This window comes from Papaver somniferum, chromosome 7 (genome assembly GCF_003573695.1).
Source record: "Papaver somniferum cultivar HN1 chromosome 7, ASM357369v1, whole genome shotgun sequence".
NCBI classification, from domain to species: domain Eukaryota; kingdom Viridiplantae; phylum Streptophyta; class Magnoliopsida; order Ranunculales; family Papaveraceae; genus Papaver; species Papaver somniferum.
The window spans coordinates 146,626,389-146,770,567 of record NC_039364.1 but is presented as its reverse complement, the minus strand read 5'-3'; the positions used below and the strand labels follow the sequence as shown (position 1 = coordinate 146,770,567).

General features: G+C 37.7%; 4 protein-coding genes and 1 pseudogene across 14 annotated transcripts; 3 read left to right on the top strand and 2 right to left on the bottom strand.

The window, feature by feature from the left end:
- The first annotated feature begins 79,216 nt into the window (after positions 1-79,216).
- Positions 79,217-84,932, top strand: LOC113298678 (serine/threonine-protein kinase EDR1-like). Of its 11 annotated transcripts, XM_026547483.1 has the most exons (15): positions 79,217-79,489; positions 79,585-79,725; positions 79,970-80,091; positions 81,211-81,383; positions 81,493-81,757; positions 81,890-81,952; positions 82,041-82,081; positions 82,413-82,481; positions 82,642-82,742; positions 82,845-82,923; positions 83,034-83,132; positions 83,203-83,271; positions 83,343-83,392; positions 83,477-83,558; positions 83,939-84,932. In XM_026547483.1, the coding sequence occupies exons 5-15, from the start codon at positions 81,514-81,516 to the stop codon at positions 84,101-84,103; spliced, it is 1,062 nt and encodes a 353-aa protein (XP_026403268.1). In that variant the 5' UTR covers positions 79,217-79,489; positions 79,585-79,725; positions 79,970-80,091; positions 81,211-81,383; positions 81,493-81,513; the 3' UTR covers positions 84,104-84,932. The 11 variants fall into 11 exon arrangements, 9 of the variants coding, with proteins under 9 accessions (XP_026403268.1, XP_026403265.1, XP_026403264.1 ...); XR_003334338.1 differs by having other exon boundaries at positions 81,493-81,952; positions 83,259-83,271; positions 83,816-84,068; XR_003334339.1 differs by having other exon boundaries at positions 81,493-81,952; positions 83,259-83,271; positions 83,939-83,970.
- A 7,399-nt stretch (positions 84,933-92,331) lies between these two features.
- Positions 92,332-94,612, top strand: LOC113298676 (probable glucuronoxylan glucuronosyltransferase IRX7). The gene is made up of 3 exons (XM_026547474.1): positions 92,332-93,158; positions 93,268-93,524; positions 93,783-94,612. The coding sequence occupies exons 1-3, from the start codon at positions 92,490-92,492 to the stop codon at positions 94,246-94,248; spliced, it is 1,392 nt and encodes a 463-aa protein (XP_026403259.1). The 5' UTR covers positions 92,332-92,489; the 3' UTR covers positions 94,249-94,612.
- A 112-nt stretch (positions 94,613-94,724) lies between these two features.
- On the top strand, positions 94,725-96,590 carry LOC113298677 (nardilysin-like). The gene is made up of 3 exons (XM_026547475.1): positions 94,725-95,266; positions 95,876-96,060; positions 96,152-96,590. Exons 2-3 carry the CDS (start codon positions 95,887-95,889, stop codon positions 96,479-96,481), a joined length of 504 nt encoding a protein of 167 aa, XP_026403260.1. The 5' UTR covers positions 94,725-95,266; positions 95,876-95,886; the 3' UTR covers positions 96,482-96,590.
- Positions 96,591-108,274: 11,684 nt separating this feature from the next.
- Positions 108,275-111,742, bottom strand: LOC113295342 (annotated as a pseudogene).
- Positions 111,743-138,700: 26,958 nt separating this feature from the next.
- On the bottom strand, positions 138,701-139,285 carry LOC113295341 (nucleoplasmin-like protein ANO39). The gene has a single exon (XM_026543683.1). The coding sequence runs from the start codon at positions 139,283-139,285 to the stop codon at positions 138,701-138,703; it is 585 nt and encodes a 194-aa protein (XP_026399468.1).
- Positions 139,286-144,179: the final 4,894 nt, after the last annotated feature.

The window sequence follows — 144,179 nt, the reverse complement described above, 5'->3', positions numbered from 1 at the left end:
AAATTAATGCAAAAGTCATAAAAAAGAATAAAATAAATTTACCCGTGTATGAAATTCACCCTCCTCCGTCGTCCCAGTGTTGGGTTTAGCTCATCATGATAAAAACACGCTCAAAATATTTATTTATTGCTCAAATGGTGTTTACAATGAAGAGAAGAAGAGAAAATGGTGTAAACAGCTAATGTGCGACCCACAGGAAGCGTCACAAAAAACGATAAAAGAGAAGTGCTATTGTCGTGTGGTTCTAAGACCCACCCTACGACCCACACCTGTGAGTCTGTTTCACTGTTGATAAACGACTGTCCCTGCGAGTCTGTTTTCGTGTTCTTGGTGTTCTTCATCATCAGCAGGAGCAGAAACAGAGTTTCATCAACTCTTGATTTCTCGCTCCTGAGCTCTCCTATCGACCCCAAACTCTCGACACCCCTTCTAGGACACCCAGGGAACCTATTTATACCCAACAACGACAAGAAATCACGCTCATTAACTCTCCATGATCCTCCATTACTCGGTGTTAAAAGAAAATATTTTCCGAATATTTTCTTCCCTGAAATGATTCTCCACGCGTAAACAGCTTCTGATACTCCCTTATTTAGCTTCTACACGCATCTTCAATGACTAAGTGTCATCCAAACACGAGCAGCACACATCAAACTTGCTGAAAATCCGTGAATATCATTTTCAAACCCGTGTTGCCCTGATTTCTTCCACGTGATTATCCAGCCAAATTCAGTCGAAACAATCACCCATACCAGCTCTGTTATGATATATTACATCTTTCCACAAAGTTTCAGCGATTGAATCGCACAAAATCACGTCCAAATGCAATCGAGAAAATCTGCCAGTGAAGAGCAAATATTTTCCCGCCAAAATATTTTTTTGAATTTGTGAAGAAGGTCACCCCTTATCCAGTGGTCGCCCCCTTATCCGTTGCTGGAGTCCGAATAACACATCCCTTGGGGTGCCTTTAGTAATTTTTCTGGGGTGTTTCCAACACTTTTTCTGGGTTCCTCCGGTGCATTTCTGGGGTGTTTTAGTACTCTATCCTAGGGTGTAAAACACCACTTTTCGAGCCAATTTCGCCGCAAGAGCTTATTTTTCCAAAAACATCTACAAAAATATAAAATAACACAATAAGTATTTAATCGAGTCTAACAATACAGAACATTGAGAACAAAATAGACACATAAATGCGTCTATCAAATACCCCCAAACTTATTATTTGCTAGTCCTCGAGCAAAATTTATTTTTGAAAAGTGACCGAGTTAATCTCGGGTGGGTTTATCAGAGGTGTACCCACAAAAAACATTTACTCCAAAACCTAGCTATCTACGCAGAACCTTGGAAGGCACTAAAGAATCTCCTTGGTTGGCATACAAACATTGACTATAGGAGAAGTACCCTGATGCGAAATTCCAAAATTCATATATAAGTGACAGAGCTCTACTCAGATAGTTTCACTATGGACATCATAACCGGAGTCAAAACTAATCACATAGATAGATAATGAGATGGATATAGAAAAACATAGATGGTTTTGATGTTTACTAGGTGAACGGTGTTTCCCATATCTGTCTGAAGGCCACTACTAGGATGAACCTATCCTAATGGACTGAGATACCGGTCTGACTAATATCAACACACTGGCATATACAAGGGAACCAGTGATTGACTACATAGAACAATTTTTTTTTTATTAACGGCATGAATAGATCTTTTGGATCTAAGCGCATGCTTCTTGTCAGCAGATTACATGATAGTTCCCACGGGTCCTGCATTCCACGCTTGCTTAGGCGACGGAGACAGGGAGAACACACACATATTCTATCCAAGTGTTAATGTTTATTCCGATTGGTCTAATTGGTATGGTCTTTTTTTTTTTTTTGGTATCTCAATCACTCTATTCCACCCTAGCAGTGGTAACAACTTGAATCATGGGCCCCACCTACTCTCTTAGAGAAACATAGTTTAAAAACAAAAAAAATAAGAATAGAAGTGAAAAGGACTCAACGAGATATGGTGAAACTATCATGTTATTACTAACACCTGAGCTCTGTGCTTTTATGAATAGACTCTTTCGATGTTTCCATCTAATCAGATTGGTTCCTCAACTCCTATAACCAAGATGTTCCCATCCACTTAGATTGGTTAGTGCCAACCTTAATAAGCATAAATTTCTAGGCTCTGGAGTTTATTTATTTATTCTGCAACTGAAAAGTTCTCCCATACCCCCAAACTTAAATCTAACATGTCCTCAATGTTCTAAAGATAAAATTAAAAGCATGAACAGGAGAGAAATTGTTACTATTTGAAGCAAAAGAGTTAAGGAAAGATATTACCGTGTTGCATGAGATTGGGTTACATCCCAAGAAGCGCTAAGTTTAAAGTCTTCATCCAGACATCGGAAGGAATTAGTCACCTCATAGAATCAAAAAGTAACACCCGAAATAACTGTGGGTCTTCAAAACCAAAAAGAGCTGACCAAGGAAACTGCAGTAAACCAAGAAAATGAACAAGACTAGCATGCCCTTACCTAGTTTCCTGATTAAGACAACTACGTCTAATTGTGGTTCAGGTTCAGGTTCTATAAAAGGGTCTAAATATATTCTTTAGGCTGCAACTCCTCAAAAGTGAGATCCGAATTATTAGGTCCTAGAGTCTGTAAAAACTCAAATAAAAATTTAGAAGCACATAATAATAACCTAAATAATTGAGGATCCTCTAAGTCAATCAGGTTTGACTTACAAAATTGACCACAGTGAGGGTAGTAGTCATTCTTAAGAAAATGTCTTGATTCTAATTTCCTAAAGCATTTAGGTTTAGTCTCACAACTAAATATTCGACACATTTGAAATATAAATGTTCCCACATTTGGAAGAAAACTATTTGGTGGGAAAACAAAGTCAATAAGGGTATCATAGCCTGAGCAAACCACATCAACCAGAGGATGGGTTTCTAATGACTGAACTTCTTTCTGGACATTATTAGGTTGGGGAAAACGTGTATGGAGATAATCTTGTACGATGGTTGAGGCACAAATGTCAATCCCTACACGAGGGAACTTTCTAAGAGTTAAAGGTAAAGCACAGGGAGAATGATAATCACCCCCAAACTTAGAGTTTTGGGTGTCTCTAGGTAGACTAACTACAATTTCCTAATTTCTAGATCATCGGAATCCTGAAAATGGTCAATTGCTTCTGTTAGGTTATACTCATGTGATGCATCCTCACCATATTTAAAAGCTCTACGAGTTATCTTCTTCGTCTAAGACTATTGTTTCTAAATCGCTAGACTCTAAAACATTATTCTCATAATAAACTCGTTCCTCTAAATCATTATCGGCTTTGTAAACAGGAAACTACATCGTCTAAAACGAGGGTATCTCTAGTCAAATCCTCTTCCTTTTGAACAGGTGAATAATTATTAAAATTATTTGGATTTGAAATAGAAATAATATTATCATTGTAAAGCTCAATTGGAGTATCCATTTCCTGATCACTATTCCTACATAAGTATGATTCTCCATCAACATCCTCATCATAATAACATGAAAAAGATCGAACTCATCAAAAAAGTAGTGCTACAATTCTAACCTTGTTATCTTGATTATGTAAATAACTATCTTCATTCTCAAGGGTATTATTGGATACACTATATTGGCAATTCAAGTAATTTCGAGCAATTCTTTCGTTCGTCTCAGCTATCCGCTTGAGGTGGTCTTCTAAAGAAGGTTCACTCATTATTGTAGTTCTTTCGTCTATAATTATACTATTCATCTCAGCTAACTTACGCGTCGACTCAGCTAACTTCCTGAGGACTCTTCCAAAGGAGGAACAAGAACATAGGGATCATAAAAAGGACTACTTTTCAATAGTTTGATTGTATCCTCTAGAGACGAAGAACTAGTACTATAATCTTCTTGCTCGTAAGACTGATGCATGTGTGGATAGTAATTGGGCTCATCAGGGTATGACCCATATCCTTCCAAAGGATGGCGTTCCCAACGTGGTCATAAAAAGGATGATGTCCATATTCAAATTCAGGTCGATAATCATTGTATTGGCTTCTATCATACCAGTTAGACATTCTTAATTGCAAGGGAATTCTACACAATCACAAACAAGGCTTACTCGACCAAATCAAACCTATGGAATCTTGCAAACAAAAAGCATGATGGCTCCACTTAGATTGTTTTCTAGACCAGCTTCTATTCCTTCGAAAAGGAATTCGTTACAATTTGAGCGCACCCCTCTGGAATCAATCCGAGCTAATGTAAGTTGAATCGAGGCGAGGGAAGCTCAGTGGAGCTTTGATACCCAAGGCCTCACCGCTATCACAAGACGGCGCAGTCACGCATTCAACTTACAGAAACCATCAAGAACTTTGAAGCATGATTAAAAGAGTAACCAATATTTTTCGAAAATTTTTCCTACCAAGCTCGTTACCCTATCGATCTCATTCTAATCAGATTTTAAGCTTGGGTTCGCGTTAGGTTTCGTTTACCTAAGGCGGGAAAGAAGGGAACGGTGATGAAATCCGAACCCTTATCTTATATGGCCAGTTCTTTCCCTTTACTAGGAAATTAAAGCAGCCGGTTCAGTCCTCAACATATAATCACCTTAAGGCAGACAGTAAACCCGCTGACAAGAGATTCGCGGGTGTTTAGAAGTTTAATTCCCGTACCAGACGGGCGAAGAACCGCTGTAGTCGACTCGGGCCACTGACTCCGGTGTCAGTGTGCGAACCCGAGGGGCCGAGACGATATTGTAATCATCGTCCTTCCCTGCAAACAATTTATATTTAATTTTTTTTATATAACCCTTCCGTAGGGTTTAAAATTAAAATAAATTTTCCAAAGTCCAGTCCAATGAAAAGAAATACAAAAATAATAATAATAATAATAATAATTACAAAAAAAAAATGGAAAGTCTCTTAAAAAAATAAAAAATAAAAAAATTCTCTGTTTTTTTTCTCTCTCTTTTCTTTATATTTTTGCTTTGTCTTTTTTCCTTCTCTTTTAGCTTTAAGCTTTGATTCCAAGGTCTTTAGTATCCAACTTCAAACCTGTAATACAAAGACACAACCAAAGAGACGTAAAAAGAACAAATGGAATAATAAAAAATAATAAAAACCTAAAAATTCTACCTAAGCACAAATCCGCGTCGGCGGCGCCAAAATTTTGATGTATTTTCAAATGGTTGTAGTGATAGTGGTAAAAAGATCCGTTTCAGACTTGTGAAGGAAACGGAATTTTTAGATTTAAAAAAAAATATATACAAAAATATTAACAATGGGCGAGAGGTACTGGGACTAAGGATTTGGCCGAATTCACTACACAGGGTTCATTCATATATTCTTTGACAATTTAAAACTCAATAAAATTAACATGGACTCTGATTTTGCCAAGATAGATTCTCAAAACATCGATTGTAAGTCCTAAGCATGATGTATCAAAACACCTAAGCTAAGCATACATCATCAAATTAAATAACAACCAATTAATTCAAATCATATTTCAATTTTAAATTAATGCAAAAGTCATAAAAAAGAATAAAATAAATTTACCCGTGTATGAAATTCACCCTCCTCCGTCGTCCCAGTGTTGGGTTTTGCTCATCATGATAAAAACACGCTCAAAATATTTATTTATTGCTCAAATGGTGTTTACAATGAATAGAAGAAGAGAAAATGGTGTAAACAGCTAATGTGCGACCCACAGGAAGCGTCACAAAAAAACGATAAAAGAGAAGTGTTATTCTCGTTGTGGTTCTAAGACCCACACCTACGACCCACACCTGTGAGTCTGTTTCACCGTTGATAAACGACTGTCCCTGCGAGTCTGTTCTTCGTGTTCTTGGTGTTCTTCATCATCAGCAGGAGCAGAAACATAGTTTCATTAACTCTTGATTTCTCGCTCCTGAGCTTTCCTATCGACCCCAAACTATCGACACCCCTTCTAGGACACCCAGGGAACCTATTTATACCCAACAGCGACAAGAAATCACGCTCATTAACTCTCCATGATCCTCCATTACTCGGTGTTAAAAGAAAATATTTTCCGAATATTTTCTTCCCTGAAATGATTCTCCACGCGTAAACAGCTTCTGATACTCCCTTATTTAGCTTCTACACGCATCTTCAATGACTAAGTGTCATCCAAACCCGAGAAGCACACATCAAACTTGCTGAAAATCCGTGATATCATTTTCAAACCCATGTTTCCCTGATTTCTTCCACGTCATTATCCAACCAAATTCAGTCGAAACAATCACCCATACCAGCTCTGTTATGATATATTACATCTTTCCACAAAGTTTCAGCGATTGAATCGCACAAAATCACGTCCAAATGCAATCGAGAAAATCTGCCAGTGAAGAGCAAATATTTTCCCGCCAAAATATTTTTTTGAATTTGTGAAGAAGGTCACCCCTTATCCAGTGGTCGCCCCCTTATCCGTTGCTGGAGTCCGAATAACACATGTCCCTTGGGGTGCCTTTAATAATTTTCTAGGGTGTTTCCAACACTTTTTCTGGGTTCCTCCGGTGCATTTCTGGGGTGTTTTTAGTACTCTATCCTAGGGTGTAAAACACCACTTTTCGATCCAATTTCGCCGCAAGAGCTTATTTTTCCAAAAACATCTACAAAAATATAAAATAACACAATAAGTATTTAATCGAGTCTAACAATACAGAACATTGAGAACAAAATAGACACATAAATGCGTCTATCAGGCATGGTCGGCCAGCTAGGGCCCGGTCCCATGAGTCTCCCTAATTTTATATTATTTTCATGATTTGAAGGAAATATCATGAAATTAAGGGATTTCCATGAGATGATGGAAATAATTAATAAAATAAGGAATTACAAGGTGTGGGACCGGTCACGTCTAGGGAATGGCCGGACGGCTAGTGACCACCGTCCCGTGACACCTTTCCTAATTTTATGTAATTTTTGTATAATTTCCTTGATGTGAAGGAAATACCATGAAACTGAGGAGTTTCATAGGATTAAGGAATTTCCATGAGACAATGGAAATAATAATTAATGAAATAAGGAATTACAAGGTGTGGGACAGGTCACGACTAGGGTATGGCCGGCCGGCTAGTGACCACGGTCCCGTGACACCTTTCCTAATTTTATGTAATTTTTGTATAATTTCCTTGATGTGAAAGAAATACCACGAATTGAAGGGATTTGCTCAAACGAAAGGATTTTCATGAGATCAAGGAAAATAATAAATATATGATAAAATAAAGGAAGGGGCGTGGGACCGGCCACATCGGCATGACCGGACGGCCGGTGGGCTCGTTAGTGCATCTATCGGTGAATACATTTGCACCATTTTCTCAGGGCTTACTCGATGGTGGCTCAGATGCCCTTACGTTGAATATTTATTACTAACCCATGGAATTCTGCTGGGAATAACCATAAATTGAAGTAACGAAATATTGTAACGTAGAATATTTTCTAGGAATTCAATTGATCAATCTTGCGACTAGAAATAATTAATTGGTGGCTCTATACAAGCAGGCCTGCTGTCTAGGAACATTATAATTATTTGAAAAATCGAGGTATAAGCTAGCTGAAGCAGAATGCTCGATTTGAATATTTATTCTGTAAAGTCAGGGAACATTGCGACGTCCTGAAGACGTAGTGCTCTATACTAGTGAGTAATACATCTAGGAGCCGTCCAATCATTTCGATTCTTTACAGAAGTGATTACTGAAATTTCTCAGTTAATGAAATATGTCGTGGTCTCAGCTGAGAGACTGCATATATATGCTCTGAGAAGTAATATACTTGATCAGAGACTTCTAAAAATACTCTGAGAGGCAGTACGCTCGATCAGAGGTGTGGCATGAGCTTTCGCGCTTTAATGAGAGATAATTCTCAATGTCGTATGACTGCTGGATCAGGAACATGTAAGGTTATGATTTTACCCTTTGTTAAAAATCCACAATCTACATTAAGTCCCCTGCTTAGTAAGGGACAGTCATGTTCCTCAGTCAGCACTGGATGGTGATTTTTTAGTTACGGACGAAATAAGTTGTTAGAGCATAGCTAGGTCAACCTCGAATGCATTGATATATCAAGCATGTTTGTCAATATTGGTGATCAAAACTATGAGTCTTGATTTTTAGTCTATTATAGCTAAGTCCCGGATTAGGATAGAAAAGTGCAGTTGAGCTCAAGGACTTCATGGAGATTCATCATAAAACGTCGAAGATCTACTCAAGGAACCGTGGAACTTCATCAACAAAAAGGTATGTGGATACTTGAACTTATCTATCACTCAAAAGTATATCTATTCTATCTCCTACTTCTTATGAGACAAAAGTCGTATGCTATATAGACTGGATCATACACATTTAACATTTCGAGCTGAGTATACTCTACTTATCTTTTTCTCAAAATCGTGTGTTGGTAAATCGTTTCGCTTTGATCGAGTTTATCTTCACCTAGTGACGAAAGTCATGAAAAGTTTCAATTACTTTGGAAATCGCTCTGACGAGAAAGGTCTGTGAACAACGACTGAATAACGTCCTCTGAGAATGTTTCAATGGTTGGAATAAGAGTTGAGGTCTATATAACGAATGATGGATATAAGCATTGTGTGGTAACACATATGTGCATAAGTCCTATTCCTTAATCCGAAGTTTTCGAACTTTGTTGATTGAGAGAAACCGTAGGAATTGGCTTTGCCAAGTCCGCGAACCAGTTTTCAGACGCAGTCCGCGAACTGTCGAGAGGTTCTCATACCGAGAATTTCTGCTGGGATTTCCTATAACTTGTTTCTGTGCTAAGCCTTCGAACTGGCGGAAGTTCTCTTACGGAGAATTTCTGCTGAGTTTTGGAAAACTCTGCCAGTTATCTTAAGTCCGCGAACTTGTTTGTGTACTTAAGTGGTTATGATCTAAAGATGTTCTCTTAACATGAAATTTAAATTACTAAGGAATGCTTTATGCAAACCGTGGCTAAAGTTCATGAGCCGATTCATCGAATCGAATCATCTTTGTTTCAATTGTGTATTGTGTAGTTACATAAGATCTCATAGCAATTGAACAACTCTCTAACTAGTTCACTTAAGTCAATTGAACTAGTCATGGTGAAGAAGAACAAGGTTAATATGAAATGCTCATATGGTTAACCTTTTGGGTTACTATGTTGAACCAACATACACGTACACGTTCGGGGATGGTTTTCACGAACCCAGTAAACGTATACCTCAAGTGTATGTGACAAGCTAAGTTTTTGATCTAACGGTTGAGAAATATTAGCTTGAATCTAAATCAGGTTTTCATCTAACGGTGAATATGGATTGCTTTGTAACTAAGGAAAAACCCTGATTTGAAGACTATATAAAGGAGACATCTAGCATTGGGAAAAACTAATCCCCACACGTCTGTGTGATACTAGTGCGCTCGCTAGAGTCGATTCTCCTTTAACCTTTGGTTTTCTTTCTAAAACCGGGTTAACAACTTAAAGACTTCATTGGGATTGTGAAGCCAGACCGATACTACTTTTATCATAGTTGTGTGATCTGATCTTGCATCTTCTTTCGTACGAGTACAATCATATTGATTGGCTTGAGATCGTGAGAGTTCTCCGATAGTAAAGATATAAAAGTAATCACAAACGCCTTCGTCTCATCGTTTGTGATTCCGCAACATCTTCTTTCGCTAGTCGATTAAGTTTGTTGTGAGGTGATTGATTAATCTAGGCTGTTATTCGGGAATATAAGACCGTATTATCAATTGGTTCATGTTCACCTTGATTTCATATCATAAGACGAAACAAAAACTTTAGGGTTTTTCTGTGGAAGACAGATTTATCCTTTGATAGACTTTTCTGTGTAAGACGGATTTATTTTATTGTCAAAGCCTGCGATTTTGGGTCGTAGCAACTATTAGTTGTGGGTGAGATCAGTTACGGAAATCAAGTACGCAATATCCTGCTGGGATCAGAGGCGTAGGGAGTACAACTGTACCTTGGATCAGTGGGAGACTGATTGGGGTTCAACTATAGTCCAGTCCGATATTAGCTTGTAGTAGGCTAGTGTTTGTAGCGGCTTAATACAGTGTGTATTCAATCTGGACTAGGTCCCGGGGTTTTTCTACATTTGTGGTTTCCTCGTTAACAAAACTTCTGGTGTCTGTGTTATTTCTTTTCCGCATTATATTTTATATAATTGAAATAATACAGGTTGTGCGTTAAGATCATCAATTGGAAATCCAACCTTTGGTTGTTGATTGATATTGATTGATCCTTGGACATTGGTCTTTGGTACCGTCCAAGTTATTACTTGTGTTTGATTAAAGACTCGCTATTGTTTTATCTTGAGTAAATCAAAACAAGTGAGAAATACTAACTCCTTGAGATACTTTAATCTACATTGAGTCTGACTGTCTAGTTGATTCTCTAGCAAAGTATTTCGGAGTTAGTCCATACAGATTGTTAATCGAATTATTGGGTGGTGTTGTTAGACCCTCGCTTTTTCAATTGGTACCAGAGAAGGAAAACACGTTAAAGACCTCAAAAGTCTGTGTTTGTAGCGGTCTGACTATATGGACCATAAAGTCTCAATTGATGCTTCACCAGGTACAAATACCAGTTACAAGAAAAAATCTGGTAAATTGGCTACACTTCCAAAAGGGTTGGATGAACTAATCCGGATCAACTCTGATCTTGTTACAGAAATTTTATCTCTGAAGGATTTGCTTTCTAATAATATTCCTTTAATGAATCCGAGTAATTCATGTTGTTCGTGTTCAGATGACATCTGGAAATCAGGTGGTATACAACTATCAATTGTTGTGATAACTGAGATGCCCAGAAATCACTCAGACAATTACCCATGTTTGTATTGAGATTCTTCCAATCACCAAGGGTGTATGCCGTTTCAGAGTCTAAGTGTTGTAAGTAATCTCTGTAATAATACTAAACAATTTTTGGTATCTCTAAAAAGTCATATCACTTCATCAGGAAATTCTAAACTGAAAAGTACTGATAATATGGGTATTTTTGCCTTATGTCATATTCCTCCCCTATGGCACTTTTGCAATAGGTTTTGTCATTTGAGAAGTGACTCTACATCCAAATCAAAAATTCATGTTTTTAATTTGTGTTCTTGTAATTGTTTTCCTTCTCAAAAGGAATCAGAAAGTGTTGATGAAACTCTGAACAATCGCTTCTGGGAAAATGCTATGCATGAAGAGGTAAGTCAAATTCGTTTGGAAGATGTGTGGAATTTCAAGAATGAGTCTGATGAGTTTAACATAATCAGGAACAACGCCAGACCTGATACTCAAACATGTTCACAGGGTGAAAAATCCGGGATAGACAAAATCCTCGTTCCTGTAACACATTCTGAGTTTTCTCCGTCTTTGAAAACTTTTGCCTACATTCTTAAGAGCAAAGTGTTTCAAGGAGTTAATCACACGTCCTTCGAAACTAATCGTTCAAGAGTCAGAAGTATTAGAGATTCTGTTTTCACAATAAACCTTGGAAGGTCACAATGTGATAAACAAGGGGAGTTGTTGGATCGTAGCGTCCCTATCTAATTATGGACATTCGCAAACTCCTCTTTATCTTGAGAAAGTGGAGTTTGTGTTTTAACGACTCGAATAGCTCCTTGGTTAAGAAGTTTCTTTGTATACTATAAATACTCTTTTAAAAAAAAAAACTTTATTGTTTTGTTATTTAGGGTTTTTTGGTCGTTCGCGGATGGTGTGTTCCAAAGTCCTCTCTTCATGGCACCTGTTACTAGATGCAGCACAAGCAGGAATACAACTCTGGAAGCCAACGTACGTCGGTGTACTGGGATTTCCTCCACGAGTTTGAAGAAAGTGAACGCTGCAATTAATGGTAAAAATCCTTCTTCAAATTGGTTCTTGTCTTCCTTTCAAGGTGATGAAAATTTCAGGAACCTGGTAAAAGAATTCATCAGTAAAAGAAACAGCTTAAAATCTCGAATCACTGCATCCTTAGAATATATAGTTCACCATGAACGAATGCTGCTTCAATCCACAAACACTGTTCAAAAACTGGAGAAAGAACTTAGTAAGTTGTCAGTGTTTTCAAAAGATTTAGAGGAGTTGGATGATCCCATTGTCAATGAATTTTTCAATAATGAGAAGGTGTTCTCTGAAAAAGTCCTGGAAGAGATGGTAGATTCCTAGTATGTCTTCTTTTTGGTTTAGTTGGAAGAATAACTAGTGCCTTAAATAGCGATGATCGTGACTACACATAGCTATTATTTTTTTCAGCTTCTTGTGTTATTTTTTAGGTTTATTTGTTTTAAATTCTAAAAATATTTAGAGGATGATGGTTATTGCAGTATTAATCGGTTTTGAAGTATTGCAATATTTTTATGGGATATGTACTATTTGCGTTCGTGAACATGAAGGTCCCATATGTTGTCAAAAGTAAAGTCGTTCATAAACCGGTATTCGTATTAATGAAAGGACGAATGGACTTTTGACAAATTACAAAAGTTATGCCTATGCAGTCATTTATTTGATGGAAAATAGGATGAAATCTTTTGTAAGACAAGGATAAAGTCTATTATGTTGTTATGCATATAATAATGGAAAATAGAATAGATCCTTGTATGTTATCCACGGTATTGATCTTCATTGATCCATTTTGTTATGTATTACCGTGAAGGATCCATTGTGTGTCTCATGTTGAGCACGATACAACTATGTCGATTAATTTTTGCTTTTTTGGTTGTTCCATGAGATGCTATATGTTGAGCACTCTTGAACTAAATTAATCATCTTGATTGGTTATTTAGTTATTTGCTCTGAAAGTCTTCTTTTGTCGAGCAAAATATTTTGACAATTAAATTGATTACTTCGGTGATTAGTTTGGTTGTGTATTCCAATTAGATTAATTATAGGTTCTCTTGTAATTAATCTAGTTGAGTTTTCATATATTCCACAAGTTCTTGTGTCGAGTATATGAACGACTATACTAATCATGTTTTATTGGTTAATGTAGTCGTATATTCCGTAAGGTTTTCCTTATATTGAGTATTTGAACGGTTAAGTTAGTCATCTCCGTGTGATTAGCTTAGTCGTAGCTCTGTAAGGTTACTTATGTTGAGCACAATCAAGTAAATCGATCACTTTTGTGGTTTGATTTAGTTACGTATTCCAATTAAATTAATCATGGGTTTACTTGTGATTAATTTAATTGAGTTTTGGATATAGAAAATCATTTCTGTGGTTTTTGGTGTTCAATTAAAAAATCCTTCTTTTCTTTCGAAATTAAAGTCGCCTTTTTTGTTTTTTCGAGAATGACATCAAATGGGGGAGAGTTATTTTGAACTTGTGCTTAATGGTAATATCTTGCGGGGTGTGTGGCTGTGGAATTTTATAGGGGTTATCTTGTATCTTAAAACTCCTTGATGAATGCATTTAGCTTCGGCTTTATGATTGCATCTAAATTAAGTTGGTATGTATTTTTCTTTTAGTTTATGAAATGTCTCTTGTGAAAATTTCATTATGATCCCGTTCTTTTACCTTTGCCAATTTTATTGACAAAAAGGGGGAGAAATAATGTAGTTCACACTATAAATACATATGGTTTTCGGATCATTGTGTAAGGGGGGGGGGGTTCCATAATCGAGATGGAGTATTGACTAAGGGGGAGTGATACATATCACCATACTATTGTTGTTAAAGTCGTGAAGCAATTGGACTTTGATGTTACATAATAATACTATGTCACTGTATAACAATGATCGAGAATCTCGATTTCTCCCATTGTTATAGCTACGGATATTCAACGACGGTGGTGCTAAACTTACAACATTTGGGATCATTGGAGTACTTGGAAGGACGAAGATTTCAAGGAAAATTGAAGATTAGACTATGGAATAGGATCCACTAAAGTTTATCTTTTTTGTATTCCATATGTATTAATAGTTTTGTCACTAAAATTGACAAAGGGGGAGATTGTTAGAGAATAGCTTGGTCAACCTCGCATGCGTTGCTATATCAAGCATGTTTGTCAATGTTAGTGATCAGAACTATGAGTCTTGATTTCTAGTCTATTATAGCTAAGTCTCGGACTAGGATAGAAAAGTGTAGTTGATCTCAAGGACTTCATGGCGATTCATCATACAACGACGAAGATCTACTCAAGGAACCATGGAACTTCATCAGCAAAAAGGTATGTGGAGACTTGAACTTATCTATCACTCAAAAGTCTATCTATTTTATCTCCTACTTCTTATGAGACAAAAGTCGTATGCTATATAGACTGGATCATACACATTTGACATTTCGAGCTGAGTATACTCTACTTATCTTTTTCTTGAAATCGTGTGTTGGTAAAGCGTCTCGCTTTGATCGAGTTTATCTTCACCTAGTGACGAAATTCATGAAAAGTTTCAATTACTTTGGAAATTGCTCTGACGAGAAAGGTCTGTGAACAACGACCGACTAACGTCCTCTGAGAATGTTTCAATGGTTGGAATAAGAGTTTAGGTCCATATAACCAATGATGGATATAATCATTGTGTGGTAACACATATGTGCATAAGTCCTATTCCTTAATCCGAAGTTTTTGAACTTTATTGATTAAGAGAAACCGGAGGAATTGGCTTTGCCAAGTCCGCGAACCAGTTTGCAGACGCAGTCCGCGAACTGTCGAGAGGTTCTCATACCGAGAATTTCTGCTGGGATTTCCTATAACTCATTTGTGTGCTAAGTCCGCGAACTGGCGGAAGTTCTCTTACCGAGAATTTCTGCTGAGTTTTGGAAAACTCTGCTGGTTATCTTAAGTCCGCGAACTTGTTTGTGTACTTATGTGGTTATGATCTAAAGATGTGCTCTGAATGTGAAACTTAAATTACTAAGGAATTCTTTATGCAAACCGTGGCTAAAGTTCATGAGCCGATTCATCGAATCGAATCATCTTTGTTTCAATTGTGTCTTGTATAGTTACATAAGATCTCATAGCAATTAAACAACTCTCTAACTAGTTCATTTGAGTCAATTGAACTAGTCATGGTGAAGAAGAACAAGGTTAATATGAAATCCTCATATGGTTAACCTTTTGGGTTACTATGTTGACCAACATACACGTACACGTTTGGGCATGGTTTTCACGAACCCAGTAAACGTATACCTCAAGTGTGTGTGACAAGCTAAGTTTTCGATCTAACGGTTGAGAAATATTAGCTTGAATCTAAATCAGGTTTTCATCTAACGGTGAATATGGATTGCTTTGTAACTAACGCAAAACCCTGATTTTGAAGACTATATAAAGGAGACATCTAGCATTGTGCAAAACTAATCCCCACACGTCTGTGTGATACTAGTGCTCTAGTTAGAGTCGATTCTCCTTTAACCTTTGGTTTTCTTCTCTAAAACCAGGTTAACGACTTAAAGACTTCATTGGGATTGTGAAGCCAGACCAATACTACTTTTATCGTAGTTGTGTGATCTGATCTTGCATCTTCTATCGTAAGAGTACAATCATATTGATTGGCTTGAGATCGTGAGAGTTCTCCGATATGCAAGATATAAAAGTAATCACAAACGCCTTCGTTTCATAGTTTGTGATTCCGCAACATCTTCTTTCGCTAGTCGATTAAGTTTGTTGTGAGGTGATTGATTAATCTAGGCTGTTCTTCGGGAATATAAGACCGGATTATCAATTGGTTCCTGTTCACCTTGATTTCATATCTTAAGGCGGAACAAAAACTTTAGGTTTTTTTTGTAGGAGACAAATTTATCCTTTGATAGACGTTTCTGTGTGAGACAGATTTGTTTATTGTCAAAGCCTGCGATTTTGGGTCGTAGCAACTCTTAGTTGTGGGTGAGATCAGCTAAGGGAATCAAGTGCGCAATATCCTGCTGGGATCAGAGGCGTAGGGAGTACAACTGTACCTTGGATCGGTGAGAGACTGATTGGGGTTCAACTATAGTCCAGTCCGAAGTTAGCTTGTAGTAGGCTAGCGTCTGTAGCGGCTTAATACAGTGTGTATTCAATCTGGACTAGGTCCCGAGGTTTTTCTGCATGTGCGGTTTCCTCGTTCACAAAAATTCTGGTGTATGTGTTATTTCTTTTTCGCATTATATTTTATATAATTGAAATAATACAGGTTGTGCATTAAGATCATCAATTGGAAATCCAACCTTTGGTTGTCGATTGATATTGATTGATCCTTGGACATTGGTCTTTGGTACCGTCCAAGTTATTCCTTGTGTTTGATTAAAGACTCGCTATTGTTTTAGCTTGAGTAAATCAAAACAAGTGAGAAATATTAACTCCTTGAGATACTTTAATCTAGATTGAGTCTGACTATCTAGTTGATTCTCTAGCAAAGTATTTCGGAGTTAGTCCATACAAATTGCTAATCGAATTATTGGGTGGTGTTGTTAGACCCCCGCTTTTTCAATTGGTACCAGAGCAGTAAAACACGTTAAAGACCTCAAAAGTCTGTGTTTGTAGCGATCTGACTATATGGACCATAAAGTCTCAATTGACGCTTCACCAGGTACAAATACCAATTGCAAGAAAAAGTCTGGTAAATTGGCTACACTTCAAAAAGGGTTGGATGAACTAATCCGGATCAACTCTGATCTTATTATAAAAATTTCATCTCTGAAGGATTTTCTTCCTAATAATATTCCCTTAATGAATCCGAGTAATTCATGTTGTTCGTGTTCAGATGACAGCTGGAAACCAGGTGGTATACAACTATCAATTGTTGTAATAACTGAGATGCCCATAAATCACTCAGACAATTACCCATGTTTGTATTGTGATTCTTCCAATCACCAAGGGTGTATGCCGTTTCAGAGTCTAAGTGTTGCAAGTAATCTCTGTAAGAATACCAAACAATTTTTGGTATCTCTAAAAAGTCATATCACTTCATCAGGAAATTCTAAACTGAAAAGTACAGATAATATGGGTATTTTTGTCTTATGTCATATTCCTCCTCTATGGCACTTTTGCAATAGGTTTTGTCATTTGAGAAGTGACTCTACATCCAAATCAAAAATGCATGTTTTTTAGTTGTTTTCCTTCTCAAAAGGAATCAGAAAGTGTTGATGAAACTCTGAACAATCGCTTCTGGGAAAACGCTATGCATGAAGAGGTAAGTCAAATTCGTTTGGAAGATGTGTGGAATTTCAAGAATGAGTCTGATGAGTTTAACATAATCAGGAACAATGCCAGACCTGATACTCAAACATGTTCACAGGGTGAAAAATCCGGGATAGACAAAATCCTCGTTCCTGTAACACATTCTGAGTTTTCTCCGTCCTTGAAAACTTTTGCCTACATTCTTAAGAACAAAGTGTTTCAAGGAGTTAATCACATGTCCTTCGAAACTAATCGTTCAAGAGTCAGAAGTATTAGAGATTGTATTTTCACAATAAACCTTGGAAGGTCACAATGTGATAAACAAGAGGAGTTGTTGGCTCGTAGCGTCCCTATCAAATTATGGACATTCGCAAACTCTTCTTTATCTTGAGAAAGTGGAGTTTGTGTTTTAACGGCTCAGGAATAGTTCATTGGTTAAGAAGTTTCTCTGTATACTATAAATACTCTTAAAAAAAAAAAACTCTATTGTTTTGTTATTTAGGGTTTTTTGGTCTTTCGCTGATGGTGTGTTCCAAAGTCCTCTCTTCCTGGCACCTGTTACTAGATGCAGCACAAGAAGGAATACAACTCTGGCAGCCAACGTACGTCGGTGTACTGGGATTTCCTCCACGAGTTTAAAAAAGTGAAGGCTGCAATTAATGGTAAAAATCTTTCCTCAAACTGTTTTCTGTCTTCCTTTCTAGGTGATGAAAATTTCAGGAACCTGGTAAAAGAATTCATTAGTAAAAGAAATAGCTTAAAATCTCGGATCGCTGCATCCTTATAAGATATAGTTCACCATGAACGAATGCTGCTTCAATCCACAAACACTGTTCAAAAACTGGAGAAAGAACTTAGTAAAAGAATTCATCAGTAAAAGAAATAGCTTAAACTGGAGACATCTAGCATTGTGCAAAACTAATCCCCACACGTCTGTGTGATACTTGTGCGCTCGCTAGAGTTGATTTTCCTTTAAACTTTAGTTTTCTTCTCTAAAACCAGGTTAACGACTTAAAGACTTCATTGGGATTGTGAAGCCAGACCGATACTACTTTTATCGTAGTTGTGTGATATGATCTTGCATCTTCTATCGTATGAGTACAATCGTATTGATTGGCTTGAGATCATGAGAGTTCTCCGATAGGCAAGATATAAAAGTAATCACAAATGCCTTCGTCTCATCGTTTGTGATTCCGCAACATCTTCTTTCGCTAGTCGATTAAGTTTGTTGTGAGGTGATTGATTAATCTAGGCTGTTCTTCGGGAATATAAGACTGGATTATCAATTGGTTCCTGTTCACCTTGATTTTATATCATAATACGGAAAAAAAACTTTAGGGTTTTTCTGTGGGAGACAGATTTATCCTTTGATAGACTTTTCTGTGTGAGACAGATTTGTTTATTATCAAAGCCTGCGATTTTGGGTCATAGAAACTCTTAGTTGTGGGTGAGATCAACTAATTAAGGGAATCAAGTGCGCAGTATCCTGCTGGGATCAGAAGCGTAGGGAGTACAACTGTACCTTGGATCGGTGGGAGACTGATTGGGGTTCAACTACAGTCCAGTCCGAAGTTAGCTGGTGGTAGGCTAGTTTCTGTAGCGGCTTAATACAGTGTTTATTCAATATGGACTAGGTCCCGGGGTTTTTCTGCATTTGCGGTTTCCTCGTTAACAAAACTTCTGGTGTCTGTGTTATTTCTTTTCCGCATTATATTTTATATAATTGAAATAATACAGGTTGTGCGTTAAGATCATCAATTGGAAATCCAACCTTTGGTTGTTGATTGATATTGATTTATCCTTGGACATTGGTCTTTGTTACCGTCCAAGTTATTCCTTGTGTTTGATTAAAGACTCTCTATTGTTTTAGCTTGAGTAAATCAAAACATGTGAGAGATATTAACTCCTTGAGATACTTTAATCTAGATTGGGTCTGACTATCTAGTTGATTCTCTAGCAAAGTATTTCGGAGTTAGTCCATACAGGTTGCTAATCGAATTATTGGGTGGTGTTGTTAGACCCCCGCTTTTTCATAAGTAATTGAACTTAGTCGTAAGATAGAATGTTACAGGATTTTCGATTGCACAAACGAACCATGGCTTGAACGAAGATCTCAGTAGCTTCATAGCATCGAGCGCAAATTAGTGTAGCACTGCTGATTTGGTGATCGAACCTTGGTTGATTTAGGATTCATGGGCCCAAGAAAAGAAATCTTTGTTTTAGGAACAGACGCTCGTTCATTTGTTAGTTTAAGGAACAAACAAAGTAGATCTCAGTCTAATCATATAAAATTTTGTCTATGAGCTTTCACGAAAACCAAAATTTTATTTTATTTTAATATGTGAGATTTCACAAAGTGGAATAAACTCTCGTTTCAAAGGTGAATGCTCGTATGAGAGAAAAGTTCTTTTTTTTAGTAGACGTGCGTTTGTTAGTAATAAAATTTTGTTTATGAGCTTTCATGAAATTTTTTTATCTTCGAGCTTTCAGAAGTCTCTGAAAATATACTCTCGCTTCGAAGACAGATGTTCATGCGAGGGAGCAAAAAATATATAGATATATTTTTCAAATTTACGTGAGTTTCACGTTAAATATTTATATATTTTGTAAAATCATGTTTTGATTTTGAACAACTGTTGAAAGTAGATTATACATGGTGAACTGTATGTGAGCTTTCACAATTGAAGAATGGACGTCTGTCTAGTTTTTGAAAAACCAGTGGATGTTAAAATTCACCTGGGTTGTTCATGGTTTTATGAAAATCAAGTCATGATTTTGAATAATGAATTTTGCTCGTCTTTGCAGGTTTGAGGGAACGAGCAAGTTTTCGAAATTCTGACGTTATAATCACTACAGCTAGTGAAATTGTAAATAGGTAAGAGTTGGATTGTTACCATTTTGTTCCGAGTTTGTGATTGGTATATCCATGACTCCATGTATTTCACCTCAGATAGTGGTGACTTCTGGTTACAACCACTCTTCTGGCCCTTCCGGGGAACGCTCCAGAAATATCAAGTCAAAGATGAAGACTTCTGCAGATGTTCATGCCGAGGTGAATCAACCTTTCAGAGACGCTGGAAAGCTGATGCATTGTATGTCTCTCGATCATCTGGGAGTCGTCTGTGGTGGAATCAACGCTTTCTTAGCTTTAGCGGATGCAGAAGAGAAGCAGGGACGAGATGAGTTATTACTGAAAAGGAAAGCTGAAGATGAAAGGCTTGCAGCTTATCAACAAAACGCCGCCGGCTTCAGAAAATAAGACTAGCGGGTGAAGATGAAGTCTGATCTCGGACGGAAGGCTTAGCTTCTGATTCAGATGTATATGAATGAAGAATTTCGTCATAATTTGTCATCGGAAAATTCAGACTTCAGGTCTTCATTGAAAATACTGTAGAATCTTCGTCCGATGTCAGATTTTCATGATCTACCCATGTTTCTTCATCCTCAGAAAATTTCCAAGCTTAACCCCACAGATAATTTTCGCCTTTTGAGCACGTTTAAGGGCCGAAATTGACGAAACAGTAAACTTCCAGGAGGTTTTCCAGAAAATTTTCAGCTGTCATGTAGTCTAAAGTTTTGGCCACATCGTTTTTCTCGTTTCTCCAATTTCTGTGACTTTTGGATATGTTGTAGAGAACATCAATATTAAGATAATGGTATATGACCTATTCCTAAATTCTTCACCAATTTCTCCAAGCTTGCTGCTTTGTGCGGGACAGTGTAAAATCATCTTAGACAAGCTTGTTGTAAAACACTCCTGTTGTGTCTTTAGACCATTCACTTGTGTCTTGAACGGTTGGTGAAGGATTTTAATGTTATTGAGTCATTGGATATCAGGAACCCTTGATTGATACATGAGCATGGTGCTTGCAGTGCCATCTTGCTTCTGTCATCCGTAGAAACATCACTTCTGAAACCCTGGTCACGGGACCATAACTGAGGTTGCTCTCAAGAGGAGATGATGTAATGACCATGGTTGCATGTCCTGGTGGTAGCATTCCTTTTATGATGAATGATTAGCACATGAGAGTCTGGTGCCACGGGTCTTGGACTGTGAAACTGATCATCATGATCAGTGGACCGTCAGTCCCCAGTATTTTGTTAAATCTCTCCTTTTCGTTTTCTTTTCTCCTGGCAAGACTTGGATAGAGAAGCCAGGTAGAAAAATTGATGTAAAGACCTAGGTGGTCGAAGTTGAAGGTACCTTGATGAAGGACTTAGTGGAAAGACCCGGTGGACACCGTTCGACTGTGGGAGTTATGAATCCCGTCTAAGAATTGCTGCTTGCATGTTGTATGCTCTGGAAGCTGTAGGAACCTCATATAGTGTCGGAATTCGGTGCTTGACCCCAACTTTTGAAGCTAAGAGACTGAGTTATCACACGAGGAAAGAATAACTCAATTTGGAGTTGTAGCCAACGAAGCATGCACATTTGTAATTTGTAATCCCGTACAAAATTTTCAGATTTCTTAGACCTGACAGTAAAGGTCATATCTTTCAGCTCGTATATCCGATTGATGCACACTTTTGGTATGTTGTAGACGAGACATAGACGAACATATTTTTTTCAGGAAGAATTGTCACATTCCTCACCCATTGGTACGTTTTTGTAAACCCTGTTAGAAGTTGACACCATGGATTTTCTTGACTTTGGCCGTCTAGTTTTGACTAGCGATTTTTCTTGACGATGGAGTTTTCCTTCATCTATTCTCTTCTTTGATCTATTTTCTATCAGATCTTCGTCTATCTCTCCATTCTTTTTCTTTTCTTCTCTTCTCCCTTAACCATATCATGGTCAAGTTTTCAAATCAATCTTTGTTCCTAAGGTCGAAAAGCTTTGATTTCTCATGGTCAAAAAAGAATAACTTAAGATAGTGGAAAGATTTAGGGGTATTTCTAATTGGGTTTTCATTCCGGAAGCTGCGTCACCATGGATGTCTGCAAGTATTCAAGGAGCTATCAGTGCGTCATCAGTTGATCAGAAGTGGTCGAGGAGATTTAATCAGGTGGTCTTATTGATCGAGGTTTTAGATAATTCAAATGGGATTTTTATGAAGATTTCAAGAACCGGACCAACAAATGATCTCTGTTCACGTTTCATTTGTGTTCCTTGTGGAGATGGATGTAGTATCTGGAAAAAGTTCTGGAATTGTTGGAACGATAACGAGTTGCTTTCACAAAGTAAAAGGATTGATGGTGCTGACTTTCCTGCTCTGCCTGGTACTACAACTAATATAGCTGATAACTCAAAAGGGATAGCAGTGGAGATCATTAACTTCAATATTGGTTGGGTGAGCATTGCAAGAGCTATTAAAAACCATTTTAAATGGACTAAGGAGGTGAGTATTAAGCCAATCAATGGGAGAAAATCTTTCTTTGTTTCATGGTCAGATGAAGTGCACACGTCTTTACTTCAACCACTGATCATTAGGGTGGGTAAAGCTAAAGTCTTATTGAAACAGTGGGAAGCATCTGATTCATGATTTGATGCTCAGTTGGTTAACAAGGATTCTCACTGGATTGGTATTAGAGGTCTTCCTTTCCACTTATGGGAGAACTCTAGTTTCATTAAGATTTGCTCGCCATGGGGTGTTTTAAAAGATGTCCATTCGGATACTGTGACACGGTCTAAATTGAATTGTTGTAAGATATCAAGGTTCAATGTGATCTGCGTCAAATTCCATCTGTAATTAATTTTTCGGGTTTATGGATTACTAGGGAATGGATATCTGATATACAACCTTCAAGAAGAGTGCATTTTGATCAAAATAAGAGCAATGTGGCATATAAGCAGAAATCAACTCAGCTTGATCATCACCAGATTATCCAATCTCATCATGGGTTTTCTGATGATCAGAATTTTGACCAATCTGTAGGTCAAGGTTTCAACAAACCAAAGCTGATATCTGCGGTTGTTATTCCGCCAGGATATTATGCCGGAGATAGTGCACTTTCTTCCTCGGAGCTGGATTATTCAAACAATTTGGAGAATGATGCGCATCCACCGTATTTACAGCCGTGTACTCAGCATGCAACATTTGAATTATCTCCAAATTTGAATTTAGCTAGTTCCGATTTTGGCGCCAGATAGGGTTGGATGCTTAATCGTTTATTCAACTCGGATTCAGCTGCAAAATCGATTACACCAGCTAGAGGAATTTTTTTGAACTCGGGAGAGGACCAAAATATATGGGCCAGTTGGTGTTTGGAGGCCCATCGGATTCTATCCCGTATAAGAGAGCTCCATTCAGGCCTGCCCATGGTTCTCTCCACTCAGCCAATGCGGGTCAAAATATGGGAGAGATGGTGTTTGGAGGGCCATCGGGTTTCGACCCGTGTAAGAGAGCTCCATTCAGGCCTCCTATGGCCCAAATGAAACTGGTAAGTTGGATAATTTGGTGAATAATGCAGAAAATCCATTTGTTCATAATTCATCAGATGATTCCTCGAGTTCAAAAACACATCATGATTTGGTATCATCAACACCGTTGGATAGGGGTTCATCAGCACCATTGGATAGAGTTTCATCAACACCTTTGAATTCAAATTCAAATTCAAATTCAAATCTATCTGCTTTTCCAACTGCTAGTCCTACTTCATTAATTTCTTCACCAGTTTTGCTTTATCAAACATAAGAAATGGATAATTTGGTCCAACAACAAATTAATTTCCACAAAAACTTAGGGATTGACTGTGAAAGAAAATTCTCGAAAGTTTTATGTAGAGATATGTTAATCAAATTGAAGAAGGCAGATTTGGCGAATCGGAAAGATGTGAATCAACATGATGGTTTTGATAAGTTTGATGATGATTCTGAAGATGAAGATTGGGAGGCACAAGAGGCAATGACCAAAGTATGGGTGCTGATTCAGGAGAGAATACTTCTTCTTCGCCATTGGTTTGTTCTTCAGATAAACACGGTTGTTCTGTCGAGGTAAATGGATCATAAAATCATTTCTTGGAATATTAGAGGTTTAGGGGATGAGCTCAAAATTACAACAGTTCGTAATGCTATTCGAAGAAATAAAGCAACCACGGTCTCAATTCAGGAAACTAAAAAGGAGATTATTGATGATGCAGTAATAAGAAGGTTGTGGGGTAATAATGGTTGTGATTCTATTTTTCTCCCTTCAGAAGGTAACTCAGGGGGAATTTTGGTCATGTGGAACCCATCAGTGGTGGTAACAGAAGACAATCTACTGGGTGCTTTTTCGATTTCTTTGAGGTTTCGAAATGTTCATGATAATTTCAATTGGATTTTTACTTCTGTTTATGGTGCAACTGATCCAAAGGATTATGAACAATTTTGGCAAGAAATCCAAGATGTAAGATTGCTTATGGATGGACCATGGCTTTTAGGTGGTGATTGGAATGCTGTGCTTTATCAAAATGAGAGGAATAGAGTTGGTGGATGTTTCACAAACAGAAGGAATTTTAGAAGGTTTATAAATGCAAATAATCTGGTAGATATACCAATGGCAGGTGGGTGTTATACATGGATAAATTCACAAAATCCTCCAATTCTTGTCAGACTTGATAGGTTTGTGTTTACAACTGATTGGGAGGAAAAGTGTCTTGCTTTAGTTCAATACAGACTAAGAAGGCCTATCTCTGATCATGCTCCTATTCTGCTCAAATGTAATGCTGGTATTTCTCCTAAGCCATCTTTCAAATTTAAAAATTATTACTTGTATCATCCAGATTTTTTAGAGCATATGAAAATTTGGTGGGCTAATCTAACTTTCCATGGTAGTCCAAGTTTTATTCTAGCTAAAAAATTACAAGGGCTTAAGTTTTTTTATCAAAAAATGGGGTAGAGAAACTTTTGGTTCTTTACAGAAAGAAGTTGATAAATTTGAGACTCTTATTGATGTGTATGATAGTTTTGAGGAAATAAAAACTCTAAATAATGAGGATTATGCTTCTAGAGAGTTGGCTAGAGTTAATCATAAGAAAGCTTCCTTAAATCTTTCTAGAAAGTGGTTCTCTAGAGAAAAAGGTCAATGGCTGGTGGATGGTGAAACGAACTCAAGATTTTTTCATAAAAGTGCTTCTTACAGGCAAAAGACTAATTCTATCAATTCTCTTATTATTAATGATGAAATGTGTCATGACAAGGACAGAATTAATTAGGAAGCTAAGAATTTCTATGTGGACTTATTCAAAGAAGATGTGGTGGTCAGACCAACATTTGATGATCTTGAAATGCCTAGTTTAAGTGTCATTCAAAGCATTATGTTGGAGAAGCCTTTTGATGAAGCTGAAGTAAGGAATGTGGTCTGGAATTTTGGGAGAAACAAGTCTCCAGGACCAGATGGTTTCACTATGGAATTTTTCAAAGCTGTTTGGGACATAATAAAAGTGGACCTAATGGTAGTTGTGAAGGAATTTGAGGTCATTGGAAATATTGATTGGAGGTTAAATTGCACTAATATCATCTTAATTCCTAAGTGTGATGGTGTTGTTTCTATGCATTCATTGAGGCCTGTAAGTCTCATTGGTGGGGTTTATAAAATTATTTCAAAGCTTCTAGCTGACAGATTAAAACAAGTTCTTCCTTCAATCATTTCTGAGTTCCAGGGTGCTTTTGTTGATTCAAGACAAATCAGTGATGGTATTCTAATTTCTTCAGAACTGATTGATTCTAGAGAAAGAGAAGGCAAGCGTGGTTTAATAGTAAAAGTGGACTTACAAAAAGCTTTTGATAATGTGAATTGGGGATGCATTGATTATACTTTGTCCAGGTTTGGCTTTGGAAATGTGTGGAAAAATTGGGTCAAATGGTGCTTATCAAAAACACGATTTTCAATGGCCATAAATGGTACAACCTCAAATTTGTTCAGAAGTATAAAGGGTTTAAAGCAAGGAGATCAAATGTCTCCATTTCTCTTTATTCTGGTTGTAGAGGAGCTATCCTTAATGATGAAAAGAGTTGCTTCTTTAAACTTAATTTCTGGGTTCAAAACATCTGCAGAAGCTGATTTTGAGATTAATCATTTGCAATTTGCAGATGATCTAATTCTATTTTTAGATGACAATTGTGAGCAGGTGAATAATCTAAAGAATGTTTTATTGGGTTTTGAACTAGTCTCTGGTTTGAAGGTTAACTTCCAGAAGAGTGCTCTTGTACCAGTAGGAGATGTTGTAAATGCAAGTGATGGTGCTGTTATTTTTGGCTGTTCAATTACTTCATTTCTAATGAAATATCTGGGCATTCATTTAGGAAGTAAGTATAAGGATGTTGGTGTTTGGGATACTATTCTTCAAAATTTTGAGAAGAAACTAAGTATGTGGCATAGGAAATATCTCTCCAAAGGGGGAGGCTTATGTTAGTTTAAAATGTACTTTCTAGCTTGCTAGTTTATTACTTATCACTTTTTCAGATGCCAAAGTCAGTTGAGAAGCAAATGGAGAGGATTATGAGACAGTTTTTTTGGGGTTCTGTCAATAAAAAGTCAAGGAAAGGATGTGTAGGATGGTCAAAAGTGAATCTACCAAAGGAAGATTATGAATAAAGAAAATTTGGATCATGAATAAATCCTTGCATGCTAAATGGATCTGGAGATATGGAAATGAACAAAAAGCTTTGTGGAGAAAGATTATTCATAACATATTTGGTGGTAATGAGAATGCTTTTCTCCCAAATACAACAAACAATGCAGTTGGTAAGAGTCTTTGGAGTGGCATTTTAAAATGCAGGGATCATGTGGAGCAGAATATGAATATTCAAGTGCAAAGTGGAGATAGATGTCTTTTCTGGGAGGATGTGTGGATGAATGGCCAGTCTTTAAAATCTATGTTTCCTAACCTTTTCAAATTAAGCAGGTTACAAGATGCTACAATTCAGGAGATGTTGGATATAAGTGTAGGGAATTGTTGGAATTTTGCTTTTTGTAGAAGCCTGAAGGATGCTGAGATTGAAGATATTGCTCATTTGTTAGATTTGTTGTCTACTTTAAACAGTGGAGTTGGTGATGATCAAAGGTTGTGGCAGAATGGGGCAAAAACTTTTTCAGTGGCAGAATGCTACAAATCTTTGGAGGATGATGATTTGCTGGTTTTTCCTTATAAGTGTGTCTGGAATCCAAAAATCCCACAAAAGGTAGCTTTCTTTTTTTGGACTCTCTGTTATAATGCTGCACCAACAATGGATAGTCTGAGGAACACTATTAATGTGAATGGATGTTTACTTTGCAAGAAGAGTGCAGAAACAAATCAACATCTGTTTCTGCATTGTGAGATAACAACAGAGATGTGGAACCATTTTTTGAAGGGTTACAACTTGAACTGGGTGTTTCAGGAAAATGTGAGAAACACAATTTGGGAATGGAGGAGGAAAAAAGGAAGAAGTACAAATTTGAAAAGCAAAATATGGGACATAATACCCTTTGCTATTTGGTGGACTGTTTAGTTAGAGAGAAATGCAAGGGTATTCAATGGTAAATACAACTCTGTGGAGAATTTGAAGAACAATGTGAAATCCTTCATTTACAACTGGTGTGTGGGTACTAGCATCTTTGAAGGCATCACTTTGGATATGGTTTTACATAACTGGGAAGCTGTAATTCACTAGTCTGTTTCAGACTTGTTTCTTCTTTTGAATTTTTTGGTTTCCTTTTGGATGTAACAGCTTTTTAAGCTGACACTATTCTTTTCCACCTTCATTACTTTCTTAGTGATGGAGTGGTCTCTTTAATAAATTTTTCCCTTCTTGAGTCAAAAAGAAAAAGGTTCCATAATTTTCTAGAACCATCTAGGTGTTTCCTTATTTTGGTATAGCTAGAGGTTTCCTTTTTTAGTTAAACTCAAGGATTCCTTTCTTAGCTATGTTTAGGTTTCCTAGTATAACTCATATACTTGGAAGACAAGTTTGTAACCTATATAAATAGGTGTACAAGTCCTAAGAAAATACACACAACACAGTTTAGAGAAGAATTCTCAATTAGAGAATTTTAGGGTTTAGAACGTTTGTTCATAGAGAATTAGTTTGGTGTTTGTGAACAGCAACCTGCTGCTCATAGTTGTGGTTTAATTCTCAGTAATTTGTTCTAATAAGAGTTGATCGTAGTCGTTTGTAGACGTAGGAATCTTGCCGAACCACGTTAAATCTTGTGTCTTTCTTTGTTTTGTTTAGAGTATCTTATTTCTGTTTTCTTCAATTCTACGTTGATCCAAAGAACTATTAGTGTCTTGTGAGGATAATCCTAAGGCATTAATCCTAACAAGTGGTGCGGTGAGTGTGGAGAGGATCATAGTTAGAAGTGAAGATGTCTAGTTCTACATCAAGTGGAGTTTCAAAGGTGCATGGATTTGATATTATCAAGTTCAATGGGAAGAATAATTTCACATCATGGAAAACTGGTGTAAAAGATATTCTTGTTAGTATGATACAAATCAAAGAAATCAAGGCGAAGCCAGCAACATTACCTAAGGATTGGACTGATGAGAAGTGGGATGACCTTGATTTGATGGCGTGTTCAACTATTCGTTTATGTTTTTTCAAGGGATATCACTCATAAATTTTCGAGTGAAACCTCTGCAAAGGTGTTGTGGGAGAAGTTAGAGAAGCTCTACTTACAAAAGGATTTGACTTCTGAACTTCACTTGAAGCGTAGACTCCATGCCTTTAGGATGTCTCCAGGTAAGTCTATGATGGATCATATTAATAAGTTTAATAAGATCTGTTCTGATTTGTCTAATATTAGTGTCACTATCTCTGATACGGATAAATCCATGATATTATTATGTTCTTTGCCTCCCTCGTATTATGCTTTCATTGACTATTTGCTGAGTGGGAAAACCGATGAAGACGACGATGATGAAGAGAAGTTGTTTTTCGATGATTTGGTCTCTTCTTTACAAGCTAAGGCATTAAGGAAGCAAGAGCTCAGCGATGAAGCACAAGTCGAGGGCTTGTTTGTTGATAGAGGAAATAATGGTAATAAGAAGTTGAAGTCAAAAAATTGCTCCAAAAAGAGCGATAATGAGTGTTACTATTGTCATAAACCAAGTCATATTAGGGATGATTGTCTCAAGCTTAAGGAAAGAGATGAGAAACGTGAGAAATCATATTCAAAGAATATTGTTACTTCGGTTGCTGAAGGCAGTGAAGTTTTAGAAGACCCAATGTGTGGTTTTGATGAGGAAGTGTTAACCGTTACATCAAAGAGTTATCTCAATGACGGTTGGATGCTTGATTCCGGTGCTTCGTATCATATGTGTCCTTCAAAGGATTGTTTCACTACTTACAGAGAGGTGAATGGTGGTACTGTTATGATGGGTAATTCTAATGTCTGCAAAACAATTGGAGTTGGTACGATACAGGTTCGTTCGCATGGTGCTATCACAACACTTTCAGAGGTTAGACATGATCCAGATTGAGGAAGAGTTTGATTTCGTTGGGAGTACTTGAATCACTTTGGTATAAGTATGTTGCTGAATATGGATTCTTGAATGTATTCTACAATGATAGTTTGAAGATGATCGGTGAAAGATATGGTAATCTATATTTTCTACAAGGAGATATAGTTTGTGGTGGACTATGGTGTCTCAATCAATTGATGAGAAACAGGTGGAGTCAACACGTTTATGGCATATGCGTCTTGAGCATATGAGTGAGAAAGGTATGACGGTGTTGAGTAGTAAAGGCTTTCTTGGTGGTGAGAAGACTTGCAAGCTTGATTTTTGTGAGCATTGTATCTTTGGAAAGCAATGTAGGAGTAGTTTTGGTACCGTTGCACACCAAACGCAGGGTATGTTAGATTACATCCATTTGGATGTTTGGGTCCCTCTCGTACAGTTTCTAAGGGAGGTGCTAGGTGGTTTGTGACCTTTATCGATGACTTTTAGAGGAGAGTTTGAATTTACACCATGAAGCATAAGAATGAAGTCACCAAGGTGTTTAATAAGTGGAAGACCATGGTAGAGAAACAACTTGGTCGTGTGGTTAAGAAGATACATTCCGATAATGGCGGTGAATACATCGAAGACCCACTTCACAGTCAAGGAACAAGGTATCGTTAGGCACTTCACAGTCAAGGGTACACCACAACAAAATGGAGTAGCGGAGAGAATGAATCAAACGTTACTTGAGAGAGCACGGTGTATGTTGTCAAACGTAAGTTTAGACAAGATTTGGTGGGATGAAGTAGTGAATACGGCGTGCTATTTAGTGAATCGATCACCATCAACAGCTATTAAGTGTAAGTCACCTATAGAGGTATGGACTGGTAATCCCGTGAACTATTCTAATTTAAAGGTGTTTGGTTGTCCAGCCTATTTTCATGTGAAAGAAGATAAGTTGGGTGTTAGGGCTAAGAAAGCAATTTTCTTAGGTTATCCATTAGGTGTGAAAGGATATCGTCTATGGTGTCCAAAATTGAATAAGTTCATCATTACTCGTGATGTGACCTTTAATGAGAAAGCGATGCTTGATTCAAATAAGTTCACAGGTTGGGACTCTCAAATTGAAAGTGAGAGTAGTAGCTGTGTTGATGATGATTCGATGCAGGTGGAGCAAAGAGTTCCTAGTTCATCTACTATAGAAGAAGAAAAAGAAACTCTTGTAGAAGATGAAGTTGAGTTTGAGGTTCCTAGTGAGGAATCTACACAGCAACAAGTTGAGAATATTCCGTCTTTGACGTCTCAACGTGAGAGACGTGCACCATTCTGTTATGGTTTTGATGAGTATGCGTCTTACACATTATCTATTTTTGAGGATGAGCCATTTACCTTTGAGGAGGTAATGAGTAATACTCATACCATTGAGTGGAAAACAGCCATGGATGAGGAGATGAAGTCTCTTCACAAAAATCGCACTTGGGAACTTGTTAAGTTTCCTAAGGCTCGAAAGAAGATTGGGTGCAAGTGGATCTATATGGTAAAGGATGGAATTCAAAGCAAGGGTATCGTTAGTGGTGTACAATGCAAAGCAAGGTTAGTGGCTAAGGGATATGCACAAAGGGAAGGTGTGGATTATAATGAAGTTTTCTCTCCGGTTGTTAAACACACTTCTATCCGAGTCTTTTTAGCATTTGTGGCGCATTTTGACTTAGAGCTCGAGCAATTAGATGTCAAAAAAACATTCTTGCATAGAAATTTGGAGGAAGACATTTATATGTCACATCCCATTGGTTATGAAGTTGCTGGTAAGGAAGATTATGTGTGTCGAGTTGAGAAATCATTGTATGGTCTGAAGAAATCGCCAAGACAATGGTACAAGAGGTTTGATATGTTTATGTTGCAGCAAAAGTATACTCGTAGTAAATACGATCAGTGTGTGTACTTTAAGAAGTTTCAAGATGGAAGTTTTGTTTATCTTTTACTCTATGTGGATGTCATGCTCATAGCTGCAAAGAGCAAGTCAAAAATTGATGTTTTAAAGAAGCAATTGAGTTTAGAGTTTGAGATGAAGGATTTGGGTCCAGCTAAGAAGATTTTAGGTATGGAGATTAATCGAGATAGATCTAAGGGAAAGTTATGTCTTACTCAGAAATCCTATCTTGAGAAGGTTCTTCGTCGCTTTAGAATGCATAACTCCAAAGCTATTAGTGTTCCAATACTGCCTATAGTTAAGTTATCAAAACAGTTGTGTCCTACTACAACTGAGGAGAATGAGTTTATGTCAAAGGTTCCCTATGCTAATGCGGTAGGTTCTTTGATGTAGGCTATGGTTTGTACTCGTCCGGATATTGCGCATGCAGTTGGTTTAGTTATTCGTTATATGGCTAACCCTGGGAGAGCACATTGGTACGCAGTGAAGGGAATATTGAGATATCATAATGAGACCTTGGATATTGGTTTAGTGTTTGAGAAGAAGCAGAATTTGAAGGTCTGTGGATTTGTTGATTCCGATTATGCGGGTGATAAGGATAAGTGTCGTTCTACTTCGGCGTATTGTTTTACATTGAGTAGAGGACCTATCAGTTGGAGGTCTATGTTACAACCAATCGTAGCATTGTCTACTACGGAGGCAGAGTATATTGTTGTAACGGAGGATGTTAAGGAAGCGTTATATCTTCGTGGTTTAGTCAAAGACTTGGGGATTATACAACAGAGTGTTGTTTTGAACTGTGATAGTCAAATTGCTATTCATTTAGCTAAGAACCAAGTTTATCATGCACGCACCAAGCATATTGATGTTCATTATCATAAGGTTTGAGAAGTTGTTGATAACGGATTAGTACAACTGTTGAAGGTTGATATTGAAGATAATTCATCAGACATGTTGACAAAAGTCGTTCTGAAGGTCAAGTTTGAGAGGTGTCTCAGCTTAATCAATACTGCTCATTATTGAGGCCCTAGGGGCATTAGAGGCTACGGTTAACTTATGAAGATCAAACTCAGTTTGGTGGAAACATCTGCAAGGTGGAGAATTGTTAGAAGTTGTCGATGTTTTAGGAAGGTTCCAGAATTTTCTAGAACCATCCAGGTGTTTCCTTATTTTGGTATAGCTAGAGGTTTCCTGTTTTAGTTAAACTCAAGGATTCCTTTCTTAGCTATGTTTAGGTTTCCTAGTATAACTCATATTCTTGGAAGACAAGTTTGTAACCTATATAAATAGGTGTACAAGTCCTAAGGAAATACACACAACACAGTTTAGAGAAGAATTCTCAATTAGATAATTTTAGGGTTTAGAACGTTTGGTCATAGAGAATTAGTTTGGTGTTTGTGAACAACAACCTGCTGCTCATAGTTGTGGTTTAATTCTCTGTAATTTGTTCTAATAAGAGTTAATCGTAGCCGTTTTTGGACGTAGGCATCTTGCCGAACCACGTTAAATCTTGTGTCTTTTTTTGTTTCGTTTAGAGCATCTTATTTATGTTTTCTTTAGTTCTACGTTGATCCAAAGAACTATTAGTGTCTTGTGAGGATAATCCTAAGGAATTAATCCTAACAAATCCATTTCCTTGGTCGTGCAAGGTTCGTGATGTAGAGAAGTTCCTTTGATGACGTTTCATGAAATTACATCAGTCTGCAATAACTTGATATATGGATAACATTTATTGAAATAGATTTGAAAAGATTTCACCAATAAGATCAAGTCCCCAGTGTATGTTGAAGGAGTTTGTGCCATCCATGGATGAATGATGTTGCATCTTCTTCAGAAGTCTCATCATGGGATAATGAAGACTTATTGATTGTAGTTCAGTTACACTTTGATCGTGTTGTTGTTGAATCAGTGTGTCATCGTCGAGATATTTGTGCTGAAGCTAGATGCTTCATTATCGAAGGTGTACTCTTTGATTGGGAGTGCAATTTGAAGGCTTCTTAGATGCTTCAGCATTGAAGCGTATATTCCTTAAGCATAGAGTGTCTTAGGGTTGATCGTCTTGGCCCAGTATCTTCTGTTGATTCAGCATTCTTTTCGTTGTGGATTTGGGATTCAACACTTGTACAGCCATCAGATCTTTATGATTTTGTAGAATACATGGACACTCCTGCAAGGCTGGAGAAACGCCCAAAGTGTTTTTTTCCAGACATCATCTCAGTAATGAATGTCTCAATGCTCGACTCAAAGAAGTGTCATATTCAACCACTTGGTAAAGTACTAACGCGGTGAAGCTACCATTCATAACGTCTTGCAGAGTTGCTAGCAATTGAGTCCCCATGCTGGGATATCATGTGAGTAAATAAATGACAGAGACATGAAAGTAATGAGACTTGCCTGAGTGTGGAACCTCTTGATGAATGTCTATGCATCTTTTGCAGGTTCTTGCTTCAACCTCGTCAAAGTTCTAAATTCCCTTAAGTGCTTTGATGATGGAATGTCCGCCAAATCTTCTGGATCAGAAATTTCTTTGTTGATAGATGTGCAACCAAAGACGCTTTGTCAGTAGACATCTTTTCAGCGTGGATCCACGCTTGTCTGAAGAACATGTCATATCCGGGATCTTCCTGATTATGTGGAACTTGATCTGTTGAACTTATGTTCACTTTGAGAGTGATGTATCCATAAGTATTTTCGATATTTAAGGTCTCTGATTGAGATGGGATCACGAGTAGCTTCTTGTCGAGTGATGCTTGAGAATCTGAGGTTTTTGGTGGAATGATGTTGATGGCGGTGTCAGCATCGATCAACATTCTTCCGAATTTGTTTCCTCTGAGAAGGACTGTGGTAAGCATTCCCTAGTCGTGCATCTTCTTGTCTGTGGATGAAGGTTCACGGAGTATTTCCGGGATAGACAGACGTCTGACACAATGTAATTCGGTGTTGTGAACATGTCTTTCCTTTGTGCCTTAGAAAGGAGCGATTTCATAGGTATGCTCCATCAACGATTGAACTGCTTCTTTGAATAGTTTTTCAGAGAGGGTAAAGGTTTTTATTGGGAGAGGATTTGTGTGTATTCGTTTAGTCCCCAGTTGAAGCTATTGTGGATCAACCTTCTATTTGAAGATGTGCTTCAAAATATTGCAGTTACTTGTTGGATGATTGATGAATCTATGAAGATGACAGTACCTGGGATTCTCCATTTCTTCTTCATTTGTCTCTCTTCTGATGAACGACAATTTGATTGTACCATCTTGAACCCAGACTTCCAGTAACTCGATCACTCATTCGTGAGAAGAGCGAAGTTTGTGTTTGTCAGACCATTTCCCCGTTCGTTGATGCCGGGTCGAGGTTTTTGCATTTCAGGATTGGTTATCTTTTCTTTGTGCCTCCAGAGGAGCCTGGGATGTTGGAGAAGCGTGCTTGCGTTGTGACTCGGCTTTCCGTTTGCTCCCTTCTGCAACAACATTTGCGGAGGGTTGGAGGTTGGTGACAATGGACAAGTGATGTTTTGTCTTTTCCACGGTTCTCCACGGGGCATTCCAAATCTTCCTGAGTGATGAAATTCGATGGATCCTTCACTGATGGATCGTCTACAGCTTTGCGGACTTCATCGTCATCCATCACATGAATTGGAGTGACTTCAGGATCAGCAGCCGAAGATGTTTCTTTGCCCTTTCATTTTTCCTGAGTTTTCTCTGACATCTTGTCAGTGAGAGTTTTGAGATAATTGCACGGCTCTTTATGAGTATTGGCCATGCCAGTTTGATTCTTGGCAAGAGTCTCTTGCACCTTCATGAGATCACCTATGGTAGGTGGATTTTCTCTGGTTTCTTCAGGAGACTAGCAACAGAGAGGATTGCTTCCGATGTTGGTTTGAGGAGGAGCGGTGTCGCCAGTGCCGTTGTTAGGATATGGAGCAGTTTCTGGAGCGCCACCAGTATTGCTAGTGCTAGCATTGTTTGAGTTAAGATTTGTAACTGGGACCTAAGATCAACCATCTTTGTGAGAGCTGAGATTGCAACCGAGAGAATGATCTCCCACTGTGGTCGCCAATCTGTAGATGGGGAAAAACGATTTGCTGGTTATTACGGAATTAAGGAGATGACCGTACGGAGGAGTCTCCTTGAATCGAGAGAAATGTTTAACCTCACACAGATGCACTGCAAGAAGGAAGTATTTTAAGTTCGAGAGATCAATCTGTAAGACTCCGGCCTAAACCAAGACAATGGCCGTTCCAAAGTCAATTCAGTCACAAGAGAGGATGGGTCGATCTGTAGGAGGGAAGCTGAGAAATGTGTGAGATCAATGGTGATCGAAGATTGTTGGTGTGTTGTGTATTCGCGTGAAAATAGTTTCTGAATGATTGAGTTTACTCAGTTGAGAGTAATTGCTAAGACGATGAGTTCGTGTAGACGAAAAACTATATATCGAGAATTGTCTGTTCGTTCAATCATGATTCAGAGACTTATTTATATTGCTAGAATTGTAAACACCTTGATCCCATGAAGTGTGACAGTTGCTGGAGTCAAAGAGTGGGGAAGTGGAAATCGTGTTAAAACCAGTTGCTCATCTTGCGGAGACTTTTTTGATTTTCTACCCACTACTTTGCTAACTCCTTCAACTGATTGCACGACTTGCTCACATTCTCATCGTGGTTGAACACACGTCCCGTAGGCAGCCAGACCAAAACCTAGTTAATATCCCCCCATGTGACACGATTGATATCTCGTGATTGTGGATTCTGCAAGACAAACGTGTATTTAGTTAGTCAGTTGATGACTTCATGGGACGATGAGTCCTTGTATTGCTGAGTGGAACGTGATTTGCAAATGTTCTAAGACTCATGAGTTGAATGTGTCTGTTGAGACAGAGGTATAATTCTCGAGTAAATGTTGATAGTTAATGTGAGCAAATATAACTCAGGATTGTTGAATATTGACAGTTGAACCGATATTCCTTAGTCTGAGTAAATATTGCTCATTTGAGCAAATGTTGCTCGTTTGATGAATTATTGGTAGCAGGACCAAATAAAATATTAATTTAAAATACTGGCAATTGAACCAAGTATAATAATTAAGATGTTGATCGCGGGATCAACATAAAATTATTAGCGTTTGAATCTGCTCAGACTTATGTTTTGCAGAGCTTTTGATTCGAAACCCTATTTTTGATCAATTGCTGATTAATTGATAATTTATTGAAAATCAACCACAGGGTGAATGAGGGACTGGATACATGGGATGATGAGTCGACCATGTAACGCCCAGGTGCTCAAGTGAGCAAAATACCAAAGTCTCTTGAAGACCAGTTGGTGAAAAGATGATCAAATGTTAGTTTAATCATTTATTAAAATAATGTTCGTTTGAACCTTAGGTGATAAAACATAATAAATTATGAAGAGATGAAGGACCGACCAAGGGGTCATGAAACCGGCTCTGGTTGGTCACGGGATCGACTGACGATCATTTTATGAAGTTCCAAGTCGTTTGGAAGAGTTCTTGACCTAATATGTGCAATTGTGCAAATTAGGTCAAATTGTGAAAATGCGTGGGACCGGCTCCTTGCAAGCCAAAGATACAACCTTGGTCGGTCAAGGTAATATTCTCACGTCGCCAAAGTGTCCGCGTCTCAGCCCTGAGAATTTTGATATTTTTTGTTGTGCGTTTGAGCAACATTTTGAGAAAATATGAAGAAATCAAGGATTTTGTTGAAACTGAGGAAACTTCATAAGGTGAAGGAAATAATAATAAAATGAACGAATTATGAAGTGTGGGACCGGATATGGGCAGGGACGGTCGGCCGTCCAATGAGCCCGGTCCCATGACACTCCTAATTTTATACTATTCTCATGATTTTAGGGAAATATCATGAAATCAAGGAGTTTGTTGAAATCAAGGAGTTTACTCGAAGTGAAGGAGTTTCCATGAGATGAGGGAAACAAATAATATTAATATTAATAAAATAAGGGCGTGTAGGACCGGATTGGGCATGGTCGGCCAGCTAGGGCCCGGTCCCGTGAGTCTCCCTAATTTTATATTATTTTCATGATTTGAAGGAAATATCATGAAACTAAGGGATTTCCATGAGATGATGGAAATAATTAATAAAATAAGGAATTACAAGGTGTGGGACCAGTCACGGCTAGGGCATGGCCGGCCGGCTAGTGACCACGGTCCCATGACACCTTTCCTAATTTTATGTTATTTTTGTATAATTTCCTTGATGTGAAGGAAATACCATGAAACTGAGGAGTTTCATAGGATTAAGGAATTTCAATGAGACAATGGAAATAATAATTAATAAAATAAGGAATTACACGATGTGGGACCAGTCACGGCAAGGGCATGGCCGGACGGCTAGTGACCACGGTCCCGTGACACCTTTCCTAATTTTATGTAATTTTTGTATAATTTCCTTGATGTGAAGGAAATACCACGAATTGAAAGGATTTGCTCAAATGAAAGGATTTTCATGGGATCAAGGAAAATAACAAAAATATGACAAAATAAAGGAAGGGGTGTGGGACCGGCCACGACGGCATGACCGGCCGGCCGGTGGGCTTGGTCCCCTTAGACGCCTCCTTAAATATTTTATTATTATTATTTTCTTCATGGTTTCATCGTTCCTTCGTGTTTTGAAATGCTCGTTCGTGCATTCAGGTGCTCGTTAGTGCATCTATTGCTGAATACATTTGCAACATTTTCTCGGGGCTTACTCGATGGTGGCTCAGATGCCCGTACGTTGAATATTTATTACTAACCCATGGAATTCTACTGGGAATAACCATAAATTGAAGTAACGAAATATTGTAACGTAGAATATTTTCTAGGAATTCAATTGATGAATCTTGCGACTAGAAATAATTAATTGGTGGCTCTATACTAGCAGGCATGCTGTCTAGGAGCATTATAATTATTCGAAAATCGAGGTATGAGCTAGCTGAAGCAGAACGCTAGATTTGAATGTTTATTCTGTAAAGTCAGGGAACATTGCGACGTCCTCAAGACGTAGTGCTCTATACTAGTGAGTAATACATCTAGGAGCCGTCCAATCATTTCGATTCTTTCAGAAGTGATTACTGAAATTTCTCAGAAATATGCGATGGTCTCGGCTGAGAGACTGCATATATATGCTCTGAGAAATAATATACTCGATCAGAGACTTCTGAAGATATTCTGAGAGGAAATACGTTCGATCAGAGGTGTGGCATGAGCTTTCACGCTTTAATGAGAGATAATTCTCAATGTTCGTCTGACTGCTGGATCAGGAACATGTAAGGTTACGATTTTACCCTTTGTTAAAAATCCACTATATACATTAAGTCCCCTGCTTAGTGAGGGATAGTCATGTTCCTCAGTCAGCACTGGATGGTGATTTTCTAGTTACAGATGAAATAAGTAATTGAACTTAGTCGTAAGATAGAATGTTACCGGATTTTCGATTGCACGAACGAACCATGGCTTGAACGAAGATCCCAGTAGCATGATAGAGCATCGAGCGCAAATTGGTGTAGCACTGCTGAAGCACCTTTATATATCCCACAGACTCCACATTAATTCTCAAATATTCTAAAAATATCTCCCATAACTTCGACAGTAAAGAAAATAATCTCGAAGATATTTTCTTCCCCTTCTTGCTTTTCACGGTTTTGCACGCATCTAACACCCTCCAAACGCGTGTGATATGAGTCTCGAAGGAAATTAAACTCTCTATCCACACGAAATCTTGCCAAATATAACAAAGAGAATCCGAGAATAATACACTTCCCCTGTTTTATCGTGACACGAAGTTTCCTTCCTTTTTTTATGTTGAAAAGGTCATTACCTTCCCTGTTTCATCGAAACAGGTTATTACCAAATACATCCCATCAAAAATCCTGTCGCAATCTCGTCTAAATCTTCTCAGAATTTCTCGCAGTTTACAAAACCAATTTTTCCCGCCAGTTTCGTGTTTGAACGAAGAAGAAAGAAGGTGCGCCCCCTAACAAGAGTAGGGGTGCACTTAGCCGCGGGGTGGAAATAGTAGATCCATGGTGCAAATAGCGGTGGATGTCCCTTATCACTAGGGTACCCCTTATCCAAAATGGGGGCCCGAATAGCAGTTGTCCTCCGGATGTGCCTTTAGCAACTTTTCGAGCCGATTTCTCCAAAAACATTTATTTCCTAAAAATATCTACAAACAAGTTTATTAGTGATAAAATGAGTCCCAGCTAATGTATTTATGGGTGAAAATGTGTCGAACTTTCGTGCTCATCAAATTCACTCACACTTACATTTTGCTAGTCCTCGAGCAAAACAGAAAATTGACCCGCTACACAGCTGGTCATATAATAACAGAGAAAGAGAGACCCGCTACATAGCTGGTCTTTTTTTTTAGACCCGCTACACAGCTAGTCATATAATAAGATAAAGAGAAAGAGACCCGCTACACAGCTGGTCATATTTTTTTATTTTTGTATATATATATTTTTTAGACCCGCTACACAGCTGGTCATATAATACAAGAAAAAAAAAAGACCCGCTACACAGCTGGTTATAACCCTAACAATCAATTTGTTTTCATTTTATATTTTTCAATTTTTTTTAGACCTGCTACACGGCTGGTCATAATATGCAAGAAAAGGGAACAAACCCGCTACACAGCTGGTCATGATTTTCAAAGGAATTTCCTGAAAAAATAAAATAAAAAGTTAACCTCTCCCCCACACTAAACATTACATTGTCCTCAATGTAATTGACTCATCCAACGCAAATATTAAGATGGGAAAGCACAAAGTAAATCAAATAAAATAAATAAAATAAAATAATATACTACTTGGAATGTACAGAACTGGATCCCCATAACTACAAAATAAATAACCCTGAAAATTTGGGGATCATCCAAAATACAACATTTACAAATGACAACTTCACACTTATGTTATCACGATGCGGAGACACTAAAACATATCAAAACATAGACTTACCTACAAACCAAGTTTTTAACAACACAAGGAAGTGTGTAAAGAATGGGGATATTATTTGGGACGGAAATTTTCAATTGGATCATGCACGGTATCAGAGATAGGAAATCCATCCTCTGGGTATATTAATGCAAAGTATTCTAACAACACTTTAGAAAGCACACGCCAATTCTAACCTAATTAGGCAACTTTTGAAAGTCTAGGGGTCTAGAAACAACCTCTAAGTTGTGGTGAATAATCTTGTGAGATGGATTCATCTATGGAATTAGGAGAATCATCCACACAATCATCCCCATGGTCATCTATATTGTTCTGTTTGGAACAGAGAGTCACTGCAAGATTCATCATCATCAGCATATAATCTTTGACATTCAAGAACTCTCAATCTTTGTTCCAAACTAGGCGATGTGTGTTTGTAACTTCTCATATATTGTGAACGGTGATTCTTACTTACCACATGTGGAATAGAAACTCCATACGTTGCCTACGCTTATATTCAACAAGCGTCATCTCAGATGAGGTTTTCCTGATATATTTGAATTTCTTCTCTACGCTTATATTCCGCCAGCGTCATCTTAGGTGACGTCTCCTCGAGAAAGTCATCATCCTCAAAAAGTCCTGAAAATAAATACAAAAAGAAACGCATAAAAAGGAAAAAAAATAATAAAAATATATCTAAAACGAAATAAATACTGTACAAAATAAAAAAAACCTAAAATTTAATATAAAAAAAATCCGCGTCGGCGGCGCCAAAATTGATGACATTTTTAATTGTTGTTGTAGTAAATAAGATTCGAAGTCCAAGACTTGTGAAGATTAAATTTAAAGGTTTAATGAAAGCGAGAGTTACTGAGACTAGGAGTTCACCGAATTCATAACATAAGGCTCAATTATTCATTTTCACACAATTATCGCTCAATAAATAAAACAATGGACTCTTATATTTGCTAAGGTATATTCTCAAAAATTTAGTTATAATTGTAAGCATGGGACATCAAACATCTAGGCAAGCATGACCCATCAAATAAAATATAACTAATTAATCAAAATCATAATTCAATTTTAATTAGTGCAAAAGTCATAAAAAGATTAATTAAAATTACCCATGTATGACATTCGGCTTCCTCCGCCGTCCCAGTGATGGGTTTAACCCCTCATGTTGGAACACGCTCAAAAGAATTTTTCATTGCTCAAAGTGCTTACAAGGGGTGAAAATACAATAAAACACAAAATTGCAACGCAAATCAACTGTTGCTAAGAACGATGAAAGGAAAGTGCAGAAGTGACTTTTGTGCAGTCGCTGAAAACTGTTGCAGTTGAAGGGAAATACGACAGTGGTTTACGAATGTCTTGGATAGTGCAATGTTCTTTGTGTTTTCTTTCTTCATGCAACAGCGAGAAACTCTGCAACTTCTTCTAATTATCTACGCGTCTTGTTTCTTCCCTAACTCTCTATCTCCCCTCTTCTATGAACCCCGAAGCACCTTTATATATCCCACAGACTCCACATTAATTCTCAAATATTCTAAAAATATCTCTCATAACTTCGACAGTAAAGAAAATAATCTCGAAGATATTTTCTTCCCCTTCTTGCTTTTCACGGTTTTGCACGCATCTAACACCCTCCAAACGCGTGTGATATGAGTCTCGAAGGAAATTAAACTCTCTATCCACACGAAATCTTGCCAAATATACAAAGAGAATCCGAGAATAATACACTTCCCCTGTTTTATCGTGACACGAAGTTTCCTTCCTTTTTTTATGTTGAAAATCATTACCTTCCCTGTTTCATCGAAACAGGTTATTACCAAATACATCCCATCAAAAATCCTGTCGCAATCTCGTCTAAATATTCTCAGAATTTCTCGCAGTTTACAAAACCAAATTTTCCCGCCAGTTTCGTGTTTGAACGAAGAAGAAAGAAGGTGCGCCCCCTAACAAGAGTAGGGGTGCACTTAGCCGCGGGGTGGAAATAGTAGCTCCAGGGTGCAAATAGCGGTGGATGTCCCTTATCACTAGGGTACCCCTTATCCAAAATGGGGGTCCGAATAGCAGGTGTCCTTCAAAGGTGCCTTTAGCAACTTTTCGAGCCGATTTCTCCTAAAACATTTATTTCCTAAAAATATCTACAAACAAGTTTATTAGTGATAAAATGAGTCCCAGCTAATGTATTTATGGGTGAAAATGTGTCGTACTTTCGTGCTCATCAAATTCACTCACACTTACATTGTGCTAGTCCTCGAGCAAAACAGAAAAATGACCCGCTACACAGCTGGTCATATAATAACAGAGAAAGAGAGACCCGCTACATAGTTGGTCTTTTTTTTTTAGACCCGCTACACAGCTGGTCATATAATAAGATAAAGAGACCCGCTACACACCTGGTCATATTTTTTTATTTTTGTATATATATATTTTTTTAGACCCGCTACACAGCTGGTCATATAATACAAGAAAAAAAAAAGACCCGCTACACAGCTGGTTATAACCCTAACAATCAATTTGTTTTCATTTTATATTTTTCAATTTTTTTTAGACCTGCTACACGGCTGGTCATAATATGCAAGAAAAGGGAACAAACCCGCTACACAGCTGGTCATGATTTGCAAGGAATTTCCTGAAAAAATAAAATAAAAAGTTAACCTCTCCCCCACACTTAAACATTACATTGTCCTCAATGTAATTGACTCATCCAACGCAAATATTAAGATGGGAAATGCACAAAGTAAATCAAAATAAAAATAAAATAAAATAAAATAAATATACCTACTGGAATGTACAGAAATGGATCCCCATAAACTAACAACCTGAAAATTTGGGGATCATCCCAAAATACAACATTTACAAATGACAACTTCACACTTATGTTATCACGATGCGGAGACACTAAAACTATCAAAAACATAGACTTACCTACAAACCAAGTTTTTACAACACAAGGAAGTGTGTAAAGAATGGGGATATTATTGGGACGGAGAAATTTTCAATTGGATCATGCACGGTATCAGAGATAGGAAAATCCTCTGGGTATTTAGATGCAAAGTATTCTAACAACACTTTAGAAGCACGCAATTCTAACACTAAATTAGGCAACTTTTGAAAGTCTAGGGGTCTAGAAACAACCTCTAAGTTGGGTGAATAATCTTGTGAGATGGATTCATCTATGGAATTAGGAGAATCATCCACACAATCATCCACATGGTCATCTATATGTTCTGTTTGGAACAGAGAGTCACTGCAAGATTCATCATCATCAGCATATAATCTTTGACATTCAAGAACTCTCAATCTTTGTTCCAAACTAGGCGATGTGTGTTTGTAATACTTCTCATATATTGTGAACGGTGATTCTTCACTTACCACATGTGGAATAGAAACTCCATACTGTTGCCTACGCTTATATTCAACAAGCGTCATCTCAGATGAGGTTTCCTGATAATTTGAATTTCTACGCTTATATTCCGCCAGCGTCATCTTAGGTGACGTCTCCTCAGAAGAAGTCATCATCCTCAAAAAGTCCCTGAAAACAAATACAAAAAGAAACGCATAAAAAGGAAAAAAAATAATAAAAATATATCTAAAACGAAATAAAAATACTGTACAAAATAAAAATAAACCTAAAATTTAATATAAAAAAAATCCGCGTCGGCGGCGCCAAAAATTGATGACATTTTTAATTGTTGTTGTAGTAAATAAGATTCGAAGTCCAAGACTTGTGAAGATTAAATTTAAAGGTTTAATGAAAGCGAGAGTTACTGAGACTAGGAGTTCACCGAATTCATAACATAAGGCTCAATTATTCATTTTCAACAATTATCGCTCAATAAATAAAACAACATGGACTCTTATATTTGCTAAGGTATATTCTCAAAATATTAGTTATAAATTGTAAGCATGGGACATCAAACATCTAGGCAAGCATGACCCATCAAATAAAATGATAACTAATTAATCAAAATCATAATTCAATTTTAATTAGTGCAAAAGTCATAAAAAGAATTAATTAAAATTACCCATGTATGACATTCGGCTTCCTCCGCCGTCCCAGTGATGGGGTTTAACCCCTCATGTTGGAAACACGCTCAAAAGAATTTTTCATTGCTCAAAAGTGCTTACAAGGGGTGAAAATACAATAAAACACAAAATTGCAACGCAAATCAACTGTTGCTAAGAACGATGAAAGGAAAGTGCAGAAGTGACTTTTGTGCAGTCGCTGAAAAACTGTTGCAGTTGAAGGGAAATACGACAGTGGTTTACGAATGTCTTGGATAGTGCAATGTTCTTTGTGTTTTCTTCTTCATGCAACAGCAGAGAAACTCTGCAACTTCCTATTCTACGCTCTGTTTCTTCCCCTAACTCTCTATCCCCCTTCTATGAACCCCGAAGCACCTTTATATATCCCACAGACTCCACATTAATTCTCAAATCTTCTAAAAATCTCTCTCATAACTTCGACAGTAAAGAAAATAATCTCGAAGATATTTTCTTCCCCTTTTGCTTTTCACGGTTTTGCAGCATCTAACACCCTCCAAACGCGTGTGATATGAGTCTCGAAGGAAATTAAACTCTCTATCCACACGAAATCTTTCCAAATATAACAAAGAGAATCCGAGAATAATACACTTCCCCTGTTTTATCGTGACACGAAGTTTCCTTCCTTTTTTATGTTGAAAATTTCATTACCTTCCATTTTTCATCGAAACAGGTTATTACCAAATACATCCCATCAAAAATCCTGTCGCAATCTCGTCTAAATATTCTCAGAATTTCTCGCAGTTTACAAAACCAAATTTTCCCGCCAGTTTCGTGTTTGAACGAAGAAGAAAGAAGGTGCGCCCCCTAACAAGAGTAGGGGTGCACTTAGCCGCGGGGTGGAAATAGTAGCTCCAGGGTGCAAATAGCGGTGGATGTCCCTTATCACTAGGGTACCCCTTATCCAAAATGGGGGTCCGAATAGCAGGTGTCCTTCAAAGGTGCCTTTAGCAACTTTTCGAGCCGATTTCTCCTAAAACATTTATTTCCTAAAAATATCTACAAACAAGTTTATTAGTGATAAAATGAGTCCCAGCTAATGTATTTATGGGTGAAAATGTGTCGTACTTTCGTGCTCATCAAATTCACTCACACTTACATTGTGCTAGTCCTCGAGCAAAACAGAAAAATGACCCGCTACACAGCTGGTCATATAATAACAGAGAAAGAGAGACCCGCTACATAGTTGGTCTTTTTTTTTTAGACCCGCTACACAGCTGGTCATATAATAAGATAAAGAGACCCGCTACACACCTGGTCATATTTTTTTATTTTTGTATATATATATTTTTTTAGACCCGCTACACAGCTGGTCATATAATACAAGAAAAAAAAAGACCCGCTACACAGCTGGTTATAACCCTAAAAATCAATTTGTTTTCATTTTATATTTTTCATTTTTTTTAGACCTGCTACACGGCTGGTCATAATATGCAAGAAAAAGGAACAAACCCTCTACACAGCTGGTCATGATTTGCAAGGAATTTCCTGAAAAAATAAAGTAAAAAGTTAACCTCTCCCCCACACTTAAACATTACATTGTCCTCAATGTAATTGAGTCATCCAACGCAAATATTAAGATGGGAAATGCAAAAAGTAAATCAAAATCAAAATAAAATAAAATAAATATACCTACTGGAATGTACAGAAATGGATCCCCATAAACTAGCAACCTGAGAATTTGGGGGTCATCCCAAAATACAACATTTATAAATGACAGCTTCACACTTATGTTATCACGATGCGGAGACACTAAAACTATTCAAAACATAGACTTACCTCCAAACCAAGTTTTTACAACACAAGGAAGTGTGTAAAGAACATAATATGGGGATATTATTGGGACTGGGAAATTTTCAATTGGCTCATGCACGGTATCAGAAATAGGCAAATCCTCTGGGTATCTAGATGCAAAGTATTCCAACAACACTTTAGAAGAACGCAATTCTAACCCTAAATTAGGCAACTTTTGGAAGTCTATGGGTCTAGAAACAACCTCTAAGTTGGGTGAATTATCTTGTGAGATGGATTCATCTATGGAATTGGGCGAATCATCCACACAATCATCCACATGGTAATCTATATGTTCTGTTTGGAACAGAGAGTCACTGCAAGATTCATTATCATCAGCATATAATCTTTGACATTCAAGAACTCTCAATCTTTGTTCCAAACTAGGCGATATGTGTTTGTAATACTTCTCGTATATTGTTAAAGGTGATTCTTCACTTACCACATGTGGAGTAGAAACTACATACTGTTGCCTACGCTTATATTCAGCAAGCGTCATCTCAGATGAGGTTTCCTGATAATTTGACTTTCTACGCTTATATTCCGCCAGCGTCATCTTAGGTGACGTCTCCTCAGAAGAAGTCATCATCCTCAAAAAGTCCCTGAAAACAAATACAAAAAGAAACGCATAAAAAGGAAAAAAAATAAAAAAAATATATCTAAAACGAAATAAAAATACTGTACAAAATAAAAATAAACCTAAAATTTAATCTAAAAACAAATCCGCGTCGGCGGCGCCAAAAATTGATGACATTTTTAATTGTTGTTGTACTAAATAAGATTCGAAGTCCAAGACTTGTGAAGATTAAATTTAAAGGTTTAATGAAAGCGAGAGTTACTGAGACTAGGAGTTCACCGAATTCATAACATAAGGCTCAATTATTCATTCTCAACAATTATCGCTCAATAAATAAAACAACATGGACTCTTATTTTTGCCAAGGTATATTCTCAAAATATTAGTTATAAATCGTAAGCATGGGACATCAACCATCTAGGCAAGCATGACCCATCAAATAAAATGATAACTAATTAATCAAAATCATAATTTAATTTTAATTAGTGCAAAAGTCATAAAAAGAATTAATTAAAATTACCCATGTATGACATTCGACTTCCTCCGCCGTCCCAGTGATGGGGTTTAACTCCTCATGTTGGAAACACGCTCAAAAGAATTTTTCATTGCTCAAAAGTTCTTACAAGGGGTGAAAATACAATAAAACACAAAATTGCAACGCAAATCAACTGTTGCTAAGAACGATGAAAGGAAAGTGCAGAAGTGACTTTTGTGCAGTCGCTGAAGAACTGTTGCAGTTGAAGGGAAATACGACAGTGGTTTACGACTGTCTTGGATAGTGCAATGTTCTTTGTGTTTTCTTCTTCATGCAACAGCAGAGAAACTCTGCAACTTCCTATTCTACGCTCTGTTTCTTCCCCTAACTCTCTATCCCCCTTCTATGAACCCCGAAGCACCTTTATATATCCCACATACTCCACATTAATTCTCAAATCTTCTAAAAATCTCTCCCATAACTTCGACAGTAAAGAAAATAATCTCGAAGATATTTTCTTCCCCTTCTTGCTTTTCACGGTTCTGCACGCATCTAACACCCTCCAAACGCGTGTGATATGAGTCTCGAAGGAAATTAAACTCTCTATCCACACGAAATCTTGCCAAATATAACAAAGAGAATCCGAGAATAATACACTTCCCCTGTTTTATCGTGACACGAAGTTTCTTTCCTTTTTTACGTTGAAAAGGTCATTACCTTCCCTGTTTCATCGAAACAGGTTATTACCAAATACATCCCATCAAAAATCCTGTCGCAATCTCGTCTAAATCTTCTCAGAATTTCTTGTAGTTTACAAAACCAATTTTTCCCGCCAGTTTCGTGTTTGAACGAAGAAGAAAGAAGGTGCGCCCCCTAACAAGAGTAGGGGTGCACTTATCCCCAGGGTGGAAATGGTAGCTCCAGGGTGCAAATAGCGGTGGATTCCCCTTATCACTAGGGTACCCCTTATCCAAATTGGGGGTCCGAATAGCAGGTGTCCTCCGGAGGTGCCTTTAGCTACTTTTCGAGCCGATTTCTCCAAAAACATTTATTTCCTAAAAATACCTACAAACAAGTTTATTAGTGATAAAATGAGTCCTAGCTAATGTATTTATGGGTGAAAATGTGTCGCACTTTCGTGCTCATCAAATTCCCCCACATTTACATTTTGCTAGTCCTCGAGCAAAACAGAAAATTGACCCGCTACACAGCTGGTCTTTTTTTTATTTTTTTATTTTTTTTAGACCCGCTACACAGCTGGTCATATAATAAGATAAAGAGAAAGAGACCCGCTACACACCTGGTCATATTTTTTTATTTTTGTATATATATAATTTTTAAGACCCGCTACACAGCTGGTCATATAATACAAGAAAAAAAAAGACCCGCTACACAGCTGGTTATAACCCTAAAAATCAATTTGTTTTCATTTTATATTTTTCATTTTTTTTAGACCTGCTACACGGCTGGTCATAATATGCAAGAAAAAGGAACAAACCCGCTACACATCTGGTCATGATTTGCAAGGAATTTCCTGAAAAAATAAAGTAAAAAGTTAACCTCTCCCCCACACTTAAACATTACATTGTCCTCAATGTAATTGAGTCATCCAACGCAAATATTAAGATGGGAAATGCAAAAAGTAAATCAAAATCAAAATAAAATAAAATAAATATACCTACTGGAATGTACAGAAATGGATCCCCATAAACTAGCAACCTGAAAATTTGGGGGTCATCCCAAAATACAACATTTATAAATGACAGCTTCACACTTATGTTATCACGATGCGGAGACACCAAAACTATTCAAAACATAGACTTACCTCCAAACCAAGTTTTTCCAACACAAGGAAGTGTGTAAAGAACATAATATGGGGATATTATTGGGACTGGGAAATTTTCAATTGGCTCATGCACGGTATCAGAAATAGGCAAATCCTCTGGGTATCTAGATGCAAAGTATTCCAACAACACTTTAGAAGAACGCAATTCTAACCCTAAATTAGGCAACTTTTGGAAGTCTATGGGTCTAGAAACAACCTCTAAGTTGGGTGAATTATCTTGTGAGATGGATTCATCTATGGAATTGGGCGAATCATCCACACAATCATCCACATGGTAATCTATATGTTCTGTTTGGAACAGAGAGTCACTGCAAGATTCATTATCATCAGCATATAATCTTTGACATTCAAGAACTCTCAATCTTTGTTCCAAACTAGGCGATATGTGTTTGTAATACTTCTCGTATATTGTTAAAGTTGATTCTTCACTTACCACATGTGGAGTAGAAACTACATACTGTTGCCTACGCTTATATTCAGCAAGCGTCATCTCAGATGAGGTTTCCTGATAATTTGACTTTCTACGCTTATATTCCGCCAGCGTCATCTTAGGTGACGTCTCCTCCGAAGAAGTCATCATCCTCAAAAAGTCCCTGAAAACAAATACAAAAATAAACGCATAAAAAAGAAAAAAAATAATAAAAATAAATCTAAAACGAAATAAAAATACTGTACAAAATAAAAATAAACCTAAAATTTAATCTAAAAACAAATCCGCGTCGGTGGCGCAAAAAATTGATGACATTTTTAATTGTTGTTGTAGTAAATAAGATTCGAACTCCAAGACTTGTGAAGATTAAATTTAAAGGTTTAATGAAAGCGAGAGTTACTGAGACTAGGAGTTCACCGAATTCATAACATAAGGCTCAATTATTCATTCTCAACAATTATCGCTCAATAAATAAAACAACATGGACTCTTATTTTTGCCAAGGTATATTCTCAAAATATTAGTTATAAATCGTAAGCATGGGACATCAACCATCTAGGCAAGCATGACCCATCAAATAAAATGATAACTAATTAATCAAAATCATAATTTAATTTTAATTAGTGCAAAAGTCATAAAAAGAATTAATTAAAATTACCCATGTATGACATTCGACTTCCTCTGCCGTCCCAGTGATGGGGTTTAACTCCTCATGTTGGAAACACGCTCAAAAGAATTTTTCATTGCTCAAAAGTTCTTACAAGGGGTGAAAATACAATCAAACAGAAAACTGCAACGCAAATAAACGTTGCAGATCAACTGTTGCTAAGAACGATGTAAGGAAAGTGCAGCAGTGATTGTTGTGCAATCACTGAAAAACTGTTGCAGTTGAAGGGAAATACGACAGTGGTTTACGATTGTCTTGGATAGTGCAATATTATTCGTGTTTTCTTCTTCATGCAGCAGCAGAGAAACTCTGCAACTTCCTATTCTACGCTATGTTTCTTCCTCTAACTCTCCATCCCCCTTCTATGAACCCCGAAGCACCTTTATATATCCCACAGAATCCACATTAATTCTCAAATCTTCTAAAAATCTCTCCAATAAATTCGACAGTAAAGAAAATAATATCGAAGATATTTTCTTCCCCTTCTTGCTTTTCACGGTTCTGCACGCATCTAACACCCTCCAAACGCGTGTGATATGAGTCTCGAAGGAAATTAAACTCTCTATCCACACGAAATCTTTCCAAATATAACAAAGAGAATCCGAGAATAATACACTTCCCCTGTTTTATCATGACACGAAGTTTCCTTCCTTTTTTATGTTGAAAATTTCATTACCTTCCATTTTTCATCGAAACAGGTTATTACCAAATACATCCCATCAAAAATCCTGTCGCAATCTCGTCTAAATATTCTCAGAATTTCTCGCAGTTTACAAAACCAAATTTTCCCGCCAGTTTCGTGTTTGAACGAAGAAGAAAGAAGGTGCGCCCCCTAACAAGAGTAGGGGTGCACTTAGCCGCAGGGTGGAAATAGTAGCTCCAGGGTGCAAATAGCGGTGGATGTCCCTTATCACTAGGGTACCCCTTATCCAAAATGGGATCTGAATAGCAGGTGTCCTCCGGAGGTGCCTTTAGCAACTTTTCGAGCCGATTTCTCCAATAACATTTATTTCCTAAAAATACCTAGAAACAAGTTTATTAGTGATAAAATGAGTCCCAGCTAATGTATTTATGGGTGAAAATGTGTCGCACTTTCGTGCTCATCATTATACTCTTCAAAAATAGGAAGAGAAACCTAATAACTCTACAACAAGAATAACTAGAATAAATCTAGAGATATCTTGTTTAAAACTTCTCAAGGATTTTTACGAGATGCCTCAATCAATTTTTTTCTTTCTACTCTCCGATTTCGGCTAACAAGTGTTGGTATACGATCAGAAACTGAAATCTATCAAAACCTAGAGTTTATGATCAACAACTCTTGAATGGTTTTATATCAGAAGAAAAAACCTTAGAATAGACAAGAGGTGAAAAACCTAGATTACAAGTTGTATAATCAATCACGAAGCTTTAATCCAACTTGGCTTTGTGATCCCCAATACAAAGACTTTTATCTCACTCTTGTTCACGAAGAACAGAAGACATGGAAACAACCTGCAAAGCTTACGCCAATTTTCCAAAGGGGATGAAAACCGTGTAAACTCACGGACCCTTTATTTATAGTGAAAAGTTAGCTTGAAAACTAAGCTAGAGTTTAGGATATTTTCCTTTTTCAAGACTCTCCTAATTATAGGAGTCTTTCCTAAGTTACAAATATTATGCATAAATAATTAATTAGCAAATATTTATTTATGTGAATAAATCACATTTTAACTTAGGCAGGAATTAAAAGTTATCACAAACACTTTAATATGGTAATCAAATATGTTTGGATTAATAGCCATCTTGCCTAGACAAGGAAACATCACCAACTTGACCAAAAATAGCTTTTAGTCACGCAATTGGGCCCAAGTCCGTGAACTATTACAAGCAGCCCATGGATTGTTTCCTACTAACGAACTTTAATAAATCACTGATAACTTCATCGTTATAACTCGGAATTGAGTGATTCTTGGCTCGTTGGGTTCGTAAGCTCATTCACTATAACATGAGATTCTTTATAAGTATGAAGGTTATTGTCTCCAAGGTCATGAATCAGATAACCTCAAGCATATATACATAAATGTACATTTACCGTCATTGGAATTGTCCCATAGAGTGAGCATTTTTCTTGATAGATTAGAAAGGTATAATTAAACAAGAATCCAAATGAAATCAATCACATACCTTTGTTGATGAAGTACTTTTTGATATCTTCTTGTAATCTGCAACCTTCAACCTTCATCCTATAAGGATAGCTTCGATTCAACTTCTTAGACCTAATCTAGTCCGAAACTATCTTTAGTATGCTAAATCAATAATGCATTTTGGCAACTAAAATTGACAACTAACTTGACATACCAATGCTAGTGGGTTCAACCGAGAAGTGCTCTAACACTAATAAAAGTCATACAAATACAAAAGTCAGGCCTTGTGAATAGTTTTACCAAGAACATAAACAAGTCATGGGCGGTTATACTAATCACACATATTGGTAGTTCAAAATATATGCAATGAATAAAAATACCAATAAGCCTAGTGATTTCCCTTTCGATTCACGAAACAAGTTCATGAATTTACTTCCTTTAAACGAATGTAAAACATTGTTTCCTATGATGAAATCTTCACCTCATACCCATACATAATCACAATAGCATTCAAACGATTATGTCGATGTCTTACATACGAAGTTCAAAAGATAAGCGCTATACTTCGTATTTTTATTCCTTAATACTATGTCTAACTAGAGTGTAATCATTCATGCTTCATAGTTATGTTTTCAATATGCATGACTTGAAAGTTACATTAGGGAATGAAACAGTTCAAGTCAAATATTACTAACCTTAAGTGGAAGGATGATGTCTTCGTTGTAGCTCCTTACTTCTTCACTTGTTCAAGTCTTCGTAATATTTGTAATGTCTCATTGTAGATGGGGAAAAGGATTTGCTGGTTTTTACGGAATTGTAGAGATGACCGTGCGGAGGAGACTCCTTGAACCGAGTGAAATGTTTAACCTCACACAGATGCACTGCAAGAAGGGAGTGCTTTAATTTCGAGAGATCAATCTGTAGGACTCTGGCCTAAATTAAGAAAATGGCCGTCCCAGAGTCAATTCGGTCACAAGAGGGGATGGGTCGATCTGTAGGAGGCAAGCTGAGAAATATCTGAGATCAATGGTGATCGAAGATTGTAGGTGTGTTGTATATTCTGCGTGAAGAAATAAAATAAGTTTTGATTGATTGAATTTTCTCTGTTGAGAGTAATTGCTCAGACGTTGCGTTGTTAATCTCTTGTTTTCTGCTTGACGAGAGATTGTCTTGTCCTTTCAATCATGATTCAGAGACTTATTTATATTACTCGAATTGTAAACACCTTGATCCTATTAAGTGTGACAGTTGTTGGAGTCAAAGAGTGGGGAAGTGGCAAATCGTGTCAAAACCAGTTGCTCATCGTGCGGAGACTTGGTTAATTTTCCACCCACTACTTTGATAACTCCAACTGATTGCACGACTTTCTCACATTCTCTTCGTGTGTATGAACACACGTGCAGTAGACCGCCAGAACAAAACCCTAGTTAATATCCCCCATGTGACACGATTAAGATCTCGTGATTGTGGAGTCAGTTGCTGACTTTATGGGATGATGAGTCCTTGTATCGCTAAGTCGAACGTGATTTGCAAATGTTCTGAGACTCATGAATTGAACATGTCTGTTGAGACAAAGGTATTGGATAAATGTTGATAACCTAAGGTGAACAAATGTTGTTGAATCGTTGAACATTGTTAGTTGAACCAATATTCAGCAAATGTTGCTCGTCTGAGAAAATGTTGGCGTCTGAGCCGAGCATAATTATTAAAATGTTGATCACAGGATCACGTAAAATTATTAATATTTGAATCTGCTCAAAATTATGTTTTTGCAGAGATCTGGATTCGAAACCCTAATTTTGATCAATTGACGATTTATTGAAAATCAACCACAGTGAAGGAGGGATCGGCTACATGTGATGACGAGTCGACCATGTAACGCCCAGATGTTCAAATGATCGAAATATCAAAGTCTCTTGAAGACCAGTTGGTGAAAAGATGATTAAATGCTGGTTTAATCATTTATTAAAATAGTGCTCGTGCGAGCGTGAGATAGTAAAACCTGATTATGGAGAGATGAGGGACCGACCAAGGGGGAATGAGACCGTCCCTTGGTGGTCATGGGACCAGCTGATGGTCGTTTGAGCAAACTCCAAGTTGTTTGAGAAGAGTTTGGACCCAATATGAGCAATTGAGCAAATTAGGTCAAAATTGTTAAAATACGTGGGACCGGATCTTTGCAAGCCTCAGGGCCGGCCTTGGTGGTCAAGGAGACATGACCGTGTCGCCATAATGTCCGTGTCGCAGTCCTGATAGTTTAGATATTTTCTGATGCGCGTTTGAGCAACATTTTGAGAAAATATGAAGAATTCAGGGTTTTGCTGAAACTGGGGAATCTTCATGAGATGATGAAAAATAATTAATAAAATAGGGAATTACAAGGTGCGGGACCGGCCACAACTAGGGCATGGCCGACCAGCTAGCAAGCTCGGTCCCGCAACACCTTTCCCAATTTTATGCAATTTTATGTATTTTCCCTGATGTGAGCGAAATACCATAAAATTGAGGAATTTCATGAGATCAAGGAATTTCCATGAGATTATGGAAATAATAATAATAAAATAGGAACTCATGAATTTTGGGACCGACTATGGCTAAGGCATGACCGGCCGGCTAATAAGCACGGTCCCATGGAACTTTCCCTAATTTTATATTATTTTCATGACTTTAGGGAAATATCATGAAATCAAAGAGTTTGTTGAAACTAAGGATTTTCCTTGAAGTGAGGGAGTTTCCATGAGATGAGGAAAACAAATAATATTAAAATAATGAGACAAGGGCTTGTGGGACCGGCCACGGCTAGGGCGTGGACGGCCGGCCAATGAGCCCATCCCGTGAGCTTTTCCCTAATTTTATATTATTTTTCGTGAGTTGAGGGGAATATCATGAAATATGGAATTTTCATGGGATGAGGGAAATAATAAAATAATAAGGAATCATGAGGTGTGGGACAGGTCACAGCCAGGGCATGGCCGGCCGACTAGTGAGCCCGGTCACACGACACCTTTCCTAAAGTTTATTATTTCTTTGATACGAGGAAACACCATGAGACTGGGGAGTTTCCTTGAGACGAAGGAGATTTGTTCAAATGAAGGGATTTTCATGAGATCAGGGAAAAATAATAAAATATAAAATTGGGCGTGGGACTGGCCACGACGTGACTAGCCGGCCGGTGGGCCCAGTCCCTTGACGCCTTTGTTAATATTTTATTATTATTATTTTTCTTCCTATTTTGCATAGGTTCATCGTTTCTTTGTGTTTTGGAATGCTCGTTCGTGCATTCAGGTGCTCGTTTGCGCATTGTTGTTGAATACACTTGCACCATTTTGGTTGGGGCTTACTCGATAGCTTCTCAGACGCCCGTACATCGAATATTTATTACTAACCCATGGAATTATGCTGGGAAGAGCCATGAATTGAAGTAACGAAACATTATGAATAATGTAGAATATTTTCCAAGGATTCAGTTAATGAATCTAATAATTTAGTAATAATTAATTGATGACTCTATACTAGTACGATCGTCTAGGAGCATTAATTATTCAGTAATTGAGCGATATGAGCTTGTTGAAGCGTCATATTTCTTTTATGTAGTCAGGGAAAACATTGTTACATCCTGAAGACGTTATGGCTCTATACTAACAGTCAAGTTGTCTAGGAGCCGTCTAATCTTTCGATTCTATATGGAAGTAATTACTGAAATTGCTCAGTATTTATGAGATATGTCGTTGCCTCAGCTGAGAGACTGCACATCTACATGTGCTCTGAGAGATGGAATTCTCGGTAAGAGATTTTTACAGCACAAGCTTTCATGCTTTCGACGAGAGACATGAGTCTCAATACTCATCTGATTGCTGGATCAAGAGCATGTACAATCATGGTTTTATGATTTTAGCCTTTATCGAAAATCCACCATCTACACTCATATCCTAATACTTTCAAGCTAACCTATACGAAGTTGACTCTAGTACATAATCAAGCGACTCTTTAAATGAGTTTTGGTTCACTAAAATATGACAACCAAACTTGGCATACCAACGCTTGGTGGGTTCAACCGAGCTATGCTCTAACAGAATCTTTATTACTTTTGGCAAGTTTGTGTGTGTTACGATTTATGTAAATGTTTGTATGTGACTTGACATGTGTATAATATGCGTTGTATGATTTCCCCGCAGGGAGTGTCTGTGTTTCCCAACGGCTCCTTACTAAGTTGACTATGGCGTCTTCTTCCCAGTTTTAATATTACCTAGTAGGGCGGCTAAGTTTTCCCGTTTCGATAGTATATAACTAATGTAAAAAAGAAGGGCGGCTTCTTCCCCACTTTCAATATTTATTTAGTAGGGCGTCTTCTTCCCAGTTTCGATAATATATGTTTAAGAATAGTAGGGAGGCTTCTTCCCTGTTTTAATATTACGTAGTAGGGCGGCTTCTTCCTCGTTTCTCTATTACATATACTATTTTATTTTGGGTAAATCACTCGTGTGCATATTATACTTGTTTGTCTAACTTTTTGATCTTGATGGTAATATTCTGAATCATGGTTTGTATGGGCACTATGTGTGGATGATGTGATTATTATTCATTAGGGTTGATCGCGCATCGTCTTCTCCAATGAGTTTGGCGAGGTTGGAGTGACACTTTCTTCATGATGCATATATAGCTGAATGATTAGTTTCTCCATGTTTCTTTCAATTATTGTCATTTAGATCTATATAGCATGATAGTGATTACTTGAAAGTTATTTGTTTCCAGTGAGCACCCCTTTGGGATGATATGCTCACTCGTTTACATTTTAGTTTTAGTATTCAGAAGAAAAGGTGTGTGCGAAGATATATCTGTTTTCGAAGCTTAGAGTTTTATCGAATATTAGTGATACCGAATACTTTTTATTTTGTATTCTTTGTTAATTTGTAAAACAACACATTATTATATTCATATCACTCGAGATATTTTCATTTATATATAATATTAAAGTGTTTGGGTTTGTATCGGGAATAGTTTATGTAGTTACGATTCTTAAGATCTTTAATCTAGATTTGATGCTTCAATTAGGTTGTAAACCTATTAGCTAAGCAGGTGATTAGGCTGGGGCGTCACAGTTGTACCCCCGCGTTTTCAACAATCATGTGATCAAATGAGTCTAATGTTAATTAGAGAATTGATCAAATGCAAATCACTTCATAGAAATAATTTAATTACACTTGAATCATAATCGACATAGTTGGTAAATGTAAAAAGTACAATTACTTGAACCGTTCGTGAATCGGTTGATTCACAGTACGCGGACTCGTTTACAAACTTATATGCAATAACGAGTTCCGGAGTTGACATAACTTTTGCAGTTCACGTACCAGTTTGAAAACTTTAGGTGCAACTCAAAGTTCCGGAGTTGACAGAACTTTTTCAGTTCACGTACTGGTTTGCAAACTTAAGACTTTCAAACGGTTCCGGAGTTCATAGAACTTTTTCAGTTCACATACCGGTTTGGGTACTAAACTGGTTCTAGAACATATAACTATTTTGGCTCGCATACCGGTTTGATTATTTTAACCCGGTTCCCTTACCACAGTTCCAAAATAGTTTGCATAAGGATCACGAAACAAACAGAAACATAATATTATTATCTTCTCCAAAGTTCAATTGTATCATAACTTTGAAGTACAGTAATTCTACGGTGATATGTTTCTTCCCCTTAATCAATACTTACATCTTTTGCATAATAGGTGAAACCTATAGATATTGACTTACTGCCCCTTAGATAATGATCCGCAAACCATATGTATATAGTGCGAAACTATTAATTAATTCTCCCCCTTTTTGTTAATAAAAATGGGAAAAGGTACGAAAATCATGGGATCGTAATGAATTCAACCAAAAGGTATTTCAAGATTTAAGGAAGTTAAAGATAATACGTAATAACATAGTTAATATGTAACTTCTCATATTAACTTTATTAAGATGATATCACATAGTATGAAATACTTAGCACTCATCTAGGAGATTTAAGATACAAGCATCCCTGTAAATTCCACAGCCACACACCCCACAAAGATATAGCGATTAAGCATAAGTTCATTTAAGAACTCTCCCTCATTTGATGTCATTCCCAAGAGAACAACATGAGTGACCTTACTTTAATGAAAAAGAAGGATTTTGTCGGACATTAAAAAATCACATGGATTTGTATCCTGAACATCGACTTAAATTAATCTCAACACCAGTTACGAACAAGGAGATAATTTTAATCGGTATGACTCAACATCAAAAAACCTTTCGGAGTGTATAGTGTAGTAATAACATAGAAGTATGATCAAAAGTAGATGGATACCGCGAGAAAATTTCTCAAAAAAAATTGTTATATTTTCAGTTTATAGAAAACATAATAAATTTAGCTTATAAGCATATATAGGATACCGGTTCAATTTACAAAAAGTAAAGGACATATATATCTCATAAGACTTTGCAATATATTAAACCAACAATGATTACATATTGCAAGTTCATCTTCCAAAAATTGTATAATTTAAATAAATAAATCTAAAAACATGCAAGATGAATTTTTTTGGAAATAGCTTGTGTAATCACAATATTTTCTATACCAAACCCTAGTTATCCTTCTCAAAAGCAAGAATAAATTCTCATAAGAAGTTTCCTAGCAAAAATAAACAAAAAGAGTTTAGTATGAGATTCCTAGATTGTTCTCATATTTTATGTATTCATCAAGTTCCTATTCAATAAGGTTTATTATGGATTCAACAAGTTTTCTTTTCTCCTCAATCCTTTTTGTAGAGGATTTTAGTTCACAGCTTAGTGCTCGAACTTGTTCTAGAACAAGGTTCAATTTAAGAGATAACTAAATTGAGCCTGGCAGATTGTCACATGGTGTGGTTTCACACTTGTCTTGACATGAATCATTCTCTGATAATTCAAACAGGATTTTCCTTGTGGGAAATTGCACAATCCAGACTTTATCCTTCTTGTTTAAAAAACTTGACGAAGACATGGTTACCGTACCTTAAATTGATTATTCTGAAGGAATGAACTTTTGTGAAACCAGTTACGGAACCTAGAGATCAGATATATTAGAAGAACCGATTATTCTTGTTTTAGCTTTTACCCTAGACATGTTGTGTCATAATTGCTTGATCATGTGGCATACAAGTATTTTCATAAACTGCCCTTTACTTAGCTTAATAAATAAATTCAGAGCATAAGAACTATCAGACAAGTATGTCATGGATTGTTTTTAGGGAGCATGGATCAACCTTTACACAAATAAATACTATGCTCACATATGATACAATGGGATTTGGCACCAATCCCTTTTTAGAGTTGTTATTCTAATCCAAGGGAGAGATGAGAACCAACTGGAGTTCCTTCCACATTATGGAGGATCCAGTGGCTTTTCAGGAACAAATTTTCTTAACCTAGGTCTTCTATTTATAGAATCAAGAGTTTGAGAAATAAGAGGTGAGTCTGTTACCTTTGATTTCCGCAATTTTTTCTTGAAGTCGTTGATTGATATTCACAATTTGTGAATCATTCTGTTCAACACTCTTGAGAGTTCCGTCTCTTCCCTATTTTGAGATTTCTTATGTTTCTGACACAATGTAGTTGTAGAAGAGTTAGATTTTGAATCACTTTTATCTTTTGTATGATCTCGGTTTTTGCATAGGGACCACTAAGATACACATGATATCTTTATAATATTGAGAGTTGTGATGATTGTTTTTATAAGCATTTCTCGGAAATGACCGTTTCTTGTTTTCAAGAACTTGAGGATCTTGCGAAGAACACGTCTCTTATTTTTCTTGTTTCAACTTATCCAGTTCATATTCCAGACTCTCAATCCTTTTAGTCCACATGTCCTTTTTCAGTTTAAATTTAGCCTTCGTTGAACGAATTTATTCACTCAAGAGGTCAATTCTTTCTTCATAGGAAGACATTTTTTCCAATGTGGAATGGCTAGAATTGTTTGAATCATGAACCGGTTCATTATCAACACACGTGAGAAAAACCTCATTGGATGATTCATCCTCGGGAAAATAGTCTAAGGTTTCCATCCAAGCTTTAGTTTTCTCACAATAATCCTTGTTGGGAAACAAGGACATATGATGACCATGACCAAGACATTTGGAACATACTAGAGAATTTTTATCTATTTGAACTTTTTTATCCTTATTCTTAATTGATGGTTCTTTATGATTCTTCCTTTTTCTCTATCTAAGAGTTTTTCTTCATCTATTATATAAACAGTAACAGAGTACAATTAAGGATATTCTCATCTTTTTCATCAATTTGTTTAGGACTTAGAGATTTTTCATTAGTATTTCTTCCCACATTCAAAATGTAATGACTGTCTGTTTCACTGAGTTCTAGATCAAAGATTTTTAACATTCAAACAAGAGTATTTCTGGAAAGAGTTTGAAGGTTATTTCCTTCCAGATGGCATGTTTCTTAGACTCGTATCTTGCTGGTAAAGATCAGGGAATTTTGGGGAATGGTATTCCTTAATGCAAAACATATATTAATAATTCCAGACACTTTTTGATTAAACTCATCAAACCATTCTTCATCATACATGTACGAAGATTTTCACTGTCAGAATTTAGGTTTTGAAGCCTAGATTCTTTATCTGAGGTATCTCATTCGAATACGATTTCTAAGATATCCCAAGCATCTTTAGACCTAGTGCACGAAGTCACATGGTGCTGAAGATCTGGGCATATGGCATGGGTAATAGCGTTTTATCCGTCAGAATTATGCTTTACAACACTTATATCGTGTTTGAGGGTGAAAACAGTTTCTGCTGATTTTGGTAATTTCGGGTGTGTGGGTGAGAAACGAGTCTAAACCCTAAACAATGTACTGCAAGGGAGTACTTTGATTCGAGAGATCAATATGTACAAATACGGCCTAAACCAAGAAATGGACGTTCCAGACTTGCTTCGATCACAAAGTGAAGGAGAAGGGTTGGTCTAGGGAGGGAAGCGAAGAGAGTGTTGAGACCAGAATAGTTGATTCGGGAAGAGTAGTTATTTGACGACTTGTATCAGAAAGTGGAAACCTAACATATGGGAAAGCTAACAAGTGATGCCTGAGTGTTGTATTCTCCTGACCAAAACTTGTTGTTTGGTGGAAATAGGTGAGACCTATTTATACAAGTCGCAACGAAACGTACCCTGGTCTCGTAAGAATTGTAAACGGTTTTAGTAAATGGAAGGAAACGGTAACGGGTAACGCCTGGAATTGATGTTTCCATAATGAAGGAAACGTTTCACCATTACTCCTTGTATTTACTAACCACCTCATTCTTATGACACTTTCTTGTAACGAGCGTAGTGTACTCCGCACGCTGTAAACCGCCAAACCAATACCCTAATGAGCATCGCCCAGTTTGTGACATGTGTTGATGTCTCTAGTGTTTTTGTGGAAAACATGTAGCATGTTGCTGTTGTTTGGCAAGTTGGGCTTGGGAGACTTGCCGGCTCGGTGGTGACCCTCGACGGTTGAGATTTTGCATCTTGAGAGGAAGGGTAGCCGTTAATTATTGCAACCCTTCGTTTGGTAGCCAGCTGCATGAAAGCATGGACGGCACGGCTTTGACATGGTTAGGCGTGGCCAAGCTAGGATTTTGGCATAGTTTAGGCGCGGCCAAGAACTAGGGTTTTGGCATAGTTTGGGCGCGGCCAAAATTAGGGCTTGGCGTTGGGCCAAAGGTTGCCACGCGTTAGCTGGTGACCTTGGACGGCTAATATCTGCATCTTAGATGGAAGGGTGTCCGTTGATTGTTGCAACCCTTCATTTTGGCAGCCAACGACGTGAAGGAAAAGCTGGCATGGTTTTGGCAGGGCAGTGCGGCTGGCATGCCTTGGCGCGGAGATGTGGCTGGTACGGCATGCCATTGGCACATGTGGCATGGTTGGCATGCTTGGCGCGGAGATGTGGCTGGCACGACATGCCATTGGCACGTGTGGCATGGTTAGCATGCCTTGGCGCGGAGATGTGGCACGTCATGCCATTGGTACATGCGGCATGGTTGGCAAGCCTTGGCGCGGAGATGTGGCTGGCACGACATGCCATTGGCACATGTGGCATCGTTAGCATACCTTGGCGCAGAGATGTGGCCCGACATGCCATCGGCACATGCGGCATGGTTGGCAAGCCTTGGCGCGGAGATGTGGCACGACATGCCATTGGCACATGCGGCATGGTTGGCATGCCTTGGCGCGGAGATGTGGCTGGAACAACATGTCATTGGCACATGCGGCATGGTTGGCATGCCTTGGCACGGAGATGTGGCACGACATGCCATTGGAACATGCGGCATCGTTAGCATGCCTTGGCGCGGAGATGCAGCTGGCACGGCACGCCATTAGCACATGCAGTGCGGCTGGCATGGTTGGCATGCCTTGGGTGGCGAACTTGGACGGTTGAGATCTGCATCTCAGATGGAAGGGTAGCCGTTGATTGTTGCAACCTTCCGTTTTGGCAGCCAGCGGCATGTGGTAGGGCCGGCATGGATTTGGCATAGTTTAGGCGCGACCAAAATTAGGGTTTAGTACAAACCGTGATGTTTGACCTTGGGCCGGAAGTTTCCATGCGTTGGGTGGAAAACTTGGACGGTTGAGATATGCATCTCAGATGGAAGGGTAGTCGTTGATTATTGCAACCCTTCGTTATGGTAGCCAGCGTCATGCATGGCTTTGGCATGTGTTAGGCGCGACCAAAATTAGGGTTTAGTACAAACCGTGATGTTTTGTCCTTGGGACGGAAGTTTCCATGCGTTAGGTGGCAAACTTGGACGGTTGAGATCTGCATCTCAGATGGAAGGGTTGCCGTTGATTATTGCAACCCTTCGTTTTGGCAGCCAGCGTCGTGCATGGCTTTGGCATATGTTAGGCGCGGCCAAAATTTAGGGTTTGCATGAACCGTGATGTTTGGCTTTTGGCCACAAGTTTCCATGTGTTACGTGGCGAACTTGTGTGGCTGAGATTTTCATCTCAGAAGGAAGGGCAGCCTTTGACTATTGCAACCCTTCGTTTTGGAAGCCAGCGTCGTGCATGGCATGTTGGGACGGCTGGCATGGTCGGCATATCTCGGCGATGAGATGCGGCTGGCACGGCATGCCATTGGCACATGTGGCACGGTTGGCATGCCTTGGCGTGGAAAGGTTGCACGGCATTCCATTGGCGCATGTGGTGCGTCTGACATGGTTTGCATGCCTTGGCGCGGAGATGTGGCTGGCATGGTTTGCCATTGGCACGGTGGTACGGCTGGCATGGTTGGCATGCCTTGGCGCGGAAACGTGGCTGGCATGGTTTGCCATTGGCACGGTGGTGCGGCTGGCATGGTTGGCATGCCTTGGCGCGGAGACGTGGCTGGCATGGTTTTCCATTGGCACGGTGGTGCGGCTGGCATGGTTGGCATGCCTTGGCGCGGAGACGTGGCTGGCATGGTTTGCCATTGGCACGATGGTGCGGCTGGCATGGTTGGCATGCCTTGGCGCGGAGACGTGGCTGGCATGGTTTGCCATTGGCACGGTGGTGCAGCTGGCATGGTTTTCCATTGGCACGGTGATGCGGTTGGCATGGTTGGAATGCCTTAGCGCGGAGACGTGGCTGACATGGTTTGCCATTGGCACGGTGGTGCGGCTGGCATGGTTGGCATGCCTTGGCGCGGAGACGTGGCTGGCATGGTCGACATGCCTTGGCGCGTAAACGTGAATGGCATGGTTTTCCATTGGCACAGTGGCGTGAGAATTAGGATTTGGTATGTACGAAGATGATGTCGGTCAATACTAAGGGTTCTGCCGTGGAACATGACACATGTATAAAAAAAGGTACCCTGGTAATTCTTACGTAAGCATGTTGATTTATTCAATAAATGCGCTAGTGGTCGTAGTGACGTCATGTCAGATGTAAGGTTTTACGATTTTAACCCTAAGCTAAAAACCACCATCAACATCTCGGTATCATTATATTCTTCCAATGGCTTCGCTACAGTGTTTTCGTCTCTAGCAACTTTCGGCCCATCGTGTCCAATAACTACAAGTTTCCATGTCTCAAAGTCATGGTCTTGTAAAAAGGAACGCCATAGCAATTTTATTAGGCCTTAATCGTGTTTGCCTGCTCTGATACCAATTTAAAAACATGGGGGTACCAAAATACACCACCAGCTTTTTCTTAGACAACCTATATGGAAAAAACCTAAATACAATTCCGGGAGTTCAATTTAATGAATCTCAATCGAGCAATGATATTCAGAGTTATATCTCTTTCTCCCACAATCCGAAAGTTGATAGAACCAAATCCGTGAACCTGATTTACGTGTGAGAGTTCTTGGACGATCTCAAAAATCAATATCCAAGAATCGATCAAGTCGTATCCAACAAATAAAAATTGATGTATCTACTTTGATTGATTTATGTACAACCTGTGATGTTTCAATTATAAAGACAAACAATATAATGCAGAAAAAAAAAACACATACACCAGAAAATTTGTTAACGAGGAAACCGCAAATGTAGAAAAACCTCGGGACCTAGTCCAAATTGAACACCGAATTGTATTAAGCCGCTAACGACACTAGCCTACTCCCAATTAACTTCGGACTGGAATGTAGTTGAGACCGAATTAAACCCTCACAACAACTCAGTTACAGTCGCGTTCCTTACGCCTCTTGAACCCAACAGGACTCCGCGCAAATGATTCCCTTAGCTGACGTCCTTTACAGCCTAAAAGTTGCTTCAACTCAATTGAATACTTTAAACCAATCTGCCTCCTACAGATAAGCCTATATGTGTGATTTCCTTTTTTATCGTAGATCAAGGTGAGACTAGAAATGAATAGCAATAAGCAAAGTCTATCTAACCTCAAAATCCGTACTTATGCTTCCCGAAGAGCGTCCTAGATAATTATTCACCTCACAAGTATTAAACTTGTGGAATTAACAAATTCTGAGACGAAGAGAACTTTGATGATTTCTATATATCTTGATTGATGGAGCAAGCTCAACAATCAGTCAAGATCAGGATACTCGAACTATCAAGATAAAAGATAGCTGGACCTGTTTCACGAATCCCTATGAAGTCTTTTTAGTCGCTAAACCCTAAAAGTGTTTTAGGAAGAGAACGACTCTAGTTTACAACTAGGACACACAAAGAGTAGTGTCGGGATTCTAAGATCCCAGTTGTTTGATATTCCCCTTTTATAGACTTTCAAAGCGTAGGTTGCTTTAGGTTTAAGCTAAGATAGCATTGGAACCAAGCAGACAATATTCATCGTTAGATGAATCTTTGAAATGTGATTAACATATCAAGATATACACTCTGGTTAGGATGAACCGTAACTGGACCGCGTATAAAGACATTATTCATAAACGGTTAGCCGAAACTAGCATCTGAAAATATTCGACAGGGAAAATACGTGTACTCAGCCTTGTTCGGAATATATTTGTCATGCTACATGTACCGGTATGTATACCCTTAAGAAAAATATAAGTTCCGGAACATATATAACTTTTTCGCTTGCATACCGGGTATGGATACCACATTGGTTTCAAATACAAGAGTTTTTTTTCGGTATGCCATTCCAGGTACATGAGTTCACAGACTTTTTGTGGTATGGATACCGGGTATGCGTACCACTAAGTAGCTTTCGAACTATAGCTACGCCGGTACGTGTACTAGGTACATGTACTACGACTTTGGACCTATAATAGTTTTCCCAGTTTGTGAAACCGGTATGCATACTGTCCTGTATCCAGATTTTTCAGTATTTCTATATTTCTATCTTGATCAATTCGAAACATTCCCAAATAACATCAATGACACATATCATTGTTCCAGGCTATTTTCGAATGATAATCTGGAATCATAATTTAGATTACGAACAATAAGTTGTACTTAACCGAGATTCATCAAGTATGAACAAATGCTCATTAAGCTTAGTCATATATATTTCGAGTAATTACCAAGATAAGCTTGAATCGAAATTATTGATATGCTTATAGTTTAATTAGTTATGCGAAAACGTCTCATAGATAGAGAAATGAATATAACTTGAGAAATAGGTGGTCCAGTCTTCACATACCTTTTGTTGAATAAGTTCTCCAAAAGGTTTGGTTGATCTTCGACTTCAAACGGTAGAACGCAGTGATGTCCGATTCTCAACTACATTTACTATCCTAATCCGAGACTTAACTAAGTGTAGACTGGAAATCAAAATATACTTTTGACAACTAAATTTGACAATAATCTTGAGATAGCAACACTTGTGAGTTCGACCGAGCAATGCTCTAACATGTTGTTCATCATACTAATAATTAAATAACGGTTGTACTTGACAAAGTTCGGAATAATACTTTGAGTCAAGTTGTGGTTGATGCGGAATCGACGTTGAAAAATCAGCGTTAAAGTACACATCGGGGATTGAATTAATCATGCATCATTTTGTCGTTTGACAATGTTTATGTCACCACGTCCATCTTCTAGTCAAAACTTCTTATGGCTCTAAATACTTTGGTATCATTCATGGATATAACTGCAACATAAAGTTTATCCGCCTTCTAGCCTCAATTGTCTCTTCATCCAAAAATATCTACATACATTTCTTGCTCTTCTTCATATATGGTTTCACCTATTTTCATATCTTTCTCAGAAGAACTAAAATCAAGATTTAAGGTTGAAAAATTAAATTCATTGAAATGGAGAGACAACGGATTAGATAAAATAACATTGTGATTTTGGAAGATGAAATTCCATAGAATATGTTCTGAGGGTTAAAAATAGTCGTTGGGATGATCGTCGTTGGCAAACTACCCGTTAACAGCCTTGGCTAAGCCGCCAGCAGTGGTGTATAAAACGCTAGCGGCTGAAGTTTAACCGCCAGCATCTTAAAGACAACTACGCGGCCTAACCTTAGCCGTGAATTTCCATTTCGGCCACTGTGAATATGGTATAAATTCAAAAGGATCAACCTCTAAGTTATATAAAAATGGATAGAGAATAACCCTGATACAGAAAGTAGCTTATATAGCTTACATAGAAATGGAAAAGTAATGAGTCAATCTGAATCTCTCTCTTGAGGGGTATTTATAGCTTTCCAAAATTCCCTTAAACCGCCTAACGTCGTATAGGTGTATGACATTGACATTTGAGATATTCATGTACGTTGATCTGTGTACACGTGTCCCTGCTGACGACACATTGCTTCTAGCACCTGCCTAAAAGATTCTGGGCAGCCTTACCTAGGACCCACCGTTGATGATGTGTGTTGTTGTCTGGTAGTTACAATCTCCAATTCTTAGTCGCACTTAAAGGTTTTATCTCTCCTTACATTTGTATCACACATTCTTCCTTCACGTCCCTCCTCTTTCCTCATCTTAACAATCTCCCAAACGCACCCACCAATCTTTCTCAAGCAGGTGCACTGACCAGCTCTTTGGTGCAGGCACCCCTCTACCTCGTCGCTCGTTCCTAGGCCACTGCATCAAGTTTAATATCCATGTCTCATTCATCTCGTCAAGGACCTGACGCAACGACCTGCTCCTCGGTGCAGGCATCTCCTTTTGACACGTTGCTCATCCTTAGCCACTCATTTATCAAATTCAATGTCCATGTCATGGACCTCATCACTCATCTTGTCACGGACCTCATCATCATCTTGTCATGAACCTGGCGCACTTACCTTGTCAAGGAACTGTTGCAATGACTAGCTCTTTTACGCATGTCCTTCTTATTCTCAATTTTGAGGTATCTACATTAAGTCTCCTGGCTGTCTGGTTAGACATCAAGGCTATCCAGCAGTCACACTACCAGGTCCTTACTAAATTTTATTACCCCTTTAAGTTTCCCATATCCGAACAGTCCCCTGTCATTGATACGGTTGTAGTCCCCGATATGCAGGCGCACTCACCATCACCTGGACCTAACACCCTGATCCGCTCTTCCTCCACCATCTTTGATAGGTGCATTCACCAATACCTGCTCCTGGCGCAATCTTCGGCTGCTTTTGGCATATGCTCGATCATTTTTTATTCTATCCTTTTCCAAGCTTGGGGTATCTACATTCAGTCCCCTGACTATCTGGTTAAACGCCAGGTTACCCAGTAGTCACATCACCAGATCCCTGATTAATTTAGTTAATCTTCACGAATTCCTCTATTATAACTGAGAAAACCCCGTCACTAGTACGGTCCCCTGCTTTTCCGGGTATATCTCACTTTATCGTACTCCGTTACCTGCCTCGTTCTCCACGATAATATCTTCTTCTTCCATTCCGATACTATAAATACTCTTTCCGTTCTTCATTTTCTTTCACTCAATTTTTTTTTCTCTCAATCCTCTCATTCTTCCTATGAACTCTTCTGAAGAGGAGTACTCTGATGCTGACGGTCCAGTAGCAGATCCGTGTTCTTCAAGCTGATCTTTATGGTGTGGCTGGTATTGGTCGAGGGGGCAAATCCATGGATTTTATTCGCTCCAATTGTCTTGAGAACTACGCTGAGTCCCACGACCTCTTCCAAGATTCATTCCTCCAATCCCTGTCTTGGATCAACGAGTGTCGTCGTTTCATAGTCCCCCGCTCTGGATGGTTATTAAATCGTGAAAATCCTGCTCCTCCTGGGTTAGACTTGAGTGGTTGTCCTTATCTTGCCATTCGTCGAGGTGACCATGTTCTTCTTAGAGTTCAGTTCGACGCTACTGGTCATGTTCCCCGTTAGTGGTCGTCGTGGATCACAACTACTACCACTTGTCTTCATCATAAGGATGTTCTTAAGGGTCTGGGTATTCTTGACGCCTTGGAAGTCTCTCGACGTCGCCATATTACTCGTATCACCCCCATGCTTCTTCGTTTGATTCTAATATGGATACCTCTGCTTCATACTTTCCTATTGGCATGGGATGAGGCCACCCCAACTCTTGAGGATGTGGTAGTTTTGGTCAGACTCCCGCTTCATGGATCTCATACCTTCAATCAAGTTGTTGGGGATAGTGCTTTGAATACTTCAGATCGAAAAAGTCTAGCATTATTGAAATTAGCTCGGGCGCATTCTCTTTCTGCCAAGAAGAATGCTTTGTCTATGGCTTTCGAGGATGGCGAAACCCCTCCGGCCGGTGGGCAACCTAGGAAAAAGATGCGTGCTGGATTCATCGCTTGGCTTCTGTTTTGGACGTCTTCTCGGTTCAAGGGTGTATGACAAGACCCCAACGTTCCTCCCACATTACGGACTGTTGATCCCCGTACTGAACTGGCTGCCTTCTTAGCTTATTGGCTTGGTCATTATTTATTCGAATACTCCAAGAAGGGTATTATTAGGGATGATATACTCATCATGGCTATTCTTATGTCCAGGGGGCGTGACTTATCCTTTGGCTCCAATGTTTTTAGTTTGTTTTTTTTTATCATCATCTAGACGTTCTGGTCGGTGACCTCCGACAGGCTAATGATGAAACTTTCGGCGTCCATACTTTTGTTTCTACATCATTTTTGCAGGTATGATTATGGGCGCATTTCTTGGGATGTTGTCCAAAGTTGAAAGAGTTAAACACTGTCGGTGAGAAGACATATATATGGTAATGGCCGTCTATGTCGTTCAGGTGTGTCCATTAATCATCCTAGGATGGCTTTATATGAAAGGTTTATGTCCCAGCAAGAGTTTAACTTCTGTGAGCAGTTGGACAAGATCGATGCGTTCACATTTCGTCCATACAACGATGGCGCTTGTGGTATTATTCCCCATGACTATGCTGTTGACGAACTTAACTATTGGTCTCATGTCAAGCCTCAAGTTGCGGATGGTATTGGCTGGGATTTCATTGCAGCGACTACGCCTTGTTCCATTCCTGGTTACTTTGGGGGTAGTTACCTTGCTATGTCCTATAATATTGAACGTGTGGCACGTCAAGCCGGGTATGATCAAGGGTGTGTTGGGTGCAATAATCAAAAACAAGGAAAAATCATATAAGCAAAAGTTATTAATACTTAGTTCCTTTATAATGAAAGTGATCGATTTGATGAAACAGACGAGCTCCACATATCTCCGCAACAGCAACAAGGCAAAACTTTGGAAAAACAGAGTGAGTCACGTGTTCAACACGTTTCCCTTAAGACATTAGCGCCCGGCTACACTCAAGAGTGATGCTATAGCCCTCACAGGACGGATATCTCCAGGATAAAACACCCTACTACACCTACTACTAGCATATGTAATAGATGCTCAACTTGAGCTTGCCAACTCCAAAAAACCATAAAGGAAAATCTCGAACATTTGAGAAAACAATATAAAATGTTTTTTCCCTTAGGGGTCCCTCTAAATATAGAGCAACCCCTTTCACATAGATTTTACAAAAGTAGTGAATTTGTTTATATAATTGACAAATACAATTTAAGAAGAAAAACTCCCCGATGTGGGACTAAAAGGTTTATATAGTTTCTTAAAACTACTAAAAATTGGAAACTCCACAATGTGGGACTAATAAGTTTCATTCACAAAAGAAAACAATAAATTATAATTTTTATTAAAACTTTAAAAAATTATTTTTTATTAATCGTTTTCCAACAATCCCCCACATGAATGAAAACTCAATAAAACATGAAAACACAGATAGATCTTGGTAAATCAACATCCCAATCTCACGATCCAAACAGACTGATCGTGCAAGTGTTGAAATCATACTAGTCATTTATACGTCCTCTCCCTTACACAAAAGTGTGTTGACCCCAGGGTCATACTATGGATTGCACAAATCACAATAGTATTGAGAGCTTTCATCTTTAGTTCTCACATGGTGAGACTATAGGTATCTTTCACCAAAGTGAAAAAGCATGAACTAGTGAACCCTTAGTGACCTTTAGGTCCTAAGTTCCAGTAATACCAAAACCATCAAAACGAAAATCACATAAAAAGCACAGGAAATACCATTTTAGGCAGAGGTGTCCATGAGGTCTTGAACCTTTGCTTAGTGAGATATTACCGGAATTACTTGCTAGAGACGGTGAACTATGTATTGAACTGCTAGCATTTGATGTAATTCGCGATAACAACCACGGTTGATATCTCCAAGGTTGTTGCCAAGCTCGTGCCATTTTGTCCAATTTGGCCCTGGACATATCTTGTTTCTCAGAATGCTCTAGAGAATCAAAGCTCATATTCTCATAGGAAGCGGCCCACTTCCTCATTCAGATAGGTGAGTTTCCATAAAGAGTGTTACTGCTACACCTCACTTCAATCTTAAATTGAAACTATAGAACTCATTAAGACTTCTTAAAAGTCATCCTTCACATGCAGTCACACTATCACGTCTACACCATAGGGAAGGGACAGAGAATAAAATTCTCTGATAGTGTTTACCTTTACCCACCAAAAATTAGTTGTCTCATTCGAAACCTTGATCTTGGGATCTCCAGTCAGCAAGGTTGAGTATCCTTCATGACAAGTTTAATTTATGAGCTTAAGCCCATTCCCCTTGATGCATTTCTAACTATCTCTTTGGATAAACCTTTCGTCAAAGGTTGCGCGATATTCTCCTTGGACTTTATCCAATAAATGTAAATAATGCCGATTGAGATTAGTTATTTTCATCTTTAGCTATTATAGCTTGGCTAACACAATGTATGGATATAGCTGGCACAGGCCTATGCCAGAGAGGAGTGTCTTCTAAAAAGCATTTTAGGCACTCGGCCCCCTCTCGTGCTTTATCTAACTCAATACTCTCAGATTCCATAATGAATTGAGCAATACATGTTTGTTTGTAAATCTTCCAAAAACAAACTCTCATGCTAGAGTGAAACATATCCACTCGTAGACTTAGACTCCTCTGAGTCAACTATCCAGTTTACATCACAAAGTCCCTCAAGGAAAACAAGATACCTTTCATAAATCAAATAAAAGGTAATAGAGTATTTTAGGTACCATAATACTCTACTTAGTGCATCTGAATGCTATTGCTCTGGACTACAATTACATCTACTTAACTTACTCACAATTTAGGCAATGTCTGGACTCTTACAGTTCATGAAATTCATCAGACATCCTATAACTCTTGAGTATTCAAGTTAAGATACTCCATTACCCTTTTCTTCTTGAGTCTACAAGAATAATCGTACGGAGTACAAGCAGGCTTACAATCACACTGATTGTATCTTTTAAGCACAAATTCAACATAATGAGAATGACTAAGACTACATATGTTAGATTATTTTCTAATCCTCATCCCTAAGATTACATCAACAGGGCATAAGTCTTTCAAGTCAACGTTCTCATTCAGCGCATGTTTTTAGTGGAATTAGTCACATCTATGTTTGTATCAAGTATAAGCATATCATCAACATACAAGCATACAATCACACATGCATCCTTAACAAGTTACTTGTAAATATATTTATCAGATTTGTTAACTTAAATCTACTACAAATTATCACATGATCAAATTTTCCATGTCACTGTTTACGTGCTTATTTTATAAACCATACAAAATTTTATTCAACTTACAAACTTTGTCATCATAACCTTTCACTACAAAGTCCTTAGGTTGGTCTATGTAAAATTCTTTATCTACTTCACAATTTTAGAAAAGCTGTCTTAACATCCGCCTGATGTATCTCTAATTTGTTTATGACAGCAATAACAATTAGCATCTCAATGGAAGTAAATCTCGTCACATGTGAATAAGAATCAAGGAAATATACACCTTCTTTTAGTTTATAGCCTTTAGCTACCAACTTAGGCTAATATTTTTCCACAGTTCCATATACCTAATGTTTCCTCTTAAAGACTCATTTACATCTCATGGTCTTACTCTCTGGAGGTAAACTAGAAACCTCCCAAGTCAGGTTCCGACGGACTAAGTCCATTTCACTAAATGAAGCTTCTTACTAGAATGGGGTTCAGTAGATATCAAGGCTTCTTTACAAGTCCAGGGCTTAGACTAAGCTAGGAATGTTATGAAGTCGGGTTCATAAGAAGTCTCAAGTCTAATTGTTTTACTTTTCTTAGGCCCAACCTTAACTTTATCTTCCTTTAAGATAAGTTCTGACTATTTGAAAATAAATCTAGGGGATCAACAACACATCTCTAATGAGGTAAAGGTTTAAGAATAAACATGTTCAAAGAACTCAGCATCCCTAGATTATGCAATAGTATTCACAACAAAGTTAGAAAAATCACACCAAAGTATGAAAAATCAGAACACACAACCAAAAATCTATATGTAGAAGTATACTCAGCATACCCTATATGAAGATACAATCAACATTTTTGGTTCATATCTAGTTCTTTTAGGAAGAGGAATGACAATCTTAGTCAAACACCCCCACACTTTGACGCATTCATAAGAAGGTCATCTACCTTTCCATAAATCATATAGAGTTTCATCTGATCCTTAAGGGTACTATATTCAGGATATACTAGTTAAGAGGACTGCCTCCCCCCACAAGCCCGCAGGTAATCCTGAACTAATCAACATGCCAATTATCATCTTCTTAAGGATGCAATTGTTATGTTCAAGGATTCTAATTGGTTTTGAACTTCAAGTTTATACATCTTAAGGATTCTAAGGCATCATCCTTATCCCTAAGAAAGTATACAAGATAGTACCTCGTACAATCATCCATGAAAATTATAAACAATCTTTTACCATAATGGTTTTGGGTTGAACTCATGTCAACTAGGCCTAACTGAATTAATTCTAAGGGCTTAGAATTACTCTGAACATTTGTGCTAAAATATTTTATAGCATATTCATTTCACTTTTGTGTTCAAGATCCAAACTAAATTTGGGTACGTAGCCTATGCTAGGCAGTTTATGCATTGACATATAATTTTACGGTTCCAAGTCTACCATGCAAAACATTCAAAGACACACAAAAGAAAGCATAGAATCCACTATGTTCACTTCATCAGATTTTCCTTTAAACTTATATAGACCCTAAGTCCTGTAACTGTTTCCTAAAAAATAAATGCCCTTAGTTATAACAAGTTTTCCACATTTAATTAAGATCTTCAATCTTTTACCATCTTCAAGAGAACAAGATACAAGATTCTTTCATATGCTCGGAACATGAAAACTTCGTTCAGTGTGAGAATATTACAGATATGAGCTTATGCTCGACCTTTCCCTTTTATGCAACCTCTGTCGCAGATGAGTTACTCATATAGAGTTTCTCGACATCCCTTATCCTCTGATAAGAGGTGAACAGGTCTCTGTTTCAACAAACATACTTAGTGGCTCCAGAGTCCACCCGCCAGTCTCTCACATTGGTTATTAAAATAACTTCCGACATCATGTCAATGAACTCGTTCTAATTTGTTTCAATTAAATTAGCATTAACTTTCTACTTATTAAGGTTTTATGTTGTCTACACTTTACTGCCGTATGGCCAGGAATTTTACAAACATAACAATCACCCTTAATTAAAGTAATGTCGGATTCAGTTTTACGAAACATACCTTTCTTATGAAGACCGTGCTTAGAGTTGTGTTTGATGTTCTCGCCTTTGTCAACTTTGGAAGACTTGTGTTCATCCACATGCTCCTGGTATCCATGTTCCTTTTCAATTTCATGTCACAAACTTCTTTTATACTCTGACCACGGACACGGTAATTTCCAAATCACCTAATACACCACATCTCACAAAACTTAGTTCAGATAAAATATGAGTTTTGAAGATAATATCTATATTTATAAACTTCGTTTGAACCACCATATCAAAAACTCATGGTTACCCCATAAAAACTACTTTAGTTAACAACAATATTCTGCCCCGTCAGAATTTTTCAAGAACGTTTCTCTGTTTTTTAAAATATCAAAAAAATACTTTTACAACTCCAAAAATTCTGAAATTTTAAGTGCGTAACTATCAGGATGTCTACTAAGTTGTGTCAAAAGGGTTAATCGAGATTCCTTCTAGGTTAAGAGATAAACTCAAAACTCTACATCTGACCAAAAATTCGTTTTTGTTTTTCACTCCACAATTAACATCCATGATTCACAAACCAACCAACCATTTTCGATTATTACAAATTCTAATGTCTTAATATTGTTGGGTGCAATAATCAAAAATAAGGAAAAATCAAATAAGCAAAAGTTATTGATACTTAGCTCCTTTATAATGGAAGTGGTCGATTTGATGAAACGGACGACCTCCCCATATCTCCGCAAGAGCAACAAGGGAAAACTTTGGAAAAACAGAGTGAGTCACGACATTAGCGCCCAGATACACTCAAGAGTGATGCTATAGCCCTCACAGGACGGATATCGCCCTCACAGGACGGATATCTCCAGGATAAAACACCCTACTACACCTACTACTAGCATATGTAGTAGATGCTCAACTTGAGCTTGGCAACTCCGAAAAAACCATAAAGGAAAATCTCGAACACTTGAGAAAACAATATAAAATATTTTTTCCCTTAGGGTCCCTCTAAATATAGAGCAACCCCTTTCCCATAGATTTTACAAAAGTAGTGAATTTGTTTATATAATTGACAAATACAACTTAAGAAGGAAAACTCCCCGATGTGGGACTAAAAGGTTTATATAGTTTCTTAAAACTACTAAAAATTGGAAACTCCATAATGTGGGACTAATAAGTTTTATTCACAAAAGAAAACAATAAATTAAAATTTTTATTAAAATTTTAAAAAATTATTTTTTATTAATCGTTTTCCAACAGGGTGCCCTACCGTGATTAGATCTTCTATGTCATCATCTTTTGAAGAAGTAGCCGCTAGCTTTGATCAGTTCGTCTTTACTTCGGATTCTGCTTTTATTTCAGACTTCGCTGAGAAACGCCAGGGTCTTATTATTGGTCGGCAATTGTTGATGACCCAGAAGTGGAAAAAAATTTGGATTCGTGAAACTGAAGCTATAAGGGCCTTTTGTTCGTCTCTCCTTGTTTGTGATGGGAGTCCTGATGTCATTTCTATGCAGCGGGGTGGTCGTATATCAATACCTCGGCCAATCATTGCCGAAGCCAAACTTTGGTCTCGTTACAAGGGAAAAGGTGTAGGCTCTGCTCCTGGTAGTAAGTCCGTATCAGCTAAGACTAAAGCTCAGATTAAAGAGATGCTCTCAGCGCGGTCTATCCTTGGCACCTTTGTGATGCCTCTGGGGTATGAGACTATTTTTTGTCCCTCTGAAAAATTTGTTTAGGTCATCACTTACATTATTTCAACTATAAACATAAAAAATATAATGCGGAAAAAAAACACATACACCATAAATTTTGTTAACTAGGAAACCGCAAATGTAGAAAAACCCCGGGACCTAGTCCAGATTGAACACCAAACTGTATTAAGACGCTACAGACACTAGCCTACTCCCAATTAACTTCGGACTGGAATGTAGTTGAGACCGAATTAAACCCTCACAACAATTCAGTTACAGTCACGTTCCTTACGCCTCTTGAACCCAACAGGACTCCGTGCAAATGATTCCCTTAGCTAACGTCCTTTACAGCCTAAGAGTTGCTTCAACTCAATTGAAGATTTTAAAGCAATCTTCCTCCTAAAGATAATCCTATATATGTGATTTCCTTTTTGATCGTAGATCAAGGTGAGACTGGAAATCGATATCGATAAGCAAAGTCTAAATAACCTCAAAATCCGTACTTATGTTTCCCGAAGAGCGTCCTAAATTATTATTCACTTCACAAGTATTAAACTTGTGGAATTAACAAATTTTTAGACGAAGAAAACTTTGATGATTTCTATCTATCTTGATTGACAGAGCAAGCTCAACTATCATTCAAGATCAGGATACTCGAACTATCAAAATAAAAGATAGATGGACCTGGTTTCACGAATCCCTATGAAGTCTTTTTAGTCGATAAACCCTAAAAGTATTTTAGGAAGAGGACGACTCTATTTTACAACTAGGACACACAAAGAGTAGTGTCGGGATTCTAAGATCCCAGTTGTTTGAGATTCCCCTTTTATAGACTTTCAAAGAAGACGTTGCTTTAGGTTTAAGCTAATATAGCATTGGAACCAAGCAGACAATATCCACCGTTAGATGAATCCTTGAAATGTGATTGACATATCAAGATATATACTATGGTTAGGATGAACCGTAACTAGACCGCGTATAAAGACATTGTTCATAAACGGTTAACCAAAACTAGCCGGTTGAACCATAAGCTTAATCATTTTCATAGACACTTAAGACTTTTTAAGTTTGAATCACAACCATAAGTTATAATGCGATTGATTATGTCCATATAGTGTTGTTAGAGATTTATTCAAATGCTAATTATATATGACAAAATTAATTTTACGTGCATCTGAATATTCGATAGGGAAAATACGTGTACTCAGCCTTGTTCGGAATATATTTTTCATGGTACATGTACCGGTATGTGTACCCTTAAGACAAATATAAGTTCCGGATCATATATAACTTTTTCTTTTGCATACCGGGTATGGATATCACATTTGTTTCAAATACAAGAGTATTTTTTTCGGTATGCCATTCCAGATTTATGAGTTCACAGACTTTCTGTGGTATGGATACCGGGTATGCGTACCACTAGTCGCTATCGAACTATAGCTACGCCGGTATTTGTACTAGGTACATGTAATACGACTTCAGACCTATAATAGTTTTCCCAGTTTGTGAAACCGGTATGCACACTGTCTTATATCCAGATTTTTCAGTAGTTCTATAATTCTCTCTAATCAATTCGAAACATTCCCAAATAACATGAATGACACATATCATTGTTCCAGGCTATTTCCGAATGATAATCTTGAATCATAATTTAGATTACGAACAATAAGTTGTACTTAACCAAGATTCATCAAGTATGAACAAATGCTCATTAAGCTTAGTCATATATATTTCAAGTAATTACCAAGATAAGTTTGAATCGAAATTCTTGATATGCTTATAGTCTAATTAGTTATGCGACAACGTCTCATAGATAGAGAAATGAATATAACTTGAGAAATAGGTTGTTCAGTCTTCGCATACCTTTTGTTGAAGAAGTTCTCCAAAAGGTTCGGTTGATCTTCGACTTCAAACGGTAGAACGCAGTGATGTACGATTCTCAACTACATTTTCTATCCTTATCCGAGACTTAACTAAGTGTAGACTGGAAATCAAAATATAGTTTTGACAATTAAATTTGACAATAAGCTTGAGATAGCAATACTTGTGAATCTACCGAGCAATGCTCTAACATGTTGTTCATCATATTAATTATAAATAAAGGTTGTACTTGACAAAGCTCAGAATAATCCTTTGAGTCAAGTTGCGGTTGATGCGGAATTGACGTTGAAAAATCAGCGTTAAAGTACACATCGGGGATTAAAATAATCATGCATCATTTTGTCGTTTAACAATGTTTATCTCACCACGTCCATCTTCTAGTCCAAACTTCTTGTGTCTCTAAAGCTTTTGGTATCATTCATGGATATAACTACAACATAAAGTTTCTCTGCCTTCTAGCCTCAGTTGTCTCTTCATCCAAAAATCTCTATATAAATTTCTTGCTCTTCTTCTTATACGGTTTCATCTATTTTCATGTATCTCTCAGAAGAACTAAATCAAGATCCATGGTTGAAAAATTAAATTCATTGAAATGGGGAGATAGCGGATTAGATAAAATAACATTGTGATTTTGGAAGATGAAATTCCGTATTATATGTTTTGAGGGATAAAAATATCCGCTGGGATGATCGTGGTTGGCAAACTACCTGTTAATAGCCTAGGCTAAGCCGCCAGCAGTGCTGTGTAAAACGCTAGCGATCGAAGTTTAACCGTCAGCATCTTAAAGACAACTACGCGGCCTAACCTTAGCCGCGAATTTCCACTTCGGCCGCCAAGTTAATTTCACCATAGTGGAAATTCCACTTTGCCCATCAACGTCGTGGCTTAATAAAAGTCATTACCTTAGGAATGCCTTAAGTTACACTCTCTAGGATTATCTATCTTTTTTGATCGTGTAAATTTCATAAAACCAAAGGGCTTAACATTAAAGTGGGATTTCTGTTCTCTAGACTCTAGCTGATTCTGTAAAATCATGTTAGAGTTTGAGTTTTGATAATTAAAGTAGCTTTCATCTTCCCCTAAACCCTATCGAAATAGTATCCATAGAATGTCAATTTTCGAACTTTCTAATTCTTCTCCTTCGCATAATTCTCATCGTACTGGTTTTAAACAATCAAATCGGCTGGAGTGTCTCCAATTATTATTAACTGCTTCAGGTTCTGTTTTGATTTCTCCCTTTGAAAATTCACATCTTTGTTATACAGTATTGTTATGATACGTGCATTTTGATAATCAATGCGACATCTTACAGCCAACAAGAATATGATAGGGAAGTTCCTCTTGTTGGAGATGTTGAGTCTGTCGCAGGTATTCTTGGCGCAGTGAAAGAGAGAAGAAGACGAGGAGGGGGGAATGTGGTGGTGGCGTGACAGAGGTTAGGTTTTAGTTAGAGGTATTGTTATCCTACACGTCTAATAATTTTTCATTTTAGTTCTTTCATTGAATGCTGTTTACACACTAGAGGACATTTGAAGAAATGTCGCAAAAGAACAAATGAAGATATCTGATCAAATAGTAAACAAAAAACAAATAAAGAGATACATTTTCAATCTTCCACAACTGACATGGACTGTTTCTGATTTTGTCCAGTACTTACCAAAATTTGGTGTTAACCATGCATGTTGTATTATGCACAGGTGACTGCAGCCGCAGCTGTATAACTAGCTAAGATTTTTTACCAGGGAGTTGAGATTCTGCAAGTGAGAGACAAACAATGGCCAAGTATATTCAACTCGAGAGCTGCTGGCGCATGGTTCAGGTGCTCATCTCCGGACATATTTTCCTTTCAAACAGCACGAATTTCTATCTTTTTATTACCAAACATTTCATATTTTCTGATAAGAAAAAGAAGACGACAACAAACTGGTCCCAGGATCCTGATGTGCAAACGTACTTACTAATGATATTAAACTTGGAACTTTGAAGTTTGGTATTTTCCTTCACTTGGCCTTTATAGAAATCGCCACCGACTAAGGGAGTTGTGATAGGGTTTAAGCTTAGTCCAATTTAAGAAGAAGTTACTCTAGGAGTTACTTTACAGGTTAGGTATGTAATTGCCCGTGGTTTCAAATCTGACAACTGACAAGTTCGGACGATTGATCTCTATGAGCAATTATTGTGGTGATAATGCATTCGACACGATTCGGTGCAATGGGGCTTCAACTTGAGCAATAATACTCATTGGTGACACTACAATATAAATAGGGGTCATCTGATCATATTCTAAATATAATCTTTAACAGTTCTTCTAGCTCCAAGTGTTGTATGAAATTCTAGCCGCCCCAATGGACATCCCAGTAGCAAAAAACCACTAAGTAAGATCCGTGATCTTGAAGCTGTAGATGCCAACCCCAAGGATGAAATGCATAATCTAAAATGTCATCCGACCAGCTGTTCCGGGATAGGAAGTGAAAACAATATCTCAAATTTTACTGAGCAACAATCAAGATTGGCTATTTTTAGGAGAGAGGATATTGGCGGGAGTCGTCACTTCGAGGCCAGGGTTATGCTGCCTAACATCGGTTCAGCTTCATCCAAAGAAAGAATGAGTACTGGTCGCAATGATCCCCCAAATCCTCAGACGAGGAATTGTAAATTACTCAAATAAACAGTATTTGAATATCTTACAGTCAATGGGTCAGGCAGTTCATGTTGTTGATCTCTCTGGTGTGACAGTTTAATGGTAAGTATTTTGCTTTTGGGGGAACCCTCTGAAAGAAGAAAACTTATACCCTCCAGCACCATAAAAAGATACATTATTTGGAACGATTTATCAAAATCGCGCTTTGTAAGTTTGATGTATATTCGCTGTTAGTATAACATATGTTGTATAGTGATTTCGTATGTAGAATATTTAGAACGCTTGATATCATTACAGGAGTCGAGCAGCTGAACAACTTTATGGCTACTCTTCATCAGAAGCAGTTGGTCAGCATATCAAAGGCTTTGTGGTTGAGGAGCATGACATCATAGAAGCGGGAGAATTTACCTGGTTTTGATTCACAGAACAAACCTCCCAAAGTTACGGTATCTTCAATAACATCGAAACTGGTACGCTTTGATCATTTCAAATCTTAAACCAATTCTTTTTACAAGCTTACATACTTTCACCCAATCAATGGTTACTTTCTGCCACTTGATTAATATAACCTTTCATTAGGCGTCAAAATTAAGGGGGAAAATGTGGCTGAAAACGAGAACTTCTCATGAGAGCACCAAGAAATATGACAACCATGGTGGTCATAACTCGTGTTTCGGGTATCAAAAAACCATCCTCTCTGACCATACAGTGCATGCTTCTGCTGATGACAAGGACACACATAAGGCTGGGAGCTACAACATGATAGCTTATAAGTTGAAAGGAATATCATGGGTATGGGAACACAAACACAATCAGGTTCCGGACACAAAACTGTTTGGTGGAAGTAAAGCCTCTAGTTCCTTTTCCTATAATTTTAATTATAATAGACCAAGTAGCTTGGGCAGTAGGAGTGGTACCAGTATAACTAGTAGTAGCAGTAGCAGCAGCTCCAGTCATTGTCTTAAATTGTCCACAGGAGACTCATTGAATTATGATATCTCGTGGGAGGACTTGACATTTTGTGAACAGATTCGGCGAGGTACTGTATTTGTTTTTTGTTGCATATGACCTTTTCCACGAGAAGTTCTCTTCTGTCTGATCTTTTATTTATGATTTCTGGATCTCAGGTTCATGTGCAACTGTATGTCATGGTCTTTGGTGTGTCTCGGTATGTTTCCTTCCCTTTTGAGTATAAACTTGGTGACTAAGGTGCCTTGTCTTCCTAATGCATGAAAGTTACAGCATTTAAATGTCAGCCAACATTGTCAATTATGGTAATAGTTTGGTATAGGTTTTTCTTGCTATCAACCTTGCCAAGGCTTGTGCCAAACGGCCCAAACCTCACTAGTCGCCCGGGTTTTGTATATGCAAACAATTCAAACAAGTAAAGGTAGCAAGGTTTAGCATGTCTGAACCAGCAGCCCAACCATAGCAAAGTGCAGAGAGAATTTACCTCATGCTGTTATAAGAAACTCATTTAACTTCTTGGCTTCTGGCAGGATGTTGCTGTAAAGATGTATTTCAACTTTGAGTACTCGGATGACTTGCTACGTTCCTTCAGACAAGAGGTTGTTTTTGAACTTAAGATAACTTTTGTTATCTGAAATTGAAGTTGCTTATAGAAAGTTCTGAAGATACTGTTGCATTTATCTTACTGTTTCTTCGGGAGTTTACTGGGTTGCGTTTTAAGATTAATTTATGTTCTAAAAGTATATTTTCTCCATGAAGGTATCACTTATGAAGAGGCTTAGGCATCCAAATGTGCTACTCTTTATGGGGGCGGTAACTTCACTTCGGCGCCTGGGTATTGTCACCGAGTTCCTCCCACGGTTAATGCTCCACTTTAATCAACCCGATATCCATTGTCCACAGACTTGTTGTTAATTAACCTTTTGTGTAATTCTAAGCAAACAACTGATTTCCTGTTGCAGCGGAAGCTTGTTTAAATTGCTTCAACGTGAAACTCCTACATTAGATTGGAAGCGGCGTGTTCTTATGGCTTTGGACATTGTTAGTCTGTTCCTGTCAACAATTTCTAGAAAATAGAGTTTGTTGAACCAGATTTTCCTAATGATTATTAATAACGCGTTTTCATTTTCTTATTTTTGTCACTTTTGCAGGCACGAGGTATGAATTATCTTCACAGTTACGACCCACCAATCGTTCATCGTGATTTGAAGTCATCAAATCTGTTGGTTGATAAGGACTGGACTGTGAAGGTACTTGGTTGTTATGCTTCTTGTCAATAATGGAAGAAACATCCTTTGATCATCTTCTTAACATTATTAGGTTGGTGATTTTGGTCTCTCTCCACTCAAACACACAACATTTCTCTCAACAAACAGTGGGAAAGGAACGGTATGTACATCCCACAGCGCTTCAGTTCTTTATACATAGATGCGTATTTATCCTTTCTTTGCTTTTTGCAGCCGCAGTGGATGGCTCCAGAGGTTATCCGCAATGAGCCAGCAAATGGGAAGTGCGTTTAAACTCTCTTATAGGATCTGATTCTTCTATTTTTCTTGCTGAATGATCTTTCACATGTGAAACTTTTTTTGTATAGGGCTGATGTATACAGCTTTGGAGTGATATTATGGGAGCTCGCCACGTCGAAAATTCCTTGGGCTGACCTGAAGCCGATGCAGGTATGTTCTCTAGTAACATGAGGTATGCCACATTCACGTAACTCTGGCAATATATTCCCATCTTATTTACAGTACTGAGGGTTTAAAAGAAATGAGATTCCAAAAGACACTGACCCACAATGGGCATCTCTTATTGAAAGTTGCTGGCACAAGTACTTATCATGCTGACATGCTTTAATATAATTGATATGAATTTCTGCCTGCATTATGGGTTCTTACACATATTTCTTCAATTTTACTGCAACTTAAAACTGTAGTGACCCAAGATGCCGACCAACATTCACAGAACTCCTTGATAAGTTGAATGATATGCAAAGACAAAGAGAATTCCCTATTGAATTACCATTGCCATTCTAACGTAGAATTTTCTATGAGCTCAGAGGGGTGGGGCACCACCAGCAATCAAAGATACCTTCACCACTGTAATCTTCACTGAGTGTGTGGCTTCTAATTTAGAGTTCCTGAATTCTAGATATTGCAACAAGTTCTTGAGTTCCCTCGATCGCCATGAAAAACTACAAGTGCACATCTTCAAGACGCGATGAAAAACAGTACGGCAGGAACATAAAAACTATAAAGCGCTCAGAAATTAGTAACACTGCCGGAGCTAGTACCACACTTCCACGTCCATTTGATCTTAGCCTCTTTACGGGATAATGCCATAATGGAGTCGAGATGTTACGGAGCTTCGACGGAAGAGAATATACATGGTAGTCAGCAGCTCTTGGATTGTTCATATCAGATGTGACTCAATGGTAAGAAAAGCTAATCACATTCAGCACAAGTCCGCAACTTCACAAAATCCAAGGTGACACTTGGAGATACAAAGATGGAATTAATTAAACGGATGGAATGGGGGGATGTCAACTAATTTCCGAAAGGCATTCTGCCAAATATTGCGAGCCTCTGTCAAAGGTAAATTGAAGCAAAATCAGATGATGAAGAGACTTTTCGTGTTATGCTGTAGCCGATACGGAGCTTTATCAATCTTCACAGAACAATTGGGAGACAACACCAGATGATAAATGTGCACAGAGGTAAAAGTCGGTGGATTTTTTTTCCAAAAACATGTCAAATTTGTTTTTAGGAGAGCACAATCACCGGTATAAAAAAAAAATCGCCGGTGCTGATTAATAGCAGCTTTTTAACGGTATTCATACGGGCAGAAGTTGCTATATTTCTGTTGACATTTGTTCTTTAGGCTCCATGGGATCTTGTTGCTATCCAATATTGTAACTGCAGCTAGAGAGTCAAACTCGACCCATGTATGCAGTTAACCTTTAAGTGGATGCTATTCGTAAGTCGTCTTTCATTTGTTTTTGTACAACTAAACCGAATCAATCTCAGATAGTAGAAATGTAAATTCAGAGTGTATCACCAAAACCTTACAAAACACCTCCTGCCCTTCTTAAGTGCATACTTGCAAGTTCATCTGTCGCACTATTACATTCTCTAAGAACTGAATTACACTCCCAATTCAAAAGCAAAAAAAAAAAAAGCGTTTAATGATACTCAGAATAGTTACTCCAGTGAGGTAACTTTGGAATGGATAATCACCCCACGGGATTTTCGAAGTATCTAAAACAAGGGTGTAGAACAAATCCAGGGTAGACCTCAGACAGTTAGGACATTGGTCGTTCCCTGTTTCCAGTTTTATGGCTCAAAATATAACACTATAAATGCAGCTCAAAACATGGGCACTTGTTCTTCGGCAATCCTTCATCACTATTTGTTTCCAAATTGCATGGTATTTGGGCCACATGCTGGTACAACACTACGCTGACCTTTCCACATCCATACACTGATATATACAGCTTTTAAATAAGCATATCTTACTGTCTCCTTACATTCTATCCTTGCAGCATTTTTCTGTCATTACAGATCCCCACCATTCTCCTACATTTAAGGTTCATCATAATTTACTATAATAATCTGAGAGGTGAGTGAGATTTTCACAGAAAAGAAAGTAGGCACATGGAACTGGATCTGACTTTGGTAGATCCTTGGCATACCTCCCGCTGTAACGCTGTTGGACTAATTTTGGTCACGCAGTTTTTTGAATAAAATATAATTAGACCTTTTTTTTTTGTTTTTAATCAATAGTGACAAGGAAGTAGTGGGGGATTTTCATCAAATCAAGGTGATGCAGGATAACCCATCCTGGCACCTGTTTTAATTTTAATAGTGGTACATGATTATGATAATTTAATCTGGAGCATATAATTGGTAAGTCAGTTAAGATGTAAACAGGAATAGAATCACTTAATTATCATGTGATAGAACCGAAAAAATGGCTTTTGAACACTAAAGGTTGAGTATGATGCTGTTTTGTGATGTTACCTTTAAATGTAATTGGCCAACTAGATGACACTTTTCTAACTCTTTGTGCTTTTTATTGAGAATATAATCTCACTTCTGTAAAGTTGTCATTTGCTTAAGGGCACGGCTGTATTAGTCAGTGTATGAGAATATGAGCAAGACAAATTCTTGCATATAAATGAGCAAGCCATTGCAAACGTGCTGTGGATCCATTTTGTGAAGCAAGACTAGGTAGATGCCAATTGGTAAATGCACATTTCGGCGATTAGCACTAACCAAAGTTGGTCAAGATAACTTCAATTATAAGCTACATTTATGTGAACTTCTTTCTTTTTGGTGGTACTGAACTGAAGCAATCCACTTTCCGGAAGAAAAAGTGGAACTGAAATCAATCATGAATGAAGATTCTAGTTCCAAAAGAGAGATGGATTCGTAATTATTTTATACAAGTTCAACTTCTTTTGAGAACTTCTTTCAAGAGTGGAGTGTTTTTGAGGACCCTTTACTTGGCACTTTGTTTTGTTCAACATTGTCACTCTTTGGTTTCCCGTTTTTTTTTTTGTTTAAGACTCACATTTTAGCTCACTTCAAATGCCAAAACTACCCTCATAAATACGTTCAGGCCAAGTGCACTCCTAACTGCTTAATTTAACTACACCAACTGATGATCAGGTGTGACACAGTGAGTCTTTGACCACCCGTCCTTGTAAACTAACAGTAAAATTTTAATTTTTGATTCCGTAAAAGAAATATTATCATTTTTTTTTTTATTCTAAAAATTATATTAAACTGAAAAAATCTTTTCAAAAAACGGAGGAAGTATTATTATGTTTATTACATTGATTAATCTCATCAAGCTTGCGGAGTGGTATTTTGGTTCTAGACCGAACATTAAAAAGAAAACGGCTCAAATTATAGATTAGTTTAGTTATCTTTCCGAGGAGCTTTCCCTCCGTCAGGAAATACAGAATTACTAATGAAACTCGAGGGATGAAGTCACTCGTTTAGCGGGGAGGCTCTTTAGAGACTGGACTGAAAGGAGAGGAACCCGATAACCTCTTACCATAAGAATCTCCACCCTAACAAGTTCATATACTTATGACTTCCAAATCTGGTCTTGATTCTTTTTTCTAAAAAGGAAAGGACAAGTACGGTTGTTTACTAACATTTTAAAGGAAGGAAGCAAGACCGGCAGTAAATCTTATGGACTGGAACGTTGGCTTACCTAACCATCAAATTCACCAGGAAAACTAGCAAAATTGCTAGTTTGCGGATTGGAAAAGGTCTATGGAACTTTGCGGTGCAATCTTTGAATCTCGACAACCATCAAATCGTTAATGGTTATTGAACGAACGAGTCTTATTTGTCTCCTATAAATATCTTATCAAAAATTAATTTTCCTTAATTTCCATACAAATTTCTTATATTCTCAATCCCGTTAATATGGCTTCTGTTTCCCAATCTTTTCAAACTAATAATAGAGATCAGGATGCAAAGCTTCCTATACAAGGAATGAATCAATCTACAAAAATAACGTACATTGTGCACTAAATTCTATGCGTAATAATAAGGAATCAGCTTTTGGGTAGAAAGGACGTGACCCCACGAGGTTGTCCATGCAATCAATAAAAAAGTCGCATTATATAATATTGCAATCATACAGGCCAAACGAGACAGAAAATGTAATACTTCGATAATCGGCAGTGATTGGCCAAATGGAATATAAGTGATGGTTTGTCTTTTCCTATCACGGAGGACACTTTGACACAGTTGTCTCCGGAGTTGGTAGAAAAATTTGCATTTAGACGTGCTTGGGCGGGAGTAATCCTGGGATGGGTGACTTCACGGAAAGTTGTCGTTGGATGACCACAGCGATGCCCGATGAAAACTCCACATTGTCGGATAACTGTGGTGGCTGGGGACAGTATCGGTGGAGGGTCGGGCGATTACAAATGGTATCAGAGCCGACAAAGGGGCAGCTGCCGAGGGTGGGAAGGTACGGTGGACAGGGTTTGTCCAGGTGTTTGTCTCATGAGGGAAAAGGAACGTCGAAGATCTGGGATTGTGTATACTCCGGAGCCGAGGACGGCTCCAATTTAAGGTGGTTGTATTGTAATATCCTGATAATCGGTAGTGGTTGGCCGAGCGCAATATAAGTGATAGTTTTTCCTTTCATATTACCTATGCCTTATCAGCACAGTTGGTTCCAGAGTTGGCAGAAAACTCTGAGTTAAGCGTGCTCGGGCTGGAGTAATCCTCCAGGGATGGGTGACCTCCCGGGAAGTTACCACTGGATGACCGCAATAACGCCCGTTAAATATTTCACATTGTCGGGTAACTGTAATGGCTAAGTAGGTCCAATATCAATGGAAGGTCGGGTCATTATAGAAAGAACGATGAAAATGATGTTGATGTGGTAAGCACAATTAGAAGTTTTGTTAAGTTTTTAAAAGTTTGAATTTTAACTTGGTGTGATCTCTAATAAAACTATTTTTGCAAATAGCAGGAAATGAAAGAGTACTAGTATAGAAAACATGACAAAGTTTTTCGCATATCAACATTGCTACAACATCCTAAAGTCATTGACTATGTAAAATCCAGCTCTATTGGACTACTTACATCAAGTGCCAACTAGATCTCTATACTACTAGACTACTAGTATATCAAATTCTATAGGATCTCAACCTGGTTAACCATGTTCTTCGCCAGAGCCACCTGACCAAGCGCATACTGGCATAAATATTGGTAATCCTTCTCCAAATTTAAAAATGATCCTAAACAGAAAAATAAGGCAAACGTAGTAGATGATTCTGGATATTTTACTGGCATGGTGTCTGAAGTCAACCTTGTCTCTAATGTAACCAATGTGAGAGACTGGTGGCTTGATTCTGGAGCCACTAGGCATGTCTGTAAGTTCATAAATGCTTTCTCCTCCTATAACAAAGTAGGAGACGATGAGAAATTGTTTATGGGAAACTCTTCTACCTCTAAAGTGGTGGGAAAAGGCAAGGTTGAATTAAAACTCACTTCAGGAAAAACTCTCGCATTGAATGACGTGTATCACGTCCCGGACATATGCAAGAATCTTATCTCAGAAACCATCTTACTTAGGAAAAGGATATGTCACTGATAACATGATTAAGCTTAGTGTACTTTCTTTGAACTTGAATGATAATGCATCTTCTTCTGCTTATGTTTGTGACTCCTCACATGTTTGGCATGATAGACTAGGACATGTTAATTTCAAATCTATTGAAAGACTTGCTAAATTAGGCTGCATTCCTAAAATAAAATTTGACAGAGGTCATAAATGTGAAATTTGTGTTGAATCTAAATATGTTAGAAAGACCCTCAAGAAGGCTTCATGACCGTGGTTATGAAGATAGATTGGACAAGGTGGCCACTCCTCGTTCTAAGAAAACCAAAATAGGACCTAAAACTGTAGATTGTGTTTTCCTAGGATATCCTGAGCACACTAGTGCTTATAGGTTCATGGTAATTGGTGAGAACACCATAATGGAATCCAGAGATGCAGTGTTTTTCGAACACATTTTCCCTTTAGGGTCTGGACCTCATAAAAGGGTCCGCGATGATCTCTCAGATGTTCCTTCGACTAGTCAACCCCCGTCTCTAGATGCTGAAACCGAACCTAGAAGAAGTAAGAGGGTCAGAACCGAGAAAGGTTTCGGTCCAGATTTTGTGACTCTTACGGTAGAGTCTGAACCCCAAACCTATAAGGAAGCTATGACTTCTCCGGAAGCTCCCTTCTGGGAAGAAGCTTCAAATAATGAGTGGGATTCCATTCAACAAAATGAAACTTGGGAGCTTGTAGACTTACCTCCTGGTAGTAAAACCATAGGTTGCAAGTGGGTCTTCAAAAGGAAACTTAGAACAGATGGAACTATAGAAAAACACAAAGCTAGGTTGGTAGCTAAGGGGTACAGACAACATTAAGGATTAGATTTCTTTGATACCTATTCACCGGTCACTAGAATCACTTCTATCCGGATGTTGATTGCTATTTCTTCTATTTATGATTTGCATATACATCAGATGGATGTTAAAACTGCTTTTTTATATGGTGAATTGAATGAAGAAATTTATATGGACCAACCTGAAGGTTTTGTTGTGAAAGGTTTTGAAGATAAAGTATGCAAACTGAAAAAATCTTTGTATGGTTTAAAACAAGCACCTAAACAGTGGCATGAAAAATTTAATCATGTAATGATATCTAATGGCTTCAAGGTTAATGAATCTGATAAATGTGTTTACATTAAATCTGTGGATGATTCTCATGTTATTGTGTGCCTATATGTTGATGATATGCTCATATTAGGTAGTAACCTTGATAGTATCAATACCACTAAAAGCATGCTTAACGAAAACTTTGACATGAAAGACTTAGGCCCTGCTGATGTAATCTTAGGGATGAAAATCAGAAAGATGTCTGATGGATATAGTCTTAGTCAATCTCATTATGTTGAAACTGTGCTTAAGAGATTTAATCGTGAAAATGCTAAACCTGCAACTACTCCTTATGATCCCAATTGCAAATTGAAAAAGAACAAGGGTGAGGGTATTTATCAACTTGAGTATTCTCGGGCTCGGGCTCGGGTTCGGGTGTGGGTGTGGGTGTGGGTGTGGGTTCATTAGATCCTATCTTTTTGCTGAAACTTTTGGTACGTGTTTTACACACATGTAGAAGAATCTTCTTCTTTGTCTGCACGTGTTTGTCTTGGCTTTCTTGTATGTACGTGTTTGTCTTGCTTTCCTTGTCTGCACATGTTTGTCCTGGCTTTCTTGTCTGTACGTATTTGTTTTGGGTTTCTTGTCCGTACATGTTTGGCTTGGCTTCTTGACAACACACTGCTCTAAGCCTGACAAAAGCAACACTGTTTTTAACCCAACATTACCAGTATTTCTGTCATACGCATGGTAATCCTTCTCCAAATTCAAAAACGCTCATAAAACTGAGAAAAAAATGCCCATGAAGGACCTTTAATTAAGTGTTTTAACATGATCGAGTTAATGTTTAACAAAGCATTATAGTAGGCAGTTTCGCTTAGCTACAACTTTATATATAGCGAAATCAAGTATTATGGGACTTCCTTCGGTTTTAACATAGCAGATTCCATTAGCTTAGCTAAAAAGTGGATCATATATGATCCTGTAGGCCAACACAATGGTGGAGCAATTCGCTTCGTTATAGCTTAATTAAAGCTAAGCGAAACGCGTACGAAATTGCATCTCACTGTGGATAAGGGGTATCCCTTAGCTAAATCACACGGAAACTCAAATAGTGTCAAACAGTTTATTTTGTTTTTTATTTCCAAATATTATTTCTATTGATTTATATAAATAATATTTATGGTTAAAAAAAGTCTTAAGAGAAAAAATGGTGATATAATAGGCAAAAAAATAGTTTAGGTAAAATAAAAGAGTTAAAAGTCAAAAAATTAGGAGTAAAACTGAATATTTGGAATTGAAAACTAAGAATTCGTTCAAAATCATACGAAAACTGAGTTTCCATAAAATAACTTTTCAAACGGAAATTGAGTTTCCATATGATTTCCCTTAGCTTAAAGGGGATCAGATCCGATCAACTCTTTAGAATAGTAAAGGCATTTTACCACATTAAAGCGAAACAAAAAGACCACAATAGTTGGATTTTCTACCATTAAGCTATAGTGAAGCGAAATCCAACACAAGCTAAACGATGAGTTCAAAAAATTACTCTATTAAACCCACAGATAAAATCTATATTTCTGCTTTATTTTTTGTGGACCCAGAAATTTTATGGATGCAAACTCAGTTTAAATTCTATAAAAGCTAAGAGAGAAGAGGCCCATAGTAGAGCGTTTTCCGTTTGGGTGTCTATAATTTCTTTCTTTTTTGATACGCGGAAGCCGAACCCAGCTCCTACTCGAACCCAGCCAGTTAAACTGGCCCCACAACCAGACCTAACACCGCCAAATCCATTATACAACTAATCTATCATAAACTTTTACGGCGGGGATTAAACCCCTGATTTCCTCCTTACTGGAATTGATGGGATACCACTGAGCTATCTCATGGACCCAAAAAAAACGGCTCAAACCGGTCTTACCATAGCGCTTGACCTCACAAGTCAGAAGACTCACTGTGGAATGTGGATAGGTGAGGGTGTATTTGAATTGGACCTGCTCAAGGGCAGGGGTCCTGTGTGGTGTGGTCTGCCAGGGTCGAACCGAAACCTACCCTGTCTTGAGACAAAAACTAAATATAGAGGGTAAAGTGGTCATTCACACAACTCCCGAAAACCTAAACCCTTGCCAAGGTCACATCTCTTCCATGTGACCTTCTGTAAAAGCTCATTCTCTGCCTCACTGTTGAGTACTTAAACAAAGCCAACAAAAAAATCATTACAGTTTCTATCAATTCAAAACCAAAGAAAAAGGGAGGCTTCATTTTCATTTTTAAAGAGAAGAAAAATGAAAGACCAACAAACCATCTCAATCTGTTACTGAACTCAACATTTCTTTACATCTACTGCAATTCATATTTTCAGTTGTAGGTAAAGGAAAACCCCATTTCAACTACTCAGTTTCTGGGTATTTAAAAAATCTATTAAAAATGGCAGAATTCATTGGGAGAACAACAAACATCAAGAATTGCAGAAAAGGGTTTTATGTTAAAATGAGGTTTGTTCATAGAAATGGAAGAAATCATGAAAAGAACAGCAACTTCTTCAAAAGATACTTCAAATGGCTTGTCTGGATTACTCTGTCTTTATACTTCTTCACTTCTTATATGATAACTAGTACCAACAAACCTACTACTTCTCTTTCTAAGACAACTATTACATCAAAGAGTTCTCGAGCATTGTATGAAACCAACAGTGCAGCAACATTTTTGCAACACCCGAAACCAGAAATCTCTAAAGAGATGAATGGATTGAAGATCTACATTTATGATCTTCCATCAAAATACAATACTGATTGGTTGTCAAATAAGAGATGTAGTAATCATTTGTTTGCTTCAGAAGTTGCTATTCACAGAGCTTTAATGGGTAGTGATGTGAGGACATTAAATCCAAATGAAGCTGATTTCTTCTTTGTACCAGTTTATGTATCTTGCAATTTCAGTACTGTTAATGGGTTCCCTGCATTAGGTCATGCTAGACCTTTATTAGCTTCAGCTATTCAACTCATTTCTAATGAAATGCCGTTCTGGAATCGAAGTCAAGGTTCTGATCATGTCTTTGTTGCTTCTCATGATTTTGGAGCTTGTTTTCATGCAATGGTAAGATAAAGACTCAATCTTTGAAACAATGTGTGATTTTTGAGTCTGGGTTTTGATTGAATTGAGCTATTACTGATTAAATTTTGTTAATTTCTGTTCGACTTTGAAGGAAGATGTAGCTATAGCTGATGGAGTTCCAAAGTTCCTGAAGAAATCGATTATACTACAGACATTTGGTGTCAAATTCCGGCATCCTTGTCAACAAGTTGAGAATGTAGTAATACCACCGTTCATATCTCCAGAAAGTGTTAGATCAACGTTACAAACAATGGTGGTGCCGGAGAAGAGCAAACGAGACATTATGGTGTTTTTCAGGGGCAAAATGGAAGTTCATCCAAAGAACGTCAGTGGTCGATTTTACAGCAAGTAATTTTCTGACTTAAACTCTAATTAATTTTCTAATAATCATATCTAAATGACCAAATTACCCTTATATAACCTAGTTAGTAACAAATTAAAGTCGCTTTTCACTTAAGCCATTCAAAATTATGATCATTTTAGTGGACCGAAATGTGAACCGTGGGAGCTCAATCCACCTGAACAAGGGCATTTTTAATCATTTGGAAATTATAGAATTTTAATTAGTGGTATTAATGACTTCTTTATTGTTTGTTTTATTTACAGGAAAGTAAGAACACAGATATGGCAAAAATTCAATAGGAATCGAAAGTTTTATCTAAAGAGGCATAGATATAGGGGATATCAATCAGAGATCGTACGGTCTAAATTTTGTCTATGTCCACTAGGATGGGCTCCATGGAGTCCCAGATTAGTTGAATCTATAGCCCTAGGATGTGTACCAGTCATCATAGCGGACGGTATAAGATTACCTTTCCAAGGAGCAGTAAACTGGCCAAAGATATCTTTAACCGTTGCTGAGAAAGATGTGAGGCATCTCGGAAAGATACTCCAACGCGTGGCAGACACAAATCTGTCCGCCATACAGAGGAACCTGTGGGACCCGTCTATAAGAAAGGCCCTACTTTTTAACAACGAGATTCAACAAGGTGACGCCACGTGGCAAATATTATATTCTCTATCCAAAAAGCTGCATATGTCGTACAATCGATTAAGACTCTCTGGCCAATGAGACCGCGACACATGAGATGCTTTTACGTGGTTTACGGGACCAGGAATGACAGCAGATATTAGCTGGCATACAGCTGGGATTTGTTCTTGGACTGCTCAAAAACAGTTGAGGCCCCTGTAAATATGACCTGGATATGGGACACCTTTATGACAAGTTAGTAAATGTGGTGGACACGAAGAGGCTTGAGGGGTCGATGTCTGAGGTCAAGACGTTGGGAAATGAGAAAATGTAGATAACAATAAAGGTAATTACATCAAATTTTGTGAGAATATGTGAATTAAATATTAAAGAAACTGCAAATTGTAATTAAATTCTAATAAAATTGGCAACTTTGTCCTTGATAAGCAAGGTTTTGGAGACTTTATTACTGGGTTTTAGAATTCTTTTTGTATGTATTGCTTATGAGAGGGGTAATGAAGATTGAGGACGGCTAATATAAGTGTGGATGTTGGTATGTGATTGTCAGAAGTCTTTTAAGTTTTGGAGGGATGAGCTGAAGTGGAGACACTGGACTTGAAAGATACATGTGAGAACGCCAGCTCTTCAACACAATTTGTCCGTTGGGTGCTCCAGTAAGCATCTCAACGGTAAATTTTCGCAAGGGAAACCTTTTTTATAATCCCTGAATGAGCCACACGGAACACTAATCACTCGAAGATTCCGAACACATACCCCTTTTATTTGCCTCGTTTAATTGGGGCGCCAAAAACAATTAGGGGCCTGACTAATATGTTTCCCACGCCAAATGTTATAGGGGTTTCAAAAGGTGGCAAAAATACTATTATACCCTTCCGTAATAACTAACCTAAAAATCCTATCACCCCTTTATCCAAGGCCGCCAGTTTCATTTCCTATCTAAATAAAATATTCTTCTTTTCCCCCCCTATTCCTCTCTGCTCCCTCCTCCGCCATCAACGATCCGATTTTTTTTTTCTTTCAAACTGGCACGATTAGCTTTTACTACAAAAATGGAACGTACTAAGGCGGAATGGGAGAAATGTATGGCTCCAATCAAAAGGTATGTGAACTATAACCCCCTAATCTAACTTGGGTTTGCGTTTGATTTGATTTTCTGATTGAAAAAATTAGGTTTTCAACTGCAAAATTACAGTTTCAGTTCTAGGATCGTTATAGTCGAAGTCCTTATTCCTTAACGATTTTTCATCTGCATTTTGATATTATGAAATCAACTGCAAAATTGCAGTTTCAGTTCTAGGGTCGTCATAATCTAAGTCCTTATTCCTTAACGATTTTTCATCTGCATGTTGATATTATGAAAAATCGTTAATGTTTATGCTGAGGGAGATAACGACCCTAGGTTAGATAGTAGGATGTTTTAAGTACCCCGATGATGATTCATGTTGACGACCTATTTTATTACCAAACGACTCTATATTATACAAAACTACCTCTCTGTCCAAAATAATGAAAGGGTCGTTAGTTTTAATATATAAACCATTAACGATTCCTTATGACGATCCATTTTTAGAACCTAACGACTCTGTTTTATAAATAACTTGTTTACTATCCAAATAATTAGAAGGGTCGTTATCTAAAAGAAGTAGAGTCGTCATTATGTATTTGAGAATCGTCATGATCTAATTTGGAGTCGTCATTTATGTTGAAGGGTCGTTTGTGATGATGATGATGATGATGATCATCATCATCATCATGCTGGTAACAGTGGTTCTGGTCGAGGAGGATGATGGAAATGGTGGTGGTAGTGGTGATAAGGATGATGATGATGATGATGGTAATGATGTTGGTGATAAGGAGGATGAAGAGGATAATTCTACCATTCTTAAGCTTGTGGTGAGTATTTATTTTTGTAATTGTAATTGTCATCGTCATCTACATACAAATATAAGTTTGTTAATATGAATTTGTATTTGAATGCAAATAGAGGGAACGAATGAATCTTTTTGCAAACGCACTGTGTTGCTCGGCCGACAAAGGGGAAGTGTTCGATCCTGACAAACAACGTCGGTATGCTGATTACTGCAGACACGTTGAAAATCCCAATGCAAAAAAAATGTTTGCTGAGCTGGCTAAGGAAGGTAAGAGGACCAAGAAAACACGTAGCCAACTAGGAGAAGAACGTGTTGAACAGGGACAAGGTAGCCATCATCCTCTTGATGAACAAGGAAGTAGAGAAGATGGTGGTTCTCCAGGGGGTTGTGCAACTCAGGGTCCTAATAGAAGATGGGAAGTTAGCCGATCAGGGAGGTACTAGGGTTGCTGTCGAAATGAACTTATGTTTTATGTTACTTTTGACTTGAACTTATATTTCTTAACTTTTCTTAGATGCAACTATTTCGTCCATTAGATACTTCGGGTTTGGTTTGGATGGTTTGTTGAAATTATTTTGCTTTCCTAAGATTTTAGAACGTTGTTTAGAAGTTCTTTATTTAAATGTTGGCTAGAATGAATAAGGACTCTGAAGCTGATAAGATTTTATACTGTGGCAGCTTAAGGGTCGTCAACAATATATATAGCAGAATAACGACTCCTTCATAGTCGTTATTGTTATAGATGTCGGGAATGACGATTCTAAGCTATCTATGAAATGGTTGGTTAGTGTCGTTATTGAATATGATTACACAAATGACGACCCTAAGAGTTACATTTACAGAGAGTTTTTGATTTTAGAGTCGTCTTGGTATAAACAAAACAAAGTAACGACGCTAAGTGACCTAGATAGCTAGCTGGAGTCGTCAATGTTTATCAGACCACCCTAACGATTTTTCATAACCTGGAAAAGTTGCAGGTTTGAGTCGTCAATGTTTATCAGACCAACCTAACGATTTTTCATAACTTGGAAAAGTTACAGGTTTGAGTCGTTATTGGTAGTGCCCATAAAGTGAGTATACACTCCCCCGACTATGACGACCCTTACGCTGAGTTGTTCCATAGTGTGGATAATTCGACCACTTGGAGAAACAAACAAACAAATCGAAGAGTATAAGATGTTTACCTGATTGTTTTGAGCTTGGGGTTCCTCATTTTAAGGGTTGGTTCTTTCATTTTGAGCAATGGGATCTTCATTTGCATCAAAAACACAAAAACTCCTCTTCTTCTTCTCAACACACAAAAACACTACTTCCCCCCACCACCACCACCACCACCACCACCACCACGCGTTTTAACTCCTAAATCTGATTTTAATTTAAACAAACTAATTAGCTTAACTTAACAACTTAATTAACACTTATTATTTAGGGGTAGTTTGGACATTTAAAAAATATTGGGATAAGGGTTAACCACAAATTGTTATTTCATGACCTTTTTTGTTTTGTAGTGTGAGGCTCCTAATTTTTTTTAGGGGCCCTCAATTAAACGAGGTTTATTTGACCTAGCCGATTTGGGAAAATTATACGAGTCCAAATCTCTTCACACTCCTCTAATGAGTGTATATTTCACATATTTTTCCGGTGATTATTTAACTGATGACCCTATTACTTTCTATGTTTAGAATCATGATCCTCTTTACATAACTACCTAAATTAAATCAAGAATAGAGATTGAAATGTGAAATATACACTTGTTAAGTAGTGTGCATGAATTTGGACCCAAATTATATAGTCAACAAAAAACACTAACCATTGGAATCCCACCGTTTTCATTATAACCGGCGGCAGTACTTTCAAACCACTTTGTACCACATTATTCATCTTCTCCCTATTCAACTAATCTTCTGTTCCTTCTTCAAATTATTGTTTTTTCTTTCTAATTTTTGACTTTCCTAGGATGAACAATAGCTCTTACAGGTTTTTTCTTTTTAGTCTTAGAATGAACATAGCTCTTACATATACTTTTAGTAAACAAAAAACAGGCAAACATATAAAGCGAAAAAAATTGAAACATAAACCAAACCACGACTTATAACATAAGTGTAAATTTCTGTTACACTTGTTCTAACATCCCATTAAGTTTAAAGTCATTGCAGAAGTGAGAGCTGACGCGATGACACTTAAAACCTCAAAGTAGATAAAAACTAAAAATATCCGCAATTTGATCGCCTATAGCAATGTACTTGACAAAAAAATTCTTGGCAGCAACTAACTCCCTGATAAAACGAAAGCAATTTCAATATGCTTCAAAAGCTCATTAAAAATTCCTACTAAGATATGTGGCTCCAATGTTATCACACCACGAGACAGAGGGAGCAAGAGATGAGAAGCCATTTTCAGTAAGTAGAGATTGTAAACAAAAAATCTCTGAAGTAGCATCAGCCGATAGTCTATACTCCTCTTCAATGCTAAAATGAGAGATTGTCTTCTGCTTTTTATAACACCGTAATTGGACCTAAGAAAATAGTTGTGCCACTAATTGACCTTTTGTCTATGGGACAACCTGCCCAACCATCATCGGAAAAACTTGTAATTGTAAAACTGAAGATTTTTTAAACTGCAATCCAAACTCTAAGGTCCCGACTAGATATCTCATTATGCGTTTTACCTAGGACTGTTAATGGGTATCCATTATCCGGATCCGGATCCGATAGATTTGGGTCCGGTTCCGGGTCCTAAAGTTGGACCCATTAGCAACTTAGGACCCGACGGGTAATTACCCGATTGGACCCGAATCTAAACGGGGCCAAACGGGTAATACCCATTGGGTACCCGCGGGTATCGGGTACCCGTTTATTTATACTTTATTCATGTGTTTTGCTAGTTTTTGCTTTGATATTTTACTCGTTTTAATTTTTTCTCTTACATTTAATCTTTATTTAGTACATTAATAAGAAATAATAATAAATTTTATAAAAGTTATTTAAATCCAAGCCAAAAAGAGACAAATATTAAGTTTTTGAGGTTTTTTTAATAGTTTTCTTAAGACCTAATGGGTACCTGAGACCGGCGGGTACCCGGGTATTTAAACGGGTCTGGTTCTGGGTCCACAAGTGTAGGAACCGGACCCGGAACCGTTAGGACCCGGATCCGACCTTTATAAGTAGGGTCCGGGTCTAGTGATACCCGGAAGGACCCGGACCCGTTGACACCCCTAGTTTTACCTTTGTCCAATTCTCCTTAGTTGGAGTTTGCATGTGCCGGCAAGCCTTGTTCACAAAATAAGAAATGCCAGGCCTTGTAATGGTTGCATATTGCATAGGACCAACAATGCTTCTTCAAAGTGCAGAATCTAAACAAGGGATGCTAGGCATATATGGCACAACATGAACAAAAATAAGAGTGCTAATGTAACACCCGTATTTTTCGCATGACTCATATTTTAAGATGCGTCATTATATGGTTGCTTACTCTAGGATGTATCACTGATTCGTATCCTTAAGCTAGTAATGCACACTCATAAAGTGAAACTTCTTGTCCCGAAGTTCCATTCTGCAATGGTGTGCCGTGTATGATGCATCAGTGAAAAATTAAGATACATCATTTCGAACTTGCGATGCTGTTTGTACCCAGAAATATTTCCAGGCACTAAACACGGTGATTTTGGTGATGATGATCAGAATTCGGGTTATACATAAAACAAGCTTAAAGACGATAGACACGAATTTAACGTGATTCGGCATGGTTTGCGTACATCCACGGACGAATCCCGTAGGAAGAGTATTGTATTGATATGAGATTTACAATAATTGTGGTATAGTTACCTAACCTAGGATTCCATATCCACTTAGGGTTTAGGGTACACGTATTTATATTGATTATGTAACTCTAATTCTGATGTAAACTTGATGTGCAAGCAACTTGGGCAACAAGAATTCTGGAAACTTCTGTCACGGGATAACGGGCTTGAATACTGGGCCATCCGTGTATTTTATACACGGTACAAACATCGCCCCCTCTTAACCTCCGACTTGTTGGGGGTTAAGAAGTTTGGTTATCCTTTTGCCCCGAACGTTGATGATGAAACTCTCCCCCTAGCGTGAGTAGAGATATTACAAGACTCCCCCAACTGTAATTACCTGCAAAAAAATTCTCACGTGCTAGGTGAGACTTTTTGCCACGTGGTGGACTTGATGATGCTCGAGAGCTAGTCGAGACTTGAGCGGGATGTAGTGTGCTTGCGGATGGGGAAGGCTTTTTGCTCACAACGTAACAAGGTTGTAGCGCTCGCTGCTCGGGCAGGATGGTTGTATTTCTTGTGTTGAGTACGAGTCTTTGGACCAATATCGGGCATTGGGCTCGTGGTCGAGACGAGACTTTATGCTTTCCAAGGTGCAAGTCTTTCACACTCGCGTGCAAGACGAGATTTTAAGCTTGTGATAAGAGCAAGACTTATGTGCTCACGTGCAAGGTGAGGCTTTAGGTGCTTGTGATATGATGCAAGGATAAACATTGAAGGGTATAAGCAATTCTCATCTCAAACTGGATCATGTCGCTATCTACGAACCTCGAACTCGATCATGGCGTTATCCACGAACCACTCGATCATGTTGCTACTCCAAGTGCATATAAAAGTTTCTCAACACATGAATTTTTACTTCCATCTTGTAGGGAATTGAAATACGAATCTAACAAGCCAAAAATCACTCAATTCGGACTTTAAACGAAGAAGTTATTGACGAAACAAGATTTGAAAGAAGCGCGCGTGCTGTTGCACACGTGACAGTGACTGTATCAAGACTGCTAATGTGGCAGTGATGACGTGGCTCCTAAATGATGACATGGCATGCTGATGCGTCGATATATTGATGATGTGGCATGCTGATGTGACATGTCTACGTGGTGATGGAGATATTGCAGTCGCTGACTGGACTCAGGTGCTGACGTGGCATCGAACGTGCTGATGTGGCAGTACGCTGCAGATCCAGTAGCTGACATCTCAGCGAGGAGATGACATGGTGATGTTTGATTGGCTAGGCTTTCTATAACGCCTTCTGTAACAATTATTTATGTTAGTGTCTCTGAATTTCGCAAGACTTACTGCTGCTGTTTTCGCCACAGTTTCTGCAACTTTTCGCAACAGTTTCTTCAACCTTCGTGTAGATTTCTTCCGCACCTCTCTCAATGATAAAACACGATTCTTTCACTCGAATCCCCTTAGCCGGAACCAATGTTTGTACCCATAAATATTTCCATGCACTAAACATGGTGATTTTGGTGATGATGATCAGAACTCGGGTTATACACAAAACAAGCTTAAAGATGATAGACACGAATTTAATGTGGTTTGGCGTGGTTTGGCATGGTTTGCCTACATCCACGGACGAATCCCTTAGGGAGAGTATTGTATTGATATGAGATTTACAATAATTGTGGTATAGTTAGCTAACCTAGGATTCCATATCCTCTTAGGGTTTAGGATACACGCATTTATATTGATTATGTAACTCTAATTCTGATGTAAACTTGATGTGCAAGCAACTTGGGCAACAAGAATTCTGGAAACTTCTGTCACGGGCTTGAATACTGGGACATCCGTGTATTTTATACACGGTACAAATATATGCATACTTGTGTTGTGTTATCACAACAATCAAGCAATGAAAATAGATAGAAAAGATAGAAATAAATCTTAAATCTGAAGATCAAGCAAATATATGTTCAAAGCCACCGAAAATGGGTTTCATTCATAAACTTCAGATAAGAGAGAAGAAGAATTCTTCATTACACATTTATACCCAATCATTGAACCCTGATGCTAATTCACTGGATCAATGACACATGTAACAAATCCTACGGACACATAATTATATAAATAACTGATAACAGATATTATGGTGCAACCGTTCATAATAACTACTGGTAGACTCAGGTAGCCCATAACCATGTAACCATAAAAACTTGGAGCAAGGGATGCATCATCTTGGAATGACAACATTACTAATTATAATGCTTGTCTCGTACCAAAAGATGCAACATCGTGCTATATTGCTTACCAAAGCAAGTATCGTGATGCTAATGCATCAGTATACTGGGACCTTACTAATAAATGCAAAATTTACTTATGTTGCTTGCCAAGGATGCATTAGTTAGCATACATCATGTGGTAAAAGAGTGGTGTGTGTCCAACATATTCCAAATTTCTGATCGTAGAAATGTAAGACATATATAAGGAAAGAGTGTTTGTTGAAGATGCATTGAGTAAAGACGCGTCACTGTCTCTATAATGTTTACCAAGGGATCTATATAATTGTCTCCTATGAAGATTACCCAAGGAAGCATCATGATGCTACCGCATCATTATGCTTGTTGCTTAAAATGGGTTGGCGGGTACATGAAACTTAATTCCCAAACCTTTATTCGTAGAAACGTCAATAATATATATATAAGGATGAAGTAGTGGTTGAAGGTATATCAAGGAAAAATATATATATCTAAGCTACAAAACTTAGCCGGTAAAGCATAATTGATGCAAAAGCATCATTATTATTGTTTTACTTACTCGATGGACATATTTGATACGAAAACATCATTATGTAATGTTGACTTATCCATGGAATGTTCGTAAACGTGTAGGTATCACCGTTAACGCGTTTCTAAACCCAAAATGCATTGTTTTGATGCATTGTGAAGGAAAGATCAGTGTTGCACCAATTTGCATTTACTGGACAAAAGAATGCATGTTGCAAATTAAGTGGTGACAGTGATGCATAATCTTATGCATCAGCTGCAAAATCCCCTTAGCTTATACGCATCAGGCTTTGCTTGGCTTTTGGCCTTTCAACACGAATTTATTTTAGTTGCTAGTTCAGAAAATGATGAACTACGGTCTGTGCCTGGTCCCTTCATGGTACATGTAGGATACATAGGAAGTCGCAATGCATTGTACCCGTGTCCAACAATTTGTCACTCATATCATATAATTGGAAGATGATTACGACGCCTTTAGTAACTCATTTCATCTGTCTCGGCAATGCGATGCAAGAGATGATTGTTAAAGGTTTATTACCGATGCACAACTTGGTGCAATCCATATGGCCATTAGAGATTAAACCAGTGCAAAAGAAAGTATATTGCGCATGACCAATGCAGAGTGGGCGCCTCTATTGCAAATACAATGAAACTATTATACAAGAAGGTGTGCTGCTTAAAACTAGTGCACAAACTGGAGCACTACTTGCAGCAAGTTCAACGTGACGATTTCACAAAAATGTGTGGTGTAGAACTTGTACACAACTATGTGCATTTCTGTATACACTGGAACTAGAACACAAAGTGGTGCATCTCTATATACACTGGAACTGGATACTCCCTTAGGCTTGTCCGGCTTTGATGATGGATTTTTCTCCTTTTCATATGGTTTAGTTGGTGTTAGAAATGTTGAATAAATGTGATTTGCAACAACCGGTTTCTTCACGGCAACCTCCTCCGACGAGTACAAGATTTGGAAGAGATTCAAGAACTTGTTTTTTCATATGGGGAAGGATGTTTTGTAATCAAAGAATGTTTTCTCCGACGGGTGCTTTGTTTTCCCAATAGGGCAAATGTTTTTTTGAATCATGTGATTCTTCTGGTAATATTGTTTGGTTTGTTGGTGATCTGATGTATGTATGTTATGAGGATGGTAATGATGTACCACAAAATATGTATTACCCTAACTTTGATATGTATCTTTTCGGCCAGTGGAAGAGCTCAGAATATTTTTCTGATGAGCTTATTGTAAGCACGACGTGGATGATGTAGATCAACTTTGGTTTCATAGAATCTTTCTTTTCGGAAGAGGGTTACGTTAGATCGATTAAAAAAAATTCTACCGATTTTTGGATCATGTTTCATCGATTCAAGCTCGCCCTTATGCACGAGGGATATTACTGTTACTGGTTACGAGATTCTGGTTCTGTTTAAAAATCGCATACCATCGAGTCCTATAGTTTCTTGTTTTGGTTATCTCATGTAACAACGGGTTTATCCCTGTTTTCTTATTAAAATATATATACACTGGAACTAGAACACAAAATAGTTCCATATAAAGGAGTCTTTGGAAACATCACCACTAGAATTAGAAAGATAAAAGAGGAATTGGATAGGTGATACCAAACATCGAACTATGATGAGGAATCAAGAGATACATGGAAAGGCCTCCTTCTCAAGTTAGTTAAATGGAATAACATTGAAGAACAATTCTGGAAAGAGAAATCGAGGGATGATGAGATTAAGTTGGGGGATAGAAATACAACTTATTTCCACACCAAAATGGTGAATTGGTTCAGGAGAAATAAGATCACTAGATCTTCAGCCTCTGATGGTTTCCCTGCGATCTTTTTCCAAAACATTTGGAACATTGTAGGACCGGAGGTGATAGCCCTAATCAAAAATTTCTTTGAAACCAAATTTATGCTTAAGGAGTTGAATCATGCATACATTCCTTACTTTTATCCTTAAATTAGACATTCCTCAGAGAGTTGGGGTCTTCCGCCCTATTAGTCTATGCAATATTGTTTATAAAATTATCTCTAAAATCATAATCAATAGACTAAAGCCATATCTTAACTCTTTCATTTCTCCTTTTCAAGCTACCTTTGTGCCATGAAGACAAATCGCGAACAATATTCTGATTGCCCATGAAATAACTCATGCCATGAAGAAAAAAAAAAAGGAAGGAAAATTGGGGTATCAAGGAATTAAGATAGATATGAGCAAGGCTTTTGACCGGGTTAAGCGGACCTATCTTGATTAAGATTTTCAAGAAAATAGGGTTTTCTGACCAATGGTGTGACCTCATTTACCAGTGTATTAGTACTACTTCCATCTTGGTCCTCTTAAATGGCTCGCCTGGTAAGGTTTTCAAACCATCTAGAAGGCTCATGCAAGGAGACCCCCTTTCTCCATACATGTTCATTATCTGCGTGGAAGTTTTGTCTCGAATGTTAATCAATGCCGAAAGCAAGAAACAGATCTCTGGAATCAAGATAGCAAAAACCTGTCCTTCCATCACGCACTTACTCTTTGCAGATGGTATACTGATTTTCACCAAAGCCGGCCTCCGTGAATCCAAGCACCTCATGAAGATTTTAAATGATTTTGGAACTTTCTCTGGTCAATTAATCAATTTGGATAAGTCAGGAGTTTTTCACACTTTTCATCTTCCACCAAGTTTTAGCAAATTACTAACCAGGACTTTGAGAATGAAAAAAATAAATTTAAAGGAAACCTATCTTGGTACTCCTCTTTTCTTCCAAAGGTCCCGACACCTAAATTTCACCAACTTAATAGCAAAATTCAAAGCTAGGCTCAAAGGATGGAAGGGTTTTAGGCTCAAGCAAGCTAGAAGGTCCGTGCTTGTGAAATCCACACTAGAATCGGTCTCTATATACCAAATGACATGTTTTCCTATCCCGACCAAAACTTTAAAGATGATGACGGTGCTTCAGAGAGATTTCTGGTGGGGAGAAAAGGATGACAAAAAAGGATTCTATATCAAAGGATGGGGAATGATTAGCAAAACCAAAAAGAATGGCGGTCTTGGTTTTAAAAATCTCAAACTGGTAAATGAAGCAATGCAAACAAAACTTGCTTGGCGACTTGAATCTAATCCTCAAGCCCTTTGTGCTAAAATCTATAAATCTTGCTACTTCCCATCGACTTTCCCAGTAAGAGGCAATTATAAAAAAACATGGATTTGTTGCTTGGAGTGGGATCAAGGAGGGCCTAACCAAATTTAAAAAATTCAGAATATGGGAACTAGATATTCACTCAACAACCAATATATGGGAGCATAATTGGATCCTAAGAGAGAAAACGCCTCTGCTAACCCAGTCTCAACAGGAGACATCTGAAAGATTTTTGGAGATTGGCGAATACTAGGACCCGGTAAGGCGTGACTGGAACATAGCCTTGTTGGAGACTATTTTCGATCCCCACATTGTTGATCTCATCTGGTGCATCCAACCCCGTATGGATGGTCAAGATGTCCTCCGTTGGAGTCTAACCAGGAATGGGAAATTCTCAACTAAATCTATCTATGAGACCTTAGAAGGTACGGTGGAAATGTCCCAAGTCTTGAGTCTGTTAGACAAAATTTGGAAAATTAGGTCTACCTCTAAGATAAAACTCTTTCTTTGGAATTAGGTTTCCAACTGCCTTCCCGTAAGAGGGGTGCTAGCCTATAGAATGACAATAGAGTCTGATAAGTGCCCTATGTGTAATTCGACTAGAGAGATTGTTTACCATCTTCTTGTGGACTGTCCTTTCGCGAGAGCCGTTTAGTTTGGCCTTAGCACGGCTACTAGAGTTAAAAATTACATAGATCTTCAGGAATGGATTCTTACTTGGTTCTCTGACCCCCGTGATTGGGATGATCCTATAACTGACTGGCAGCTGTCTGTGGCATAGTGGTTTGGAATATATGGAAGGCAAGATGTGATGTGGTCTTTAAAGTATTGAAACCTACACCGGTGGAACTGATCAGGATCATAGAAACTAAGATAGTAGTTCATAATTCTCTCATCAACAAAGGAATCAAGAGTAGTACTTGGGTAACTAGAGGAAAAAAGAACAAGGAATGGAAACCACCAGCGTTTGAGAAATTAACTTTGATGCTTCATTCAAGGAAGGGGACTTAACAGTGGGACTGGGGCTCATAGATCGGAATCATTCAAGTACCTTTGGAACAACAACATGTATTAAAACATTTGCAACACTCTCATGGCAAAATGTTTGGCAGCAAAGGAAGCAATCAAATGGGAAACTTCAATCAATCTAACACATGCAATTCTCGAAAGGGACAACCAAGATGTTATCAATTATTTGACTGGAACAAAAGACGATTTGGATTGGTTGTGTCGAAGAATTTTGGAAGAAGTCAAGACTATGGCTAAATCATTCATCTATTATCAGCCGATACATACCGGAAGATTGGGAAATGAACTGGCGGATGCTTTAACCAAGGAAGGACGGAAAACGGGACCGGCAACTTACTCTCCAACAAATATCTCCATGGCTCTTTTTGAATTATTAAGTAAGGACTCAAAGTTTATTTTCAATTCTGATTATGAAACTCGCCCGGCAACGACGAACAACATTAATATAAATTCTCTTTTTGCCTAAAAAAATATAAATTCCAGATACACAAACTTAAGGAGGACTAAAGAGCAAACAGCCCAGCCATTTGGCACTAGAAGCTCTTCCTGAATCCATAATTCTGACTCCACAAAATAGAATCATCCAATTGGTATAGAGAGTCGCCAAATTCCATGAAAAATTACCAACCTAGTGGATCTAGCAGTGAGGATAGCGTTCTTGTAGAAGTATGAAAGCCGTAATTTAGGACCTTCAGGTAGGTGCTTCTAGTGAGACTTGTTAATTGCTGAGTAAGTTGTAGGTTTAATTAGGCTGCAGTATTGGAGAGATAGTGGCGGTGTCATGGCTGCTTACACCTCATAAATGAATGTGATTAATGGTCTTTTAGAGGATCTCCCAGCACATTCCTCTTGGACAATATTCCTTCTTCACTACTGCTCTCATTGGCAACTGACAAGGCACGACTGGGGACTCAAAGGAGACACATGGGAGCATTAATTGCCATAAACGTCGGGTCCAAACATATCCTTCTATTGTCCCCAATTGACCACCATAACTAGCCCTGGACTAGTAACATGTTTTGCTTTACTTATTCGTTTTGAACTCCAGCATAAACGGAGAGAATGGAGTATTTATTTCATACACAAGTACAGTGAGATATTATAACTTCTCAGCCAAAAGTCCAAACCTAAACAGACCACAACAGCACAACACGACCAGATATTTGCATGTCGGGCATAAGAAGTAAATCATAGAGACGCAGGTTTGTACATGGAAGCATTGGCTTCCATAAGAGCCGAATCAAAACCGTATCCTTCTAATGTCCATAACTGACCTCGGTAAAGCAACATGTTTAATAATCCAGCTTCAGTGGGGAGAATGTATCTATAAGAACCTAGGCATATTCATATGAATATGCACAAAGTAATCCGAGAACGTATAATCCAGGAGAATAAAACCAGATATGTACGCCATTTAGAGTATAAGAAGCATATTATGGAGATGTACGATCTCTGGATTACATCTGATTCCATATGCAAGGGAGTGCATTCTGTTTTACACCATGTACATAGAGGTAAAGAACTTAAGATGCGGCTAACTAATACTTCTTTTATACACTACAGAGCGAATCTCTCAAAAAACCTACAAATTCACGGTCGAACTTCAGTTTCCTAGGGGAATGCTTCTATATCCACCCTATCTTCTGAGAAAATATTTACATAGCATATATACTTACCTTTTTAGACCTGCATATTGTTAACTATTACTAGGTTGGGAGGTAACCAAAATAGAAAATGATTTATACAATGGCTTCAGACGACTGTAGTCAAGCATTCTTATCACTCCCAACCCATCAACATCTTTCTGACTTCGCATTCAATCTTTTTCCATGACATGGAGAAACCATTCCCTTCATCAAGAAGGATTCTGTAAACTTCACACTCCTTGTCGCCAATCATGTGCCTCCCAATGTCAGCCTGAAAAAAATAAAAATAAAATAAAAATAGGAACAACAAAACAGCATAACTGATCACGCTTTGGAAGAGAAAAAGTCAGCACACTTCTCTCGAAGTAGGGTAAAAGGAAACAAACAGGGAAGATAAATATACCGAAAAAATGCATATCTTGAGCACTTCAGAGCAAGGGTAATATCATAAAAAACAAGAGGCCGACCCGATCCAGATAATTCCACAGGATTGACAACGAGAAGCTCTGAGTCAGGACCCCTGCTGACAACAGCTACCTGAAGCGGATGCAAGAGCTCCATTCGCAGGCGAGAGCACAAAGCGTTCTGCTTGTTTAGGTCTACAATCTTCTTCCCGTCAGCTTGAACTACAAACAAGTCCAGCTCACAATTTTGTTCATGCTTTATCGAGAACCGCCCGTAAGAAATCTGATAATACATAGCAATATAGCATCATAGGGTTTATAGATGAAAAGAAACAAAATCTATTTGGTTTCGACAGAGCAAAGGGACAAGGAAGAAGAGAAGAATTTGACATGCTTATCCTACCACATGATTTGAGGCGAAGCTGATGATGGAACAGTGGTTGGGGAGAGGATGACCAAAACATAACCAAAGAATCCCTGGAAGTCCTAACTATCATGTCAAGCTAAACTTTGAGGAGCATATGCAAGGTGAGATGGAGACGAAGCCCATGAAGGTTGTGAACAAGAGAAGGAACACATAACGTCTACCTACAAGGAAAATATACAAATTCTTAACTACTAACTTAGTTACTTTTTTACTTAAACATGTAACAAAATGAAGAGCATCAAATTCCCTAATGTAATAAGCTGTAGAGAAATCCACACAATTTAAATGTGCAAATCGTGAAACACTACATAAATACGCATATACAAGTATTTTACTGTTGAATTTGAGGTATTTACCTTCATATTATAATCTTTAAGTGTTTTGCATCATATCATAGAGAAGGCCTTTGTGATCTATGCATAATATTTAGATGAGAGTATGAGCAGGACTGAGAGAATTGTCCACCGTGACAGATATCTTGTTCCACGGAGGATATTTACTTGGTGGGTGATTGCCCTGCTCCAAGCCAAACATCTCTTCTGTGATGGCAGGAGGCAGAATAGACCCCTGTGAACAAGTGAGAACTTGAAAACCACTCAATTCTATCTCACAGCTTATCAATGCATCACCTAAGACATATCTCAAATGATCATATACATCCTCTTGTCTCAGTTTTGTCTGCAGTAGTTCCCTGAAATATGAAACGCATCGTTGCCAACATGAGAATGATAACTAGAGACTTACCTAAAGACAAGCACAAGTAGTTTTAACTCTTTAACACAAACAAATAGAAACGCTAACAAATACAAACGGGACCATTACTTCACATATTTTTACTTTTTTTCTCTCTGCCTAAATCAACCTAGCAAAAAAATGATGCTTCGATTCGTCCATTCCCATCTTATGGTAGAGTCAGGTCCCCATTTCCGTGTCATCCCTTACTACGACAGAAAAGGTCTGAATTTCAACCTATTTTTATGAGCTATGTTTCTCATACAGATAGTTCCCTTTCGTTGATTTTTATAACAAGTACCAGTTTCTCCAAAACTAAAAATACATTTTGCATCTCAGAATAAAGAAAGAAGAACAAAATTGAAGAGAATTGCAAACCTTGTGTCTGTTATGAAGAACAGATCCATCACTTTATCATCTGGTGTGGTGGATACCTTCACACTCCATATTATAAGTTCAAGTTCACATAACACTTCAGTCACATCTGCAAACATACCCCAAAACCATAAGAACCTCTATACCCCTATGGCAGAATTACAAGTTAACAACTGCACACAGATCTAATACCTCCTAAACCATAAGAACCTGTACACCTATGGAGTGTGAAATATATGAAGTAAACAGAAAAACCCTTACCATGCAAGAGTCCTCTTCTGTCAGTGCAGCAGAACTTTAACAAGAAAACTTGTGGAGGTTTTGGTTGCTGCAATTCATTCTGGTAAAAGTAAATCCCTGAAGTTGAATAACAAGAAGGGCATGCTCCTAGCAATCTCTTCTTCAAAGAATTCCATCTAGTCCTTCTTGATTTCTCCACTACCCAAAACAATATGTAACACCATTTCCCATCTGTTGAAAAATCTTCACACCAAACACACATATAAACATACAAAATCAAAACCAACAAAAAAAGAAAACAAAAGAAAAACTAAACAACAGCAAAATCTTAGTAAAACCCTTACCTCCTTAGAAAAGAAAACTAAACAACAGTAAATGTTTTCGCCCGTTGTTATATATCAATGAATCAACATCCAATATATGTCAGTTACATCCTATTTCTCATGTTCGGGAAATTAGATGGTGTGCTTTTAATCGTCACAGTCTCACGTAGTGAGCAGGTATCGAAAATATCTAACTAAGTCATGGCATAGCCCTAACGTAGTAGTATATGATATGGTAGTATGTATTTGATACAATCGAGGATTTCTGTTTGATAATTCAGATATTATCGTTCTCAATCGTATATGTAGATTTCCATATATTAGATGTTTAAATACAGTATCATATGCAACAATGTAGTTAATTAAAGTTGAATGCACTATTACCATTTTTTTTTCAATGTGTGTAATTATTCTCCATTATTTATTTAATTTTTTTTTATGTGTGTAATTTCGACAAATTATTCCATTAGATATGAAATGGAATATTTCATTATTTGCATTGGTCAAACAATAGTGTAAAAATATATTAGGCAGTAGACGAACGATTTTGTTATTCAAGCTGATATCCCGCTCGTAGAGGATATATATAGAAACTAGATGAATCTTCGAAAGATTCCTTTTGTCTATCACGCTAATAATACATTGGATATTGCGATCGTTGATTGTTATTTTGGAAATAGGGTTCATCATCGGATGATAATGGATGCACTTGTTAGCTTAAACTATCGAATGTTAACCTAATTTTATCACATGGACACTCAAGTTCGATTATTCTATATCTTCTTGACTAGCATAGTCAGGTAATAAAGCTAACCTGTTACGTTGTAAAAGATGCAGATCTTGTTATCTAACACCATGATCTAGATCTTGAGTGTGCCAATAGAATAACCACGAAATCAAAGACACTCACGTACACTCAATCAAAAATAAAAAAAATAGAAAGAAAGTTCATTGGGAGTTAGCGTCTACACTTTCTTGTTGATCAATACTAGCTGACAAGCTTTATCAGTTAGAGAGGGCCTAATATGGAACGGGATCTAGGATCGCTTCTAGAATTAGAACGAGAACTTATGATTCTTCTAAATCATTATTTGAATATGAAACTTAATTCAAGTTAAAACTAGCTTTTAAGCATGATTATGAAATTGCTTTCTATCATGTTTTCAAAGCACAAATTCATATCAAAAGTTCAACAATAAGTAGCAAAAAGCACAACATTAATGTTATATCGAAATAATGAAAGGATAGAAAACTATACTTCGTAACTTAATACAATTTGTACAAAAAAAAAAAAACTAATGTATATCCTCCCTTTGATACTACACTTTGATCATAGATAATGCTCAAGTCACCTTATATACCAAAGTCATGTAAACAAATTTCACATACTATATTTTCAATGAATAAGATTGTGAGAACTAGATAGAAAAAGAACAGTCGTTCAATGCTTGCGTACCTTAGTTTGAAGGATGATGTCTTTGTTTATTCTTCAGTTCATGTCTTCAATGAGTAATTAGAGTTTTGTCTCAACATTTATATGTCCTAAGTTTAACCTAACGAGGTTGATTTTAATAAGGCGATAAGTTTTGGAACTAAACTTGACAACCAAATTTCAAATACCAGCGCTTGGAGGGTCCAACCAAGAAGTGCTCTAACAATTTGCTTTTCTCTATTTTTTATCTCACTGCTTGTTCTAATTTTCTGTCATACTTCCTTGAAAATCTATCTCCAAACCCTGAAACTTACTAGAATGTATTGTACAGTAATTTTATATGAAAACATAACATATGAGACATATAGATCTTTATGAGTTAATATGTTATAAAGTTTGAAAAGTTGGATGGCCAAGTATTTTGTGAAAAACATCAATCGTTGTGGTGATACTTGAAAATATAGTGGTAGAAAAAGCGTTAGTGTGGTGAATGAGGTAAAAACCATTCTCATGAGAATCTTGAAAAAGAATCATCCCCGAGATCATATCCTTTACACAAAAATCATGAGAATTAAAAGTCAAATCACAATTGTTGTTTGAGGCAAATTTGTCGATAAATAAATTGAGTGGAATTTGTGACAACTACAACACGGTTGAGTATAACAGAATGATCACCATTAGTTTTCAAAGTTGATCCAAGGTGAAAAAGTACACATACCTGAGCCATTCGTGATACCAATTTACTCAGAACCATCCATCATGTTAGAGCAATTCTCGGTTGAACCCATAAGTTTTGTTATCTCAAGCTTGTTGTCAACGTTAGATGATCAAAATTATATGTTGATTTCTAGTCTACCAGGTCAAGTTTCGGACTAGGTTAGAATTTAGTAGTTGAGTATCAGATATCACCCTCGAAGACATTTGGAAAACTTTCCTATTACGTATGTGAAGACTGAACCATTCTATTTTACTCACTATCTTACATTCTATCTGTTGAAACTATGTCGTATGACTTCCAGTATATTTACAAAGAAGAAGTTTCGAGTCAAGCTTGTCTTGTTAAAAATCTCAAAATATGATTTTAGCAAAGATGTTCAACGGTTCTTAACAATGTTAGTTCAAAGCAATTTATTGTTTGTGAATTAATTTGTAGATCAATTGAAAATTGCCCATGCAAATGATTTTATCACTTGGGAATGTTTCAAATATCAAAATAGAAATTCAGAACTTTTGTAATTTCTGTTCAGGGTAGGTTAGCGAACCAGTTCGCAAACCATAGATATCTGAGTTTCAGAAATACAGGGAAGGTTAGCAAGCCAGTTTGCAAACCGTAAGTTCAGTTGGGAACAGTTCACGAACTGTGGTGAACTGAATTTTAAAGTTGGTATAGTAGGCTAGTAGTTGGTGAACCCGGTTCACGAACCGTTGCATCCTGAATCGTGAACAAGCCTTACAATTCACGAACCGTTCTACCAATTATCCCAACAAATTCTAGCAGATGCTAAAAGACTTATATTTTAAATATGTTTAGCATCGCTAGAACTCTCTTAAACAATTCTAAGACTTAGTTGATCACTCAAACATTTATGTGTTTGCATCATGATTAAATTCTTAGGTATTTAAATGAACATCAAATTGATTTTAGTTCTTATGTCACACTTGCCAAACCGAACAGTTATTGTACACAGTTTTGTATATATTTTTCTATTGTATTTTCAAAACCTAAAAGTATTTGCTTGGTTTTCAAGTTATCTTAGCTTGAATTGTGAGAAACCCCTGGTCATTGAAAACTATATATAGAAATTCTTTTTCAACTTGGAAATTCAATCTCCGACACTTTGTGTCCTAGTTGATTCCAGAGTTGTCCTCTGTTAACCTAGGTTTTCTCTGAGAAACATAATTAGGTCCACGACTGAAAGACTTCGCTTTGGGGATTCGTGAAGCCAGGTTCGACTATCTTTACCTTGATAGTTCGCGTTTCATGATCTTGCTTTTCTGTTATCGAGGTTTTGGTAATCTCTTTCAGGAAAGATAGATAGTAATCGTAAAACTCTATATATTATCAAGGATCATTCAATTGGTAAGAGTTAGAGATATAAACTCTATATATATATTATCAAGGATCATTCAATTGGTCTACTTGCAACTATATTAGGTTTTGTCCATATAGTTTGCCGAACGAAAAAGTTGGTAGTGTACTTGGAGAATCAACATAGAAAATGGTATGATTATTTGCACAAGAGTCGCCAAACCTGGTGGATTCATCATCATGAATTATAATTGCATCTAGCATATCATGCATGTTCTTTGGAGGTTGTCTACCTTGATAAGTGAAATCAAGTCAGCGTTTGCATCCCACTGCAGTACGACCATAGTTAAAGAAAATCCTATGTTGAGGTTTATTATAAGCGAAGGAACCAGTAAAAGGATATTCCGTAAAATAATTTCGAGAAATTTTGTTTGGAAATCATCTTCCACCTGATCATCTTCCCTTACCTCATAAACTGTAGCCTCTTCCTCTTTGAGAAAAACCATCTGGAAAACCATATGATTGATCAACACACAACAACAAGGGATTAGCCTCATCACCTTTTTCACCATTAGCAACATCTTGCGTGACGACTAATTTTTCAATCAATAATAGATTGTGAAACTCTAATAGATTTCAAATTAGAATAAAAGTAGCAAAGGAGGTGTATTAATAACTGGATAAAGAAAACACGGTAGTAACGACCATTTCAGTATCAAAAATAAGAGATCTAGCAACAACTAACTCATCATCAACCTATTAACATCAACAAGACGAGATGTACCAAAAGCATTGCTTGCTCGATTGTCTGCAATTTGGTTCAGAGTTGGATGGCATGAGTAATAAAGATCTTTTAAAACATTGTTCATTGCTCGTCCACAAACCAATAAAAATAAATATACCGGCAACATAACCAATCGTAGTATCAGAAACAATAGATTGAATCCATAGAATAAGTGTTGAATCTTCACTTTCCCATAAAATAAAATGAGGATTAACAACGTTTTCATTGGCATTACCACGGGTAGTGGATTTCTCTGGACATGGACGAGATCCGTCATGTATCTGGTGAGTTACATTTTTTTAAACATAAGCAAAATCATAGCTCACCAAGTCAGGTAGTTACAATCTTTAAACTTGATAGGAATAAAATTAATGACAAGTGTGTTCGACGATAGAGTACAAAGATAGGTGGATCCATTAAGTTGATCAAGAAATGAGATAAAAAGCTGATATGAGAAGAATAAACGAAGTTCAAAGTAAAATAAAGAAAAAAAATATTGAAATGATGTAGAAAAAAAATTGAAATTTTAACACAGCAAAGAACAGAAACAATGGAAATTAAAACTTGGAAAACAGAAATTGATCAAAAAGACAAAAATCACTTCAAAGATAAAATGTAGAAGAAACACATAAAAAAGAATAACTAAATGAAACATCACTCCTAAACAATTGAATAAAATCAAACAAGAAAACAAGAAGATGAAATAAAAGTAAATTTTATGAAGAGTCATTAACTGAAGATAATATCAGGATTAGTTCGAGCAACACATTTTCCCGTCTAATACCATAATAGAACCGATAAGATTCACCTTATAAAGACATGATAAGGTTTATATACATACGAGACACACACGAGACTTACACGAGTCGCGAAAACTAATGCACAGAGCACATACGCGAGGTGTACAAACAAACTAACTATAACTAATGGTACTCGGAGCAAGCATGGTTGTCAAAAGACACCTCTATGGGTCTTACTAAACAATTGAGCAATTTTTTGGTTCAGAAAATTAGATTATTCCCTTGGAAAATTACATTTTTATCTTGTTCAGGTTTAGTTAATAAAATTGATATTCCCCATATTTATTCCTTATTTGTCCCTACATGGTAATCAGTTCTTAATTTGGAAACTTGTGTTTGTTCCTACTAGGAACCATTAATTATCCAAATAGTTAATTGTAGCTAAGGATACATGTGGAAAGAAATTTTTTCTCTATCTTTTTCTTAATATACATGTACAATGCAATTTTATCAACCAAATCCGGATGGATGGAGTATAAATGTATACAAGTGCATGTTTGGTTCAGTTTTTTAAACTTGTTTTCTTAAATTGTTTACAACCATTTTTAGAAATGACCTAATTTCTTTGTTTTCATTTTTTTCACCTTCAAAATGCGTTTAGTATACATGGTTTTTAATAATGCTGATTTTTAAAAGTGAAGAATGTGAACCAAAGGATTTGAGATTGCTCATTCCCCTAACTTCACTATCAATGAAATGTACTATCTTAGGGTGCAACGTTATACGCATTGGCTACTAAGTATTTACTTTCATTCGAAGCGTTATTCTCATCTCATTTGAAGAAATTTCCACAGTGAACTATAAGAATTCTTTTCCTATTAACTTTATGTAAGATCTTTGTCGAACATTAAAAAAGTACAATATAATGAATACGAAAGAGACAACAACACTTGTGAAAGCTCGCAAAATTAAAGGATGGTATCAATTTCATTGCAGGAGCGCTAAATTAATTTTTTTTCAACTTCATCTATTTCTGGCATTTCGTCAAAAAAAAATTGTGCATATGCAGAACACCTTCTTAGCATACATATTAGTCAAAGAATCATTCACAATTATTCGCTCAAACAAGATTCAAATAGAGATCGGCACGCGAAGTTACTTGGTTTAAAATCATTCCACCAAAGGCGGAAGAGATCATACCTTAATGTTCCATTGAAAAGAAAAAATAAAAGAAAAAAAATGAACATAACAGGAAAAAAAACATATTTTAACTTTATCATTTTCAAACACGAAAAATTGAAAAAAAAAAAAAGAAGAAGAAAGAAATCAAAAACACCTCCACCTAACATGCTTTTATTCATTTTATGTTTTTAACGTTTTCAAAAATGGAAAACAGTTTTCAAAAACTATACCAAACACACCCTTAAGCTCTTCGATTGGAGGAATTTACTTTCTGATAAGTATCATAATTTTACCGGTTAAACTTTGAAAGCTTATCATTACCAAACTGAATTGAATCATATATACTAATTGCAAAATTAATTTCAATTTCATTAGAAGCGTGTTAGCGAGTTTGTCGGTATATTTCTTATCTCTTTTTCATCTTCCAGTTAGTGCGGAAAAAAGAATGATAAAGCTTATGAGAAATTTTCTTTGGGAAAAGGTGGAGGGAAGAAGGAGAATATCTTGGGTCAAGAGGAGCACTCGGAATTAAGAATCTGCGAAGTGTTAATAAAGCTCTTTTATCCAAGTTGGTTTGAAGATGTTCTAGAAACAAGAACGCTATGTGAAGGAAAATAGTGCAACAGAAGTTTCACTTAAAAGAAGCAGTACTAATGACGAGTGTTGACAAAAACTCTCCAGGTACAAGTGTGTGGAGAAATGTGGTAAATTTAGTGTTAGATTTATAAAAGTTTACTGAGCATAAGTTTGGAAATGGTGAAGCAATAGAATTTTGGCAGGATAGATGGGTGGATAGGGGATGTTTAAAGGATCTATTCCCTGTTATCTACAAGGCTTGTAAGGATAGAAACACAAAAGTAGCAGATATGATCGACAATGGGCAACGAGTTGGTGTTTCCAGGAAACGTCTTGACACAAATGAAAGGATGGAATGGGACTTACTCAGGAGGGACCTAGAAAATGGTCCTGAACTTTTGGATACGGAAGATGAGGTGCAGATCCTTGGAAACTTTAGCACACAGAAATTTTATGAAGCGTTTGATGGCGAAGCGACTTCTTGGCCTTTTCATAAATACTCATGGAAAAGAGACATCCCCCACAAGGTTAGTTTTATGGTTTGGGCTCTATTTCATGATTCTTTACCAACTAGGGACATGTTAATAAGAAGAGGAATTCATGTCGAGAATAATATGTGTGGTTTGTCCAATGTTGTCATGGAAGCCTGGACATTTATTTCTCCATTGTTCTTTTTCATTTGAGATTTGTGATTATTTTATTAAGGCATTTTGTATTGCCTGACCAATACCTGAGTTTGTTCACCAAATTTTTTGAAGCTAAGGATACAACGTATTTAGTGGAAAGGGTAAGGAAGTTTGGAAGATACTTTATTTTGCAGTTTTTTGGTTGATATGGAAAAAAATGAATAATCGGTGTTTGGAGGCGTCATAAATTTGTTGAAGAAATTACTGTTTTAATCAAGCCGACTATAACTCTTTCTAGTTGTGATAAGTCAACTTTTAGGTTTGTTAGCTCTACACAAATCTTAAATGATTGGGAAACTCTTATGTGCCCTTTTCGGTCTTTGTAGATTTCTTTTTTTTAATATAAACTTTCATTTTTCAATTTTTTTTTGAAGATGTTGGATTCTGTAGAATCTAAATGAATCAAAGGGAGGACCACCCATGGTAAAAGTTGGAGTGATCTTGCTGAATCTTTAATAATGACTATCTTTCAAGTTAATTGAGATTCTAAGCTAATTAATTAGTATGTAACTAATCTCATTTCTTCTCTAGTAATTTTTTCTTTTTGCTTTCTCTTAAAGAATCAAACAAATATACATATGGGTCTGTAAGACTTTGACGTTTGCCACTAAAAAACCATCTAGTTGCTTGTACGTTTTTCGATTGATTTGGTGAAATTGTGATTGGTCTTCTCTCATCATCATTTGGTGGGTAAATAAGAACATAATTTTGTTTGGGACCTTTTGAATTTCCGAAAGATCGTACCATGTTTTTAGTCAGTGTCTTTAGCATTAACTAGACAATGATCCTTTTTTGTTTGATATATTGTTATTATTAATTTTGTAAGCGAAAAAATGCCAACTGATAAGAGATATTTTTTTTGCACCAAAATCTGTCCCAATTGCTGTTTTAGACTGCTTTCGGTAATTTTAAAAAGAAGAGACTTCTGAAATGACTGTTCTTCCGCTAAAGGTGGGTACATATGGATTGATATCTGCCCTGCTAATATTGGTGCGGTGGTGTCTGCCTTTACTAATTGTGTGTGATCCCAGTGCAAATCGTTTTTTTTTTTGTTGGTTAAGTATATATTCCCTCCGTTCTTTTTTAATAGACTGGTTTTCATAAATAAATGTTTCAGAAAAATAGGCTGGTTTCTTAATTGGGAAAGTCAAATGTTACTTTAATTTTCTGGAACCATTTTTCTCTTAACCTCTTTTAATGACAAGTATCATGGGGACCATTTCACTTTACTTCTTTTGCTGAAAAGTGTCATGGGGACCATTTCACTTCACTTCTTTTATTGACAAGTGTCATGAGGACCACTTTCAATGATTAATTCTCTTAATTTCCTTAAATTTTTCTAAAAACAAAACCATCCTATTAAAAAGGAACGGAGGGAGTAAATTACAAACGAAATTACACCAAGCGTAGGCAATCAAGGATCAAAGATGTCGGTAAAGGGGAAAATTTAACTACTACTACCTTCAAAGAACAGTCACAGGTCGTACTAATTACAGAACAATCCTGTTAAAGGGGCGGCGGATTCCATTGGAAGGGTAACAATGAATATGACAAAAAGAGTCATTACATGGTAATTCGAAGTGCCCCTTATAAAAAAAACTGAAAATGACTAATTAACCCTTACATAGTTTAGTGTTGATAATCAAATTTCACTTATATTAACTTTAAACCAAATCAAAATCAGATTTTTAGAGTTTAAAAAAAAAGTTTAGAGGAGAAGAAAAGAAAAACTTTTGTGATATTTGTGAAACCCTAGATTTTGATTCACTCAACCAAAATGAGTGATTCCAGTGACAAATTTGAGATGGGTGAATCTATAAATTAGTTCCCATTAGCTTTTTGTCGCTCAAAATTATCTTAAATACGTAAAAAAAAAATCGAAACTTTTAAAATTTCAGAAGAACTTACGGTTGGAATTTAGCTCGTTACCAACCGTAACTCTCAGTTATGGTTCCAAAAGTATCGAATATGAACCGTAACTGGTTCAATTTGGGGAAAACCCAATCGTAATACCATTTACGGTTGGTAGAATGACAACATATAGCAACCGTAAAAATTAGGTTGGTAACTAATGAATCGAGATCAACCGTAACTAACCTACGGTTGGTAAGGTTATTTGAGTTACAAGTCGTAACTCAAATACGGGTGATAACAGTGATGCAATTACAAACCGTAAAAAGAAAATGAAACATTCAGGACAACTTACGGTTCGTACTTAAGTAACGAGACCAACCGTAAGTAATATACGGTTGCAAAAAAAATTCATAATTGAATATTTTATCTCAAAATCAAGAACTTACGGTTGGTATTTGAGTTAAATGAACCGTAACATCAACCAAATCTATAGTTACGGTGCCAATTGGAGTTATTTCCAACCGTAACTCACATGCAACACAGAAATTTCAATTTCAGTTGTGATCCAAAACCCTAATTTTTGATTTAAAACTAACTTAAATCAAACACAACAAACTAAACCCTAACTGGGTCTTTTCGAAATATAGTTTTCAATCAACGATTATCAGTTTTTCAAATCGCTGATTAATCGAAGACAATGAAATTTCAATTTTAATGGAGGAGGAGAAGAGCAGAGAAGATAAAAAAATCAAAAAATATTTTGATTTTTCTAATTCCATTAGGTTAAAACTTGGAGAGGGTAATCTAGTCAATTTACATCCCCTATAGAACACCTCCTGACCAATAAGAGGAACATTGTTATCACACTTGCCGCCACTCTAATGAAACATACCGCCCAAAGCAGTGTTTGATCGGCATCAACATCTAATATGTACAGCAAATGCATTAGCCAATGAGCACAAATTTTCTTTATTGAATTGAACAGTTGTGGGTGGCGATTTCCAATCAATCAAAATCAGTAGGCCAATACCAATTATATGTATGTATGTCCTTCCAATCCAACACTCACTGCTTATCCACTCTGTACAAAAACCCCCAAACCCCATTTAGCTAGTCCACGAGTATCTAATCTCGCGTTCTGGTTAGAGTGTTTAAGGTTAGAACATTCCTCCTTGCCATAAAAAAGACAAACATTAGCTTGGAGAACTTGATAAGATAGAAGATTCTGTGCACATCTTCACTTTGACAAGCTCAAACAAGAGCCAAAATGATAAAGGGAGCTGAACTGGTAAAAACAGAACCATTCAGTACCCAGAAGTGTTGGAAATATCAGAGGATGAAATTTAGAGAACAAAAAAAAAAATGTTGTATCACTGCCTTCAATGCATTGTGGGTTTTTTCAGCAAATATTTCGATCCTTCCCAAAATTGTCGAGCAAAATCGGTCAACAAAATAATGTTTTCAGGATATAAAAAAATCCCTAACAATGATGTTGGATACAAGAGTTGTACTCACGTGGCCCAACCAAGAACACACAATAAATAGAATATGATGATGCTTAGAGAGAGAGAGAGAAATCAGAGATTTTTTATATATTGAAATGGGAGAAAGCCTTCGCAATTTATAGAAGGTTTCATGTCTTTTGAAGATGTCTCTCCTCTAACAAACGGTTTCAAAGGCATCCATTAATGGTGTCTCAGGGATGCTTTTGGGGGTGTCTCCTCCCCAGACCCTCTTACGTACCGGAAAACATTTATGAAAATATCCAACAAGAAAATCATTATTTAAACGTTGTAAAGGAAATTTACTACCAGTTGTATTTTGTTTATTTTTCTGATCTTACCCTTCATCTTTCTCAATTGATTTCATTTTTCGTACATTCGAACATGCAAAAGTGGAAACAATCAATGCAATCATTTCATTTTTAGTACATTCAAACATGCAAAAGTGGAAATAATCAATGCAAACTAGGAAGAGATTATAACCTCAGTTTAGGTTTTGGAGATGAAAACTACAATAAACATTTGGAACAATTTTTTATTCACGCTTTACTCGAACATATTTTATCTAGTAGCAGCACAACCAAACATAGTAACCTGAATTTGTTTTTGAACCAGAGTCTACAACGTGACATAAGAGGTGCCACAAATAAGCAAAAACTTATTTTATGATAACCAACAAAAAAAAGTGCATAAACACAAAATCGACTAAACACATAACCTAATCCTAAATAGATCTCATCCAACCATATCATTCCATATATACTTGTCCCTATTTTCTTACATCTCAAAATAAAAAGCCTTCAAAAAAAATTTCTAATTTCCCTCGACACATATCCACCACCACGAACACATTGTTATACCACCAGGTCCACCACCACCTTTATCCCTTTCACAAAATAATAACAACGGAAGAATATTATTTCGTGTAACTTTTTGTTGCAATCGGTGGTAAGTATGTCCAGTTACACATTAGACTGTGGGTTTTGCTCATATATTTTCTCTCAAAAATGTTAAAGAGTTTTGTTGTAGTCAACGTTTTGGTTACTGAAACATGTTAGTCCTTTATTGTTTCGAATTACGATCCAAAGGAGTTGAGAAGCAGAAGTTTTCACAACAAGCGACTTGAGATAGTGGACTATATCTTGGGATTCAAGTGCGTAGAGCATATTGGTTGTAGGAGCATGGATACAAAAGGAACTAAATAACTTATTTGGTCTCAACTATATGAAATTTTGATAGACAATTTGTATATCGGCTTGATTCTGAGAGTTTTCAAAAGTGGATTAGGTCCAAGGTTTTTCTGCCTTTCAATTTTCCTAGTTAACAAAATCTTGTGTGTCATGTGGTTTACTTTACTTTCGCGTAAAATACACTTGTACGTTAATCAAACTTGATACGATCTCGTAGATTGGTATTCTCTCGAACTTAAGCTATTCACCAAGTTACATCTTTGTTGAAATAATATTTTGACATCTTTTGTTTATACAAGATTATACACGGTGTGTTTATACTAGGTTGTTATGAAAAGGTTGTGTTGTACTTGGTACCTGAAAATGCGGGGGTCTAACAACCACACCCAACAATTCGTTTGGCAATCTGAGAGGACTTACTCCAATACACTTTCTAGAAAATCAACTAGACAGTTAGACTCAATCTAGAATAAAGTATATCAAAGAGTTTAATATCTCTAACTCTTAGTTCAATCTGCAATCAACAAATAGAAATCTGCGAGCCCGATTGAATATAAGAGGAATTACTTGAACGGTACCAAAGACCAATGTTCAAGTGTCAATCAATGTAAATCAACAACCAAAGGTTGGATATTCCAATTGATTGATCTTAACGCGCAACCTGTGATATTTCAATTATATAACAAAATATAATGCGGAAAATAAATAACACAGACACCAGAATTTTGTTAACGAGGAAACTACAAATGCAGAAAAACCCCGGGACCTAGTCCAGATTGAACACCATACTGTATTAAGCCGCTACAGACACTAGTCTACTACCAATTAACTTCGGACTGGACTGTAGTTGAACCCTAATCAATCTCACACTGATTCAAGGTACAGTTGCGCTCCTTACGTCTCTCATCCCAGCAGAATACTACGCACTTGATTCCCTTAGACGATCTCACCCACAACTAAGAGTTTCTACGATCCAAAGTCGAAGACTTGATAGACAAATCTGTCTCACACAGAAAAGTCTATAGGATTGAATAAATCTGTCTCCCACAGATATACCCAAGAGTTTTTGTTCCATCTTTTAATAAATCAAGGTGAACATAAACCAATTGATAAACCAGACTTATATTCCCGAAGAACATCCTAGTATTATCAATCATCTCAAAATAAACTTAATCGACTAGTGAAACAAGTTATTGTGGAATCACAAACGATGAGATGAAGTTTGTTTGTTATTACTTTTCTATCTTTCCTATTGAAGATATCAAATCTCGAGCCAATTATTTCAATAGAACTAAACACGATAGAAACAGCAAGATCAGATCACGCAACTACAAAGATAATAGTTGGGTCTGGCTTCACAATCCCAATGAAGTCTTCAAGTCGTTAACTTACAGGGTCTCGAGAAGAAACGTAAGGCTAAAGGAGAATCGACTCTAGTTATGCAACTAGTAACACACAGGAGGTGTGGGGATTAGGTTTTCCAGTTGCTAGAGTTATCTTTTATATAGTTTTCAAATCAGGGTTTGCAATCCAAGTTACCTTGGTAACAAATCATTCAGTAATCACCGTTAGATGAAAAACTTGATTCAACCAAGCTAATATCTTTCAACCGTTAGATCGAACTTAGCTTGTTACACACAAATGAAATGTACCCTCATTTAGGTTTATGTAACCGTACCTAAACGTGTACACCATGTTGGTTCACAAATAGTTAACCGAGGTTAGCCATATGATTACTCTCATATCAACTTTATTCATCTTAACCATAACTGGTTCAAATGACTCAAATGAAACTATTTAAAGAGTTGTTCAATTGTTATATTCTCATGGATTTATACAAGTACACAATTGAAGCAAAATAATTTTGATTCACTCGAATTGATACATGAACATTATAGCCACGGTTTTCCAAGATTGCATTCCTTATTGATAAATGTTTTAGTTCATGAACTGACCTATTTGATAAAGTAACCAGCTTTTAGTATGCGTACTTAAGCAACCGGATTTGAGCTGGTTTAGTTTGCAAACTCAGCAGAAATTTTTGGTTCGAAAACTTCCGCCAGTATGCGTACGGGTACGCATACTTAAGGTGACTAGTTAAGAGCTTGTTAATTCCCAAACTCAGCAGAATTTTTCGGTTGGAAAATTTCCGCCAGTATGCGTACGGGTACGCATACTTAACCTGTCCCCTTCACCAATTTCGTATACACACATATGCATACTCTTGGTTCCAGGTCTATGGATTTATACACTAATGTGCGAACACACTATATATGCTTATATCTAAAGATGGTTACATAATCTCAACTCTTCATTTCAATCATTGAAACATTCTTCGATAATGATAATAGTCATTTTCACACACTATTAACATCAAAGCAATTTTCAAGATATTGACATAATCATCACCGAAACATTCCAAGTTTTACATCAAATGATTGTATCACACAAACCATGTAACATGTTACACAACAATTTTCTCATGATATAAGATGAACTTGTTCGAAGCGAAAGCTTACCAACACATATTTCGAGAAATATGTAAGCGAGATATACTCAGCTCGAAATCTCAAATGTGTATAGAGAAAACTATATCGTAACACGACTTATGTCTCAATATAGGAGATAGAGTATAAATAGACTTTCCAAGTAATAAATGAGTTTGTCTCCACATACGTTTTGTCGATGAAGTTCCATAAGCTCTCCTTAGCAGTTCTTCGTCTTCAAGTGATAAGTGTCGTGAAGTTTAAGCTCAAATACACAAACTATGTCCTAGTCCGAGACATCTATAAATAGGATAGAAATCAAGACTTATAGTTTTGGTCACTAACATTGACAAACATGCTTGAGATAGCAACGCATGCGAGTTCGACCGAGCAGTGATCTAACAGTACCCTCGTCATTTCAATTGGTATCAGAGCAGGCAAATACGATAAGATCTAGCAATCTGTGTTTGGTGTGATTCAATACACAAGAATTGAACCAAAACATGGTTATGGAAGAACCTAAGATTGATTCTGTTAACGTACCACGAGATTTTGAGAGTCCCAAAGTTTCTCATGTTGTTGTATCTACCTTTCAAAACTCTCGAGATAAGATAACTAAAAGCACACTTACACACACACACACACACACACACACACATATATATATATATATATTTTATATATATATATTATGTTTGATGAATCTAATTATGATGTTGAAAGAGGCGTTGCAAAGATTCTGATGAATCTTTTGCCTACCGAGGCCTAGAAATTGAAAACATAAACTAGTACTCATAGATAAGAGATCAGGAAGAAGGATATGCAACTGAATAATTTAGCCGAACAAAACAATTCTCTCTCAGTTAACGTAGAAGGTTTTGATAAATCTCTAACTCAAGAACATGAGTTTCGAGATAAGACTATGATTAATGTATTTATTATGATTTCTTCTGATGAAGAAACAAAAAGTCCTTGCACGACTTTGTTAAAAGGTGATAATAAGCCTAGTTTAGTCACATCTGAAATAGATAATGATTTCCTTATATGGTTCCAAAACCTATTATAATCATTAGGTTAGAAGAAAATCTTGGAATACCTTCATCTACTGCTACTGCTGATCATCCGAAATCTGATTCAAATAAAGCTTCAAATCGATCTAAAAAGTGAATATCATAAGGATTAAAAGTTTTAGTCAATTGATAAGAAACTGTGCTACTTAAAATACTCTTTTAAAAGTGTTAAAAGAAGTATATAAAAGTATCCAAGTATGAGACAAAACCTGTCAACTCTAAAAACCATATCAAAAGAGTTGATAATTCTTCAGCAAAAAGACTACTCCACACTCATGACGAGATATCCATGGTTCACACGAAGGTTTATCACCTGTGGAAAATATCTAGAATAAAAACTTTTCCGCAAAGAAAATCACTCAGAAATGGAATCCAAAAAAATCTGTTATGAGTTGTGGTGAAAGAACTGAGATTTTCCATAAGGAAATCCTTAGAATGAGAAGATCTTAAGTTCTGGGTATCTCTTATACCTGTTAGAGCATTGCTCGGTTGAACCCACAAGTTTTGTTTTCTCAAGCTTATTGTCAATGTTAGGTGATCAAAACTATATTTTGATTTCTAGTATATTAAGTCAAGTCTTAGAATTTGTAGTTGAGTATCGTACATCACCCTTGAAGACTGAAGATCGACGAAGACATTTGGATAACTTCTGTGTCAGGTATGTGAAGACTGAACCATTCTATTTTACTCAATATCTTACCATTCTATCTATGAGATTATATCGGATGATTTCTAGTGGATTTACAAAGAAGAAGTTTCGAGTCAAGCTTGTCTTGTGAAAAATCTCGAAATATGATTCTAAGCAAAGATGTTCAACGATCCTTAACAATATTAGTTTTATGAGTTAATTTGTGGATCATTGAAAATTTCTCATGCAAATGATTTTATCACTTTGGAATGTTTCAAACATCATAAAAGAGAAACAGTGAACTTACTGATATGTCTAGTTAGGGTAGGTTGGAAAACTGGTTTGCAAACCATGGATATATAAGTTTCAGAAATACAGGAAGGTCGTGAACCAGTTCGAAAACTGCAAGTTTAGTTGCGTACAATTTACCAACCCGGTTGTCGAAACGTGGTTAACTTAATTTTCAAAGTTAGTATAATAGTCTAGCAGTTGGAGAACCCGGTTCACCAACCGTTGTCAACTGAGTTCGGTGGTCTTGTAGGGTTGGCGAACCCGATTCACGAACTGTTGCACCCTGACTCGTTAACAAGTCATGCGGTTGGCGAACTGTCCTACCAACTATCCCAGTTTATATTTTAGTATATGCTCAGAGACTTATTTTTATAATATGTTTAGCATTACTAGAACTCTCTTAAACACTTCTAAGACTTCATTGATCACTTAAACACTTATGTGTGTGCATCATGATTAAACTCTAAGTGTTTGAATGAATATCAAATTATTTTTAATTCTTTGAATAACTTGCCAAACTGAATGGATATTACACATGGTTCCGTAATCGGACCTAAGTGTATATTATTCTGTTGTATTTTTCAATAATAAAGTTTACTTGATTCTCAAGTTATGTTAGATTGAATTCTAAGCAACCCATGGTCTTGGAAAAAATTATAAATAGAGATGCTCTTTCAACTGGGAAAATCAATCCCCGGCACTTTATGTCTTAGTTGATTCTAGATTCGTCCTCTATTGACCTACCTTAGAAACATAATTAGGTCTATGACTAAAAGAATTCACAATGGGGATTCATGAAGCCAGATCCGACTATCTTTACCTTGATATTTCATGTATCCTGATCTTGCTTTTCTGTTATCTAGGTTCTTGTAATCTCTTTCAGGCAAGATAGATAGAAATCGCAAATTTCTCTTCGTCTCAGACTTTGTGGTTCCTCAAGATAAATATATGAAAACTGATCTTAGTTGATCTTTTGAAGATTTTTCTTGAGAGGTAGTTAAGAATCTAGGTTGATCTTCAGTAGTCCTAAGTTCCAGATTTATGAGGTTTGCTAGCTTTGTCTATTGCAAACATATTTCCACACGTTGATCTAAAATAAAATCAAATAGGCTTATCTGTTAGAGGCAGATTGGTATCAAAAGTCTTCACTTCGGCCGAAGCAACTCTTAGGATGTAAAAGACGTAAACTAAGGGAATCAAGTGTGTAGAGCCTTGCGAGGTTCAAGAGACGTAAGGAACGAGACTGTAAATGAATCGTTGGAGAGTGGGTTCGGTCTCAACTACATTCCATTCTGAAGTCTGATAGTATTCTAGTGTATGCAGCGACTTAATATAGTGTAGTGTTCAAATCTGGAGAAGGTCTTGGGGTTTTTATACTATTGTAGTTTCCTCGTTAACAAAATTTCTGGTGTCTTGTGTTTTTCCTTTTCCAAATTATATTGTTTATCTTTATAATTGGATTTGCATAGGTGTTGATGGTGGATTTTCAGCAAGGGCTAAAATCGTAAAATCATGATACTGAATATTTCTGACCCGGGTTAAGGAAAGCATATGACAATTTGTGTTTTTGAGATCCGTGAAACATTTTCATGATCTCTGATCGAGAACCTCTCAGAGCCACGATGAGTATGTTTCTCGAAAGGCCTCCCACTTTCTGAGCGTTCGATGCTATGCATTTCATCGTGCCTCTCTATGTAGAAGAAATATCGGGCTGTCCTCCAAACATAATTTTTTTTGAGAGGGCAAAACGCCTTCATGGCGCGGTGGTACTCGTTGTTCCCTGACTACATAGAGAGACCTGCCTCTACATAGAAGAAAGATTGGGCGGTCCTCCATACATAATTGTTTGTTGAGAGGGAAAAATGCCTTCATGAAGTCGACGACACTCATTCGTTGTTCCCCTGACTATGTAGAGAGACCGTGTATAGATTCAGGCCGCTCTCCATACATAATTGTTTGTTGAGAGGGAAAAATGCCTTCAGGACGTTAACAACGCTGCACGTTATTCCCTGACTATGCACCTTTCAGAACGAGTATGATGCTTCAACTATCTCATATCTCGATTCTGTAATAGATTCATTCTACTGTGACATTCACCGACTGAATTCCTTGAAGATAATCTATTCTATCTTATTACTTCGTTCCAAGGCTGATCCCCGGCTGATCCCATGGATTAGTAATAGATAATCACTTTATCTCATTACTCCGTTCCCTGAATTCCCCAACTGGATTTCATGGATTAGTAATAGATGCTCAACTCATTTTATTACTCTGTTTCGTGAATCATTCCTAGCAGAATTTCATGAATTAGTAATAAATACTCCACAATTGGGCTTCTGAGCCACCATCGAGTAAGTCCCGAGAAAATGGTGCAAGTGTACTTGACAAATAATGCACAAATGAGCGCCCAAACACACGAACGAACGATCGAAGTATGGACGAACGAGCGATCCATGGAAATAATGGAATAATTAATAAAATAAGCTAAGCGTGGGAACGGGCCAGCCTGCTGGACGGTCCCCCTTTTTATTTAATTTTATTAAATTTTTCCCCTCATCTCACAGGGTTTCCCTCACTTGAGAAAACTCCCTCGTTTGTGAGAAACTCTTGGGTTTCCATGCTTTCATCGAACAAAAATAGGGAAAAGGTGTCACGGGACCGGGACACCTAGCCGTCCGGCCATGCCCTAACCTTGGCCGGTCCCAAACCTCACAATTCATTATTTTCACATATTATTATTTTCATCATCTCATGGAACTCCATCGTTTGACCGAAAACCCTAGTTTTCAATATATTCTCAAATATTACTCAAACCATGGAAAAGCCAAAAGGTCAAACAGTCATACGACCGACCACAGGCTTCCAACGTCAAAATTAAAATATTATTATTTTAATATTTTCAAATTATATGTTGCATGAGCAAAGTTCTTCTTGCTCATTCGAGCAAAACTGAGAGTTTCAGTCAAGATTAAACTCTTCTGAAAATCCAAAATATTGCTCGAACGATCGTCAGAAAATACCAAAACTCTCAGAACTAAGACACGAACATCGTGGTGATGCTTTGACCGACCAAGGCCGTTCCTAAGGCTTGCAAGGAGCTGGTCCCACACATTCTCACAATTTTGACCTAATTTGCTAGCAATTGCTCAAATTGGGTCCAAACTCTCTTCAACCGACTTGGGACTCGCTCAAACGACTGGAATCCAATCCCTCAACCACCAAGGGCCGGTCCCATGCCTCCTTGGTCGGTCTCTCATCTCTCCACATTTAGGTTTCACTGCCTAACGCTCACTCGAGCACTATTCTAATAAATGATCAACACTAGCATCTGATAATTCTTTCACCAGCCGGTTAGCAAAGGACCCTGGAGCATGCTCACTCAAGCGCTTAGGCTCCACATGGTCTTCCATTATCCCATGTGGTCGGTCCCTCCTTTACTCAATAGCCTATTTTTAATAATTCATCAATTGACGAACAATTGATCGAAAAATTGGGGTTTCTAACAAACGCTCGCTGAGTCAAAATTCTGAGCAGTTCAAACGCTAATAATTTTACGATTGATCCAACGATAAACATCTAAATTAATTATATAATATTAGACCCTGCCAATATTTTAATTAATTGTTATTTGATCACACTACCAGTAATCCATCGAATGAGCAATATGTGCTCAATTGCTTGAATATTGATCCAACTATCAATATTCAGTAATTCACTGAACGAGCAATATCGCTCAATTACTCAGATATTGATCCATATATCAATATTCAGTAATTCATCGAGTGATCAATACTTGCTCAGACGCTCGACTCATATACTAATATTCAGTAATTTATCGATCAATTGCTGGAGCATTCATTCTAGAACTGTGTCCTAGAAGATGCTCGATCCATGAGTCATAGAGCATTCGAATATCATGCTCCACTAAACAAAACTTAGACCCATCGTCTAATCAAATCAAACGACCGACTAGTCAAATCCACATTCGTGAAACAATCAATCACGTCACATGGGGGATATCTATTAGGGTTTTGGTATGGCGGCCTACAACACGTGTGTTCATCCACGATGAGAAATGTGAGTAAGTCGTGCAAGAAGTTTAGGGAGTTAGAAAAGTAGTGGGTGGACAATCAACCAACCCTCTCACGTATGAGGAACTGGTGAAACCACGATTTACCACTTTCCCACTCTTTCACTCGAGCAACCGTCACACTTACTGGAGATCAATGTGTTTACACTTTCCGGAAATATAAATAAGTCTCTGAGTCCATGATTGAGTAGGTACGAAAAACACACAGAAAATCCACGAAGTATTGAACAGACAATCCATCATCTAACCAAGAATCGCGTGACCAACACTCTTTCAATCACTCAAACTTATTCATCATTTGCAGAAACCCATAACACATTCACAGATTACGATTGATTTCACATACTTCTCAGCTTCCCACCTACAGTTCAACCCTCTTCTCTCTTTGTGACTGAATTGACTCTGGAACGACCATTGACTTGGTTTAGGCCGGAGTCCTACAGATTGATCTCTCGAACTTAAAAGCACTCCCATGCAGTGCATCTGTTTGAGGTTAGGCAGTTTGCTCGGTTGAGGAGTCTTCGATCGCTCGATCTCTCTTCATTCCCTAAAAAACCAGCGAACCATTTTTACCCATCTACAGATTGGCGACCACAGTGGGAGGTTAATCTCTCGGTTGCAATATTGATCCTTCATAAAGATGGTTGGTCTTAAGACTAATTCAACTACTCCAAGTCCTAGCCATAGTCTCTCAAATGGTAATGTTCCTCACGTTCCTTCGAATTAGTTCTGGTTATAATGAACTTTCGTATTTACCTCCCCATTCGTCTATGTTGGATCAATCGATAGAGAAGTCCCAACTTTGGCTGAACTAGCACGGAGACAAGAAAATTTATCAAGAAATGTAGAACGGTTAAAGGAAGCAATTGACAACCTGTTTACTTGCCTGGTACACGTGACAAAAATTTTGGGAGCAGAGATGGTGGAGCGTCCATATCCCTCAACTGATGATCCTCCTCAAACCAACAGTTTCACCACTTATGAGAAGCCGGTGGATCAGGAAGTTGCACATCTAATTGAAAACTTGTGTGAACTCTTGCACTTCTCCAGGGATCAACGTACAAACACGTTTTCTGCACTCAATCAGATATCATCCGATGTGCAGATGATTCCGTCATCTCTAGCAGTTGAGGAAGTGTCCATGGCATCTGAACATTTGATCAACAACATCACCTTCACTGAAGAAGATCGAATGGCGGAAGAAGGACATAATCAATCCCTATTTGTAACTGCTTCTATCAAGGGTTCTGAATTCAAGAGAGTTCTCATCGATATAGATGCTTCTACAAATCTCATCACTATGAAGATTCTCAAGGAGGACAAAGTTCCACAAAGCATGATCGTCCATCATCCCATATTGATGACCGGCTTTGAAGGAAGTCAGAGTCACACATACGGGTACGTCTATGTGCATCTGAAAATAGGGTCGTTTCAATCCACTGTCAAGTTTCATGTGATTGAGAAAGATCCTGACTATCACATGATACTCAAGCGACCGTGGATCCATGATAACAAGGTTCTTCCTTCGACATACCATCAATATATGAAAGCTTTGCTCAACAACAAGATTGTTCGTATTACAGCTTCAGTGTCTCCTTACGCTCTTGTCTATGATACTGAGTTCCTAGAATTACCAAAGAGCATCCCTGAACCTCCAACCAAGATGTACAGTGCTCTACTTCTGAGTTGGAAATCTATCGAGAAGGCCACTGACAAACCATCGTATCCAAATTCTAAAACGAGCAAACCATCTGCCACACCGCTCAAGCGTCGCCAGAGGAAAGGTACGGCTCATAAGAAATACAACTTTATTACTTTATGATGCAGAGGGGAGAGTCATCTATCTTTGACGAAAAGATTAGCAATTATAAGGGGAGGTCGATGAAAAGTCTCCCTGTCCTGAAGAATCTTGTCAGAGCGAACAATCGCCTGATGAAGAAATTCAAGATGCACCACGACAGCTGCAAGATGGCACGGATTCCACCACTGATGATCTTGAGACTATCAACATTGGAATAGATGAGAATCCAAGACCAATCTTAATCAACTCTGCTTTATCATCAGAGGAACGAGAAGGCTTGACAGGTCTGTTGAAAGAGTATCAAGATATCTTCGCTTGGAGGTATGAGGAGATGTCCGGCCTAGATGAAAAATTAGTCACTCATCATCTGCACATTACTCCTAGCTCCAAACATGTCAAGCAACCGCCTAGGAAGTTCAGACATGAAGTCGAGGAACAAATCAAAGTCGAGATCTAGAAGCTATTAACAACAGGGTTCAGCAGACCTATTAAGCATCCAACATGGCTGGAAAACATTGTCCCAGTCAAGAAGAAGAATGGTCAAATCCGATGATGTGTGGACTTCAGTAACTTAAAAAAAAAATTCCCGAAGGACGACTTTCCCTTGCCCAATATTGATATGCTCGTCGATGCAACCAGCGGCCACGACATGTTATCGTTCATGGATGGTTACAGTGGGTACAACCAGATCAAGATGTACGAGCATGATGCTAACAAAACTGCGTTCCGGACTCCCATTGGAAACTTCCTCTGCACGGTGATACCTTTCGGATTGAAGAATGAAGGAGCCATTTATCAACGAGCCATGACTGCAATATTCCATGACATGATGCATAAACAGGTGGAAGACTATGTAGATGATGTGTTGGTGAAATCGAAAACTCGAGCATCTCACCTAGATATTCTGAGACAAGTTTTCGAGAGATGCGGGGAATACAAGTTAAAGATGAATCCTCTGAAGTATGCTTTCTGCGTTTCTTCCGTAAAGTTTATAGGGTTCCTAGTCACTGCAGGAGGAATCAAAGTCGATTTAGACAAGACAAAAGATATTACTACCATGCCCCCTCCGCGCACTGTGAAGGAGCTCCAGAGTTTTATGGGCAATGTGAACTACATTCGACGCTTCATCCCTGGGTTGGTTCAACTCATTGCTTGATTCACTCATCTATTAAAGAAAGGAGAAAATTTTGTATGGACGACCGTTCAACAAGAAGCATTCCAGAAGATACAGCAGATACTGCTATCACATGCTGTCATGAAATCTCTAGTGCAAAGACGTCCATTGATACTTTATACGTCTTCCAGTGATGTTGCTATCAGAGCACTTCTCGCTCAAGAAGACGAAGAAGTCATCGAACGTCCAATCTACTACTTCAGTCGTACAATTAGGAATGCTCAGCTCCAATACCCAAAAGCCGAAAGAGCATGTCTAGCACTAGTCCATGCAATACAGAAGTTTAGGCATTACCTACTGTCAAACAGAGTTGTGATGGTGGCCAAGACTGATCCTATAAAATTCTTACTGCCGAAACCTGCTCTAATTGGAAGACTGGCAAAATGGCTACTTCAGGTGTCATAGTTTGACATAGCATTTGTCCCTCCAAGAGAAATCAAAGGACAAGCAGTTGCAGATTTACTCGCTGATTTTTCCTGGAGAAGACATCACAATGATGCATGAAGAAGTGCCCGGTGAATTTCCAGAGATCTCAATCATTTATGAAGAAACATGTTTATTGTACTTTGATGGATCCGCCACTTCGAGAAATGATACCAGTAGATCAGGCGTTGTACTAGTATCTCCATCCGGTGAAGTCTTCTCATATTCGTTCAAGCTGGATTTCCACTACACCAACAATTCAGAGGAATATGAAGCCTTCCTCCTAGGGTTATCCTTAGCAAAGCAAGCAGGAGCAATGCACCTGGAGATAAGAGGAGACTCAAAGTTTCTGGTCAATCAAATGAATGGCGTGTACTCTCTCAAATAAGTAACACTTTCCCTATTCAGGGACGAAGCACAACGACTATTAGCTCATTGTTCTGATGCAACTATCGTCCGTCCATACTGGTCGCACCAACAACAGACATGCCGACTAGAAGCGACTCTTGCGTCCAAATTACAATTTGAGGGGTCATAGAAATTTATCACGGTGCAAAGACGTTCTATATAACCTACGTGGCTTTCTCAAGTCGATGACACCCGAGCGAACGACTGGCGATCAACCATCATCCATGAATTGAGTAGTTCTCTTATATAAGGGAAGATTATCCTTGAAGAGTTGAAAAACTTCTTTCTATTACACGGGGCCCTATATTATCGCAATCCTGATGGGTCTTTGTCACGATGCCTTGGAGATGAAGAAACGAGCGAGCAACTCAAGCGCATACATGAGGAAGTATGCGGACAAACTCTAGTGGTCACACTTTACAGGAGGCTTCAAAGGCTCGGGTATTACTGTCCCTCCATGGAAGCTCAGTCAAGAATTTTGCAAGGATCATGTCCCAATTGTCAGACATTCCACCTCATCATCTGGAGGTTTCGACAGTCACCACACTGGGGACTAGAGAGAACCTTACATCAAATATTTTCGTGACAACGATTTACCATCAGAGAAGAAATAGGCAATCAAACTTACCCAAAGGGCCAAACAGTTTGTCTACTTGGAAGGGATTTTTATCGCAAAAGCTTTGGTGGAAACCTACTGAGATGCTTGTCTGGGCATGAAATTCCCACAATCTTGAAAGACATGCACGAAGGAGAACACCAAGGAAAGAAGAAATTATTTCTCCAGATCCATGAGAAATATTATTGACCGACCATGGAAGACGATGCAGTTGCCTATGTTCAGATATGTCATCAATGTCAAGTTCATGGTAACCTCATTCACACTCCTTGTCTCCCATTGCATTCCGTGAGCAGTCCATGGCCTTTCTACAGCTGGTGACTGGATATCATTGGAAAAGTTAATCCAGCATCTTTAAAGCAGCATGAATACATCATCACAACAACTGAGTATTTCACCAAGTGGGTTGAAGCTATTCCTCTTCGAAGCACCACTGGAGTCACGATTGCAGTTTTCATCAAGGAACACATCATATGTAGATTCGGCGTTCCTAAGCATATCATCACGGATAATGAAACTCCTTTCGTCAATAAACATGTTGGAGAATTGCTCGAGGAATATGGTATCAAACAGGTTCTCTCTACACCATACTACCCCCAAGGAAACAGATAAGCGGAGAGTACCAATAAGACTCTGATCCAGACTCTCAGTCGAACAGTTCACGATAACCCTCGAACGTGTCATGAAGAACTACCAATGGCTCTGTGGGCCTACAGAACCACACCAAGAAGCTCAATCGGGACTTCTCCATATTCTCTCATATACGGTGCTGATGTTATACTCCTAGCCGAAATCAAAATTCCTTCTGCAGGGATTGCAACAGCAGTGGAGTGCAATGGGACGAAGCTGAAGTATCAAATTTGAGAATTGCCGAATTGTACATGCTCGAGTCAAGGAGGGCCAAGGTGGAAAAATATGTGGAAGCTTACAAACAAAAAATCTCCAGGGCATACAACAAAATGGTAAGACTCCAAACATTCCAAGTAGGAGATTTGGTTCTGAAAACAGCAAAACATATTCAACAAGACATGTCCGCTCCCAAGTTCTCTCCAAAATGGGAAGGACCATATGTTATCATCAAAGCAGTATCCAGCGGATACTACAAAATCTTAGTTGTTAATGGAGAGGTGGAAGGAAACATCATCAACGACAAATGGCTCAAAGCATATTATACCTAAGCAATCAGTAAACAATTATTTCAATTTATAAATGTAATTTCAATTCCTTCAAAGAGTATGCAATATGCTCATTCATTCAAAAATGCAAAATAGATTTCATTAATCGATCGGAAAAATTCCATAAATCCACCTACTTTGTTCAAAAAAAAAAAAATCTCTCAAACGTTCACTAGAGCAAACCATCCAACAATAAATATTTTTTACTGAAAGCCATTTCAAGCCTTTCCTGAAAGTTTTCAGTCTTCGCCTTCAAATCCTGTACAGCTTTCTCGACCCTTGGTGACTCCAGAGCAAGCGTTTTCTCCTCTTTCATGATAGCAGTTTTAGCAGAGATCACGTTAGCAGCAGCAGCCGCTCGATCGATCTTGATGATCTCGATTCGACGAGGGAGCCAGCCTACATTGAATCGCAGGATCTCACAATTCGAAATCATGTCGTCCCATCTATGAAGCTCATGGTTCTTAAAATCCCAGAGATTCATCTTGAACATCTCATCAATGATAGGAAATAGTCCAGCGACAGTAGTCAGCAAAGTTGGTATAAAGCCCCTCCATGCTTCGGTAGCGTGATGTGCCCATACTTCCTCTAAGTCTTGGTGTACAGGGATGCATAGCACTTTGGGATGATGAAACCACCAACCAGTTGATTGTATGGATAAGCATTAACCATGGAAGTATCGAACGGGAGCCCAGCCGTTGGGTACTCACAAGCGTGAACCCTAGTTGCAGCTTCCACATAATTGGTGGAGTTTTCATCAGCATGGTTGCTGCCATCATCATCAGCTACAACTACGGATTTCCCATTCTTTCTCTTCCTAGCATCGACAACAACATGAACATCAACCTGCAACGAAAAATATCCACTTCTAATAAAGATCGGATAAACAATCGATCAAAGAAAATCTCCAGTCAAGAACTCATGAAGATTAGTTACAGATGTTCCAGCTTCGATCGAGCATACCTGTATCGAACGGGAGCTTTAACAGTCCGCTTGGGCCTTAAACTGTAAGAAGAAGCGGGAGGTCGATTTCTCTGATTGTCCTGCGACAAATTATCTTCTTTGATCAGTTAATATAATTATGATCATGAAGCTTACCGATATGGACGCTTGCTTTGCCTGAGATTCATTTTGAGAAGAAATACTGCTACCAGACATAATGATGGAGGTGTGATTGTGATCAAAATTTCTTCTGATAATATACAGGAGCAGAAGAAGATATGAGGTATAAATAAAAGAAACCCTAAATCTTGAAGGTCAATACACAAGACACGGTGGATACTTATCTTCTGTAGATAAACGAATCATTTACGATTTCTACGGCGAGAAGAGAAGTAGTCATACTAGGGACTGATAACATATGACTACGTCAACAGTACCTTAATTGAAGATGGTCACTCGTGTGTATCGCATGTTTCTCTAACTTATGCAGCATCTGCATATCAACATTGTCAGAAGACGAACAGACGACAGCCCACTGAGGATTTAGTCCCTACACACAGATGTTCGTTGGTTTTGTTCGAAAGAGTAAGGGAAGTAAGCAGACAATGGGAGAATTTTCATTCAAAAGAGTTCTTAAAACAATATCTATGCAGTTAAAATCGCTCAAACGATCACAATAAGGTCTACTTCAATGGGAAATAAAACAATTAACTATTCAGAAAAGTTGTGGACAAGACTAATCATCAGAGTCATTAGATCTATCTTCAGATTCTTGATCATCATCCTCCATGGAATCTTCGTCAGTCTCTCTTCCATGGTCATCATCAGAACCATCACTGGGGACTTCTTCCAATTGGTCTTCAGGGTCACCGTACATTACATCCAAGTAATCATCTTCTTCATACTTAGCTTGAAGATCAGCTCGGGTCAATCGTTCGGCTCTCAGGTCGGGAACATATGGTTTGATCTTGCGCTCGAGAGGTTTCCAGACAGGTTCACTTTCCTCAACATCTGGGTCATAATCCACGCCATCAGCACGAAGTTGAACTTCGTCCTCAGCTGCTAGCCTTGCCTGTCGAAGTCGACGTCGTTTCTGCTGATAAGTTGCTAGCTTTTCATTTTCGGCTTTTCTCTTTAGAAATATATCACGAGCAATCCTCAGACGATCAAGAGACGTGCCATCTATCAACTCTTTGGTATTTTTCAAAGACTGGGTTACTTTAGCATGCGCCTCTGCTCCAGAAATCCTCATCTCCAGCTTACTGACGTCAGAGCAGTCGCTAGAGGAGTCATAGGAACAGTGGATGCTGGAAGTTGTCATTATCTGTCACCAAAAGCTCGGAGTCAAAACAAACGGGCCACAGAATGCGCTAAAAATGGTAACAATCAAACTCTTACATGTTTATAATTCCACTAACTGTAGTGATTACAATCCAATATATCTAGAATTTGCTCGTCTCTTGAAACCTGCAGAGACGAATAAAATTCATTATTTGAAATCATAACATGATTTTCATAAACTGTGAACAATCCACGTATTTTAACCCTCCACCGGGTGAACATTGATTGGTTTTTTGCATACACTATTAAATCACAAAACCCACACAACTAACATTTTACCAAAAAATGTTTACGTCTAACAATTGTTGGAAATCGAAATTTAAGTTTACATAAATTCTGAGGCATAAAATAATAATCGTGTGCAAATAAAAATTTTGTTTTGTGAGCTGATAACTCACGCACCTTTTTTTTTAAAAAAAATCGTGAGCTAATAACTCACGTAAGAAAAAAGTCCTTTTCGCTCAAACGAGCGTTTATTCGTCAAGGTGGGTGTTTTTTCAATTCTGCATAAGTCCACATATTCCAAAATAAATTTTGTTTCCATGAAAGTTTACAAATAAAATTTTACTATTAGACACATGTCTATTTCAAAAATCTCTCTAATGATAGGGATTATTGTGTACTACTCTATCCAGCTAACGAGCATACGTTCCCAAAAACTACTCATGCTTTCAAAATAAAGTTTTGGCTTTCATGAAAGTTTATAAAAAAAAATTTACTACTGTACCAGGTCTATTTTCAAAACATACATATGTTTTTATCATACTACGGATTATCGTTCGATCCCTAAACCGACAGACGAACTAACAATTGTTTGCTAAAATAAATTTCCATAAAACCTGCGCATGCGCGCACATGGAATTTTTTTTTGAACAACTATAGATGAACACAACAAAAAAAAGAGGGTTTCGGCTTACCTTGGTCGGCGCCGGCCGAAATTCTGCCGGCGGTGGAGTGATGGTCGGTGCCGGCAAATTTCAAAAAAAAAAATTCTCACGGGTGTGAGATGAAGGAGGGTGGTCGGTCACTTAGGAAAAAATAAAATAAAATTTTTAGGGTCTCTTCCCTTTTATATCAATTTTATTTCTAAAACCTAATAAACCATGGATTTCCTTTTTTGGGTCTGGGCTCAGAAACGCTAAACCGACCAAAATTGAACGACCGACTATCCAAATAAGCAGTGCTTTATTTCTCCATAACCATGAGATGACACTCTATCACATGTCAGGGTCCTTACCTATGGTTTTCTTGTACATGACATCATTGGAGCAAATCAGGGATTCTGAAATTGCCTTTGTACGACCAAGTCCGACTACTTATCTCGTTTAACTGGAAAATCACCATCTAATCCTTACTGCGGAACATGACTATCTCTCACTAAGCAGGGGACTTAATGTTGATGGTGGATTTTCATCAAGGGCTAAAATCGTAAAATCATGATACTGCATGTTTCTGACCCGGCTTCAGGAACGCATGTGACGATTTGTGTTTTTGTGATCCGTGAACCGTTTTCACGATCTCTGATCGAGTACCTCTCAGAGCCACGATGAATATGTTTCTCGAAAGGCCTCCCACTTGCCGAGCGTTCGATGCTATGCATTTCATCGTGCCTCTCTATGTAGAAGAAATATTAGGCGATCCTCCATACATAATTGTTTGTTGAGAGGGAAAAACGCCTTCAGGACGTCGGTGACACTCGTTGTTCCCTGACTACATAGAGAGAGTTGCCTCTACATAGAAGAACGATTGAGCGGTCCTCCATACATAATTGTTTGTTGAGAGGGAAAAACGCCTTCAGGACGTCGACGACACTCATTCGTTGTTCCCTGCCAATGTAGAGAGACCGTATATAGATTCAGGCGGCTCTCTATACATAATTGTTTGTTGAGAGGGCAAAACGCCTTCAGGACGTTAACAACGTTGCACGTTGTTCCCTGACTATGCACCTTTCAGAACGAGTATGATGCTTCAACTATCTCATATCTCGATTCTGCAATAGATTAATTCTACCATGACATTCATCGACTAAATTCTTAGAAGATAATCTATTCTATCTTATTACTTCATTCCAAGGTTGATCCCTGGCTGATCTTATGGATTAGTAATAGATAATCACTTTTTCTCATTACTCCGTTCCCTAAATTCTCCAACTGGATTTCATGGATTAGTAATAGATGCTCAACTCATTTTATTACTCCGTTTCATGAATCATTCTAAACATAATTTCAAGAATTAGTAATAAACACTCCACAATCGGGCTTCTGATCCACCATCGAGTAAGTCCCGAGAAAATGGTGCAAGTGTACTTGAAAAATAATGCACAAAAGAGCGCCCAAACAGACGAACGAACGATCGAAGTATGGACGAACGAGCGATCCATGGAAATAATGGAATAATTAATAAAATAATCTAAGGCGTGGGACCGTGCCCACCGGCCGGTCCCCCTTTTTATTTTATTTTATTTTTTTCCCTCATCTCACAGGGTTTCCCTCACTTGATCAAACTCCCTCGTTTGTGAGAAACTCTTGGGTTTCCATACTTTCATCGAACAAAAATAAGGAAAAGGTGTCACGGGACCGGGACACCTAGCCGGACGGCCATGCCATAGCCTTGGCCGATCCCACACCTCACAATTCCTTATTTTCCAATATTATTATTTCCATCATCTCATGGAACTCCATCGCTTGACCGAAAACCCTAGTTTTCAATATTTTCTCAAATATTGCTCAAACCATGGAAAAACAAAAAGGTCAAACGGTCACACGACCGACCACAGGCTTCCCACGTCAAAATTAAAATATTATTATTTTAACATTTTCAAATTATCTGTTGCATGAGCAAAGTTCTTTTTGCTCATTCGAGCAAAATTGAGAGTTTCAGTCAAGATCAAACTCTTCTGAAAATCCAAAATATTGCTTGAACGATCGTCAGAAAATACCAAAACTCTCAGAACTGAGACACGGACATCGTGGTGGCACATTCACACTGCCTTGACCGACCAATGCCAGCCCTAAGGCTTGCAAGGATCCGGTCCCACACATTCTCACAATTTTGACCTAATTTGCTAGCAATTGCTCAAATTGGGTCCAAACTCTCTTCAACCGACTTGGGACTCTCTCAAACGACTGGGAGCCGGTCCCAGAACCACAAAGGTCCGGTCCCATGCCTCCTTGGTCGGTCCCTCATCTCTCCACAATTAGGTTTCACTGCCTAACGCTCACTCGAGCACTATTCTAATAAATGATCAACACTAGTATTTGATCATTCTTTCACCAGCCGGTCAGCAAAGGACCATGGAGCGTGATCACTCAAGCGCTTGGGCGCCACATGGTCATCCATTATCCCATGTGGTCGGTCCCTCCTCTACTCAATAGCCTATTTTCAGTAATTCATCAATTAACGAACAATTGATCGAAAATTAGGGTTTCGAACAAACTCTCGATGCATCACAATTCTGAGCAGTTCAAACGCTAATAATTTTATGATTGATCCAACAATCAACAACTAAATTAATTATATAATATTCTTCCCTGCAAATATTTTAAATAATTATTATTTGGTCACACTATGAATAATCCATCGAATGAGCAATACTTTCTCAATTGCTTGAATATTGATCCAACTATCAATATTCAGTAATTCACTGAACGAGCAATACTCTCTCAATTGCTCAAATATTGATCCAGCCATCAATATTCAGTAATTCATCGATTTGAGCAATAATTTCTCAGACGCTCGATTCATATACTAATATTCATTAATTTATCTATCAATTGCTGGATCATTCATTCGAGAATTGTGTCCTAGCAGACGCTCGATCCATGAGTCATAGAGCATTCGACTATCATGCTCCACTAAACAAAACTTAGACCCATCGTCTAATCAAATCAAAAGACCGACTAGTCAAATCCACGTTCGTGAGACAATCAACCACGTCACATGGGGGATATCTATTAGGGTTTTGGTCTGGCGGCCTACAGCACGTGTGTTCATCCATGATGATAAATGTGAGTAAGTCGTGCAAGCAGTTGAGGGAGTTAGCAAAGTAGTGGATGGACAATCAACCAACCCTCTCACGTACGAGGAACTGGTGAAACCACAATTTCCCACTTTCCCACTCTTTCACTCGAGCAACCGTCACACTTACTGGAGATCAATGTGTTTACACTTTACGGCAATATAAATAAGTCTATGAGTCCTTGATTGAACAGGTACGAAATACATACATAAAATCCACAAAGTATTGAACAGAAAATCCATTGTCTAACCAAGAATCGTGTGACCAACACTCTTTCAATCACTCAAACTTATTCATCATTTGCAGAAACCCATAACACATTCACAAAGTACCATTGATTTCACACACTTCTCAGCTTCCCTCCTACATATCAACCTCTTCCCTCTTTGTGACCGAATTGACTCTGGAACGGCCATTGACTTGGTTTGGACGGAGTCCTACAGATTGATCTCTCGAACTTAAAAGCACTCCCGTGCAGTGCATCTGTTTGAGGTTAGGCAGCATGTAAGATATTTCAAGGTAATTTTCACATGATCATCTTATGATTGATTATTTAGTTTCCAACAAATAACTTGCTTCCAACTAAACTCGTCAAGAATAATGATGAACGTAGATAAAGCAAAAAGCTTCCAACACATATTTCGAGAAATATATAAGCGAGTTAAATTCAGATTAAAATATCAAATGTGTATAATATAAAAATTTATATGGCTATACGACTTAGTCTCAATAGGAGATAAAATAGAATAGACGTCTGAGTGATAGATAAGTTTTTGTCTCTACATACCTTTTGTTGATTAAGTTCCTCCAAGCTCTCCGCAGTAGATCTTCGTCTTCAATCGATGAACCCGTGAAT

Coding starts and splice junctions, on each gene's coding strand:
- LOC113298676 (XM_026547474.1), top strand. CDS start 92,490: ATGGCAGAATTCATTGGGAGAACAACAAACATCAAGAATTGCAGAAAA. Junction 93,159..93,267: donor GAGCTTGTTTTCATGCAATG/GTAAGATAAAGA, acceptor TCGACTTTGAAG/GAAGATGTAGCTATAGCTGA. Junction 93,525..93,782: donor AGTGGTCGATTTTACAGCAA/GTAATTTTCTGA, acceptor TTTTATTTACAG/GAAAGTAAGAACACAGATAT.
- LOC113298678 (XM_026547480.1), top strand. CDS start 81,514: ATGTGGCTGAAAACGAGAACTTCTCATGAGAGCACCAAGAAATATGAC. Junction 81,953..82,040: donor TTGTGAACAGATTCGGCGAG/GTACTGTATTTG, acceptor TCTGGATCTCAG/GTTCATGTGCAACTGTATGT. Junction 82,082..82,412: donor ATGGTCTTTGGTGTGTCTCG/GTATGTTTCCTT, acceptor GGCTTCTGGCAG/GATGTTGCTGTAAAGATGTA.
- LOC113295341 (XM_026543683.1), bottom strand. CDS start 139,285: ATGACAACTTCCAGCATCCACTGTTCCTATGACTCCTCTAGCGACTGC.
- LOC113298677 (XM_026547475.1), top strand. CDS start 95,887: ATGATGATGATGATGATGATCATCATCATCATCATGCTGGTAACAGTG. Junction 96,061..96,151: donor CTACCATTCTTAAGCTTGTG/GTGAGTATTTAT, acceptor GAATGCAAATAG/AGGGAACGAATGAATCTTTT.